The sequence below is a fragment of the Anser brachyrhynchus genome, assembly GCF_964034855.1.
Source record: "Anser brachyrhynchus genome assembly, chromosome: 1".
Lineage (NCBI taxonomy): Eukaryota > Metazoa > Chordata > Aves > Anseriformes > Anatidae > Anser > Anser brachyrhynchus.
In genome coordinates this window covers 82,005,845-82,150,023 of record NC_137694.1, presented here as the reverse complement: position 1 = coordinate 82,150,023, position 144,179 = coordinate 82,005,845, and the positions used below count along the sequence as shown (strand labels likewise).

Below are 144,179 nucleotides of genomic sequence, written 5' to 3'. Positions count from 1 at the left end.
CCCCTCACCAGCTTGGTCGCCCTTCTCTGGACTCGCTTGAGCACGTCCATGTCCTTCCTGTAGCGAGGGGCCCAAAACTGAACACAGTACTCGAGGTGCGGCCTCACCAGAGCCGAGTACAGGGGCACAATCACTTCCCTAGACCTGCTGGCCACACTGCTTCTTATGCAGGCCAGGATGCTGTTGGCCTTCTTGGCCACCTGGGCACACTGCTGGCTCATATTCAGCCGACTATCAACCAATACTCCCAGGTCCCTCTCGGCCAGGCAGCTTTCCAGCCACTCATCTCCCAGCCTGTAGCTCTGCTTGGGGTAACTCTGCTTTTAGGTACTGGAAGGCCACTATAAGGTCTCCCCAGAGCCTTCTCTTCTGCAAGCTGAACAACCTCATCTTCTTCACAGGAGAGGTGCTCTAGCCCTTTGATCATCCTTGTGGTCCCCCTCTGGTCTTGCTCTGCTAGATCCATGTCCTTCTTGTGCTGGGGACCCCACAGCTGAATGTAGTACTGCAGGTGCGGTCTCGTGAAAGCAGAGTAGAGGGGGAGAGTCACCTCCCTCACCCTGCTGGCCACACTCCTTTTGAAACAGCCCAGGATATGGTTGACTTTCTGGGCTGCAAGCACATATTGCCAGCTCTTGTTGAGCTTCTCATCAACCAACACCCCCAGCTCCTTCTCATCAGAGCTGCTCTCAATCTGTTCTCCACCCAGCCTGCATTTGTTCTTGGGATTGCCCCAGTCCAGATGCAGGACCTTGTGCATGAGGTTTACAAAGGCCCACCACCTCCCGAGTCTGTCCAGGTCCCCCTGGATGACATCCCTTCCTTTCAGCACATCAATTGCACCCCACAGATTGGTGTTATTGGCAAACTTGCTGAGAGTGCATTCAATCCCACTGCCCATGTTGTTGACAAAGATGTTAAACAGTGCTGGTCACAATACTGACCCCTGAGGAACGCCACTGATCACTGATCTCCACTTGGACACTGAGACGTTGACCGCAATACTTTGAGTGTGACTATCCAGCCAATTCCCTACCCACTGGGTGGTCCATCCATCAAATCCATGTCTCTCCAATTTAAAGACAAGGATATCATGGGAGACAGTGTCAAATGCTATAATAATTATAATTATTGTTCTCAGCTTACCTAAGTTAATAAAGATCCAATCTATGAGGTATTTCTGAAATATATTTTTTTGGCTTTTAAACCATAAAAGCACCTGCAACTCACTTGAATCCTTAGAGACATGCAATTGTCTGCTAGCACACTATAGACAAATTCTAAGTGGGGTATTCCATTACAGATACTGCAGTCTACCAGCCTGCTTTCAGAATTAAAAAGGACAATAAATAAACATTTTAAAGGATAATGAAGAGAAGGAAGAGAATATAATGGGGAAAAAATCCCCCCAAAAGTGAAGCTAGATTTTCAATGATTTTTATAAACCATTTTCAGGTCAAGGTAACAAAAAGAATGAGATAGCATATTCGGAAAGAAAAAAAAAAAAAAAAAACCTCAGTTCTTTGCTACTGTTCCCCAAGAGATGTACTCAAATATAATTAATATCTTTCTGATAGACAGTGAGTTGGAAATATGGCATCACAGTTATTGGTTATGTCCTTTATTAGAAAGACAAGTGATTACTCCAGGTTTCCTATTATACATATTGAAGAAAGAAAAGTTGCAAAAAGGATTAATTCTGCAAAATAGCACAAAAAGTAGGGAAAAATCAATAGCAACAGGCATCTGGGGAATAGAATTAAAAAAAAAATAAATCACAAGTGCTGGAATAGTTACTTGTGAATGACAGATGAAAAGCATAAATAGATAGAAAGCTTTGAAGAAGGTACCATAGGAATAGATGAATATATACTCCAAAAAGATTAATGTTTTGTGTATTGCAGACAAAACCAATAGAACCAGTCATCACAAAATGGAAAATAACATTGCAGCCCATAACACTTGGTAACGATCTTGATAGGAAGAAGCTAACTGCAAAGAAATTACATCTCACTTAATTAGGTAGGATTTTGTTCAGCTTTGAAAGTATTTTCTTGATCCAGTATATTAAATATAGCTCATTACCTATAAACTGCTCATAACTTAAAAACATGCCTTCTTCTGAACCAAATGGAAGCAGTAGTTAATACTATATTTTTTGTATTTGTTAACTGTTTTTTATCAACTGAATTGCATCACTGAGAAAAAAAAAAAAAAAAACATTGAGAAAGAACTAGTTAGAAAGTTACCCACACACACTTTCTAATTTGAAAATGGTGATTCAAAATGGTTCCTCTTATGCAACTTCCTGGAAATTTTTATGGATAAAACTTTTTCAAATTCCCAAGAAAATTTCTACTACCAAGCATGAATATAGCAGTTAGGGTAAAGGAGATTACAAAAAGGAGAAGACCAATTCATTTGCTCTGCTTAGATTTGACCAAGCAATGTACCTTCCATTCCGTATGTCAGGAGAAAGATCCCTAAGAACAAGTGGTCATTATTTTATGAAAAGTTTTCCTACCATTTTATTCCTGTTCCTGATTCCAGTTGTTTTGTAGGACTGTCATTTCCCAAACTAATACAGAAGAGGCAGTACCATGTGTTTGTTGGTAATGAAGTTTTAAATAGATATAAATTCCAGGTAATGGATTCATCCAATAAAATTCCATGAGATAGCTTTTTTTTTTTTTTTTGGTAACTGACATCTGTGTAGTGTGTATTTCACATCCTGTTATATATACTCTTGTACTCACAATGTTAAAAGCAGACAAGCACATATATAGCAGCTCTTTCTTTCTGACAGTTTCCTTCTGATGCACATCAAAGGACATTAAAATATATGTAGAAATCACATAAATGACTGATTTCTGTGCTGTGGTGTCTCGAGTCTTGCCTTGATGTTAACAGAAACACAGGCAGTGTGCTATTCTCATATTGAACTAGCCCAGCTGAGACAGGTATCACTAGATTAACAGGCAGGCTACCTGAACAAAATGTCCTGAGAAGGATTTTGTTCCATAGCTCCTATGCTCTGTTTCTGTCTTGGGACAGATGAGTTGGACAGCCATGAATATAAAAAAGCAGATGAAGGAAACAGAATTGGGAGTTCACATTTTGCTCTCAGCAAAGGATAGAGCATAACTGAGCATATCTTGGAGACTGAACCAGAAAACAAGTGTTCATCCTCTATTGTTCTTTGGTACTTAAAAAAAAAAAAAAAAAAAAAAAAAGGTTATTACATCTTCAGCCCTACTCAGCAGACACTTAGCTAGCTTTGGATGATCTGGTACCTCACAATCTACCTAGTGTATTTTTGAGAAATTTGACTTTATTCCATTCTCCTTTCTTAGCTAAGCAAAAAGAAAAAACAAGGATATTTAGACTTCACTCTTTCTTCCTGTGAGCATATACCTATAAAAGTTTAAAGTTGGAATAATCTTTACGGAAACTTTGTGAAAATAGCCACAGATTTCCAGACTGAACGGGGAAAATGTGAATATTATTTCCCCATTTTTCTAATCTACAAGAAGCTATTCTCACATCTGGTTTTCATCTTCTAACTTTGGTTTATACCTGTACTAATAGCACTAACTATAGCTGTTCTTCAGCTATGTTGTAAAAGTCTACTTCCCTTGTGTCAAAAATAATTCTATGCTGCCTCAGGCATTTTTTCTAAACTTTCCTTTCACAGAGCAGTGTTTGAGAAGTCATTTAACTCTCCTTTTCTTGATAAGTTCTCAGTTGTACTTTTGATATATTTTACTCAGGGTTTCTCTGACCAAAGGATGGACACCTCTCTCTTCCAATTAGTTAATGGTTTTCTACTTTCTGCTGCTGTAGTTTCCCTCTCACTTGTCATCCTCCTTGACCTCAGAGCAGCTGGAACTCTGCAATTAGACTAGACAGGCTCATGCAACTCAGCTACAGAGAAGCTGCTATAGTACTTCTGCTATTTGTGTCCAAAAACATGCCTGGATTCTTATTTTATTGTATAAATTGTAGTAATGACAGGTGTGTATGGACATGACCATTTCCAATACATATGAAAGCATGAAAATAATGCAAAGCAGAACAAGTAGGAGACAGGCACACTTGTTTTTGTAAACACAGAGACTACATATAAGCCCTCCTAAAAGCTGAATTCAAAACAGTGTTCATTACCCCAGGAACAGTGCCACAAAAGGAGAGCTAACACAGACAGAATGGTAATATAGTCTAGTGATTAGGAACAGCTTATTATTAAGGATTCTGTAATTGAGATTATGTCTGGTAAGGAACTAATCTTTCCATTTCAAGTATGGTATAATTTTAATGCAATGGCAAGGCTACTAGTAATGCTAGTATGCTAGTGTGGAAAAAAAGGATTTTACACAGATTGTCATACCTCTATTTTACCTTCTGTCTTTAGTGAAGCAATATTAAATGAGGTTGAACCAAATATGCTCTCTTATCCTCACTGCTTATATTTTACAAATATTTTAAAGAGATACGAGTTTTGGTAGCAACTACTCATAAAGAATCATTTTCTCCATTTCATTAGCCCAGTGTTGAAAAAGTAGAGTGAAGGCCATGTACCGAAAAAGTCTTCTGAAATGATAGGTAGTAAAAGAAACAGAAGTTAAAAGTGTCAGCTGAAAATGCAACTGAATGAGATGATACAAATGAATTGCTATTCAGCAAGTACCCATCACCTACATGAAGGTATGCCAATGTCTATACGGCTGAAAAATAAATAAATACATACATACATACATAAATACAGCAGTAGTAGAGGAAGTAATTGTTACTTCTATTATATGCATCTATCTTCTTAATACATGCTGAGAAAGGAAAACCTATCACTTTTTTTATAGAAGACATATATTATGTTATGTTAGTTTTTTTTTTCTTTTTCTTAAAGAGTTGTGGAATTAAGTCTTGCACTCTTAGCAATGGTTCATCTTCCACTTCAGTGACTCTCTGCTATTAAAGTAAGGGCAAGATCACCGAGATGTTTGTGCTCTAGCACTTTTTTATTCAAGTTTCAGCTCCTGTGACTGTGACATTGCAGTTTCGTATACATGAGGGTCAAATATAGGCTGCTTGAGCTCTTTCCAAACATTCAGGAACCCACCCACCATCCATACCTCCTCTTAATCTCTTGCATTTATTTAGACAATGAAGAATCCACATCTTAAATCGGGAAACTGAACTCTGAAGAGTTGATGTGAATGAATATAGAAAAATATTTAGGTCAGATTTTTCGACTCAGAAGGTCTAACTGATGTACTCTGAATACCAATGAATAATGAAGCTTCTACTTCTATGATGCCATTACTTTCATTATTACACTAATGTAAAATAATTTCCATGATTTTGCTGATGTAACACAATACTTTGTTAATGTTAAGGATTTCAGCCCTGACAGATATGTGTCATTAAGCAAGAAAGTGAAAGAGTCACTAAGGTATAGTGAAAGGTAACAATAAATAAATAAATAATAGCCAAAGCTGTCATGGAACACAGAACTTCTCACAGATAATCTGTCATTTAAAAACACCAACTGATCTGAATAAAAACGAAGAAAACAAAGAAGGACATTCTCCATTCTCCAGTTGTCAGCCATACTGGCAATGATATTCACTCAAAAGACCAAATTCTAGAAGTTTGTAGGTGAGTTTGATAAAAAACTCACCATAGATGCCCATCTCCTTTTTCCTCCCCTCCCCTCCCCTCCCCTCCCCTCCCCTCCCCTCCCCTCCCCTCCCCTCCCCTCCCTTCCCTTCCCTTCCCTTCCCTTCCCTTCCCTTCCCTTCCCTTCCCTTCCCTTCCCTTCCCTTCCCTTCCCTTCCCTTCCCTTCCCTTCCCTTCCCTTCCCTTCCCTTCCCTTCCCTTCCCTTCCCTTCCCTTCCCTTCCCTTCCCTTCCCTTCCCTTCCCTTCCCTTCCCTTCCCTTCCCTTCCCTTCCCTTCCCTTCCCTTCCCTTCCCTTCCCTTCCCTTCCCTTCCCTTCCCTTCCCTTCCCTTCCCTTCCCTTCCCTTCCCTTCCCTTCCCTTCCCTTCCCTTCCCTTCCCTTCCCTTCCCTTCCCTTCCCTTCCCTTCCCTTCCCTTCCCTTCCCTTCCCTTCCCTTCCCTCCCCTCCCTTCCCTTCCCCTCCCTTCCCTTCCATTTCCATTCCTGGAGGAATTATTCAGATATTTGGAGAAAGAACAGGATCATTGCAGATATTCCAGACAAGATTGTCTGTAACCACTTATTGGCACAATATCTTCCAAAAGGTCATTGATTATTACCAACTGTGTCTATTAAAATTCAATTTAGTATGACATTTTAAGAAGCGTATTGGGTGATAAATTGCTAGATTTAAAGTGTTTTTCCAAAGAAGAGAAGGTAGCTACAAGGGTGGATATGCATTGCAGACCAGTAAGATTGCAATAAACTAGAGTACACTATCAATCTGGTGAATTGATGCAGGGTTTTTCATCCATTGCGTTTGTGTAATAGAGACTGCAGTTGTCACAGGAAAAGTATAGCATTACCAGACTTGATAACTATTACAGTGATAAATACTAATGGATAAGACAATTCTTGAGATGCACACAGCAGAGTTGATATCTAATTTATTGCAGCTGGGCCTAAAAAATATCTTTCTTTTGTCCTTTTTTCCAATGGACCCTGTCATCAATGACCACTGACATAAATGTGGGCCTGAAGAAGGGATTTAGGTGAAGTCTCTTAGGATTCTTTCCTCACCACCCTGTCCTGCAACAGACCCCTAGAGCCCATGCTGCCAGCAGTGGGGAAGCCCAATGCTTGTGCTTATTATGAAAATGGAGAATCATTTTGAAAGAATGGGTTATCTAAACAGTCCTTCTATCATTCTCAGTGATCAACAGCTTCTCTGATACGCTCGTGTTTTCCCCAGCTACACCAAAAACAAAACAAAACAAAACAAACAAAAAAAAAAAAACAGTAGTAACTCATCAGAGAAGTTACTTTTATTTTTTTTTAAACCCATCTGTTGATATACAAGTAGCTCCAGGAACAACAAAGATCATGAAAACAAGTGTCATACAGTTTTCCATATTTGAACTCTCTGGTGTGTAACAACATCTGAACAGGAATAACCCTTCCTGTGAATGCATCGGTAATATCTTTGTCCCTTGTGAGTTCTCTGGTACTTAATAAGGATTGAGCTCACCCCCCATCCTTTCTTTCCTTTGAGATGAGCTAGTAGTATCTGTCTCTCCTGCAGCATCTATTGTCACAAAATGCATTAGCTCTAAGAATGTTTTAAGAATGCATTAGTCTCTAAGAATGTTGTATCTTTGTACCAGAAGAGTTAAATATCAAACTGAATGGTTGGAAAGAGAAACAGCCCAACATCATAACCTGCATCTTCATAGGAAACAAGGTTGCTTACTGCCTATAGGAAGGTAGCCCTCCAAATAACTAAAGGATATGTGGGTAAGTTTTACATCTTTGCTATTTAATTGTAAGAATGTTACTAATATACATTTTACTGGTGTAGAAACTTTAGCAATGAGGGAGTAAAAAAGCAAACATTTCCTGAACATCACTTCTCACTAATGGCAGCATAAATCTGCAGTTACTCGGTTGACTTCAATGAATCTACTTTACATTTACACTGCTGTAGCCAAGCATGAAATTCGTCCTAGTGATTTATTCCACAGATGAGATAGATCTAGGCTGGACTCAGTTCTGCACTTAGAAAATGTTCCATAATTGAAAAATTCCTAGTAATTGAAGATAAAGTTCATGGTTAAGGAGTGTTTCCAGAGCTAAAATTTTTAAATGTTTCAGGGATTGCATTACTATGAAGAGCCAGAGATATGCAGTCACCTATGACTTAAAGTCTGTGTGTTGCAGATATGAAAGGGCTCTTAGGACTTGGCTGTAGAGTATTTCTATAAAGCTGATTGCTCCTCACATTTCAGCAAAGGATTCAGCTTCATGTTGCATAATTCCTATATCCGTAATACAACTTCATACAGCAAAACAAAAATTATAACCTAAGAGACAGAGTTGGTGAAGGAAATTAAATAAATCCAGAACATAAATCAATTAATCACTGTACTCTAATCTTGAGATACAAATACTTAAACCACTTTCATCATAATTACACAGATATTATGGATGTAAAGAAAACAGAGATAGACTCTTCTCAGTCATATCCATGGCATGACAAGAAGCAATGGGCACCAGAAATTGAAATTCAGAAGATTCCACCTAAATATAAATAGAATCCTCTAACTGAGGACAGTTTAAGATTTCTGTTAATTTCTGCAAATTACTCAGTTATATGAAGCAGCATTTGAACTTATACAGAAATCGGATCATATACCAAAATCTATCTACATCATAGTTCATCAGGTTTGTGTGTGTGTGTGTGTGTCATTGTTGATGTTTTATTAAGATTTATCTGTCTTTAGAAAATTAACTCTTGCTCCACAGCTCTTATTCTTCCTCTACAGAGAAAGCAGATGAACAATCATTGGCTGCTAATGATGGCAATTGATATCACAGGATCAAGGTCATTTGTATGGAACCCTTCACCTCTGCCCCAAGAACTGCATTTTAATTTATTGAATGTGGTTTATTATTTAAAGAAAGTTGAACTGGGAACAGGGAAAAAGTCTTGAACATTGTCTCCTCTCACTAAAGTCAAAGGAGATTTTCTGCGTTGTCCAACATTGGACTGATCTGAAACTTATTATTATTATTTTTTAAGTGTCTGATTGCAATCACAGCTTTGGATAAGGCTCCCATGTTCAAAACCATGAAAGAACCAGGAAAACAAAAAACGAAAACAAACACACACACACAACAAGATAAATTAGATGTTTTCCCCCTCAACTGACTACAGTCTCCACCCTTTTCAGTAGTTGTGCAATAGATGCTCTGTAACAAAGTTCAGAAGAAATTTACATACCCATCTGGGTAAAATATAAAATTCATTAACACCTTATCTTGTAGACGAAAATTGCAAATTTAAAACCTTTCTTCTTGTGAAAAACTGGAGACTTTTTTTTTTTTTTTTGTCAGTAGTGTGAATTGATGTTTCCCATCTTTTACTTCAAGTGTTTGGTGGGAAATGTACAATTTGCACTTCAAAGACTCACTCCAGATTAGTTGTGTGCTTTGCTGCTGCAGGAAAGTCTTATAATTGTATCATTAAAGTCGATAGATTTCTATATATTTAAAGTGACAGGCTTCCATTTGTTTAATTCTGTAGGAAGCATTAGATTGCATATTGTTCAGTGTGGCATTTCAGCATATTTCAATCTCTGATCTAGTTATTTAATCACAGAAATGATGAACTGAGTATCTATTACAGTATGAAGTCTCATGTGTGTGTGAAATAATTTAACAAAAAATCTTAAAACAGGACACAAAAATAAGCCACGGTCAATGGCCCAAAATAATCCACTCAAAATAGTTCCTCCTGCTTCAAGCCATTACTCAATTATACAGTTTATCTTTTAAATCCATGTGGTACCAGACCAAACCCTAACAGCTTTACTCATCCAATATTCCTGATGGAGAATATCCTATCATGAAGATTTCAGATAAGAAGCTGTCAGACTACCCATCAAGTCCCTGTTGCCATCAAAGATGAGTTCTGCTCTGTTTACAGTGAAACTCTGCAATAGCACAGAGGCTCTGAAACCCTCTTTCTTCTGATTCATATCATATGTAGAGAACATATCTTCACGAAAGGATTTGGAAAGCTAATGTGCTTTCACTTTAGCTTAAGCTAAAGTACTATCACAGCAAGTAGCTTACATGGCCTTGCTCTCAGCTGCTAAATCTCTGCCAGAGCTCAAAGCCAGATCATTCACACCGTGCCATGTGCCATTCCCAACACTGCTGCACTGATGTATGTGGCAGGAACTAAACATCACCTGTATGGCTCCAGGTGCCTGGGACAGAGAACTCTTCACCATTTGGTAGCGGCCATCTTCCCTCCACATGGAAATATATATTAAATAAATAAATAAACATGACACACTGCTACCTAGGAGGAAGGGGCAAGCTGATTATATCCATCTGAAATTATCAAACCGTTGGGGGAATTATTTGCAAGAAACTCTGTGACATCATGTTTCAAGGGCACAGTACAAAGCACTATGTATTGCACTATGCTAGGCACCATGAGCGCAGGGAACAGCTGGGGCCTGTGGGCCCTCCCTCCCTAACCAGCCTGTCCCACAGCCCAACTGAGGTCAGCTGGGCCAGTAAGGGTGCCTGGGGTGTGCCACAGCCTCGCCATCCCCAGGTACTACCACAGGCCCTGGGCCTGTCTGGCAAGGAGCAGGCTCAGGGGTGTGACCAGCTCAGTGGGGCCTGGGGCCAGGCCCAAAGGCAAGGCCAGGACTGGTGGAAGCCCCAAAGGAGGCGTCTCCCTGCCTGCCCGCCATCCCCGAGGCTGTGCCCATTGCCACAGGGCTGCCTCCCTTGGGCATTGTGACACTGATCTGTCACCCAAGTGGAACTAGCCAATGTACAGTGTTTTATTAGGCTTTTTTAGCTTTGATTCTGTGTTGTCAGTGACCACTTAATGCTACTGTCCTCCCCAACACAGCATTCAGTTAACAGAAGTAGTGAGGAATTAGAGCCCTCCCAGTTCAGCATTGCTGATTTAAATGCAGTCACTCCCTTTTCTGAGGTGGGAAAGGCCACAGGTCTGATTTTCCTATTGTGCCAATGATTTTCCTTCTAGTAAAAACTGCGAACAAAGAAGTTACACAAGCAGAAGGAGAGGACCAACCCCATGTTTTTATTTCCATTACTTGATAACTCCAGTGTAACAAAAAGTGAAATACCTGCTTCAGCGACTCCAGGTTGCCAAGCACTTCAGCCATGGGGAGAGCAGTTGGGGTTGAGAGGTCGGACCCCAAGGCCCAGGTGTGACAGGCACCCCTCAGGTGGGAGGCAGTGTGTCCTTACCCGTCCTCTGCTAGGGTTGGTGAGGCTGTGGCATGTGAACGTGTAGCACCAGGTCCTGACTCTTACTGGTTCTGCACTGGGCATCTCTAGGCAGACCCAGATTGCTCAAAAAGAGGATGTGCATTCCCCTCAAATTATCCACAAGGCCTCTACTTTTTATCTGCAAAATCAAGTGTTTTGATTCCAGCAGTGTCCTTGGTCAGCAGATGGCCCACGAAAATATTTCCCCTGGATGATATGAATGATCAAGTAACAAGAAAGCTGGAAAGTGTGTGGGAGGAAGAGGAAGACAAGCTCTCTTCACAGGCCTTGTTTTGGGATAAGTGATGTATGTTAATACTGTGTCTAGATACATTATAAGCTTGGTAAGTATAGAAGGCAGAAAATGCAGAGGTCTTGTGTAAGGTAAAGGTTTTAACTTGGCATCAAGTCTAGCACAGCTTGGGCTGACTTGGAAATCTTGCTAGTACTTCTAATTATAAAACAAACAAACAGAAATCTCTGAGAAATCTAGTACTTAAACATTGTTAGCTAATTGATTATTAAGGGTAAAATAAATGTTGTGGAGAATACCTTAAGAGCACAAAGCTTTTTTTTTTTTTTTAATACTAAGAACTCTATCTTCTATACTTTTGCATTCTAAATGTCTAAATAGCAAGTGCTTTACAAGTTTTAATGCATTTATAACATTTCTGAGAGACAGAGGAATACCATTGTTTTCTATTTTACAGATGAAGAATGGAGACAGAGGATTTGGAATGCTTTATTAATGACCATGAGTTGGAATTGTCATTTCTGGGTTGTTAGGCCACTGCGCTATATCAGGCAATACTTTCTACTGATTTTTTTCCTCTGATTATGGATAATTCTAGATAGAAACATCAATAACATTTCATAAAAAAAAAAAAAAGTTAGGGTACCCTTCTCTCTTTCCTTGGGAGACCAATAGTGAGATCTCCCCCTCTTCTTTAAAAAAGGGTAGGAAATAAAGCAGAGGTAATCATAGACATCTGAACTGCTTTCAGGAGATTCTGCTCCTTATCAACTTAGCCCAGAGCAGAAAAATCTGTTCTGAGAATTTTGGTCTCTGATGGGCCTCCTAAGCCAAAAAATACCAGCAACGATATACAGCAAGAGGTTTTGCTCTATATCTCCAACGTGGTTTTAATCTAGTCTCCTCACTCAGCTAGGCAGAGAAACTTTTGGACATGGGGATACAGTACCCACAGGACTAGTAGAGTGAAAATCTTTTCCCAGTGCTGAGCAAACAGGATGATATCCCAGATATAAGTACCACTAAAATCAGATTAAAGACTACCAACACCTTGCTATAGCTCTACTTAGGCTTATGCTTTAAGATAAATTAATAGAAGCCTATCAATCTCACTCTCCCATATGCCATATAATTTTTTTTCCCCAGTAACTGCAGCTCTGCAGACTCTTTTGCTGATATATAGGATTTCTAGGTATATTGTTAGCTGGTTGAAATAAAGCTATGTTTGATATGAAAATTAGTAAAACTAGGATGAGGGCCTGAAACAAATGATGATCTTCATATGGCCTGTTAGGCACTAGTGTAGAAGCCATCAGGAGACAGCATGTAGGTAGCCAGGCACTAATGTTATAAAAAATGACAGCCCCTTTGCAAGAGAGACAGAAAACATCCATCTAAATTGCACCTTCTCCCTTGAAAACACAACACCTGGCCTGTTTTTCGACTCAGTCAAATCAGAGAGCAAATACATTCATTCACAAAAGAAGGCAAACAGGTTACAGCTTATAACATTTAGCTATTCACATATACAGTATACGCTCATTCATAAACACTGTTAGTATCCTTGCCTCTATTCCCTGAATATATATTCATCTTGATCCCATAAGAAAAAACATCTCTTGTAACAAGAAGAATCTCAGCAGCTCTAAGTCACATGGTGTTTTGGCTGCCAACAGGGGTCACCATGAGGAAGGAAGAGAATCAGTGGAGGTTCTTTCTGTAGGATTTACCACAGAACTGTCTTGGGGAACAGCCTGAAGAAGGTGCTACAAACCCTTTGTTACTTATGATTTCCATGGCCCAACTGTTTCAAGCCATCACTAGTAAAGGAAATGTGGTGCCATCAGTAGCTGTGGGGAGAATCAGAATTATCTCCCCAAAATGCTGCAGGTTTTTTTCCTGGCCTTCTATAAATGAGCCTGAATCCCTCCCTCCTTCCAAACACATACTTCTTTCCAGAATACAACAGATTTTTTTTTTTCCTCTATAGAATAAAACAATGTAAGATTATACAAATGAAACATTGCTGACTTTTCCACTGCCTTTTGCTGCAGCATTTTCTATTGAATGGTATTCTCCACAGACACATATACCTGCATATTTATAGCTTATCTACATAGATCACGTTTCTCCTGTGCACCTAAATTCTGGACTTTTCTCCAACTCTACTGAAGTCTTTATAATCTTTTCTTCTCCTCTGTAGGTTAAAATATGTTTTTGTTTGTTTGTTTTTTAAAGTTTGTCTTTCTAATAGATAAGACAAAAGCATAAAAATTTAAGGAATCAATTGCATTATTTCTGACTTGAACTTATGTGGTTAAACTCTTTGTATTCATAAACCTGTACTGCTTATAAATTCTTGATTTAAGTGGATGTAATCAGAGTTAGTCATTGCTTGCATTGATAATTTTTATACTTCAACTTTAAAAATATATATATTATAATGATCAGTCTCTTGGAATTTGTTTTATATTTTTCAATCCTTTTGTTTTTACACACTGTATAGCTCTAATAAGATAAAAGGAATATATAATGTGAAAATGTTTTCTGCTTTCATCCTCTTTCAAGAATTAAAACTCCTCCGATGTATTATAGATAACTGAAAATTTAAAATTATGGGCTCATTTTTAACTTAAAAAAGAAAACTCTTTCAGTGCAATTCAATCCGGGAAGTCTGAAAGATAAGAAGAGCTGTTTTACAGCATTCAGATAAGGTCCTTTGCAGTGCTTTGCAATCAGGCAAGATTCCTATTCATTTTAATAGAAATTTGCAGCAGGGTACAGGGCTTTGATATTGAAAACTTTCATATATGGAAAGCATGGATATAGGAAAAGAGGTTTTTTATTAAACAAGTAAAATATCTAATAAGGAATCTGACTGGAAAGAGTGAAATACAGGGAGGATACTGTCATCTCCACTAGCTGCATTGCCCTGGATTTGTAATGTTATATAAAACCCTAATTTATACAATTAAACAAGATTATTTCAATGGATAATGGACAAATGATAGACATCTGCACAATGAAGTACATTGAACTGGAAAATTCAAGATCACTGTTGAATGTTCTTGTTCATGAATACACATAGTTATATCACGACAGTTTTTTTGCTGAAAAACTTCTTAAACATACGTAGATACATAAATCATACATACAATACATAAATGTATGTATATTTATATTGGCTTCAATAAGAATTCTTATAGTTTTGAAATTAGAATTTGCTCTCGGTAATTTTTTTAATTTGTCCCAGAAAATGCTGAAATATCATGACAGACTGAAATTCAAATCTTATGTTTTGTTTCTAGTTTGTGTTCTTTTCCCATCATTAAATGACATCTGAGTAGCAGTTACTCCTACTGACATGTCATAATAACTGAAATATTCTGTTATTCATATTTTCTTTCTAAAATCAACATGAACAATTGAATGGTACCTTGATATGGAAAAAAAAAAAATTGTTGCAAAAAAAAAATAAAAATTCAGCATAGGAACCTCAGAAGACAAGAAAATCTATTATAATCTTTGGAAATATGCCTCCTGTGTCTGCTGTAATGAAAACACTGTGAGAGGCACATACCCAGGCATCTTTGTATTGATTCACAAAACTCCTACTATTTACCACATAGTTGTAATGATTTCAAAGAAAACCTGAAATAAAGGTGTGCTAAAGGTGTGCTTTCAGAGATGTTTCTTTCTTGCAGTAAAACCAGACCATTCCCATCCTCTGCTTTATTTCATTTTCCCTGAGCTATCCCATACAACTGTTTGGAAATCAGTGTGATAGGATTGATTTCTGCCATTTTCTGAGCTAAAAATACTTCAGAAATGTATTTTAGCTTATTTTTACCATGAAGGGGATAGTCTGTTTTTTTTGTTTTTCCATTGATCTTATATTTTCCTCTTTAATGGTATGCTGGTAGAAATGAGAGAGCAATAAATTATGATGAAGGAAAGGGAGATGGGATGTTTCAGGTCAGCTTGTCAGTTTAGGAAAATACAGCCAGATTACAAAGTTTAAGGGCTGAAGAGACTGACCTGCAGAAAGCTGACATAACTGGTAAGACTGCAAACTGCTCCAGTCACAACAGAGATTTCCTAACTCAAATCAGGCTTACAGTCTACTCAACAGCTGTGGTAGCATGACCTTGTACTAGCTATATTTGGGACAGGTAACTGTAGCCACAGCAGCTAGGGGGTCCACTGAACTAGAATGACCGTGAGCATCTTCTATGAACTACGTCTGGAAATAAACACGGATCTGAAAAAGCTCTTTTCTTTTCTGCTTTAGTTGCTATTAATTTCAAGACAGTCTATTTCCTGACCTAGTTCATCCATATTGTGGATAAGATTTCCAGCTCCCTTCATTTTTAATTACTCAAAAATCACAAACTATTTATTGAGGAAAAAAAAAAAAAGTGACTGTACATACTTCTAAATAAGCACACATCCACAAATCTTCAAAATGCTCAGGTTGGAATACTTCACAACATAAGCATATCATACCGAGTAGATAATTACTGGCTTTCTTACTCTTCTTGCCATTCTGCAATTTGCATTTCATTTTGCCAAACTGATAAGCAAGAAAATATGGAAAAAGAGTGACAAAGAAAGCGAACTTGAAGTGCCACCCTTAACAAATTAAAAGACAGTAAAGATAGTTTTAATGATATTCTCTGGAATGACTTCAGTGTCAAAGCATATTGAAAAAAAATTATGAAGTGCTTCAGAATAGGCACGTAATAGACATTTAAAGCCCTAAAATTTCCAATATGCAAGCATATAATTAGGACAGTGCTATATAATAAACACCAATTAAGCCAGAACAATCACAAGGGGAATAACAAAATGAACACTAAAGCAGGAATAGTAAAACCATCTGCACACTGAAAAATACCATGAATTCAAAACAGTCTGTGCATAACTGAATACCTGAAAAAACTATTTATTACCAAACTTGGTAGAGTAGGAGAAGGATGCCATAACAAAAAAATTCTTACATAACTGTCAAACTGATATTAAATTAATATATATGCAATACATAAGAATTTGCTTCACAAAAGACACTGCAAAAGAAAAAAAGTGAGAGTAAGAGAACCTGCAATCAACTGGTTACAACGTGAAGTTTAGGTCTGCTCACTGGCACATTGAGCTTGCCACATTAGCAAGAACAATAGGGTTTTACTCGTCTATGGAGATTTACTGAGGATCTTCGTTTAGTGGCTCACCTCATCATAGGCACATAAAACATGGAAAGCAACAGCCCACACCTGCAACAATTATTTCACCTTCTTTCTAACTAGTATCAATCCATCTCCTTCACATTCCTTTTTGATAACATATTGTATTCCTAATTATCATATCTAAAACACAGAAGTGTCTTTCATTTTCTCCTATATGGACTTCTTGCTTCCTTTGTCCATTAAATAAAGATTTTATTCTCACGACGACTTAAATCTAATTTCATGAGGAACTACGTCAGTGGTAAAATTCACATCAACTGGTATCTGCGCCAAAGAAGTACCCAAAAAAGCTATATATAACCCACTAGCTGTCACAGGAAACAAAACCCTAACCATGAAGGAAAAATGTGTGAATAAACTGATGGCTTTTCACAGATGAGTTATTTGAGGAACAGTACTTCTGTTTCATCTGGCATCAGAATTGCAACCTGACATACAACCTTTGGGTGCCTGTCAATGCAGGTAGCCAACAAACAAGCAAATTCCCCTCCCAGAGCTCTGCAAAGTGATGGCATCAACAATAATGACAAGAAGGAAGAAGATACAGAAGAGGTAAGAAGGACAAGATGCAAGGGATGTAGTTTAGTTAGCATGCGGTCTCTCTAAATCTGGGAATATTTCTCAGCAATGAATTCTTCCTCCTTTGATCACTCCATCCTATTTGGGAGGGTGCTCATCAGCCCCCTGACATGGTGGCAACACACCAGTGGCTCCTTGGCTACAAATGAAAGAAGAGCTGATGACTATTATTTGTTACCCCGCAGTCTCAAGGAGAATTGGTACTCTGATGCCCTTCTCTTGTTCTTGCCAACCCATTTCCAGCCTGGTTTATCAGATAACCAAACCCTTGTAATTCGCCTTTCACTGCAGATACAGCTGGAGAAAAAGCAAAACAAAGCAAAACAAATAAACTTACTTCACCAGCCCATACGTGCATGAAGGGAAAATTTCACTCTTGCTCCCTTTCAGTCTTCCCCGAAGTACAACAGTCAGCGCAGATCCTAAAACACAATCTTCTTCTGATCCACCAGGTGGAGAGGGAGGACTGAAACCAGCATTTGGCACTGAATGAATGTCAGGGCCAAAAGGAATGGGGTGTAGTTATTATTCCATCCCCGCCATGCACATGATGCAACTTTCTCCAGTTTCTGAATAATATTCTCAGCTGATGATCCTCACTTTCCAGGTGCAACAACAGATTCAGGAGTGACCTCTCTGCAGAAACACCTAGACTTTTCAAAACCAGAACCTCAATTTTTGTGCTATAGTAATAAAAAGACATCTACATGAGATGCTGGACATAGCCTGGGAAATAGGAGATCTTGCCTCGAAAGCAAATTGGTTTTAATTCTTTACATTCATGTCCCTTCTGGACCCTTCTAAATTTTTGCCTCTGTGTTGTTTAACGCTAAATGATAAATTAAATATTAGAGTTCTGTAGTTTTTGACAATACATTGTAAAAGCCATCAGAGAAAATAAAATATTATACTCAACAATATTGATCAGTGTAAATTATGCATGACTCATTTTGAATTACTTCTATAACCCAATATTCTCCTCTTGCTAGTGGGAATAAATTAATTATAACATTAGGAGCCATCGTACAAAGGTTAAAAACAGGCATGCATGCATTCAATCTACAGAAAACTAAAAAGTTTAGGTTAATGAAATGTCTGAGGAAAAGAGTCTCATTAATTAGCAGGTTCACAGCATTCTTCACAGCTATATTTTAGAGATGCCAAACTGTAATATATTAATGCTGTAGGCAAAAGCTGCATCTCCATCTAGAGAATCATTTCAAGCTTATTTTATTCAATCTTGGATTTTTTTTTTCAACTGATTTGAATGCTATAAAGCACTGACTCTTCTTCAAAGTATTTCATGAGACAGAAATGAAGTGGAATGTTTATGGCCCTGTACATAATGAGATAAAGCTACTGAAAGAACTCTAGTTATATTTATTTTTTTAATGAATTTCATATTCAAAGTTTCATTAACACGCTACCTGAAATACGTGTTTATAGATTTGTTTCCTTTGTCAGTATAATTTTTTTATTTATTTTTTTTTTGGTGGGGGGAGGAAGGGGAAGGAGGAGGAGGAGTGTTCATCCAAACCCACTGGATCAGCAGGATTCTTTCCATTGACTCTGGTGAATACTTTAAGACCTAGTTACCAGGAAAGAAGTGCAGCACTTTGCAACCTAAAAGACTTGGAGCCTTCTGTATAATATGCAGAAAAGGCATGGATTGAGAAGTATTGGAGCTAGCTTATGACAATGTCCAACCCTCAGTTGTGACCTGAAAGCCATTTGTGAATAGATTTTGTAATGATTCATTTTTTTTTCTCCTTTCAGTCTGCCTTTTGGAGAATGTCAATAATGTTACTGTTCATTGGGATTGTTTTTGTGAGATGGGCACCTGTATTTTTTAAGCAGGAAATTTATTCTGTCACTGTGCATCACCTCTAAGAACCAAGCAGTTAAGTAGCATATGTGGTCCTGTGAGTTGTTTTTGTTAGGAAGAAAAATTGCTCCTGGAGGGAGGAGCAGGAATGGGTGAGCTGCCAGGCTCACAACCAGTTCCAGGGATGGGGACTTCTTGTTCTGTGCTCGAGTGGGCAGGAGAAGGAGGAGCTGCCCACTGAGCCAAGTTTTGGGTGGCATGGCTCCCAGTAAAGAGTGTACCAGGGTAGAGAGCAGAGCTTACTGGAGGCAGCATTTCTTCAGCTGACAGACAGTTCAGAATCAAGCTCTAACTTTAAAACTCAATCATCTGAACTGGAACTGAGCCCATCTGGCTCATGGCTCATTTCAAAGCTGGATGCAGCTATGTCTATGAACAAAGCCCCACCTTGGTGGATGGGTGCTTTCTTAACAATTCAACGTTCTTTTTCTAGATAACACTGCACTCTAAAATCTCCCCCACTGTTACTCAACTTGTTCCATAACTTTTTGTTGTTGTTGTTGTTGTCATTATTTTAACTTTCTCTCCTTCTGAATTTTTATTTTATTTTTTTAATTCTGTCACTTCACATTGCTGATCAGGTTGAATATTTACATTCTTTTTTTCTGGCTCCATTCTTTGAGACAGGTCACCACTCTCCTGCTGGCTGTTACACTGCCCTCAAATCTTCAAGATTCCTAACCTATCCCATTAAAGATGACACACACAGTTTAGCTGGAGCAATTTAAACAGTAGGCCTTCTATCAGTTAAAATACACTGAGGTAGACTGGGTAGCAGTTATATCTGTAAGAAAGGCAAAAGGCTGTAGAGTTACCAGCAGATATCTGCCGTCTTTCTCATTGACTGTGTGTGTATTGTCCACATTGTTCTGCATTTAGTCTACCAGTCCTCAGGGAAATACTTCAGTCATCTGGGTAGGTTAGCTTATTTTCAAGTCTTAACACCTACTTGAACATATTGGGTGAAGCCTTTATTATTTCCAGTAAAGAGGTTTATCTCCCGCTGACCTCTCCAAGCCTACTCACCACTCAAAAAAATGAAAAAGAAAGCCAAGAACCCACAATCGTTTTGTGTGGGCTGCTGAAGAGCTGGGGGAAGCTTTATGAGCAGTAACTTGGGCTTCATTTCATCCAGTGATGCTCCTTTTCTTTCCTCAGTTCATAACATATAATGAAATATATATTCTTCAAAGAGCAACCAGACAGATAGTAAGAGCAGGAAAAAAATAAGTTAGATTCAGAAGATATAAATATATATATATATATATATATATATACTCTGTTTGATTGCAGAAGACCAGAAGACAGGGCAGATGGACCAGATAAAGTATAAATCAGCACAAGTCCTTCACTTGATAGAGCTAAACTCTACACCATCTGACAACCTGACCTGTTTTTACGTTTGTTTAAAAATTGGTTCTAGTTTAAGACGTTTTGTAGAAGTATTTTTTTCCTCATTACTTCCTCAAAGTAAATCTGGCAATTTTGCTGACCAGAACAGTTTTTCTCCTCTTTAGTTCAGGAAGAATGGAACACAAAAAAAAAAAAAAAAAAAGAAAAAGGGCAAAAAAAAATGTGGGTTTTTATTAGATCTTTAGTAGATCAAAATATCAATTATCATGAGTGTTCTAGGGATCCTATGGGTAAGTTAACAATAACCTATATGAGGGCTGAAGATTTTATTGCATACATATATGTAAAGTATAAAAGTCTAATACCTCTAATTAAACTGGACTCAGAAGGAGACAGATCTTAACAGAGAAGCAGAGTCATACCGTTTCTGGAAATTTTCCAGTTTATATGTGTCTCTTCAATAATGTGGACCTACCAGAATCCCATGTGTTTTGCTAGTCAAAACATTGGGGAATATCCAAAATTCAGCTATCTTAAAATACCATAATATGCACTATATATACCACAACACCTTCAAAACCATAAGCACAGAGCCTGATGCGTTTCATACAGCCCTCTGTTCCTTTAAGGAAAATCAACTGAAAATCAAATGCTTTAAATTAAAAGAATTGTTTTGAATAAGAACTGAAAAGCCAATGCCCCATCTGCTCTGCATCCACGGTGAAGGTGTCTTGCTATATCTTATAGGAATAGGGGTGTGTCTTGGCATTCAATACATGACAATGCATGCACCTCATGTTGAGCAGTATGCCATGCTATGATTAACTCTTTGCCTTCCCCTGAGGTTTTCCTGGAGGGTGGAAACTACAGACTAAAAACATCCATGAGCATGGAGTAGACGGGTGATACGGAGAAGACTGGTAAAGCCTTTAGACACCCTTTGCTCCTTCCTTCTGTTGTGTGTTTCTTAATGGTAACAAAGGCATAGCTTTGCATAGTATGCACAAACTAAATCTTTTATGATACTTTTGAGCACTACAGAAATCTTTGATCTTTGAGCAAAAAGTACTTAATTGCTTGAGACTGCAATCAGGGTCCTGTTTATGTGCTTGCTTAATTCTCATCTTAATCAGTCACTCAAATCACCTGGAGTTTAAGTGTTTTACTGACCCAAGCTCTAAAAACATCTTTAACTGAAGTTGAGTACTCACTCAGCCAAGTACCTAGCCTCATATTTCCAATCAAGATAGCCTTCCAAACCATAAGGATATCTGGGGACATTTTTTAACATTTGACACACAATAAAAAAATATCCATTGACTTGCATACCTAGCAGGTGGGGTTCCCATTGTTAGAACTCAGCACATGTATATTCTGCAAATACTGTTTGGTTTGTTTTTACATCCATCTTGAAGATTAATAACAACATAAACTCCACTTCACTTTTCACCTATCTTAACTCACTATTTCTCAGTCTTTTCCTGAAGAACCCATTTTGAGGCTGTACAAGGGACTTGAAGCTACAGAATTACATTAATATATATTCAGGCATGGGATTGGTGATTGTTCAGATTCTTCTTTCACTTCCTTCATTTCCAGTGTTGTAATTTATTTCACCGGAGATATTTCTGATGTATATTTTAAAAACAGAGAAGTTTGAGGTACCTAGCATTGGCTTGATCAGTGTCTGACTATTTTGACATGCTGAGATGGCCAAACTAAGCTTGTTTTGATATCATACATTTCTTAATTACAACTATCCAAGTTTTTTTATTTCATTCTTGAAAATCACTTGCCACTTTCTCTTGCCCATCAGAAGGCCACAAAAATCTACTTTGATTAATGAAATTTTATTCCTAATTTTCAAGGAAAATGTTCTGAGTTTTAACATCAAGGCAGTTCAATTAGACTTCCAGTTTCTGCAAAGCAAAAAATGTATTTTAAGAAATTATTTCAGTTCTAAATGCAATAAACTCCCTTTTAACACAGGAAACAAACAAACAAACAAACAAAAACTAATACCACTATTTGCAGGAGCTAGTATTAGTCAGTTCTTAATACAAACAAAAACAATCACTCCAGCCTAATTCTCCTAATTTCAAAATTTCTCCTAATTTTAAAACAAACAAAAAGAAAATGGATAGATGAATTGTGCTCCATGGCTCAATAGTAACTGCATTACAGTCCATTTTTGGACTTCCCAAGGGAACAGAGGCTCCAAGGCCATGTGGGCTACATTATACTGGTGTAAATCCCTGTATGTTCAGGGAGCTCTACTGGTTTAAGCTTTATCTACAACACTGATTGTAGTCTTCCTCTTTGGCCTGTATCCATCATTTACATTTTACCTTTTCTACATAAGGCAAATGAGTACCTACAGGTAGATGAGGTAGGAGCTCCCTCCACTCCAGCTCTGAGCTGCTAGCCATGAGATAGCTCTTGTTGTCAAGTCACTTGGCAACAATGGCTGAGTTAATTAGCTTTGCTGAGACTGGACATATTAATTTGGGTTTTAGGGAAAGGTCTTAATGCAGAAAAGTTCCAATAGATACTGATACATAATTCATGTGTGTGTCATATTTGTGTTCAGTTTTTACAAAGTATACCTTCTTATATTGGTGATGATCTTCTTAAAACCTTGCCTGGGGAGTTTGGAATTTTCTGTTCCATTGCCCTGAACTTCTCAAGGCTAAATTACTCACAAAGACACAGCTGCAAGGCTACTCTTTTCACTCAGGAATCAGAAGTTAAAACAAACACATCATAATATTTTGTATCAGTTCACAAATTATGTTAATTGAAATTTTAGGGTTTCTCTTTTTCCCCTGCAGTGATATATTCACTGGAATAGTTATGGGCTAATTGTAGCTGGAGTTTACTGACTGCCACAAGATTTGTAAAAAATCAGTTTAGTCTGCCAATTGTTTATGATATAAATTTCACTATGTGAAACAGTCTTCTTGACTAAATATTGTATTTGAATAAATACTGAGACAGATTGATATGCTTAAGAACACATTAATAAATTACAATCCATTCAATTTACTTGTGCTTTTTTGTTTCTTAATCTAAATAATGGGTTACCTCTCTGCAACAATATTTAGAGCAAGTGCAGTTTGTCCTTGATACCCAAAGTATTCAAAGGCAAAGTTTGGTTGCCTTTAACCAAAAAAAAAAAAAAAAAAAAAGATCAGATTTCCCTTTGCTGACTCATCTTAAAAACATTTCAAACTCCATTGTCTGAACATAACAGAAAAATACTACTACTACAAAGCTAAGCCTCTGTCCTTTGAAGATCAGGTAGCACAAAAGAGAAGCATTCTCGAAGTGATCAAGTTTTGTGCATGTTGCAGTTTCCTCAACAAGGTTAACCCCACATTGGCATGCTTAGCTATAGTGAAAGGAATAATTTGTTTTCTGTATTGTTGCTATGTTATAGTTTATGTGAAAAGGCTGCCCTCTTCTGACAACTTTTTTGTTTCTTCTAAAATCTTAATATCTTTTTCTCATCTCCAGTTATACTTTATCATTTGTTTACCTGTACATTTTATTGGTGGGACCATTGTCTCTTTCCTTACAATTGTATTCAGAACAATGTAAGAAATGTGGAAATAAGAAGAGTAAATATACTATGCAGTTAATATGTAAACGGTATGTGATTGATAAACATGGTAAAAATCACTGCTTCTCCCCCCTCTCCCCCCACCAATTACTCAACCAAGTGGGCAGGAAGCACGTGAATATCTGGTATTCTGGAGCATGGAAGAAATACTAACTGCCACAGATATCACACTTTCACTTTTTAAACTTGTCACCTTCTCATTTTCAGATGCACACACAGTATGGATACACAGTGTGTTTGGTCACTATTTGCCTAAGCCTTTGAGTTTGAACAAGGACTGTGCTTTTGACACAACCTTCCCTACTTACCACAGTCTCATTTGCATCACAGATCCATATCTCAGCACAGAGTCAGTTGCTTTCAAAAGAAATTGAACTGAAAGTTGCCTTCTAGGAGTACACCTAATGCACTCTGATCAGTATTGGCAAGTCAGTGAGTGGAACCAGAAGAGATTTTGAGGAATAGCTCAAGCATACAGCAAAGGTATGGCGAGCAATCAAGTCTCACATCAACTGCTACCCATCCCCTCCTTCCTGACCACGGTAGCTGACGGCCACAGCCACTGTCTCCAGCTGCACTGAGGTTGCAGCAAGTGAGGTACCTGAAGGCTGAGCATATTTAAAAACTACCATGTTACTTTTTTTAGGGCATAAATCTCTTTATTAATGTTTCTCTCCTACACTCCTACAGTACACAGAAGGATGCAGAGGTCGAAATTGAAAAGGGAATTTGATGTCACAGTGCAGAGCCTCTTTGGCAGTGGCAGTGAATCCAGAGCTCTGTGGCAGTAGATATACAGACTTCTTTCTTGTGAGAAAGGACAAACCAGTTGGAATTCAGAACAACTAAACACAGACTTTTAACTGTAAGCCCATTTACCTCATTGATAAGTTAATGTAAAAAAAATATGTATTAACAGTCCCTAAAGTAAGGATGGACCCAAGAGTCCCTCTTCAATTGAATACTCCCCTTGATGGGCGTACCTTTGCTTTCTCTAGCCCAGTTAATCATGGTCCCTATCTACACACCAATGAAACATCAAGAGGAGGGGGTAAGAGCTCCCAGCCCAGGACAGCTTAGAGCATGAGGGCAAAAGCACTCCCTTGGGAATCCAGAGATGTAGGCCTAAATCTCCTGAATGCCATGGCTGACTAACTTGTAGTCCAAATGTTTTTTTAACCCTAAATTGTACTTGCTAGGAAGCAGCAGCATATCATTTTCCTTACACTTTTTTTAACAGAAGGCAGAGTCTGTCTCAACTTTTTGTGTGGACTTTAGTTCAAAGCATTAGATGTGCACCAGGTATGCCCACCAGACTGAAGGGAGAGGTGTGTGAATGCCTAGACTTCAGATATTGATTAGCTAGGAGGCAGTGTCAAACTGTTCAGCACTAAGACTGATGCACAAATCTGGATATGCTCAGAAGAAACATTGCAAATGTCAACGTGAAAAAAGAGACAGGAACCCTGATAGCTGACAAATGCAGAGGGTAACTCTGGATTTAGCATAAATCCTGATTAAGTACCTCTTTAGGTCTTTACATCTGATTCCTTCTTTTCTCATTCACATCATTTGCCATCCAAACAGTAATGGCTTGTGTGATTGTTAATTACCCTGAAATGCTCCTTTAGAAGTAACTCGTAACTATTTACAACATTCACATAAAAAGAACAGAGCTTTTTTTACAGAGCTTTCTTCTTCCTAAAAAGTTACCTGCACTCCCTTCAGCCTCTCCTTACTAAATTGCTTTCCACTTAGCTGCATATAAAGCTAGCCTGTAATTCCACCAACATACATCTGCACTTTACCTTGTACAAATAAGGAATCTCAATGTGAAATCAATCCTTAAGTTATCTGAGGTAGAGACCATAAAAAACAGTCTTAACTGTGTATAGCATAGCTGAAATCAATACAACCTTCCCAAATTGAACTGGCAAATGGTCTTGTTCTACATATCTTTAATCTGGACCATTTCAACCTGTTGTGAGTTAAATAAATGATGTAGTGAACATCTCCTGCATTTTATGTTGTCTATCCTCTAAGCTACTGCTTACTCCAGTGCCTACCAGTACTTAATGAATTTCTTGATATATCCTTACTGTCATGACACTTGAAATAGCATGGTTAAAAGAAAAGATGGATTTATCAAATACAAATCAGGTCTTACACAAACACAGGAAAAAATGTGCTTATATTAGCTTTATAAACCTGTCACTCAACAATTTCATCTTCCTGTGAATAAGCATTAAATAAAAATACTACATTAAAAGTTCCAAACTTGTTGCATTTGAATTAAATAATTTAGAATTTATTACTGTAAGTATATACTAGCAAGATCCCTTTGATATTACTACAATGATCTTGTTAATTACAGAACCTACGTTTACTCATGAGATACATCTTTTTTCATGTGTATAGAGATTGTTCCTTATGGTTAAAAACACTAGCTACAAGTAAACTACTAAGATAACAATTTATCTTTACAAATTGGGATTATTTTTTTTTATTTTTTTTTGACTGGAAAAAAGTCCCTCAAGGGTCAATATGGCATCCAGTATTGTTTAACTTATTCATTAATGGCTTGGACAAAGGGATAGAAAGCCTTCTCAGCAAGTTTGCTGATGATACAAAACTGGGAGAGAAGTTCAATACCCCAGAGTGCTGTGCTGCCATTCAGAAGGATCTTGACAGGTAGAGAGATGTGCAGAGAGGAACTTCTTGAAATTCTACAAAGGCAAGTGCAGGGCCCTGCACTTGGAGAGGAGTAACCCCATGCACCAGTACAAGCTGGGGGCTGACCTGCCTGAGAGTAGCTCTGCGGAGAAGGACCTGGAAGTCCTGGCAGACAAAGGCTCGACCATGAGTCAGCAATGTGCCCTTGTGGCCAAGAAGACCAATAGGATCCTGGGGTACATTCGGAAGAGTGTTGCCAGCAGGTCAAGGGAGGTGATCCTCCCCCTCTACTCAGCCCTGGTGAGGCCACACCTGGAGTACTATGTCCAGTTCTGGGCTCCCCAGTACAAGAGGGACATGGAGCTACTGGAGCGAGTCCAGTGCAGGGCTACTAAAACGATTTAGGGGCTGGAGAATCTCTCATATGAGGAGAGGCTGAGGGAGCTGGGCCTGTTCAGCCTGGAGAAGAGAAGACTGAGAGGGGATCTTATCAACGTGCATAAGTATCTGAAGGGAGGGTGTCAAGAAGATGGATGGGGCCAAGCTCTTCTCAGTGGTGCCCAGCAACAGGACAAAAGGCAATGGGCACAAACTGCAACACAGAAAATTCCACCTGAACATGAGGAAAATCTTCTTTACTGTGAGGGTGACAGAGCACTGGAACAGATTGCTCAGAGACATTGTGGAGTCTCCTTCCCTGGAGATATTCAAAAGCTGTCTGGACACAATCCTGGGTGATATGCTTTAGGGGACCCTCCTTGAGCAGGGAATTTGGACTAGATGATACCCAGAGCTCCCTTCCAACCTCAATCATTCCATTATTCTGTGAAAACATATGTCCACTTTTTTTTTTTTTTGGTATTAAAATGAAAAGTGTTGGTGGATATTTTGTAATCTGACAGAGAATTCAAACAGTACTGTAATCAGTCCAACTGCTCTTTTGCTCTGATGCAGAACTGAGTTATCATTACCACTTGCTTCAGAACAGGAAACCTCGGAAGATTTTTATTTTCTGCCTGACTGTGACATCCTCTGCTGAGCTTAAGAGAGCTGACAGAATTAGTACAAAGTAGCATGTGGCAGTTGGCCATAAACAGCAATGCATTTCCGAACAATTACAGCACATTTTTGCTGGTGCTGGGAGACACAAGGATGGAGTCCAAATGCTTAGCCACTTGAGAAGGGCAATTATGCACTGGAAATGCTCTGTCTGGAACAGTCCCTCTTACAAAATGGAAATTACAAACTAAACTGGAAAGACAGAATTAAAACCAAAAGAGTTTCTTTGTCTCATGTGGATTACTGGAACCTCCTGGTCAACCCCACCACTCCTTTCCTCTTCACCCAAAACTTGCCCCAAACAAGGCAGCAAATCACTGTTTCTTTCTTACCAAAACTTACATAGGTATGGTCCTCACTATACCTTATATAGGTATGTTTAAAATGTGTGAAAATTGCCTTTATAATGTATCACTCTTAACACCAGTAGTCATACCCTTATGTCTCCTTGCATCTTCAGCAGCACCTTTCTTGACATTTATTCCATATATTCATAATGGGAAAATTCTAGAAAAGTATCTCAGTTGTCCTGGTTCCAGTTAGGACAGAGTTAATTTTCCCTCATAGTAGCTGGTAGGGTGCTATGTTTTGGATTAGGATGAGAAGAGCGCTGATAACATGCTGATGTTTTAATTGTTGTTGATGTTTTAATTGTTGATGTTTAATTGTTACAGCTGACCCAAACTGGCCAAAGGGGTATTCCATACCATCTGACGTCATGCTAAACAATATATAGGGGTGGCTGGCCGGGGTGGGGGGCCGGCTGCTCGGGGATAGGCTGGGCATCGGTCAGCGGGTGGTGAGCAATTGCGTTGTGCATCACTTGTTTTCTTACACATTATTATTATTATTACTACTATCATTATCACTATTATTATTATTATTGTTATTATTATATTCCTGTCTTAATAAACTGTCTTTATCTCAACTCACCGGCTTCACTTTCCCGTTTCTCTCCCCCATCCCAGAGAGGGAGGGGGGAGGATGAGCGAACGGCTGTGTGGTGTTTAGCTGCCAGCTGGGTTAAACCACAACAGCCCTTTTGGCGCCCAACGTGGGGCTCGAAGGGTTGAGATATCGACAAATTTGACCAGAGTGTGTTAAACTAAAATTGGTATAAGTATTGGACCTGCTTAATAGTTGCTAGTCACGATGTTGATTGCCTTAATCTCCAGTCTGCTGTACCTGTATTCCAAATTGAGTTTTATGGTGCGTTACTTTCTGTATGTGCTCCCTGTTGCACTGTTTATCCTTTCCGGGCCCTGGTTTAAGATTGTTATGGTACTGTGCGGTGTAACAATGGCTTATGAAATGATGAAATATCTGGTCATGACTTTAACCTGGTATTTGTACTCAGCACTGACGTCGACTCTATACTTTGGAAACCATATCTCGGAAACTATTAGCAATTACACCTATTGCCTGTTTTCGTTAGGGAGCCAATCTGTGAAGGGGACAGGGGAAGACATGTTTCCCTACCTGTTCACTCTCCCTTTCTCCTTCACCACCACCCTCTTATCCCCCGAGGTAGTTACGGTGGTTCTCCAAGATGTTGAATATCCTTGGGATACTCAGACCAGCCTGCTCTTGTTGTTATGTCTCCTGAATGCGCTTCAGGTTTTGTTGAGGGTTAAACAACTACTTAGGAATCTCATCCAGAGATCTGTCTTGAGGCGGGATAGTTGTGAGTGGCAGGGAGTGTGGGAGGATATGGGCAGGTTTCTAGAGCAGTGGTCACCTCCAGTGTTTTGGACATTCACCCCTGAACAACTGCAAAATCCTAAAAAGCTGGCAGAATGCTTGAAAAAAAGGTGTCATGACTCTGGCAGTTCCAAAGTGACACAAATCACTGTAGCGTGCTGGGGTCTGGCTTGTGCCTATCGAGCTGCAATTGATGCTACTAGCAACCTAGCTCCAGCCCCTGCAGCTGCTCCAGCTCCAGCTCCTGCAGCCACTCCAGCTCCTGCAGCCGCTCCAGCTCCAGCTCCTGCAGCCACTCCAGCCCCTGCAGCAGCTCCAGCTCCTGCAGCTGCTCCCACTCCTGTGTCTGGGTCAGAGAAACGAGCTGTAGCAGTGCAAGTTGACCCCGCAGAGGGTATTCCAACCCCTGTGGCAGACCCTGTGTCTGGGTTAGAGAAACGAGCTGTAGCAGTGCAAGTTGCCCCTGTAGACAAGGTGAAGAAATGGTATAGAGGCTCAGGTCGTTTAGAACGCAGACAGTCTTCTGCTAAGTCTGGGCATAGTGAAGACGAGGCTGGGCCATCAAAGGTGCAGGAGACTGAAGATGAGGATGGGGATGTCGAAAAATCAACAGTAACTACCCGGACTCTATACCAGCATGAGCTACGAGATGTGCGAAAAGATTTTGGTCGCTGTATAGGTGAGCAGCTTGTCACCTGGCTGCTCCGGTGCTGGGACACGGGAGCCAATTATGTGGAATTAGAGGGCAAGGAAGCCAGGTGGCTGGGATCCCTTGCTAGGGACGCATGCATTGACAAAGCAATTGGAGATGGAGCACGATCTCGCAGCCTCTGGAGGCGTCTCCTGTCAGCTGTGCAGGAAAGGTATCCCTTCAAGGAAGAACTTGTATGTCTACCAGGCAAATGGACCACCATGGAGAAGGGAATTCCGTACCTGAGGGAATTGGCCGTACGGGAAGTCATTTATAAGGACCTAGACGATGCACAAACATCCGCAGATCCAGATGCAGTCCGGTGTACACCACCCATGTGGCGGAAGTTTGTACGGAGTGCACCATCATCATATGCCAGCTCATTGGCAATACTAGCCTGGAAAGCGGAGGAGAATCCCCCAGTGAATGACGTGGCTAAATTACTCCGGCAGTACGAAGGAAATCTCTCCTCTTCCCTACAGGCCTGTGTCTCGGCTGTGGAGAAACTCTCTGAAGAGGTCCACCAACTTAAAGAGAATTTATCTTCCCCTCCACCCGAACAAACCAGTGTCCACCAGCTAAAAGAGAATGCTTTGGAGAAACTTTCTGAAAAGATCCACCAACTTGAAGAAAGATTATCTTCCCCTCCACCTGAACGAACCAGTGTCCACCAGCTAAAAGAGAATACTTTTGAGAAACTTTCTGAAAAGATCCACCAACTTGAAGAGAGATTATTTTCCTCCCCACCTGTACAAACCAGTGTCTCAGCTATTAGGGGTAAACGTTCATCTATGCAGGGAAGACAATATGGTGGGCACACACACCGCGCCACCCTGTGGTTTTACCTACGTGACCATGGAGAGGACATGAGAAAATGGGATGGAAAATCTACTGCGACCCTAGAGGCACGGGTACGTGAATTGCAAAGGAAAACAATTGGGAAAAAGGAGTTCTCTGAAAAGTTTGCTGCTCCATCTTCCAGCAGGCAGTCCTTTAAACACAGAAACGAAGATTCTGACCAGGACTAGAGGGGCCCTGCCTCCAGCCAGGGGGAGGAAAGGGACAATCGAGTTTATTGGACTGTGTGGATTCGATGGCCTGGCACGTCAGACGCACAGAAGGCTTTGGTAGACACCGGTGCACAATGTACTCTAATGCCATCAAGCTATAAAGGGCCAGAGCCCATCTGTATTTATGGTGTGACGGGGGGATCCCAGCAGTTAACTGTATTGGAGGCTGAAGTGAGTCTAACCAGTAATGAGTGGCAAAAGCACCGTATTGTGACTGGCCCAGATGCTCCGTGCATCCTTGGCATAGACTATCTTAGAAAAGGATATTTCAAGGACCCAAAAGGGTTCCGCTGGGCTTTTGGCATAGCTGCCTTGGAGACAGAGGACATTAAACAGTTGTCTACCTTGCCTGGTCTCTCAGAGGACCCTTCTGTTGTGGGGTTGCTGAGGGTTGAAGAACAGCAAGTGCCGATCGCTACCACAACTGTGCACCGGCGGCAATATCGCACCAACCGAGACTCCCTGAGTCCCATCCATAAGCTAATTCGTCAACTGGAGAGCCAAGGAGTGATCAGCAAGACTCATTCACCTTTTAATAGTCCCATATGGCCAGTGCGAAAGTCTAATGGTGAGTGGAGACTAACAGTGGACTATCGTGGCCTGAACGAAGTCACGCCACCACTGAGTGCTGCAGTGCCGGACATGCTAGAACTCCAGTATGAACTGGAATCAAAGGCAGCCAAGTGGTATGCCACAATTGATATCGCTAATGCATTTTTCTCCATCCCTCTAGCAGCACAGTGCAGGCCACAGTTTGCTTTCACTTGGAGGGGAGTCCAATATACTTGGAATCGGCTGCCCCAGGGGTGGAAACACAGCCCTACCATTTGCCATGGACTGATCCAGTCTGCGCTGGAGCAGGGGGAAGCTCCTGAACACCTGCAGTACATCGATGACATCATTGTGTGGGGTGACACTGCAGAAGAAGTTTTCGAGAAAGGGAAGAAAATAGTCCAAATCCTTCTGAAGGCCGGTTTTGCCATAAAACAGAATAAAGTTAAAGGACCTGCACGAGAGATCCAGTTTTTAGGAATAAAATGGCAAGATGGACGTCGTCAAATCCCAATGGATGTGATCAACAAGATAACAGCTATGTCTCCACCAACTAGCAAAAAAGAAACACAAACTTTCCTAGGTGTCGTGGGGTTTTGGAGAATGCATATTCCAAATTACAGTCTGATTGTAAACCCGCTCTACCAAGTAACCCGTAAGAAGAATGCTTTTGAATGGGGCCCTGAGCAACGACAAGCCTTTAAACAAATTAAGCAGGAAATAGTTCATGCAGTAGCCCTCGGGCCAGTCCGAACAGGACCAGATGTAAAGAATGTGCTCTACACCGCAGCCGGGGAGAATGGTCCCACCTGGAGCCTCTGGCAGAAAGAACCTGGGGAAACTCGAGGTCGACCCCTGGGGTTTTGGAGTCGGGGATACAGAGGATCTGAAGCCCGCTATACTCCAACTGAAAAGGAGATATTGGCAGCATATGAAGGAGTTCGATCTGCTTCGGAAGTGGTCGGTACTGAAGCGCAGCTCCTCCTGGCACCTCGACTGCCGGTACTAGGCTGGATGTTCAAAGGAAGGGTCCCCTCTACACATCATGCAACTGATACTACATGGAGCAAGTGGGTTGCACTGATTACTCAGCGGGCTCGAATAGGAAACCCCAGTCGCCCAGGAATCTTGGAGGTGATTATGGACTGGCCAGAAGCCAAATACTTTGGGATATCATCAGAGGAGGAGGTGGTTCATGCTGAAGAAGCCCCACTGTACAACAAGCTACCGGAAAATGAGAAGAAATATGCCTTGTTCACTGATGGGTCCTGTCGTATTGTGGGAAAGCATTGGAGATGGAAAGCTGCTGTATGGAGTCCTACACGACGAGTTGCAGAAGCTGCTGAGGGAGAAGGTGAATCGAGTCAGTTTGCAGAAGTGAAAGCCATTCAGCTGGCTTTAGATATTGCTGAACGAGAAAAGTGGCCAGTTCTCTATCTCTATACTGATTCATGGATGGTAGCAAATGCCCTGTGGGGGTGGTTACAGCAATGGAAGCAGAACAACTGGCAGCGCAGGGGCAAGCCCATCTGGGCTGCGGCATTGTGGCAAGATATTGCTGCCCAGGTAGAGAACCTGGTTGTAAAGGTACGCCATGTAGATGCTCATGTGCCCAAGAATCGGGCTACTGAAGAACATCAAAACAACCAGCAGGTGGATCAGGCTGCTAAGATTGAAGTGGCTCAGGTGGACCTGGACTGGCAACATAAAGGTGAATTATTTATAGCCCGATGGGCCCATGACACCTCAGGCCATCAAGGTAGAGATGCAACATACAGATGGGCTCGTGATCGAGGGGTGGACCTGACCATGGACACTATAGCACAAGTTATCCATGACTGTGAAACATGTGCTGCAGTCAAGCAAGCCAAACGGTCAAAACCTCTTTGGTATGGAGGACGATGGCTGAAATATAAATATGGAGAGGCCTGGCAGATTGATTACATCACACTCCCTCAAACCCGCAACGGCAAGCGCCACGTACTTACAATGGTGGAAGCAACCACCGGATGGCTGGAAACATATCCTGTGCCCCATGCCACCACCCGGAACACTATCCTGGGCCTTGAAAAGCAAGTCCTATGGCGACATGGCACCCCAGAGAGAATTGAGTCAGAAAACGGGACTCATTTCTGAAACAACCTTATAGACGCTTGGGCCAAAGAACATGGTATTGAGTGGGTGTATCACATCCCCTATCATGCACCAGCCTCTGGAAAAGTTGAACGATACAATGGACTGTTGAAGACTACACTGAAAGCAACGGGTGCTGGGACATTCAAAAATTGGGATACACATTTGGCAAAGGCCACCTGGTTAGTCAATACCAGGGGATCTGCCAACCGAGCTGGACCTGCCCAATCAAACCTGTTACGCACTGTAGAAGGGGATAAAGTTCCTGTAGTGCACGTAAGAAACATGCTGGGTAAAACAGTCTGGGCTACTCCTGCCTCAGGAAAAGGCAAACCCATTCGTGGAATTGCTTTTGCTCAGGGACCTGGATGCACTTGGTGGGTAATGCAAAAGAATGGGGAGGTCCGGTGTGTACCTCAAGGGGATTTGATACTGGGTGAGAATAGCCCATGAGTTGAATTGTAGTATGTTAATTATTATATAATAATGTATGTCATCACTACCATGATTGCTATATATCATAGATGAAAATGGTGATTAATTAGAATGTATTGGAAAGAGTGTAACCTGAGCATGACATAAATGGTATGGAATAAGGGGTGGATATCTGTCCTGGTTCCAGTTAGGACAGAGTTAATTTTCCTCATAGTAGCTGGTAGGGTGCTATGTTTTGGATTAGGATGAGAAGAGCGCTGATAACATGCTGATGTTTTAATTGTTGCAGAGCAGTGTTTACACCAGGCCAAGAACTTTTCGGCTTCTCGCTCTGTGCTGCCAGCGAGCAGGCTGGGGGTGCAGCAGGAGCTGGGAGGGGACAGACCCAGGACAGCTGACCCAAACTGGCCAAACGGGTATTCCATACCATCTGACGTCATGCTAAACAATATATAGGGGTGGCTGGCCGGGGTGGGGGGCCGGCTGCTCGGGGATAGGCTGGGCATCGGTCAGCGGGTGGTGAGCAATTGCATTGTGCATCACTTGTTTTCTTACACATTATTATTATTAATACTATTATCATTATCACTATTATTATTATTATTGTTATTATTATATTCCTGTCTTAATAAACTGTCTTTATCTCAACTCACCGGCTTCACTTTCCCGTTTCTCTCCCCCATCCCAGAGAGGGAGGGGGGAGGATGAGCGAACGGCTGTGTGGTGTTTAGCTGCCAGCCGGGTTAAACCACAACACTCCTTGCATCTTCAGCAGCACCTTTCTTGACATTTATTCCATATATTCATAATGGGAAAATTCTAGAAAAGTATCTCAGTTTTCAATTCTTCATATTTTCCTACTCATGTCTTATGCGCTACCTCACAATTCAATATAACATGACTGCTTGTGTAGGCACCATTTTGCCAGTACGTTTATATGATAGGTAAAGGATGCATGGGGCTAGTAGCCTGCTCTATATATGAGTTATGACTACTGCCTAAAAGCAACTTCTCCTTTCCAAGGGCTGCAACACCAGAGTTCTGTGGGAAAGGAATTCGCAGGGAGCTTTGTGCTGTTTCACACGTCCCTGAGTTAGAGATAATGAGGAAAACAACGGTAGAACCAAAAACTTGAGCAAGGTCGAGATAAAGTAAATTGGCTACAGTGTTAAAGATGAGCTTTGGGCAGTGGCCAATTGCTGGCTGGCTCAAGGCCCGTGTCTGAGGGTCTCTAACCAATTGTAAGACAGATTTGGGCGCGTGGACAGCGCGTGGGGCTATGGGGAAAGTATATGTAGTAGTGAAAAAGGGCAATAAAGGACTCCTGTTCAAAAGCCATCAGGAGTCCGTGTCTTGCATCCCTTCAGAGTTCCACCCTACTTTGGGAAGCAAGTAAAAGGCAAAGGATATAATTTATAGTGAAAATGCCAACCCCAGCAAATACTGAAAAGGCAGATTTTTATGTATCTTTGTCTTATAGAGTAAGCTGTTGAAAATTAAGCTCATATAGTTAAACAATGTAAAAAATAGAGGGGAAAATACCCAACCATTTGACAACTATGTCAATAATAGCTGTAGTGGTAAACAAGTACTCAGTATCATTACTGGAAAGGGCAGTACATCTACCCTTAATGCTGCCAATTTAGAGACAATACAATTTCATTAATTTTTCCAGATAGTAACTTGCAAATGACTATCTCAAGCAAAATAGAGGTTTATAGTCAAAATTATATTCATACTCAGTACTTCAGTTCTTATCAACAGGACATAAAAACAAAGCAAAAAATAATAATAATAATAATAAAAAAAAAAAACAAGAATATAAAACATTACATAAATAGTTGAAATGCCTTATCTCAGAGTACATCTGATACATTTCTCTGCCTGAACATCTATGTCACCCATTGAAAGATTATTTTTTGAGACATTTGAAATTTACTCTCAGGTCTCTATGCTTCCTTTTAAGAGACATAAGAAACAGGTATTTGAAGGTAAGGCGATAAAGCAAAGGAAGCTCAGAGACTTGTAAAGGGAAACCTAGGGGAGGTGAAAGCACTGCTGTGCAAAAGCCTACAGAATGAAAACAAGCAGACAAGCAGAATAGCAAGACCAAAAAAAAAAAAAAGAGGGAGACTGAGATGATGAAATACAGAAAAACACACACACACAAAAACCCCACACTTCCCTCCATACACATGTACATAAGTATACTAATGTGGAATATATAATATAGATGGTTTATCTTTTTTTTTTTTTTTTTTAAAAGTCCCCGAGCAAGTCTGCCCACAGCCAAACTCAGTTGTTTCTTCTGTTTAACTTCCAAACTACTCTGGCTTGTGAGCATCCCATATTTTCTTTGGTTAACCCATTTAAAAAAAAAAAAAACAAAAAAAAAACACCAAAAACACTTGAATAACAGACCGTCTTCACAAATAGACTTGCTTGGCTGAAGAATTCCAAAATTCTTTTAAAAAATAATAAAAAGCAAAAATTTGACAGTAGCTCTACAGAGCATATAATTTTTTTTCATCATTTTCTCTTGTATATAAATATCCTGTGATCTGTTTGGCTTACAACAGTAGTAAAACAACAACAAAAACCTACCCAACCAACCAACCAAAAAAAAAAAAAAAAACAAACACAAATTGCTATCACTAATTCTAATTTTAAATCTAAACAAAATGCCATGATGATGTATCATGTAAGAACATAAAAATAAAAATTAAAAAAGTTACAGAACAACAACTTAGAATATGCTAACACAGCTTCAATCCTAGACAGCCCAAAACAAATGGTTTGCTTATCTGTTTAGGTCCATACTTTGTGCGAATCACTATGGTATCTGAATGATGTTTTTAACCCATCAGCCATTTCCTTCACAGTAATGGACCTGATGAAGCAAGATGCTTTCATTAAAAGTGGTCCGTTCCTAGACTTAAGGTATTTAAAGTGCTTGCTAGTTCAGAATTCAAATGTGTTCTGTGTGAACGTACGTGCATGTAAAGTGAAAATGTGGTTTCTACTGAAATTAAAAGATTTAGATGTCCTTTATGCATCACAGCTCAAATACCATAAAACTTAATTTGAATACCCCTGCAATTAAAAAAAAAAAAAAAAAAAAAAGTTGTTTTCCCTCCTGTGAATGAATGATGGTAGATTGTTCCGGTTTGGTTTTACATGCATGAACCCACAGTCCTTCATGAAGTAAGGGAGAGTGTGTGCAAACACAGATACATCTGGCAGCACTGTCTCCCATATTCCTTCTAACCTAGTTGTTGACTTTCAATACAACTTACAGTTCATAGGTTTTGGACATCCCACACTATTGACATTCAGATGAAATTGGCCACTAGGTTCAACCAACTGTTGCTATCAAGAGCAAGGACAGTGTAGGCATGGGAAAGGAAGGAAAAGGATAATGTGCATAGGACTCATTCACACAAGAAACACGGTTAAATACATATTAAAAGAATTAGAAAGAAAAAAGTTTAAAGAAAAAGAATGCACATATCTTTTCTTCAATCAGTACCATCAGAAAGGCAATCTGGCATTGGAAAACTTTTCTGAACTGGCGGAAGAAATCTTTATGTAGGATTTATTCCTGTTCACATTCCAGTAAGTGAAAAGCTGTCATCAAGTACATGAGCAGCAGTTCTAATTGCAAGAGGCCCAAACTGAAACACAATATAAATGCACATATTTCATCTTCAAATTATTCTCTTCAGAACAGACTTTAGAATTACTTCATATCTGAAACATCACTGCCCTGTCGATAGCTTTAACAGAAAAAATCTGAGTGGGTGCAATAGTATTCATCTCAGATGAGGATACAGATAATTAATTTAAACAGCAAAGTTACATATTTGTTCACAAAACTTATTGTTCTAGTTCTTAGAAACTGAGACAGTACATAATGAGAAAACATGAATTCATTTATCCAATGAACATAGCACAGAAAAACTGCTATATATTAGATCTGTAGATCATATGTACAGTATATTAAATTCACTTAGTAGACAGGTAATTATGTTTCAATGTAAAAACCATTATAAATAATAAATAATTAAATATATGTATGACTTGATTAATAATGTGCTGAGATTATGCAGATAATTCATCTTTAATTCAGTAGTTGCCTCACTGCTAACAAATAATAACTAATAGATCATTGTATGTTTTCTATGATGCATTGATTTTATTCAAATTTCCTGAATACATAGGCACCAGAACTTTTCAATGAATTTCACCCTAAGGCACTCAGAGGAAGTAATGCATATTACCATACAGACTCTTGAAAATAAATCTAGGTTATCTCATTTCCCTTCTCATTGCGATCTTTATCCTGAGGAAGAATCAAATGTCACTGCCATAGAGAAATTAAGTTAGTAGAAGCTCTCTCTTCATGTACTGTTCTCTGGACAGGGGATGGGTTTGAAGGTCAATTCAGTGTTCTCCATCAGTACAAAATCATATCTGCACAGCTGTACCCTATGAAAGTAGAAACAAAATAAATATATATGTATATGTGCAAAACAGAAAATTTAAGATTAATAGAAAAATGTTTTAGTATCTGAATTATTAAACCTTCAGTATTTACTACCTCTCAGAAACAGTACTCAGGACAACAACAAATGTCTTCTTGTCTAAGTTTACACCCTACTTTATGCATCACTAGAGTAGTTTTGCCAGATTGCAAACAACCAGGTCATTAGATGGATGGTGTACAGTGGCTTAAGAAGAGTACCACATTAGTCTGAACTATGAAGACGCTGTAATTCAGCCACTAAAGCTATTAATCTGTATTAAAATTAGTTCTTTAGAACAATGTTCCAAGTGCAGCCCAATTCCTGTTAACACTCAGTCTGAACAATTTATTTTGAATTTCCTAGGTAGGAAAGTTCCTCTCCTTCATTCCAAAGACAGAAGCAAAATACTGCATCTTAATAACTTCTCTCTCTCTTTATTATTTATTTATTTATTTATTTATTTTTCTGCAATGAGAGCATGTATAAGAAGTTCCATGCAGGAGTGTAATTTATCATCTCAATGCCTAGAAAACTCAGAACTGCACAATACCACAGGAACATATGCAGATGTCACAAAAGGAGCCTCTCACACACAAAATTTTACTTTTTGATGTCAACAAAGAAACTAGCTGTGTGCTTTTAGTGCAGAGACGGGTCACAGCTCTGCCCTTTATGTGCTATAGAAGATGGTGAGAGCTGGATGGGACAAACAAGTGACTGATGCAGCCTTTCCTCTGATGGCACTTCTAAGGGCATACAAACTATGTTACTTATCCTCTACATTGCTCTGAACTGGCTAAACAACACAATTCACCTCAGACTGGGAATTAGGTACAGTGAAACACCTAAGGGAAAATAAAGGGCTGAGAAGGAACATCCCACAAGGCACCTTTGTTTTCATAAGTGTGAGATTTCCAAACAGTTATGAATCCACCTACCTGGATGTGAAAGGACTGACAGATTCCTATATAAGAATTTGAGGCTCTTCAAAGGCCCCACAAAAGCTAAAACAGTAGATTTTGCAACTAAGATCAGGAGAAATTCTGTATATTCTGTATAATGCAAAACGTAGAATTTAACACAGTCCTTCATCCACAATTTGTTTTGATTTGAATGTAATGGTTTACTCTTACATTATTTTTGTACAGGGAGAAAAAAGCACAGAAACTGACAACATTGTAAAAATCCTCACAAAAGACTGTGAAAGAATTCACAGGACAAATCTGCAAACAGAACAATATAAGATTATTATATGTATATATTTCTTGAATTTACTTTCAGTTTACAGTGCTGTATTTCAGTACATTTGCAACAGTAATCACCATGCAACAGCAGAGTATGTTAGCACAGCCTATTCTCCAACAGAAGAAATCACCTGGGAAGGATCCTGTCTTATCACAGAGGATACAACAGTTAGACATGATGATAAATACTAGAAATAAAAACATTGTTTCCAATATTTTGTATCTCATTTGAAGTGAAATCCACCTAAGTTTGTGATTATTAAGAACCAGGCATGTCTCCCAGGAGTGTAGACCTGAGAGAGGAGAGGGTTCTCCAGTTCACTGAGAAGTAGCAAAAGGCAAATAATTTTTTTGTGAAGTGAGGCAATCATAAACTTTCATCCCATGTGGCTTCTCTTCCATCTACTAAAAAGCAAGGGCATGCCATGCTCTCTTGTTCAACAGAGATATTAATAAGGTCTTCTTTTTTTTACTCTTCCTGTTCTTGCTTTGATTAAAAATAAATAAATAAATAAGTTGGCAGGACTAAGTATCTGTGAAACATTCACCTTCCTCATCAGTTGCGTCTGAGCTGAGTGACAGATTCAAAAGCTTTCTGGGAGAACTGACACCTGGATGAACACAAGTTATAAAAGCTTTCTGTTTTTATGCACGAGCTGGAATGATTTATCTTAGAGATCAGAAGAGTCTGAAAATTATATGTACCCTTTAGCACTCCTACACTCCCACACCAGCTGTGTGAATAATGGGTCAGTAAACAATTTTCAGTGATATTCCCCAGACTCCCATCATCCACTATTAATCCAAATCTGGGGAGAGTGAGACTCCCATTGTCTTTTATCCCTGCACCTGTCTCCTGGTTTTTACCTATTATTTTGTTATATGAATAATTTAAATATTTAAAGTAGTTTCTAGTTAATTATCCTGTACTCAAGTAATTGGTGTAATTATGTATAACTAAATAAGGTAAATATAGGTAGTCATAATTACAATGAGCAATTACGTAATTATACCAACCAATGGTGCTGTAACATCTGCATTTAAATTACCTTCACATGCTGATTCAACACACTTTTTTCCATCACTATCTTAAAGTATCTAATGCCTGTATGACTGCCATCTGATGAGATTCCATAAGAAGAACTTTAGGGGATTCTATATTAAAACAAATCAAGTGCATCTTACTTTAAAACTAACAACAGTCAGAGTAACAGGCATGAAAACTCAAAACAATAAGGATTGTTCAATGAAAGCATTCACTATTTGCTAGATTATTAATCTGAAAAAGTTCTGAATAATGATAGGCTTCCATGAAATGCCTCCTTTGATTTATCACCATTGGGTTGGGAAAAAAAAAAGTCACAATATGATTTAGAGCTTTGACTATCTCTCATCACCAAATGCTTTTAAATAAAATCATTCCAGTTCACCTGAGAGCTTGAAATTTATGGTCTTCAACAAGTTAACAAAGTCTAATGCATATATATTTGGAAGTACTATTTTGATTACCAAGTGTTCTGTTTCTTTCTAAATCTCTCCCACCTGTCTTCTCCTCTTTCTCAGTAAATATGAAATAACAGATTAATTTAACAAGATTTCTTAATTGTTACAAATTATCGTACCTGATTCCTTCCGGACTATTATCATATACCAAATCAGAAAGTCTCAATTGCTGTTTCTTAAGTTAAAAAAATATACAGACTTAAGACTTACTCATATTATAACATTGTTCCCACTCATTAGTTATTTGATTACCATGAATAGAATAGAATAGAATAGAATAGAATAGAATAGTTCAGTTGGAAGGGACCCACAAAGATCATCAAGTTAAACTGCCTGACCACTTCAGGGCTAACCAGAAGTTAAAGCATGTGAATGAGGGCAGTGTCCAAATGCCTCTTGAACACTGACACACATAGGGCATCAACAACCTTGCTAGGAAGCCTGTCCCAGTGCTTAACCACCCACACAATAAAGAATTTTTTCCTAATATCCAGTATGAACCTTCCCCGGTGCAGACTTTATTTTAAAATCACACTTCGCTGAATCTGCTATTCATGCAAAGCAAATATATGTAATAACTCTAAAATAAAGTATTGTTGCTACTCCAGGGTATTTCTTAATTTTTATATGTAAAATGTTATTTTCACAAGATGAAAATGTAAAATTTAATTGCTAATGCTATATTAGAGGTAACTGGAGATGTAAAAAATCAACATATAGCAGCACTGCCGAAGTATTTCAATAAATAAATAAATAATAGAAGTGTAATAACAACACTTGGTATAATAAATGCAGATTATTTCATTTTAAGTGTAGGAAAGCACAGACTGTATGTTTTGCTCTTGGAGGGTCTTCATCAGCAGCAACAGGACCAAATGCCTATTTCAGTCATAGAAGTGCTCCATTCCACGTCTAAGAAAAGCTGTGTGCAGACACATAATTATAAGCAGAAAAGTACTTCATAACATTCATCTTCAGGAAGAGAACTTCTCCCTGCAATCACTGCAGCTGTAAGTCAGGCTGACCTACGTAAGTGGTCCTTGAGAGCTCCTTCAGAGCAGACTGCAGCAGCAGTCTGCTGTAAAAAGGAGCATGTATGACTTTTACATGCACAAGAGTACATTTGAGGGTGCTGTGCACTAAGTGTTAATGTACAAAACAGCTCTTCCACATGATGAACTTTATCCTAGATAGGATTAGAAGAATATTCATGCATTTATGAATATGTGATAAAAAAAATCGATAGAGGCAAGTACAAATTTCTGAGGAAACATCCTGAGCAGTTTAGTTCACACACAACTTTGTAACAAACACTTACCTTTCTGGGTTATTAAGAGATTTCAGCCTCATCTGAAGAATCCTAAGCTTGTATTTTGGACCTATTAAAGTCTTCGTAGAAAAGGTCAAGGAAATTTTTGATATTTTGTCAAAATCCCGGTAAAATCCAGTCAATATTTTGACTCTCTTATATTGCTGAAATGTTGCAACTTCACTAGAAAAAAATATGATTTTTAGTCAGAGTTTTTTTATCTGAGAAATATTCATGATTTCCAAGAGTTATTACTAAGAACAGAAATCTTGCAAGATGGATCAGCTGAGAACATTCAGGACAAGGACACTGAGAACTGAATTCAAACGAGTGGCAGACAAGGACATGGGCTAGTTTGGAAAGGGAGGGAAAATCATTTCAGGTTGAGAAGCATTGCCTCTCACACTGAGCCATATCAGATCCAGGAAAAGGAGCTGTGACTAAGACTTAACCTCTTGACTTAGTTGACAAGTCTTAAGCAAGGCTTAGGAAACTCAGGAAATTAGTTCTACACAGAGATAAAAAAGATTTACAGACAAAGCATGACGTACCTATTCACCTCTGATTCTATTGTGTTTCCAGCATAATCAGTTATCTTAACTTTAATGAAACCTCTCCTAATGCTTTTATTCCAGGTAATAATATACAGTAAGTAGTTATACACTGCAAAAACAAATAGGAAATAGTAAGATTTAAGGAATGAACCTCAACAGGATACAGTTATTATCAGCACCCTTCTAAAAGTATTCACTTGGTGATGGTAATAATAGTGACCCTTTACTTCTAAGTAACCAGCTAAAGCCAGAACAAAATGGCTATTGACAAAAAGAAGCTTCCACAAAATGGCTGTTTGGAGGTCTCTGTAGTTAACGTACATTTTTTTCCAGTTCTTACATGGAAACGATTTGCATCAGAAAACTGCCATCAGAGTTAACATGAGGAGTTTGACCTGCCTAAGGAAACAATGCAAAATTAAGCCCTAACTGGCACCTTCAGTTCTTGGCAAGCTCTGCAAAGTGGGGATATTTGAGCTACTATTGTGGTGAAACTATCACGCTATCCACAAAAGTGACACATCCAGAAAACAGGTGAGGTACATTGGCAGGAAGAGGGAGGAACAGTGTTCATGCAAGTTTTATGGACAAGCAAGCCAGGCAGTTAGCTAGCTGAGCAGATGAGCCAGGAGCTAACAGCTGAAGAGAGACATTATTCTGTGTCTTGATTGCCCAGCCTGAGCAGTTGCAGCAGTACACGTTCTCCGAGCACCCCTCTCTCAGAGGAAGCCAATAGGCCCAAACCTGCTTTTAAGGGGATAGACCACATGAGTACTAGAAAAACCGTGGGGGTGACTGAGGAGAGGAGGCTGAGTCCTTTTCCATGCTCCAGTCCCTTCTGCCCTTCCATGGGAGGGCTCATGGCCTTGGAAAAACACACCGGCTGCCAGGGACTGGTACCTCAGAGCACCAGCCCACTTGTTGGAGGGAGGACAGCATGCAGCAGGCCTGCTCTGCCATGCCCTGTGAAACCCTGACCTGGTCTCCCACTGCCCTTCTGCAACCACCACCTATACTGTGACTGTGCTATGGCTTTCCAGAGGAAATACAGCATTACTACTATGAAAATTAGGAAGCCAATTCAAACCCTTCTGTCTTTTTTTCTGGCATGTTTCTCTTTAACAGTCTCTCCTAAACGGCAAAGCCTCACCTTGAATGAAAAACTTGTCCTACTCAGGTTTACAGTTTTATTTAGTTCAAGGCTTTTTTATTTTTCTATTTCCTCATGTTTTCAAACATCTATGAATTAAAATAAGGCTTAGTTAATAAACACCCTCTTTTTCAGACTGGTTTATTAGACTTATTTTTCTTCTTAACTTTGCATATTTTCCCTGAAATTCATCCTGTCATTACAAATCTTCTTACTCCTTTCCATGTATCTCCTCCTATGTTTGGTAATAATCCCTCTGTTTTCTTTCTTCTACCACCCCTGTCCCAGACTACTACATATAATCTTTTTTACTTCTACATACTATTTCCACCAGGAAAGAATCAGGATTCTGCCTGAAAGAATCAGGATTTTCAATAAATGCCCAGACTTCAATATGTGTGAGAGTGAAAGCAAAGCCATATTTTTCTCCAGGAGGATTGAAATGAGGAGACCTAGTAACCTATGCAGCCCTGAAAGCATGGAAGAGCAAAGTCCAAGCAGACCTGATGGGGAGAGGAGCAGTGGTAGCAGGTGTTGAGTGGAAATACCACCGGGAAAAGAAAGATCTATTTTTCTTCTCTGGGTCAGGAAGGAGAAGGGGGAGAAGATTTGACTTGGGCAGTTTAGAGAAAAAGGGTTGGGAAGACTCTGGAGTATGTAAAGGGCACTCAAATAGGCACTGTAACATTAAAGTCAATATACTTGAAATGCAGTTAGCAACCCATATGATCATTCTTCTTCATCTGCTACTATGGAATACATATATGTAAGCAAATTTAAATTTGTGCCTTAGGCTTTGCTCCCCAAGTCTTTTTCTCTGCACACCAAGACCACTTCATTTTGTTAGTCAGCTGCACCAATAACCCTAGCACTAAGTTATATAAAATCTGTAACACCTTTGTTAACCTCTTCTGGGCCCTTGGAAGAAACAGTGATTTAAGCAAGCACAATTACCACAGTCACAAGAAATAATTCAGTCCCTGGTCACAAAGCTTGCTGAGAAAATGGAAAACGCTAATGGGAAAACTTGATTTCACTTGAATTCCTTGTAAGCCTATCCCTATACCCCAAACCAAAGAATTTGTAATATCACTAATTAAAAGGGTTTCTTGATAAAAACATATGAAATCAGAAACAGGATGAGAATCTAAGCTAGACCTCCAAATGGAGAGGTAAATTGTTGTAGCTAAAGCCCACACCAGAAGAGTTCATCCCCATATAGCATAACCCTGATAAAGTCAGATAGGTTTTTCCTCCTCTGTTTTCTCATGGATCTTTAAAAGCTGGAGTAGCTTTAGTTCACTGCAGGTCACTCACCTCCCTGGGGAGGAACATACAAGCGTTTCTTTTCCTTCCTCCGCCCAAGGAACTCCTACCAATTTTTACTCTCTGAAAATGGCAGGAACAATCCCATCTGAGCGGATTCTCTCAGCTTTTTCCCTGTCACTTCATTCTCATTTTTTGTCTTTCTTATTATTCTGTCAGTCAGTCCATTTCATTACTTTTAAAGTCACATTTCTTTCTCAGTTAACATATTGCTTACTCTTCTGCCATAATCACTCTTTTCCTTCCACCCAGTCTGCAAACTGACACTTCACTCACGGTTTGTTCTTTTTCTGTTGCAGCTAACAATAACTTTCTACTTTTAACACATGTTCCCTTCAAGTCAGCTAACAAATAACAACTATAATATTTCATAAAGAGTTTGTTATGTATATATGTATACATATGTGTGTGTGTGTGTGTATTCAGTCACTTACTGCAGAATGGGTCGTTGTCTGAAGTATCAAAATAAGCTTTTGTTGGTGAATTCTTCAGTATTAAATGCTTTTTCCAGCTATCAGCATAATAACCTGAAATTCAAAGTTTAAACATTTTATTTCAGACATAGAGCAGTATCACAATACACATACAATTACATAAAAGCAAGTTACCCAAAGTGACAGACGTGAGTTTAGTTTTCTTAAACATCCACTTAGAAAGTCAATGGCTTGGAAAATGCAGGAATACCATAAGCATAACAGAACAGAACAGCATAACATATATATGTATTTCATTTTTCTAATATATTAGTGTCACTACAAGTAATATAATCAAATAGTTGGAATGTTTTTAGTCTAGAGTACTAACTCTGGAAAACAGTGCCAATAAAATCCTGCAGAGGTAATAAAAACAAAACCAAAAAACTAGCTCACATATTTGCAGAGAACAATTACAGAACAGCTTCACGTTTAGTAAAATGTCTTCCTTTCTTTCTTGAATCATTACAGTAAGCATTTTTAAATCCTGTTTAAATTCTATAATTGTGGATATGATTTAATAAAACATTTGATGCTCATTAAACCTCGTAAGTTCTTGGATGCAATGTATTATTTATTTTTATGTAATTATGCTTTTTGTCTTTGGGTCTTGATAAAGGTCCTTATTTCTAAAATGGCTGATACTATACTGTCCCTCTTGACTTCTTTACCTACACTGGACAATGAGGGCTAGTTCCAGGCTGCATAGCTGGCACTGCAAGACAGCAGGTGGGAAAGCTTGCAGCAGAAGGATGCTGTTTCTCCTCCAAGTTCCCAGTTTCAGCTGCCTCCCATTTCCTTATAGACTTTACGGTTATTAAAATAAAAATTAAAAATGAGGGCAGCTGATTGGCAGCTGATTGGTCATCTCCACCTCTAGCTCAGGCATTCTGTGTAAGTGCATCAGGCATGACTAATAAGCATTCTGGGGAAGTCCCTGGGTCTTCCTGCCCTATTAGAAGGTCCTGTTACAGCTGGTTCTTATTATAAAATAGTATACAGATACATCTATTTATGTTTTTTCTTCAATGTAGACCTAACTAATATAACTATTCAAGGACATACATCAGAAGACAAGGTATGAATTGAAAGTTAACTTCTATTTAAATATTCTAAATATTTCATTTTTATGAAAACCCTGCTCTGCCAACTGGGAAATGCTCACGTTATTGAAGCTGCTTTCAGACTGTCCCTAGATCTTCTCTAAAAGTAATAAAGGCCCAAACAACTAACAATCTCTACAAATATGAGCTTGATTCCAAAAGAAGAGCCAGAGACTCCATGAAGTTGCTATAAACATTACTACTCTTAATCAAAAACCACCAGTCCTCCAGGAATGATAGCACACTACGAAAGCCTAAAGAGATGGGCTTAAGTAGAAGCAATTTCTCTCTATAGAGGAAATGTATTCTGAATCCATTTCAGACTAGAAAGCCTAATAATCAAATATTAGGAACATTCAGCACCCTATCTAACAGAGCTAACTATAAAGCAGACAAAGCCTTAAGCTTTGAACTGTTTAAAACAGTATGCAGCTCTACCCTCAGTCAGTCTCATCAGATGCCTTAGCAAGATGCTACAGATCCCTGGAGCAGGCCCAGAAGGAGCAAGTCTGAACTTCTCAAAAACTTCGTCCATCCCAGAGCAGATATGGTAACTCTTACCCATTACTGGACATGACATTGGTTGGAAAGCTTCACAATCAACACATTTTCCTCTCTTATAATCTGAGTAAGAGTCACAAGGATATGCTATTATGTTGCACTTTCTTTTCAAAGATGATAAGAAGAGGAAGACAGATCTTTGATGGTCACATTTAAAATACTGCAATCCTTCAGGAAAGAAAAAATGAAATATACAAAGAATATGTCATTATGTTTCTTCAGGAAAGAAAAGATGTTACTCAAATAATCTCATTTAACTAAATCATTCTTTGTTAGCCATGTCTTTATGCCCTGTTTAGTTGACCACTGAATGTACAAAACGGATGCACACACAAGAAGAAGAAAATGAAGACTGTTTTGAATATTACAGGTATAGAGAAAAATATTCAGGTTTTTATATGCAAGAAATAGTCTGTCTACTACGTCCTATCAAATTTAGACAATTTTTATTATCAGGCATGAGCCTGCATTACAATTGGCTTTGTTGCCACAAATGACACAGTTGATCCTGTGTAATATTTAAGCAGAAAAACTACTGTGAGCACTACTTCATATATATATATAATCCATATGTTTATATAAATACCAAAAAAAATATTCAAAATTATTAAAAAAAAAAAAAAAAACCAATGGGTAGCAACTTTGCCTAAGATTTATGGAAGTTGAAATAAGCAAAATTCTGCAGCAAAAGATCATGCAATAAAAATGTTTTCGTTCTGAAGAAAACAGGTCTAAAAGACCTGTTCAAAACCTAGTACATCACTGCCAATCAGGTAGAAACTTAAGACATATAGTGGAGACTTTAAACCCTTGCCTTCCATGTCATCTGAGAGTGGTGCTGTTCAAATCACTTACATCTTCCCTACATCTTTTCCTATACCTGGCCATATATAAACACAGGAAAATATTGATCACTACATGCAGATTATATATACAGTAATAATGGTATGATGGAATATGTATGCATATGGGAAGATCTTTATTAAAAACAAAATGCCCAATATCTTTGGTTTTCCTTTTTGCTGAATGAGAAGGCGAAAGAAATACAGTGACCTCAGACCCAATATTACTGTGAATGGGAAGTGCCCATTGAATTCAGGTCATTTTTGATTTGATCTCAGACTCTTTTCTCATTAACTGAACACATTTTTATTTACCACTGAATACTGTTTGTGGGCAACCAGGCTGATCCATTCCTCCATTTGGATAGAAATCAATGGTTCCTAAAGGTTTCTTGAAACCTAGTACTAAAAACATCACAAATTAAACAACAACAAAAACATAAGCAGAATTATCCAGTGAATAATTTATCATTGGATTGCACTACAAAATAACATGGATCTTTTAAAGAAAATATTTGCAAATATATTGTTCTTTTGTTCTTTAAGTGGAATTCATGTTGAGTTAAAATTCACATTTTTTTTCTTTTTAAGAAAGTTATTCAAATTAATTTGCAATCTACAAGTGTGTGCATGACTCTTATTTCCGCAAAAGAAAAAGGATAGGACAGAAGCAATTCTTTAGTACTGCAGCTGAAACATTATTTGCATGAAGAAATTTATGAAATTCATGTTTTCTCTAGCAATGAAAATTCTTTCCCAATGTTTAACTACAGTAAGATTTCCCATTTTTTTGCAAATGACATTGGATTCTGAACTACACTAAAAAAATCTTTATTTCTCATGTTCCATAAAAAAAAAAAAAGACTGATTTCAGTAAGATTTAGCTCAGTCTGACCAACCTTCCTTTCTACCTTCCTTACCTTTATTCACATAATGGGAATGTTGCAAACATTGGTATTTTACCACTTCACATATAAATTTGTATAATAAAATGATAAGTTTTAATCTTGTTAAAGAAACTGATATGAAACTACACAAATAATGGGCCACATGTGGTAGATTTGAAAGGTTTCCTAATATTTTGAGAAGAAAATTAAACCAGACTACAGTATGAAGAAATCAGACTACAATGTCCTTCAACCTTACAGTAATGTGATTCCATACATAATTTTAGGCAGTGGATCTGAATAGTGTACTAATGTGTTACAGCTGAGACTGCTTATCTGAGAACAGGCTTTAATTCAGTGATATACACATGCTTACAACCTCTGTGTTCATACACACTAGCACAGTGAAAGAATGTTTACGTGATACTATTTTGCAAAGAATAGTATCAGAAATTAATGCAATAGACACGTTTTATCCAATGTGTAGACTTCTTGGTTTTGTATTCAGAAATAATATACTATAACAAACAAGGCATAAATTATTATATTTGCATGGCATTAAGTGGACTCATGTCTTTATGTTTATGTACACATGCCTTCAGTTAGCTGTTGGATGTGAAAGTTGCTTCAGTATTTTCAGGTTCAGTTATGAAGCTAACTCATTCAATAACAGGACTACTCATGTCAGAACAGAACAAAACAGGTCATCATTGCTTAAATAATCATCAAAGTTGAGTTTCAATTTCTTGATGAACAAGCTTATATAAAACATGATTTCAAAAGCATGCACTGTTAGGAAGCAACAGCACAGCGATCCACCCATTAAAACTAATGCAACGCCATATGCATGTTCCTGAAACAGCTTATCCCATCTCTTTCCCTTTTCTGCCTTTCCTCTAGCTGAAATAGGGAAGTTAAAGCTATGGTATTACCATCAGTATCTGTATGAATTACGTCAACGAATTTTGCATCAGTGCGATCTAATCTGCCCTCTGGTGGTTCTCGAGTGAATGAAGGGCCTGCTGGATCAAGACCTAAATGAAAATGACATTAGCATTACAAATCCTGAGGTCTGTTTCTAGTTATATACAAGATTGACACGTGAGCATTATTCATCAATGACTTACCCCTTTTCATGAGGTAATAATAAGAATAAAAACAAAACAATTATTCACAAGCTTCTATTCTTCAACTTGCTAGGCTAAGTAAAGCAAGGATTCCTAGTACAAGACCAAGCCATATGTTTGAATTTCTCCCTCTCCTATTAAGTTTCTCTCTCTCCTGTTAAGTTGTGCTCATCTCCACATTATCCAGAACAACTATAAGCCAACTATATTAGGAATCAAATCAAATTAATTCATTTTCTTTTTTTCCCCCAGAAAATACTATTCCTATTATTTACTTCATAAAAATAAAATATGAAATGTAGCTGCTCTCACCACCAGAACCCAGGATAGAGACATCTTGGATGGGAGATGATTTCAAACAAGCCTTGATCATTTTACCAATTGGTGTTGGAATTAATTATAGAAAAAAGTTCTTAAAGGAAAAGAAGTGAAATACTAGTTTTTTACACAATTTCACCTGAAGCAGGTTTGGAAATATTATACTCAAATTGAAACTGAGCTATGACAAAAGAGTTTTCAGCTGAGATCCAGAAAAAGCACTTGATATCTAAGAGGAGAGAATTTGGGTGGTAAAGTATTTGAAGCATAAGCATTGCTTATTCTCCTTCCTTTTAGCAATAGAGAATTATTGTTGTGCAACCCTGAAGCCTAACAGTTTTCAAGATAGTAATTACTGTCCTTCACAGGAAAGAAAAGTCGTTAGTTGAGGTTTGCTCTGTTCCTATTTTCTTGACAACAAAAGCAGAGACAAAGGGAAGAAGGTGGCAAAAAAAGCAGCAAAGATGGAAAATGTAATTGTCAAGACAAAACGTATCCCTACGCTTGACTCCTAATTTCATTCTCACTAATTGTGAGATGGGTCTAGCACATGACCTTAGTTTATTCAAGACCCAGCAAATTTGTATTATGATTTAACTGGCAGATGTGCTTTAAGAACTGGTCTAGAAAGTTTTCTCTCAAGATCAAGATAACCAAGATCCAAACTACCACAGAGGCTCATGGAATGCCAGGATTAAACATTCATAGTATCCCAGGTGACAAAGTTTATTGTTTCCATCTATTAATCAGTTTTATGTTTCAGAAGTCTCCATTTTTTATTTATTTATTTTTAATCTAGTTTTTCCAACACCAGTTTGGGCCACTTTCTTATAGTTTTACACCCAACTTGTTGGAAAGAAACAGTATCAAAACAGTCAAGAGATTATGAGCCTTGTGAGTTTGGACTATCTAGTCTTTGCCTTCATCTGTATTTGAAATGACAGGAAGGTGATTGGAATGTTTCATACAATTCCATTTACCCTTGCACATCTGAGTTCAGAAATGACATAGATCTACTAGCTCACAATTAATATAAGAAGTCAGAAAGGCGGCAGACTTGTTGGCCTAGTATTGCCATCAAGATTGTCCCCAACCTGTGAAGGAAAAAAAAAAATACTCCAAGGAATTGTGTAAAGTGGAAATTAATATTTATAACCAAGGGAATATAGCTTATCAACTTTTAGAAAAGGCCATGGCTTTCAGATTACTGTAGTAAAAGGGGAGGAGTATCTAATTCCCTTTCATAGAACTGGCTACTGGCTTCTATTACATTTGGAAAACAAAACAAAATAAAACAAATCACTTTAGTACCACAAAGAGATGGTTAGGAGCTATGAATCTCAAGGTGTTTCCTTTCAGCCTGAAAACAGCTGCTCACTTAAATCTTAGAAAGTAACAGAGCCTTCTTACCACCTTTTCTAGTAGTTAGCTAAATCAGCTTCCTCCTCAGCATGCTAGCTGCAGTGAATTTAGCTCTTGCACAATAATTATCAGGAGCCTGTGTACCCAAATTAGCACTGTGGATTCTGCCCTAGGAACTAGCATTGAAAAGTTATTCTTAAACTTCATGTGCCTGAAGGATGTACCCAAATGAGGGTATTCAAATTTTCACTGTATACACCACTCCCACAATTGACAATGATGATTTGCAACAAATATTAGGTAAGATCTGCAGTATCCATACACAGGCTGCACACCTGATTTAAGCTTCCTGTAGCAGGTTGCCCAATATAGTAAAGCCCACACCATGCTCAGATAATTCAAAGTGAAACTAAATGCTTGTGCCTAATTCCTGTGTTCTGACCAAAAGCTTTTGAACCTCCCTTAAGAGGGACCTCATTTTCTTCATCAACCAGACTGAAACTCAGATAGCACATCACTTAAGTGGCATCTGGATGCAGCATTTAGTTTTCTTTTGAAAGACAAGAGGTAAACACTGGAAAAATGGGAAAATTCACCAGTAACTTAACTCCTCAAAGAATAATTTTGCAATTTTCTGAACTTACATCAATGACTAATTTTTCTTCTTGTATGTTTCTAAATAATCAGTTCTTATTTGTTGATATTTCAATACCAGCATCTATGTGATCTGTAGCAATATCAACAAAGCAGGGTACACTAGAATACAGGTATCAGGATTAAAAGCCTTACCCGTAATTCTGCCAAGTTTGCCATCATACTTATGGCCAACAAAACCAGCAATATGAGCCCCAAGACTGACTCCAATCATGTGCATAGAGTCAAGAGAAGCTCCATCTGCCTATCAGAAAAAAAAATACAAAACAAGACGCACACGGAGTTAACAAAGCAGACATCAGCAGACTGTTTTAGTATTCACATTTGGTTAATACTCCAGGCTATATATTGTAATTCTGTAACTTTAAAAACAAATGGAAGTTCCAAACTTATTTTCAGTTTGACTTTCTATAATAGTTATATATCGTAGTAAGTATGAAATTATTTGACTATAAAAATGTAAAAAGGAACCTTGAGTCACATTTCTTCCAAATTGTCACACCAGTTATTTGAAAAAGGAGAGTATAGAGATGGAAGAGGAAGACATTTACCAGATACAAGAAAGACGAACCAAAACTATGAACAAGGGGGGCAGGGAAAATCTCTTCGTACCTTATTTTTCCAGTATAGTAAATTAAAACCATAATACCATTAACAAACCACAGAACAAGTGAATAATGGTGCCAAATACACACCTGCAGGAAAGTCTTAACAGGCCTATTCTAGAAGGCTAACCGTATTTAAAAAAAAAAAAAAAAAAAAAAGCTCAAATTCCACAAAAACATTTTATTACAACAAAGCATTAGGAATGCAGAGAAGAAAACTTGGGTGATAAAAACTCAAGTAATAACGAAAAAAAATGATACGATTACATTTTGTGTTGATTTGATTAAGGATATAAATCTACAGCCCAGTGAAGAATACATCAGCAACTCTTTCAGCAGCTACCTGTAGAATCAGGAAGTTTATATAAATTTGTGACAAATATTTATATATGTTGGTGATTTCTTTTTTATTCAAGATCCTTAACTATAGTAATTTAAGATTGGAAAGAGTAGTGTGATGTTTTTATTTATTGCTGCATACTATTTGAATAACTCTTACTTCTTTTCCCCACTGGTGCATTCACTTTTTCCAGAAGACTTAAAATTTCCATCTGGCTAAAGAAATGAGATGCAGTCTTATACATATTTCAGTGAAAGGGAAATGAGAACTCAGGTGAGGTTAAAGATATGTAGTAATTACTGCATGCAAAATTAGTAAATACTTTGTTAAAGAAATATCACTTGATATTCTCATGGGGCTCCTCTTTAGACATAACTATATTTTAAATATTCATTCCCAACTGAACTATGCTATTTAAACTTGTTCAGAACAGATACAACTCTCTGCCTTACCAGCATCTGGTCAACATAGTTCTTCAGTGTTTCTGCAACTTTTCTGCAGTTTTCAACAGCAGTTGTATAAATCACAGTTGTTGCACCACGATTCCAGTCAACTATAATGAGATTAATATCCCCAGAAGACAGTAAGAGCTCCTTTATATCACCTAGCCATGCTGGTGGAGACCCTGTTGGTCTGAAGCCATGAATAACAAAGACAGTTTTCTTGGAGGTATTAAGGTACTCAGATGCAGTAACATTATGTTCAATAAGTCTCTCAGAACAATTCGGATTTTCCCTTGTGTACAGCAGTAGCTGGACATGGAGTTCTGTTCCAGATAAAGCATTGCCTATATTAAGGTCTGTAAATTCAGGGCATTTTTCCTCCTCATCTGGAAAAGATGAAAATGTTATTAGACAGTAATTTGATGAGTCAGACCAAACAAAATATCACCTCTTCACTTTTCTTTCCACATTTATCCGTGGAAAGTGAAGAACCTGAATTTTATTTACTCCAGATCTTTGGAATGAGGTGCCAGAAGGTGTGCTGAATGAGTAGGAGCCACAGTTAAATTAATGACTTTGTAGATATTACTGTGATCCTTTGAATAATTCAAATATGAAACTAACCTTTCTAATTATTTCTGAACCATATATTTTCTCCATAATAAATAAAAATTAGCAACCAATGTTGATAAAATCATTCACTTAACCATCAAATTTAGGTTCTCAGAATTTTTTCACAACCAGCGTGTGTTGTATAAACAGGAACACCACTGTGGTTGGTTCTTCCTCTTTTCAGCCTGGGTGTCAAAGCTGCTAATCCTTATGCCTTATTGTTCAATCTAGCAATAAGAAACAGTTATCTGACACTAGGGGATGACCCAGAATCCATCCCCAATTTTGGATCACCATAAGGACAGCATTACCAAGAAACAAAGAAACAAGAAACAAAGGATACTGTCCTGAGTTTGAAAAACTTAGCTGTATATAGAGGACACAAGAAAACCTGCAATATTTAGCATTTCTGTAGTCGGACAAAACAAGGTTAAGCTTTAGATCAGTCAGGATCAATAGGAGGATGGCAATTTCCAAGAGTCTACAAAGGCTTAGTTTTCCCCCAAACATCAAAAGGTAAGGCATTAAAAAGTAACCTTCAGCTACTGACATCATAATGTGTGGAAAGTGGTTTCAGGATTCTAGGCATAACTCCTTTGCCTGTCATAGTTTTTCTGTACGACCTGTTCACCTTCTCTATGGTTTAGGTGTTTCATGAGCAAAGGTATTTGGGCCAATCTGTTGAGTTCTAGTGGTTTTAGTGGGCTACTTTAACTTTACATAATTCTTTTTTTTTTTTTTTTTAATATTTGATGGCGCTTGTGTCAACTTTCCTGCCATTAACAATTTTGTAAAACAAGTCAATCAACTTCTAGAAAGCAAAATTAGGAAGAAGAATAATGCCTACTCAGTTCCCTAAAAAAAAAAAAAAAAAAAAAAAAAAAAAAAAAAAAAAGAGTAACCTGAAATTTCTCAGTATTTTTGAGTTATAGAAGAGGCAGTTCTAGCTCTTCTCCTTTTCCCAGCATCTGGTTAGCAGGCAGAACCAAATTCACCACATTTGCAAATCTGAGGAAGACGAAGAACCCTCTACAGTTTGTAAAGGCTTGCAAAGCAAGCATGGGGTTAAAAGGTATCTGAAAAATGTGTTTGATATCATAGCAGAGGTCTAAATGAAACCAAACAAAGTGAACTGCAAAATTTAAGATGCAATAAAGATAAAGTGAAAACACTAATTAGCTTAGGGAACTAGACCAATAATCTCTTGGTCAAGCCATGTATTTACAATGATTAGACCAGTCAGCACTGGACTGGATATCAGGAAAAATAACGGGTATTTGCAACCCAGAGTAGAGTTGAAGTTACAGCATATTAGAAATGGCCTGAAACTTCCTGTCGAATGAAAAAAAAAAAAATTCATGCCTATCATTACCTTAGCATAAATTACAATAACTTCAAGTATTGTGTCTGGGAAAAGTTAAAATTACTTGTATTTCAAAATAAATATCACAGTTCTCTTAATTTAGATATTGAACAATTTAAGTTACTTTTATTGTGATTACTGGACAGGTTATTAACTAATGACTGATACAGGAAGGCAACTCAGTTTCGTTGCTGAGACTTATACAAGTTCAGAAATCAAACACTGGTCAGCTGCAGTTTTCTTGAATTTAGTGGAAACTTGATTACACTTGATTACAGTTTTGCTGTTCAGATTCATAGCTATAACACAGCTCTTTTATTTTTGCCTAAAAGTGTTCTTATGTTTTGATTCCTTACCATGTCATTTGACTGGGAGAAATAACAATTCATTTTTGTAAAGTCAATGGAATGACACTGACATAAAACAGAGTCTGATCCACTGAAGGGAGAAAACTATCACAAGAAATATATTTTAACTGATGAAACCTATTTACTTGCTACAAAACATCAAACAGAAAAAATCATTTACTAAAGGCTATGAAATAAGAGCAGAATTGTTCTTTGAAAAGTAAATTTAAAAAAAAAAAAAGTCATTGTGAAATTAGATCAGTCCTAGAAATAAATATGTAGATTTAATAGTTTAAGTTGTTAAGCAATGAATCATTAAGGAGAATTTTTTCATACTCCTCTTTCTCTTTGACACCTGGAAGGAATGCCCAGGTGCCCTTTGTGCGCACTTGTGAGAGTACTCAAGTACACTGTTCTGTACAGTCAGAAAATACAAACAGGGGTTGGGCAGTTATATATGCAGTTTAATTCAGTTAATATACAATCTCAACTTTCCTGTGTGTGCTTGTAAGCATCATAACTGTCTTTTGTGGTCAAAAAGGGGGAAATCTTAAGTGTACACTGCCTTTTCATATCTAAATTATACTAAAAATATAACACGTAACTTGAAATGCTGTCAAACTATCAAATTGGCAAAAAATAATTTCAAATTTATAAAAATAAGTGCTTAATAAATATAAATAGTGCTTAATACACTAAAACTATCTTATAATTGCCTCTTTACTTTGTACAAAGTGCACATACCTGAGTGTGTCTCTGTCCAAAGTACAGCAAAAGATAAAGTATCAGGCTTTGTTCTATTTACTTTACAATGGGAACCTTTGGCTCAGTTTCAAAGCAATCAAATTCTCTTTACTAACCATCTGCTTCATTACGCACAGTTTTCACGAGATTTAATCTTTTGGCCAAATTACATAAAGAAATATTAGTTTTTTTATACTTGAATAAAGCCATGAGACTATATCACAGAAGGAAAAAAAAAAAAAAGTAGTTCTTACCTGATTTCACCCCATATACCAAACAGATGAAGAAACACAATTTCAACATACAGAAACGGAGAAAAGTAATACGTAACATCCACAAACAAGTGGCAAATTAAGTGCTTCCTTATAGCATACCAGAATTCTAAGTTAACTGAATGCCCCTGATGAAGTAGGTGACATGTAGAGTAGGAAGCAGAAAACAAAACTCTATTTAAGCTTCTGCAATTCATGACTCCTCCTATTGAATGACTTCAGTAGGTAGGGTGATCTCTGGGTTTTCAGGGTTGGGACTGTTTTTTAATCTATTTCCCTCTCTCTTCAGTTATCACCAAGTTTACACGTAAGCAGTTGACATTATGTATTACAGACAACTCCATTAGGAAGCAAAGTAGCTAGGTGTACAACACTTTCAGAGATCCACCATGTCTGTTTTTTGTGTGTTTTTTTGTTTTTTTGTTTGTTTGTTTGTTTTAAAGTGTGTCATTCAATTGTAATTAGGGGCACTGAAATGGGCAAAAGAAATGTGCAACAAAAAGTCACTTGGGTGACAGAATAAGTTTTATGTAAGAACTTGAAAATAATCATAGAATTATAGAACAGTACACACTGAGTTGGAAGACACCCACAGGGACTATTGAGTCCAACTCCTGGCTCCACAAAGAACCACCCCACAATCAGACCATGTGTCTGAGAGCATTGTCCAAACACTTCTTGAAATCTGGCGGGCTTAGTGCCATGACCACTTCCCTGGGGAGCCTGTTCCAGTACACAACCACCCTTTCAGAGAAGTGCCTTTCCCTAGCACCCAGCCTGACCCTCCCCTGTCCCAGCTCCATGCCATTCTCTCAGGTCCTGTCGCTGTCCCCAGAGAGCAGAGCTCAGCACCTGCCCCTCCGTTCCCCTCGTGAGGAAGCTGCAGGCCACCATAAGGCCTTCCCTCAGCCTGCTCTGCTCTGGGCTGAACAAACCCAGGGACCTCAGCCACTCCTCAGACATCTCTAGATCCTTCACTTCCTTCAGAGACTTCCTTTGGATGCTCTCTAATATTTTTATGTCTTTCTTATATTGTGGTGCCCAGAAGTGCACATAGTGTTCAAAGTGAAGACACACCAGAGCAGAGTAAGACAATCTCCTCCCTCGACCAGCTAGCAATGCCGTGCCTGGTGCACCCCAGGGTACAGTCATCCCTCCTGGCTGCCAAGGCATGCTGCTAACTCACATTCAGCTTGGTGTTGACCGAAACCCCCAGATTCCTTTCTGTGGGACAGCTCTCCAGTCTCTCTTCCCCACATCTGTATGTATATCCAAGGTTGCCCTTTCCCAGGTGCATAATCCAGCACTTAGTCTTGTTGAACTTCATGGAGTTGATGATTGGCCCATCTCTCATCATGATCTCTCTACAAGAGGATCTCCACAATTGAGGGAGTCAACAGCTCTGCCCAATTGCCATACACAAAATTACTTAGTATAAATTTAAGTCCTGCATTCAAGTCATTTATGAACATTGAAGAGAACCAGCCCTAAAATGGAGGCCCCACTAGTGGGAACCCTGCTAGTGACTGGCCGCCAGCTTTATGCCACCCCATTTACCATAAACCCTTGAACCCAACACATCAGCCACCTGTTCACCTATTGTATTATGTATTTAACTAGCTGTATGGTGGGCATTTTGTCAAGAAGCATACCGTAAGAAACAATATTGAACGCTTTGCCAAAATCCAAAAAGATTACATCAACTGTCTTCCCTTGGCCAACTAGATGGGTAACCTTGTCATAAAAAGAAATTAAGTTAGTGAAACAGGGCTTCTCCCTCATGAGCCCGTGTTGTCTATGGCCAATGACTGCATTGTCTTTCAGGTGTTTTTCAACCTGTAATTCTGAGAACTATATCTCCATGCATTAATTTTTACACATAATTACCTTCAGAGCCTTTTCCAAGAAGTCATTCTCCAATCTAAATCCAGAGGAGGTCTATGAAAGCATTTCTGTAGGAAAGAAATGGAGAATACAGCCCCAGGCTTATGACAATGACTTGCTGTGTATTTGGGGTATGTCACTGAACTTCATTCTGTCTGTGTTCCCGAACTCTAAAACAAATGAAGGAACATCTACCACTGTGAAGCTCATTTATTTACAAACCATTTCACTGCGTAGGTACAAGAGGACAAACTTAACTTTCTTGGACTTCACGGTAAGGCAAAGAGGCAGATAAGACTCTGAATTACTGAAATGAGAAGTCTGGATGCTTGGTTTGTCTATATGTAGCTCCCAATTATTTCCACTGTAGGAGAAAGAAAGATGTCAGAACCACCCAAATATGAGGGAGACATGTCCCAGAAATGTTTGCTGTGTAGTATATCTTATAGTGCTTCTAAACATATGATCTAGGTATAATTATTTTTCTTCAAGAACAGTTAGCAGGGGGGGTTCAGTATTAGCTTTCAAGCAGTAAGTCTCTTCAGGTAGTTTTACAACCATGAACAGCTCTACAAAGCTGTGCTACAAAAGTTATCATCTTCTTTCTGCAGCTGATAGACTTTAAGAAGACTCTTCAAAGTCTTTACCCCTTTGAATTCAGCTACAAGAAGAAGACAATGCAGTACATCTGCTCATTTGAAATTCAACCCAGCTTAAACAGTGTCTTTCGATTATTTTTGCTCCCATTTCTCAATTTGTCAGTCTATTTTGAGCAATGTTCATTAAGGTAACTCTTGTTATTTCTTTGCATTCCTTCTTCATCTCAAATCTTTAACACTTTGTCCAACTATTATTATAAAAGCACAGACCTACTGGTATTAAATATTATTTAGAAGAAGTAATGCTATACTGTAAATTTGGCTCCTTTCCCCTACTTTTTAATATTGATCAATGTTACAACAAAAACTTAGTGATTATTCATATACAAGTTAAAGCATGGAGAGCTCAACACCACTGAAAATGCCTAGTACTGGAACCAGTAATGAACTCTAGCAAAACATCTCCTGTATTTATCTAAGAACCTGTCACTTATCTTAGAAGAAAATCTTACATATGCATTTATACATATATCTAATGCCACTAGCTGTAAATAAATTGCTCACCCTTGCTATTTTACATATGAACAAGGAAAAGAAAGGAAATTTTTAGTTCCTTCTAAAGTGAAAACCAATAATCCCAACTAACATGTAAGTACTGTACCCATGTTGATATAGTCTATGATATATCACCTATGTTGATATAATAATACATGTAAAAAAAAAAAAAACACCACCAACAAAACAGTTTTAAAGCCCTCTGAAATCAGGGTTAGGAAAGGTTTCCAGCACCAACTGAACACCCAGAAAATTTTGTGGTATTGATCAGCTTGTTGAACAAGTGCTCATGGGACTCACCACTGTCACATAAGGTGACACAACAGTGTCATGCCACTTGGAAATTCATAAATCTTAACTACAGTTCCTGTTTACAGTGTAGTTTCCACTGACATCCCAGCGTCAGGTAAATCTATCAAGGGGATTGTGAGTTTTGGATACACATTCACAAACAGATGTGAGAACCTCAAAGTTCAGGTATTACCTGTCCCTCTTCTCTGCATATTGTTATGTCCCGTGCTTTTCTCAGAAGGTTACACTTTTCTTGCACTGAAATTCAGTTACCTGCTGCTGAAGTGGCTTGTGCAACCACTGGAGGATCACTGCAGTACCTCTCAAGTACTCTGTGTTTTGCAGTGCTCAGAAATGTATGGGTAGCACCTCTAGAATGAACCACAATTCATTTGGGAGAGCCCTCAGTCCATCAGCTTTTATAAAAACCCAAAAGACTGGCCAAGTATTCAAGTTAAAAAATATATAAAACCTTAATTTTATTGCAGTGCAAGATTATTGTGATTTCCAGATATCAGAACAGCAGTCTTACACTTCAGTTTACCGCCAAAAGTTTCTGATAGAATAACAGTTAAAGATACTACAGAATCCTTGCATGGTTTTCAAAATTAATATCAAGTTCTTACACAAGTCTTGATATCCTGATCTGCGGTCACATGTATTTCCCCTTCTAATCTTCTCTCTACCCCAACGATTTCCTAATCTTGGAAAATCCCATTCTTATAAGAATTCTCATTTCTCTTTTGAATCAAGCCACTTCTCCAGAACAATTACTGACTCCTCTCTAACTGCTAGCTTTTGAGCACTACTTCCTTCCAGGCAAGACGAAATCAAATTGCTGTTCCGCAATGCACTGTGTTTAAGTATGGGGAAAAAAAAAAAAAAAAAAAAAAAAAAGCCATCTAAAGATTACAAAGTGAAAAACCCTGACTGTATGGAAAACAATTAAATCTGATTGTTAGTTCTACATTGAGACTTGTAATTCCTGTAAAATGATTTTTAAATAGGTGCAAGAAAAACATGCAGTTATTTACTCGTTTTTAGCTGAAACTTGACAGGTCTGCAACTAAGCCTCCATGAGAAAATAATAGGCAGAGGGAAAACACATGATCTATGCTAGGGAAAAAATAAGAAATATTTCAAAAGATTCCTTACATTTCTGTCATTGACCTCTGGAAATGTGCCTCTTTGTAAAATAACACTTTAAAATATATACATTGAATGTTATGCAACACCTATGTGCTTGAAACCTGAATGTAATAATCACTTAACAGTGGACTAGCGTGCAGGTGTAACTGCAGCTTTAAAGATAGCAGTCATCTTCCAGTTCTTTTCACTTATTGAGGAAAGTACAACCTTTGACTCTTCACATGTAAATTTTATTAGTAACTATTACAATGCTTGAGGGTTTTAAAGGGGAGGGTGTCAAGAGGGTGGAGTCTTTTCAGTTGCGCCTGGCGACAGGACGAGAAGCAAGGGGCACAAACTGAAGCACAGGAGGTTCTGGCTCAATATGAGGGGGCACTTCTTTACTGTGAGGGTGACAGAGTGCTGGGACAGGTTGCCCAGAGAGGTCGTAGAATCTCCTTCTCTGGAGATATCCAAAACCCGCCTGGATGCCATCCTGCACAGTGTGCTGTAGGTGACCCTGACTGGCAGGGGAGTTGGACCAGATGATCTTCAGAGGTCCCTTCCAACCTCGGCCATTCTGTGACTGAAGGGGTTTCGAACCCTTTGCCGCTCGTTCGTGCTGCTGCAGCTGCAGTACCCACCGGTTCCACAGGATGGCGACCAGAGAACAAAGCTCTCTGCGTCTGTTTCACCTCGTTCTTCAGCGCCGCTTTACCCTTCATGCAGAACATATAACAAAACATTCCAGCGGCACGCTTCCTCCTGGCTCCGTGCGCCTGTACAATACACATTGCCAACGGCAGGGCTGAAAACAGTGTTTTCCTCGGGTCAGCTGTGAAAACTCGGAGAATAAAACCCGCAGGGCGCCTCCTCACGCTGATGCCCCTCCCGCAGCCGCCGCGTTGCTGGGACACCAGGCCCGCCCCGACGCCGCCGGATAGCGGCGCCGCCATGTCGGGGCTGGGGCTGGGACCGGGACCAGGACCGCCATGTCGGGGCCGTGTCCGGGGCGGGCCGGGGAGGCGGACAGGACGCTGTTCGTGGGCAACCTGGAGAGCCGAGTGCGGGAGGAGATCCTCTACGAGCTCTTCCTGCAGGTGGCGGCGGGCCCCGGGCGGTGGGGAGCGGGGGGGCCCGGTGGCTCCGCGGGCGGCTCCGTGTTTCTTGCTGGTGTGCGGGGGGTTTCGGGGAGTTGCGGCCGCGCCGAGCCGAGCTGCTCCTCTCTCGGCTCTCCTCTTTTCCAGCTTTTCTCTGGGGTTTTTCTCGCCTTGAAATGCTTGTGCAAGCTTTCGCTCCAGAAAGGGGCCCCGAGTTAGTGAGGAAGTTAACCAGGTTAAAAACCCAAGGAAAATAAAATCTTTTATACTTTTTCTATACTGAATAAGATTTTTTTTTGGATCAAGAATTTTATTTAGAAAAATTAGCGCAAAAGCTGACAATGTGTCGAGCAAGGCTGCAGCTGTAAACAGAGTGGGACAGGCAGTAGGAGTAGTCTGCAGGTGGGTTGTGAGACTTCCACCTACATAACCTTTATAACAAAATGCTTTGTGTTTTAATGCTTGAGAAGATGCTAATTCTGTCAGTGGGGTCACCACCCCCTGCCTCCGTTTTCTTGCCATACACCCCAGGAACTGGAAGGCTTGCTGGAAGACAGCAAATGTGGCTGAGCCAGGCTTATTAACCTGAAAGGAGTAAGGAAAAGGCAGGGAGCATCATACAAATAACACAAGCATCAAATTGCAAGGTGAATTGATAGTAGTCGGTGACAATGAGGTATTTCTCCAGGCCTGATACAGTCACACGTATGATGCTCAGCCTGGACAGTTCAGCCAACAGCATGGTGATATACTTGCATCCAATAATTACACCTGGTCTCAGAAGGAGCCTTGTTTCCTTCGGGTGTGTTTGCAGAACAGAGTACAAAAATAGAGGTGGGCAGAATAATCTGTTCTTCTGCTATGTCATTTGCTAATTAGAACTACTGCTCACTGTTTTTATTCCACTGATTAATCTGATATTCATCTTGTTCACCTAAGCAAGGTATCAGCACGCTACTCTGTGTGCATTGGAAGGCATTTTTGTTTGTTATGTTCTAGCCTTGTGCTGTTTTAGGTGGTTCCATTTCTTCCTAACTTCTCCCTAAAATTATCTAAGAAACAGTTGTTTCTTTATTTCTTATTTTCTACACAGTATTCCTACCTGTTTCCAATAGTATTCTGTTGTTTAGCTTTAAAAGTTAAGTTAGGAAGGCTTGTCTTACCAGAGGATATTAGTAACACCATGCAATTCCCAGCATAAAAGTGATGAAAACAAGTGGTTGTTCTCAGAATGCAGTTTTGTATGAATCTTCTGCATAATCTGCTTCGGTCATGCAACTGCTGACTTCTGTCTGGGTTTTCACATCATCCGAACTAACACCTGCTTAACTTTTTCCTTCTCTTCATCACGTTCTCATTCAAGTTGCTCTGTCTTTGCTGCAACAGCACATGCTTCCCGTTGCAGTATTGTCCTTTCTTAGGCAGCATGTAGTTCAACCTTCCTGCAGTGGTACAGCCCTAAAAATGCACTCCTGAGCTGTAGCTTTTCCCCATCAAATTAGGAGAAAATATCTATAATTATTTCTAAACTATTAATATTTTTTATTTATGAACAGGAAGACTACAGAATTAAAAGACTGATCTGCAAAGCATTTGAGCATGTTACTTGTAGTTCTTGAAGAACCAGATTCTCCTCATTAGGCAAATAATCAGAAGATTGGATATACGCTGTTTTTAGAAAAACTGCAGTGTAGTGCAGAACAACAACAAAAAATGCCTTAAAGAGCCAACTCAAGCAAAAACGAGCATGTTCAGAATCTCACTGAAATCCCCTTTAAAAAAAAAAATAAAGACGCCAAACTTGAAGATACTTGGAAAGACAAAATCAACATATTGAAGATGGCCTGCGCAGGACAATCTAGGTAGTATCCATTGCTCTATAGCCTGATCATCTTTCTGCATCAATAATAAAAACTGGTACATTACTTTTGATCCTTAATATTTATTGTCTGTATGACTCTCCTCCTTTCACGAGGGCTGGCGGGGGGGGGGGGGGAAGAGGGAAAATAATACTCATGTTTCATCAAGAGCATCTTATTTAAGTGAGGAGTAATTTATACACAGCTTGCAAAAGCATACAGCAATCAGACATTATTATCACAGATGACAGTCCTTAGTATCCTCAGTCTGACATAAGAAAGGGTATAATAAGGAAGATGGCTCCAAATCATCACTCTAAACGCTCACAGCAGAAAAATTGCAGATTTGTTGTTTGACAATAATCATTGAAAGTGCAGAATATTAAAGTAGATCACTTTCTATGGCTTATTTTCTTCATCTGAGCATATGCCGTGTGTTTATTATGAATGTTGAACTGTTTATGCACACTTAATTGCTGTGAAGCTGTTATAACAAATTAACTTGTGCTTGCCTAAAGCTGCAGATGACTTCTGAGTGACTTTTACTGGAAAGTGCGCATCGTATCACTAGTAGTAGTGTAAGCCAGTTCTGCTTTTTTTATTCAGAACAATAAATTATCCATCTACTACAGTAACATAGACAACGTTTGGTAATTTTGTCACTGCATCTGATGGGATTTTTTGTCACTTTAAGACACCTCATTTCATACCTGGATATTATATCCTCTTAAAGATAAGTTGTTGCCATCCTTAACATTCCAGATCTGTGGCAGGAGACTTGTTGGCCATTTGTTTTCACTCTGCTAAATCAGCCTTACAGTTTGTTTTAATAAGAAATTGTTAATTCCATGACTGATATGCTCATTCAGCCTTGCATAGGGAAGATTTAGTATTTACTATGAAAATTACAGTTTCCTTGCAAGTGGAACCAGTATTTATGCAATATCACTGCTGTAGTTTGGTTCTTTTAGAAGGACTATGCAAGGATTACTATGCAGGCAGAGATGAAACTTCTTTTCAGTGAAGATACAGAATATCCTGAGTTGGGAGGGACCCCCTAGGATCGTCCAACTTCAACTCCTGCCTCCAAACAGGAGGCACATAAGGGTGTGGTTTGGGGTTTGTTTCTTTTTTGGTCAGGAACACTATGCTATCTCCCATGAGATGGTAGAGTCTCTTGATTCCTTGCCATGCATTTGTGATGAAGGTTACATAGTACAGAAAATTGTGTTTTGTGGTGGTTTCAGAAACACTAGTCTCTATTAAGGTGTGCTTTCCTACAGTTTTGGTGCTTCCTGCTTTAGGAATTTAAGGAAAATAGAAATATATTACTGGATTTCATAGCTTTTACATAACTGATATTATCAATTTGTTCAGTTGTGTTAGCTGCGCAAAAGAAGCTCTGTAATAATTGTACTAGCAGCTGTACATGCATAAGGTAACCTTTGCTATAGATACAGTAACTTAGTAGTTACTAAGTTCCTTGCGGCTGTCATCACTGTTTTTTAAAAATAATCTAAAAATCGGATTATTAAAGACTAAACAGCATTGATGGAGTGATGGCTCGTTCTCTTTTTAATATTTTTAGAGATGATTTTTTGTTTTATAGGGAAAGCTTAGAATTTGAGCATGGGGAATGCAGAGAGATTTTTAAAATTAAGTAGAGAACCTTATACTAAGAAACTTGCACTGTTTCTGACTATGGCAAAATGTACATTATTATGACAGGTTTTTGTTTTTTTTTTTTTCAAATACTTAAGTTCTGTGAGAAAATAATGTAAATTTCTTTCAGGCTGGACCATTAACCAAAGTGACAATTTGTAAGGACAAAGAAGGAAAGCCGAAGTCTTTTGGATTTGTCTGCTTTAAGCATAAAGAATCCGTGCCTTACGCAATAGCTTTGCTGAATGGAATCCGTTTGTATGGAAGACCAATTAAAGTACGGTATCGGTTTGGTAGGTGTACTGGTCACAATGATTACATAAGTCTTTGTAAAAATTAAATTGTTTTCCTAAATGACTATTTTTTAATCCTGCAGTCTTTCAGAAAGATGACAATTTATAGCTGAATCTATTGCAGTCTATTTTTAAGGAACAAAATCTTTTTGTGGTTTTTGCATAGCAAAGTATTCACCGTTTTATTTTTTGTTTACTAAGAAAAGACAATGGGTTGGTTCACAACAACACAACTTGCAAGCCAGCAAAGACCACGCTGTATGGAATACAGAAACAACTCTGGTGTGGCCACAGTTGTCATGACACATTACATTTAGTAAGAGCAGCAACACTCAAGCTGTTTGGTGACTTTTATACACAGAGTTATTAGTTTTAAGTGGAAGAGATTGTAGGTAGAAAAACAGTCAAATCAAAGTTTTATTCTTCATTTTATGTTTATGAAAGTAAACCTTCTAGAAAGTTAATGATTAGGCAGTATTTGCAACCCAGACATTAAGGAGTTGTGTTCCCGCTATGCACTGTGTCGCTCTTTACTTAGAAGGCTGTACAGAGCAGTTGCTGGTTGTATGTAAAGTGGCTGAGCTTCCTAAAATCAGAAGCAATGAGAACAATTTTCTTTGTGATTAGTTCAACAATCCTGATTTGTGCTTCTGTAAGTGACTGAGTATAAATGATAAACATTTTCAAGCAGTAAATTGATGCTGTAGGTTGTCAGCCATAAATTGACACGTCACCATTACATGCTAACTTTGATATACTGGTGCACTACAGATAACACAGAACTCTTTCTGTGTCTTTAAGTTGTAAATCAAATAGTCATAACTGAATAGTCATTACAGTATTGTCTTATTTACAGGGAGTTCACACTCATCAGAACTAAACAGCCCGACACACGGTTTCGAGAACTATGTTGACTTATATTCACCTTCATATAGGTAACAAAGATCTATAAATTAATTGTATGATTATAATTAAAAGAAATCTTGTTAAGAAAGTGAGTTGATATGGTAGAACAATGAGCAGTTGCACACTTTAATTGCATCCTTACTCACAGCGGGTTTTAGTTAATGTTTGGTTGTTCAGCTTGCCAGATGTTCAGTTAGTTGAATGTCCAATCCTATTTGGTTTTGCAAGATACAGGCACATTTAAGTATAGTGTTCGTACTGGCAGTGTTTGTAGTTCTTAGGGAAAAAGAAAATCTGGCAATAGAAATAATCGTTTCAAACCCCATTGAGTTTATATCTGTAGTTTTGTGTGTGTGTATATACAAGCAACTGTCACGCACATATGACCACACAGGTAGAAACCTGTTATAATGGAACTCTGGACACACCAGTTTCAATGTTGAAAAATTATGAATTTGGAATGTTAAAAACAAGTGTGACAGAACTCCCATGGTAAAATCCAGGACTCTGAATCTGCGCTTCAGTATGTCAGGGTTACTTGTTGAGTCTTTGGATGTGTTTTCCTTGTTTTATTAGTCTTTCATGTAAGTCCAGATGTTAATATCTGCATTGGATATACTCATTATAGCCTAAGAATTACATCTCAGTAGTCTACTAGGCAGTATTTGGTGGAAGTCTGGTCTCTGTACATTTGCTTGTTTTTCCTAGGTATCAAGAACCTTATGGAAATGTGCCATTTCCTGTTACTCCTTTTCCAATGAACAGTAGTTTACCTCAGGAATACTCAGTCTTTCAAAAGATGGTGAGTTTGTGTTAAAAGTTATAAATGTGGGAACTTTTTTTTGAACCTGACGGTATTCTGCATTTTGGCAAACAAGCGTGCTTATTTAATGACTCAAAATTTGGGTTAGGCTGCTAATTTGACTATTAGGTCTGTTTCTCACTTAAGGGATCTACCTAACCAAACTGTTTTCTTACTGCAGGAATGTCTTAAAGGTTTAGCTTAGGGAGGCTAAAAAGTCAGTCTACAGAAAGAGCTCATTGCTGTACTATGTTTCAAATCAAATCCCCTTGGTGAGACAAGATAACCTAGTAAAATTACAACCATGAAAGCAATAGGTTTTTCATAAATGGCTAATTCAGTTGGTGGCCACTTAGCTCTTCTACTTATTTCAGATATGCCCAGCAGAAGTTTGAAATGTAGTTCTGTTCTAAAACTGAACTAAAACTCCTCCAACAAACCACCACTGCCATTATGAGAAATGTTTAAGTTAGGGCAACAGCAATTTAAGGGTTTCTGGCCTGAACCTTTTCATGCCTCTGCAGTTCTCACATTGAATTCTCTTTCATTGCAGTAGGCAGTGAGAATCATATTCCATTTCTCTCTATCAGACTCAGGTGCACGGGTCTATTGTCCTAATCTGAGATATTCCCCAAATCAAGTGAACTGATCTCTTCAGATGGGCCAAGACCCATGGGCCAAGCCCTACTCATGAAGCATATCATGGAAATTCTGAATCTGATGAGTATGAGTTGGTAGGACTGAAGAAATCCAGCATGTAACGTGAGGTACAGACTGTGGACAGTCCAAGTGCCACCCAGTCTGACCAGGGAATGGCCCTGCCCGTTGTAACCGTAGAAGGGGTGAACTCTGGATAGATTATACCTGATAGCTGCAATCTGATCAGGAAGATGGAGAGGGTCTCTGTTCCTTGCCACACAGATCTTTCTGGTGGTGGCCTGCCTCCCCACTTCATGGGCTCAGTCCTCAGAAGATGTGGTGCTTGCACAAACTTTCCCATCCCCTCCGTTGTGGTTGGATGCTTTGGAGGGTACCATTGCCCCCACTGTGCTCACTGTCAAACCCATTTCTCAGTAACAGTGCAGTACACAAATGTTGAGAGACCAAACTCTCAGCAGACCTGCACGCACCACCAACTTAATTCCATTTTCTACTTGCTAGAAGAGACAAACAGTATCACAGCATGTCTTCAATGATTGCTTGTTGCAGCTTCAGCAGGAAACAATCTGCATGAATGTATGCCTTCATGCATCTACCTCACCTTTATGTGAGTGTGTCAGGCTTACTCGGGAGTCTCTTTTGCACGCAAGAACATACTCAGACATGCTTCCCATACTTTTTCGGGTTACTACCAGTCAGTAGAAAGCTGCTTGCCCTCTTCTGACCTTTGTAATTCTATTTCTGTATTTGGACTGTGTATTTTATATGAGAGACTCTCGGGATACTTCAGAGAACGTATCAAGAAGCTGTGCACTTATTGTGGTGTTCCAAGTGCTTTAATCTATGGATTCACTATACCTTGCTGGAACTTGTTTCAACAGTAACTTCAAAATTAGTTGAATCAAACCAGACTAAAAGAAAAAAAAAAAGAAAAAATCAGATGTGCGTGTCTTTTTATTAACAATAGGTATTGTAGTTACAAATATTTATAAAATGCATAGATGAAGAAAATAAAGGAATGCTGTGTTTGGTCACCAAAGACTTAACAAAGACTCAGCAAAGACTTAATGGGCAGTTTAATCTTAAATCAGATTGTCTGTTTTTCAACTATACTAGTTGAGCTAATAAAATAAATGTTTTGCTTTCAAATTTTGTGTTTATTTACTATATGTAAGTTGCTGTCAATATTTTCATTGTAGAAACTGTAATGCATGTGAAATTAAGCTTTTCAGAACTTCCTCTTAACAGTATTAACAATTCAAGTTATTTCCCCAGATGAACCACTTTTTAGCACAGCAGTATACAGTTCACAGCCCAGTGAGCCAACTATTTCCTTACTATCAGATGACTCCGCCACTGCCTTCAAATTTATCCGTTCCTCCTTATCAGAATCAAGCTGCAAATTTTAAGTCTGGACAGAGTTCCTTTGAATTGGCCTTGCCGCATTCAAGTGATTGTGAAGTGTACCAGGTGGATGAAAGCACTTCTAAAAGAAAGAGAGAACAGCAAAGCTGTGACAGTGACACTAGTACTGAAGATGACCAAATGAAACAAAGAGAGTGTAACCAAAAATACAAGAAGTGCAAAGCCAAGAAAAAGAGGCATTAATACTGTGTAACTGGGTTAATTTTTTAACTATATTTGCTATTTTTATTTAAGAGAAATTCTCTCATCCTTGCACTTTATTAAAAAAAGGAATGCTCAAGATTCATATTAATTTTGAAATGTATTATGCATAAATTATGCTGATATACTTTATCTAATCTCAACCAAATTAAAGAAGAAAGTACTTTAAGCTATGGGAAACATTTAAAAAGTTAAATTTTTCCTATTGAAGGAAAAAAGTAGTTAGTTTTGTTTTTTTTTTTCTAAGAATTGTGAAAGGCAATTATTTCACTACTGTGGAAACTTTATGAAAATATATAATTTCAGCCACTCATAAAGCATATGTATCATTTCCATGATTTATGGAATTTATTTTTGGGACTGGTGTAAGAACTTTCTGGAGCAGTTGAAGAACTGAGCAGGCTAGAAATAAGTGTCATACTAGAGATGTGCTCATCACTGAAGTATCAACACCTATAACTTCTACTCTTTTCTGATTTAGGTCTGCTGTTATGTTCCAATAGGATCACTTTGTATACTTACTGGAACTGTGGTGTGTTTTTTTCCCCACAGTATTAAATGTGAGGTAAAGTACGGGCATTTGCACTAACCACAAGACTTACATAATGTGTCGATACTTGAATGTATGTACTTTATGGCCACAATATGTACTGACTAGAACTATATACATATATATATATGCATATTTCTATGATCTTATTCTCTAGTGGTTTATTTGCTTATTTGAGACTCTATTTGTTAATTGTAACAAATAGATAAAAAACCTAACAGAGTATCTCCATTACAGTTCTAATTGGTACCATAAAAGTCAACTGAGTTAATACTGCCTCTTAAGAAGAAAAGTTCCTACCTTGTTTGCGGAGGAAGAATAAACTCTCATACAATGGTGAATCAAAATAGTGACCTATTTTCTATCTTTTCACAACTTTAATTATTCACAGCTGCCATCAATAACCTACAGACAGAGAGGTATTTTTCTATATTAGACCAAGTAAAGGTGAAACGCTTTCATGATCCTTTTATGAGAAAGCAAAACACTTCATTTTCAGCTATTAATTGCTTAAAGTCTTCTATTGAGACTGGATGTAGGCTCCAAACAGTAAACTGAGTTTAATAAAACCAAAATCCTTTTTCCTTGGATATAATGTTGGGTTGCTCAAAAGGAATGCTTTTCATCCTCACAACAACAGTATTGAGAAAGAATATCCAAGTTTACTGGTTTATAGTTGATAAGTTTTACAAGTCCAAATGAGTTTAAGAGGTGGAAGAAAACACAGCTTGCAACCATTCCTATTTTTTCTAATACTCTAAATCACAGCTAATGAATTAAATTTCTCAAGGATGCCACTTCTAACTTCCTAAAGGGATTACTTCTTGAGCTAAGGAGACTATTGCTATAATACGTATGCATATATGGCACCCTTGAAATGTAATTAGCAGCAATTCAACAATCTCTGGAAGGAACTTATATAACAGGTTTGTGCCTTAAATAAGATTTATGCCTTATGTATTAAGAAACTTGTTAAGCCTGCCCAATCGCTTGCTTTTCCCTTCCACACTTCCATAAAAAACACTTGTCCCTTTATCTTTTTTCTCTCACCAGTAGCTCTAGGGCTAAGCTATGTAGATGTAATCTAACTTATGTTGAAATATATTGCTGACGTTATACCAGTAAGTCACTGATCGCAAAACTTGCCACTGGTTTTCTTTAAGTCCATGTTAAAGAAATGTAAATGTGATCACTTAGAAGAAGAAGATGTTGACATCAGCTTAATTTAGAAGTGAAGTTCATCAGACAAAAGAGAAAACAGATGCCCTGGCCAGAGTTGGACAAGATAAAAGAGAAGCTTAGTCTATGCTGACATGTCCTTACCAGACTTGCCCTTGAACAGGTATCTAAGATCATCTGTTCTGTGCAATTATACTCTGCAAAAGGAATAGGGCTAATAAAATACCAGTATGATTTGTTTAAAGAAGTATTTTTCTTAGGCTTTTTCTTCCCAGTCTTTTTTTCCTGAGTGAGGTGTAGATTTTAGCACCTTTCAATAACCACTGAAAACTCTTTGGTGTATTTGAAGAAGAAAAGCTGGACCTGTAGGGATGTGCTACAATTACTTTAGCCATAAATAAATTCTTCTCATACATCCATTAACTTCATCAGGACCTCACTTTAGTTAAGGCACTGCTGATATTTTCATTACTGATATTGCTGATATTTTCAAACTTTGGGCTGCTCAGGGAACTAGTTAGCAAGGTCCCCATGGAAACTGCATTTGAAGTCATGGGCATCCATCAGTGCTGGTCAGTCTTTAAGCACTGCCTCCTAAAAGCACAGGATTGGGCAATTCCAAAATACGGGAAGTCAAGCAGGCAGGGCAGTAGGCCAGCTTGGCTGACCAGGGATCTTCTAGATCGAGCTGGCAAATGTACCAATTTTCAAGAAGGGCAAGAAAGAAGACTGGTAACTACAGGCCTGTCAGTCTCACGTCAGTGCCTGGTAAAATTATGGAGAAGATTATCTTGGGAGTTACTGAGATGCAGCTGGGGGACAATGCAGTCATAGGTCACAGCCAACGTGGGTTCACGTTGGGTAGGTCCTGCCTAACAAATTTGATTTCCTTTTATGATAAGATAACCTATCCCATCGATCAAGGAAAGCCAGTTAATGTAATCTTTTTGGATTTCAGTAAAGCTTTTGATACAGTTTCTCATAGAATCCTACAGGACAAAATGTCCAGCATACAGCTAGATAAAAGCATCATACGATGGGTATACAAATGGCTGATGGGTAAGGCTCAAAGGGTTATGGTAAATGGGGTTACATCAGGCTGGCGGCCAGTCACCAGTGGGGTCCCCCAGGGCTCCATTTTAGGGCCAGTTCTTTTCAATGTTTTAATAAACGATTTGGATGTAGGACTAAAAGGTGTTTTGAGTAAATTTGCTGATTTGATGATACTAAACTGGGAGGAGTTGTGGACTCGGATGAGGGTGGAAAGGCCTTGCAGAGAGATCTGGACAGATTGGAGAGCTGGGCGATCACCAACCACATGAAGTTTAACAAAAGCAAGTGCCAGGTCCTGCACCTGGGAAGGGGCAACCTGGGCTATACATACAGACTGGGCGACGAGACGCTGGAGAGCAGCCCCGCAGAGAGGGATCTAGGGGTTTTGGTTGATAGCAAGTTGAATATGAGCCAGTGTTAGCGTTCATGAAAACACATAATCCACAAAGTGATTATATGAAGGTGCTTTATTAGGCGCCGGAAGTTAGGGGCATGCCTGCCCAAATCTAACTTCGTCTGATTTGTTTTCTTAGTTCTCTTTTATTTCCTAAGATGTTACATATGCATTAGGTTTCACAACTCATCTATGCATATTCATTTCCTAACTCCGCCTAGCCTCGCTTCGTATGCTAATTATCTTATCAGTCCTTCTGCGCTTGCGTACTACTCTCTGGTGGTCGTGTGGGTGGTCGTCGAGATGAAGTAAGATGTCTTCATCAGAGTTGAACTTTTTAACCTTTCCTTCTCACGCATGCTCTCTGAGCCCTTGGTCTCAGTCCAAACCACAAGGTTGGTTTGATCCAGTTCCCAGGGTCCAAGAAGCCCCAGTTATCTAGATGTCTTGCAAATTGAGCATTCTTTTAATCCTCCTTACTCCTCATCATGAATTGGTGCATTCTCATGTTACCCTTGCACATATATTTTGTATCTTCCAAGCGCAGCCTCGGAACAGTAAATCGCAAATGTAACATATTAAACAATATTGTATTATTTCTTCTTCTATTACTAACACCAGCAGTGTGCCCTGGCAGCCAGGAGGGCCAGCCGTACCCTGGGATGCATCAAGCACGGCATTGCTAGTCGGTCGAGGGAAGTGATTGTCCTGCTCTACTCTGCGCTGGTGCGGCCTCACCTCGAGTACTGCGTGCAGTTCTGGGCACCACAGTACAAAAAGGACATTAAACTGTTGGAGAGTGTCCAGAGGAGGGCTACAAAGATGGTGAAGGGACTAGAGGGGAGGAGCGGCTGAGGTCACTTGGCCTGTTCAGCCTGGAAAAGAGGAGGGTGAGGGGAGACTTCATCCCGGTCTACAGCTTCCTCATGAGGGGGAATGGAGGGGCAGGCGCCGATCTATTCTCCTTAATCACCAGTGATAGGAGCCGCGGGAACGGTGTCAAGCTGAGGCAGGGGAGGTTTAGGCTGGACATCAGGAAGAGGTTCTTCACTGAGAGGGTGGTCGCGCACTGGAGCAGGCTCCCCAGGGATGTAGTCACGGCACCAGGCCTGTCAGAGTTTAAGAAGCGTTTGGACCGTGCTCTTAGTCATATGGTCTGAATTTTTGGGTAGACCGGTGTGGTGGCAGAGTTGGACTCGATGATCCTTATGGGTCCCTTCCAACCCGGGATATTCTATGTTTCTGTGATTACGCTCTCGCCGTATCTTGCGGCACAAGATAGAGGCCGCCACCAGCTCTGTGGCCGTGCAGCGGGGCTGACGGGGCTGCCCTGCCGCGAGCCCCCGGGCCCAGCGAGCAAGCCGCACCCCGCCGGCCCCCAGCCCCGAGCAGGGCGGAGGCGGCGGAGGCAGCAGCGCCCGCCTTGTCCCCGCCCGGTGTGTGCGGGGGGGCCCGGCCATGGCCGGCAGTTACGAGCGCCTGAGCCCGAGCGGCGAGAAGGTGGGGGCGGCCGGGCGGTGAGGGGGGGGAGGGAGGCCGGGCCCAGCCGGGTCGGGGAGGCAATGCCGGGCCGGTTCAGCCCAGCCCAGCCGCGGGGGAGCTGCCGCAGTGGGACAAGGGAGAGGCAGCGAGAGGGAGAGTCGTGAGGAAGGCGGCGGAGGGGCGTAGTCGTGACGGGGTTTCATGCAGGTGTCCCCGCAGGCCCGTGTTAACACGCAGTTATTAAGGACTGTCGTGTGTTGCAGGAGAACAGGCGTCCTGGGGCGTATCCTTCGAATTCATACGGGATCTCTAGGCCGGGGATTTGCTCAATAGTTCTTTCTTTTTTTTTTTTTTTTTTTTTTTTTTTTAATCTTTCTTAAGGAAGTAGGAGCTTTGCCAGGGATAGAAATAGGAGCAGGATTTGACCAGAAAATGTTCGTGCCCATGGCTTATTCAATAGTAAGAGACGGCATTTCAAACAAGCAATGCTGCACGGATATAAAATCCAGAAGTTGCTATGATCTGTGGCAAATGTTTACATCTGGTAGTGAATGGCAAGTAGGTGCACAAGGAGATGCGTTTGATACAGAAGGAGCATGTACATTTTCCTTACGTACTTGTTTCCTGGATTATCATTCAGTCCTTTTTCACTGAAAGTACAAGAAAAATTGTATTTACCACATTTTTTCAATATAGGATCTCAGAGCACCGGCAGCATACATTTTTGGTAGGTGGTTTCTTCACACCACCTACCGAAAAGAACTATAACTGCATCTTCTGTTAGAAATGAGTTTAAGGTGTTGCTGAATTACTGACTGACGGAAGTTACACCCTGGGGGTGCTAAAGTCTTTCTTGGGTGTGGATACAAATTCCTCAGGCAGTTCGGGACAGTTCATACTTGCTTTCCTGTATTGCACTTATCTCCAGTAGGATATGAACAGGCAGCAGTACATAATCCTCATACTTTTCTCTCCACCTTCACCTGTACAGTACGCTTTAGAAGTACTTCATTCTTAGTGTCTGAAAGGAGGTTGCTTTTCTTTAGATATTAGCAGTTCATCACTTCCAGTAGCCAGGTTTTCAAATAGGGGAAAAATAAAACAAGATTTTAACTCCCAAAATTTAAGGAACACTTGCTTATATTGGGCATGGTTTACTGTTGGTGTAATACTCTAGAGAGTGTGTAAACAGTGCAAAATCAAGCTAAAGTGATGGTTAATTATACTCTCACTGCAAGTGAGTTGTGAAATTTATTAAGTCATGAAACTGAAGATCTCTCATTTGTCATGCCTTGTGTTAGAATGTATTGATGGGAGCAGGAACCAAAAAAAAAATAAAAAAATGTTAAGTATTAGCAGTGTTGTAGCTCAGAATTAAGTAGCTCCTAAGAATTATTAAGGAATACTAAGAGGGAAAAAAAATCTTTAATCTTTCAAGCAACATTCTTTTTTTTTCTTTTTTCCTTTTTTTTTTTTTTAACAGAAATGCAGCCCCGAGGAAAATGTTTTTTGCGTCAGTAAATTAACATATTCCTGGTTTAGCAGGTAAGAATTTAATAAGTAGCTTGTTAATATTTATTTATTTATTTATTATTTCTTTTTTGTAAAGTTTGGCAATAGACAAAAAATAAAGTAAGGTTTTCTTTGTGCTTGTTATAGTGACATAACAATTTGCTAGATCTCCAGGAACAAATACTCAGTGATATATTTAAGGTATTTTCAAAGTAGCTGACTTCATACTTGTCTTCCTCCCTCGTTTATGTCAGGCCGTACAGCATTACAGTAGATCACCTGTTCAGGAAGACCAGTAAAGTTCCCCTGCTTCTTAAGAATTTTTCCACTCAAAAATAGGAACTGAAAGTTCAGCTGTATCAAGTCATGCAGCTTCCAGTCAATATTTTGGATGGTATTTCAAATAATCTCATGTGTTATGAATGAGTAATAGTCACAAGATATAACTTCTTTTTTTTTTTCCCAAATCATTTAAGCCAGACCTATATGAACATTTTAAGTGAGAAAAAATATTTTAGGAGTATTATAACTACTGCTTGCTGTATTCAATATTACTATTTTTAAGCAAAAACTGAAAATGGTATCTGCACTTAATAAGCTGAGACAAAACAATCAGATTGTTTAAAGCACTGAGAGTATTTGGTTAACTTCAACAGGGCTGGAGTTCAAGAGTACACCATCATTTTCAGAGTAGCTGTAGTTTTCACCAATCCTTCTATACCATACCGAAGTATGCAGTACACTGAGTGCAGTACATTCATATGATTTTTATTTGTTCGTTATGTCACAGTGTTAACCCAAATGTCCAACGTGGGACTTTTTTTTTTTTTTTTTTTTTTTTTTAAGAAAACGTTGTGTTTTTTAAACAGTTCCACAATGTTTAACAAAAAGAAGGGAGTGGGCTGGGGTGTTAAGATTTCAGTTCTGCTCAGTTAGAGCCTGCTTTACTATGAAATAGGTTAAGGAATGCAATTAAACTAATACTGTAAATATTAGATATGGTCCCTCTTCCCAAACAGAAGCAAACAGGAGTAATAAATTGTTAAACTCACCTTCAGTGCTTGCAATCTAAATGAAGAAGTCTCAAATTAATTGTTATATACTAAACACATAATGCCGTATTATGTTTCCTTAGAATTCAGGCAATCTGGAGATTGCACTGAGAAGGGCATTTGGTAAATCTGTTTACCAAATAGGTGGAGGCAGCAGTGTTTTTTAGCATTGAGATGAATGGGCAATGTCAGTCTGCATAACTCAAGTATTAATTGGTCTGCTTTCCTCATCTTCCCAAAAGCTGGTGCTCATAGTACAAGGCTGTGTTTTTGCCTTAATTTATCAAGTGTAGGACAAATTCGCTTTGTCTTTAATGTTACAGCTTCAGTAGAAAGGAAGCCCATATGGATAGTGAGGTCCACCCCCACTAGGATTTTGTTACTTCCAACAAAAAGTTTCTGAATCTTACTCTGTGTCCTGTGCTAAGCACAATGGCACACACATTAACATGAAGCCCAGCACTGGCACTGCACTGGAAGCACACTCTAGAGAAGATGGACACTGCATCTGCATTTCAGCCCTCAGGGAGGGAAATCCCCACCACCCTAAAAGCATTACAGCTGCCACTGACAGGAAACACTCCCGTGTCCATGCATGTGTCTCTTGCTGCTTCCTAGATGTTTGGGGCTTTCTTTAAGGTGAGTAAGATTGTCCACATTAGTCCTGCTGCATTTTTTCCATCTCAGAAATGGGATGGCAAGTTCTCTGAAATCTGTCCTGCCCGTCAAAAGATACAGATCAGCTGTTATTCTTTGAAATGGAATTCTTGTAGCTTGTTCATCAGCCCTATTTTGCCACTTTTACGACTGATTTCATATCTTTCTAACAATTAAGTGAGTAACAGCACTTTGGTGAAACAAAATTTTAATATATAAAGATCTGCAGTAAGGAAACTTCCATCATACTTGTGCTGAACCCCAGTAGTTTAAGGTTGTTACTGTGGTTAGAAGTGAGTCACAACATAATGCAATCTGAGAATTAAAAAATAAATAAATAAGATTTATTTCCCAATTATAATAGTAACTGTAATGGTGCTACACAGGTTTGTTTGTGAAATACGGTATTTTCCTGTGGAGAAATGTGGGATCAGCAATGTAGACAGACTTTGAAGTACAAAGTTTACCCAGAATTTGCTGTTCTGATGTGACAGTCTGTTTGGGCCCTTCTTACTTCAGGTAAATTTCAATATACTTGAAGTGACTATAAGTATGTTCCAGTATTAGGCTGTAGCCTTTATAAGATTACATAAATTATTTTGAATGTGGAGTTTATTTATATACCCAAAATGATATCCTTAACTTTTTGAGTTCGTATTTCTGTTTGTTTTGTTTGCTGTATTTCATGCTCTCTAAATTCATTGTTTGTTTGTTTTTCAGAGTAATATCTATAGGCTATAAAAAACCATTGGAGAGGGATGACCTGTTTGAGCTGAATGAAAGTGATTCACCATACAGCGTGTGTCCTAACTTTGAAAAGCAATGGAGGAAAGAAATCCAAAAGTCTACTGCAGGATTGACGGTAGTGATAATTAAGAACAGCTAACACCTTTTTTTTTCAACCTTAGACATAAAGTTCTTAAAAGTCTGCTATAAATGAAAGTTCGTTTCAATTTTTGTTCAAGCTTTCCTCTGGCTTTCTGATGCAAGTTTTTTGACCTGTGACAATCATTTGAGGATTAAATTATTTTCTGATTTTTTAGGGTTTCTAGGCAACCCTAGAAACAATATTTATCCTTTCCTAAAAGATTTCTAGCCAGACTAAATAAAACCACAGTTCATTTCTTACCGCAAAGTTTTTCTACTGACCTGACTGTATGAAATGTGCTTCTTCAGAACACAAGTACAAAAATGACTTTAAATGGATACTTCAATGTTACATGGTATATTTGTAGGTGGGGTAGAGGGGAGAAATAATTTTCTTTGTTAATTATCTACATATTTTTGTAATCTTGCAGGCTTCTTACATCAAAAGAATGCTATGCAAAAGAAAGACATCAAGTTTCCATAAACAATCTTTGATTTTGCCACTATGGCAAACATTTAAATTTTTATTGATTAAAGTTGCATTTCTAAAAGTTGCAGCTGACATTCTGCCTTTCATGAGTTCACAAATAATGAAGTAAGTTTTTATTCTGTTTTACCTTATGTTTAAAGATGATTAATAAAGGGTTACCAGTATCAAAACCAAACTAAGCAACGGCTTAGATGTGTAAAGATGGGGTGGTTTAGGTGTTTTTTGTGGATTTATATATATATTTTTTCAGTGATTATCTGTAAATGATCTAATGAAGGAAAACTCAAAGTGATCAGGAGTTTCTTGGCTGACAGACTGAGATAAAAGCAATAGAAACTCATTTCCACAATATTTAATTAAGTATTGAATATACTTAAACATAAAACCAAATGTAAAAAAAAAAAAAAAAGTGAGTGCCGAGATGTTTAACTTTCCAGCTTTTTGTTAATATTTTTGTGTCTCTACTTTTAACAAAAAATTTAAATGTGCAACAATGTCTACAGTTCCAACATTTCTGGGAAAACTGTGGTAACTCTCTTATAATGTTATCAATACCATAAGGTGGATGGATATTGTGCTTAACACAAAAGTACAAAGAATGTATTGTGTGCTTTTATAAAGAAAAGTAATAATGAACAGAATTATTGTTAAGCTCCATACCCTGCGTCAGTGAAATTCTATTGTATTCTGGGATGCTGAACAAAACTGTTGACTTCAAACCTGTTTGAAGATCTGTTTGAAGATATCACAGTTGCTGGTTATTTAAGATAAACTTTTTCTAACGCCAACATAAGAATTAATTTTCCTTCAGATTTTCTTTCTCGCTTTTGTAGTTGGTAGTTGCAGCCTTTGTGACTACATCTAATTAAAATGCTCTTTTTTTCTTTTGTGCCATTCTTTATTTGTACTGCATTGTTAGTGAAGTCAGCATTAGCCAATTAATTTTTAGAATAGTGTTTGATAGTTTTTTCTAGGCTAACATATAGTAAAACACTATTTTTAACGTGGTTTGTCTTCATGACATTGGACCATACCTGGATGAAAAATGGATTTAATTAAGCAAGTTGCCAGTATGTCAGTTTAGTGAACTTTCTATTGTCAGATGTTGACTGTGTGCACAGAATCTAAAATTTTATTTTGCTTCATTTTCAGATCAATGATAACTCTAAGTGAAAATCACCCTAGTTCATATGGAAGTGGATATGGCTACGTTATTGCCTTCTTTTTTGTAGCTCTCTCTCAAACTCTCCTACATCAGCTATACCAGCGTAACAATATGCTTACTGCAGTCAAAATCAAGACTGCCGTTGTTGGCCTGATATACAAAAAGGTAATAACGCATTCTGCTTTTCTTTCAAAACAAAAGTTTAAAATAAGCTTCTCAGCATGATAAAAACCCAAGATACTATAAACTGGTGACAGGCTTACAGATTGCCTTTATATTCTGATGATTGTTTCTGTGTAATAATTTGTAATTTCAACAGTGTTAGTCTTCGAATGCTCCAATCACACAGTTAAATTTTTTTTAAGCAACCTGTTATAAACTGAGCTCTTCCTATTTTTATTAGATTTAGTTTGGATATAAGGAAGAAATCTTTCACAGTGAGGGTGGTGAGACACTGGAATAGGTTGTCCAAGGAATTTGTGTATGAGCCGTCACTGGAAGTGTTCAACATTGGGTTGGATGGGGCTTAGAGCAACTGGATCTAGAGAAAGACGTCCCTGCCATGGGCAGGTTGGACTTGATAATTCTCATGGGTCCTCTTCAACCCAAATGATTCTAAGATTATGGGATAATTTCCCCAAATTTACTAAATGACATAGGAAAATATTTCAGGCTGGAATTACAGAGAAAAAGCAAGGATGTATGCAATCACAACTTTTACTGCATAGTAGTAGTGAATATAACAAACTAAAGTTTGCCACTTTGTCTCCTCTGGAGGTTGAAATTTTTCTCCTTGATTTAAGTGAAACTGATTTTGAGTTGATTTGAATGTGCAGTAGGTTAACTGCTGTGTAAATCTATGTATAACTTATATTACCCGCAATATTTCTTATTAAAGTTGAGATTATTACTAACTGTGAGAGAGGCAGGTGCTCGTAACGTAATATTGAAAGTATCTGTGTGTGACCTACAAAACATTAAAATGTTTACCATACTGTCACTGTATAGCATATGAGATGAAGCTGGTTTCTCAGTGCTGCGCCTTTAATTCACTCTGTTACAAACACAACACATTGGTATTTTTACTGCAGTATTTGACAATGAAACAAACGTTAAGGAAGACAAGACGTAATCTCAATCTGAAGTAAATTAGTCTCTGTTGCCAATTTAAAATACAATCTTTTTTTCCTTAAGATATTCAAATAAACCTTTCGGCATAGCCTTTTCAGGTATTTTCTGAACCACTACACAGTATTTCACTTGTCGGCTGCAACTCAGAGAAACAGAGGAATTCTTTCTCTCATGTCATGTATGAAGGTGTGTCAATACATCAAGTCATGAACAGGGGAATATAGTGTGAGGCTGCAACTAGAGTGGGTATGTCATCTGGCAAGTTTCCACAGCTACAGGTCACAGAGATAGCTTGGTCCTCTGTCTGAATAGAGTCAGTGAATATCAGATCAGGTTGTGCTTTGCACGTGGAATGGATGGTGGAGTGAGTTGCTGCAGCACTGTCTAGTTCTGTGCAGGAATTCTAGGTGCTACAGTGGAAAAATGTGAGTCACTGTGAGAGAGCATGTATGTGTGTGACCTCTCTGGGTAACTATCAGTCCCCAGACACTTGGACATGTGGTGCCAGCCTGCCACACTCGTATTATACGTGTGCTTGCTGTGAAGCCTGCCGTTCTTGCTTCCTGCACTGGGAAGTAAGCTAGCCCAAAGCTGAGCCTTTCTGAGCTCTCTTTGTGCTATGGTGTCATCTTTATTTACTGTGAGGAGTTGCAAGTTTGTTTCACTGAGCTCGGCTTTGCTTTACTATTGTCCCTTCTTTTAGCTTTTCCTGGGACGTTAAACCCATCAAAATTGTTGATTTTTGCAACTTTTACCCTCTCTGTTTTCCGGTTGCAGGCCTTAACTTTAGCAAATTCCTCACGACGAAACTATACAACTGGGGAAATTGTGAACCTGATGTCAGCAGATGTTCAGCAACTCATGGAGCTAACTGTAAACATCAACCTGTTGTGGTCAGCACCTTTTCAGATCATCATGGCTGTTTTCTTTCTTTGGAAAGAACTCGGCCCCTCTGCTCTAGCAGGTGTAGCGGTGCTTCTTTTGGTTATACCTATAAACGCACTTATTGCAGCCAAAGTAAAAAGTCTGAAGGTGAGACATTTAAATAGGCATGGTAAGGAGAGGTTTAATTGTCATAATGCAGAAATGAAGGGGGGAGGAAGGGTTAAAATTATGCAGGTATAGGAATTATATTGGTACATCAAAATTAAAACCAAAACAATAAACAACCCGAGTTGTAGCTTCTTTCCACTAGGGGGGAAAGTGGGGGAGCATAACTTTAGTAAGAAAGCAGTATGTTTCGTAGCTAAGCTACTATTTAGATTGCATACCTAAATTTTCATTGTACTGAAACAATACATTTGTATTAGTAAAAATTACTACATGACTCAGTTTAGAAGCAGTTACGTTTTTGCATATTACACGAGTTAATTCTATTAAATAAGGGATTTTTCAGGATTATGGCCCTCTTCCACTTCTATTATTCAGGCTAAGCAGCTCTCTCAACCTCAGGAGAATATGTTATGTTTATGAGAATTCCCACAGAGGTACTACATGTGTTCCTGCTTCTTTCCTGCTTCTCTGATGCTACGATTCTCTTGCACTGCATTGCTTATTACTATAACTGACAATTTCACGAGGTCTGCTGGAACAAACACTACAGTCCTAAGGTTTGCATTGCTATCAAAGGCAAATACCTGTCTGACTTATTTTGCCTGTGGTAGTGCAGCATGCAGTGAAGATTCTTCACAGATCCATAGATTTTTTTTGTAAGGCTGTGATAGTATAGAGGCATCACAGTAAGAAAAGCCCTCACCTCTTTTGCAGATGCAGCAGGTACATATGCTCTTAGATTCCTACTAAGATATGAGAGAGAAAAGAAGTACTGAAGGGTTTTCCTGAACACCCTGAGAACTGGAAGCTTGTTAGGTCGTTCCAGTACCTAAGGGACCTACAGGAAAGCTAGGGAGTGTCTTTATAAGGAAGTGTAGTGATAGGACAGGGAGGCCTAGGACATGAGATAGGAGATAGGACAAGGAAAGGACGGCTTTAAACTAAAAGAGGGTAAGTTAGATTTGATATTAGGAAGAAATTATGTATGATTAAGGTGGTGAGGTACTGGAACAGGCTGCCCAGAGAAGCTGTGGATGCCCCATCCCTGGTGGTGTTCAAGGACAGGGTGGATGGGGCTTTGGGCAACCTGGTCTGGTGGGAGGTGACCCTGCCAATAGAAGCAGGGGGGTATAGAACTAGGTGATCTTTGAGGTCTCTTCCAACCCAAACCATTCTATGGCTCTATGATTTTTATTCAATATGAAGGAAATAATGGTAGTAGAGAAGAGATTAAAAAAAATAAAAAAAAATAAAAAAAAGAATTGAAATGTCCTCCTTAATATATATTTTAGGGGGAAAATGTTATAATGTATTTAATAATCCTTATTTTAAGTAATGGATTATATGACTTACGTATATATCTGAAAGTGATATAATTGCAGTGCTAGTGTGTTTTTCAGCAAGGCAAAAGTAGTGTAAAAGATAATTATTGCCCAAATATACTGCATATTTTCTTTTTTATCACTGAAAAATGAAAATGTTGCTGTCTTTCAACCAGAAGAGTCAAATGAGATATTCAGATCAACGAGTCAAGCTACTAAGTGAAATGTTACATGGAATAAAGGTAATGCCACAACTAATGAGGTGTGGTTTTTGTTTTGGTCTGGTTTTGTTAACTTGTGAGGACTGAAAAAAAGTTATTTAAAAAACTAGGGTTCTGTGAGTAATCTTTCAGCCAATATTGATAGAAGCTTAAAAAGAGGACATTTTAACATAATGTACTTAAAGTTTTTTTGAAATATATTTAATGGTTTAATGTTATTTGAAAAACTTTATCTGTGATGCATTAATTTGACTACTACATTTTTATTAGAATGTAAAATGTGCTAGTAGATGTCTGAAAACCTTTAGCAGACTAAAATTTTGGTATATAAAGAAAACACTTTTAAAAGTTGACTAGTTTTATTTGTTATTTATACAACTCTGAAATAAACTAACTCATCATTTATGATGCATAGGAATATGTTGAAATTTGTAGAATTAAGGGGGACTAGAGGATGTCTTCCATAAGAATAAGCTAAGTTTCAGCTACCTTAGCTCATACTTTGATTTGTAAAACATTAAAGTTTTTATAGTTTGGTGTTGCTGTATATTTGAAAATGACATTTGGAGCTTAAGCTTATTTTGTGAAGCATGATCGCTATTTTTTTTCTTTTATTCAAATACTTCTTTTTGTTTGATTTGTCTAGATCCTCAAACTTCATGCATGGGAACCTGCATATCAAAGGAAGGTCACGAACATTAGAGAACGTGAAGTGGGTGTTCTGAAGTCATCTGGCTATCTGACGACTTACTCCATGCTAACATTGACATGTATTCCTTTCATGGTTCGTTTCATAAAAATATTAATTCATGCAAGACTTTCTCTTGTATTTCCAGTTGCTTTAGTATCTCACAATGTTTGCTCACAAACATTGCCTCACAGTATCTTAGAAAGATTATTAAAGCAATATATCTGAAGTCACAGGTTCTAATGTTAATTATATGACTGGAGAGGGACAAGACAAAGAGGTTATGGATTGAGTAAGCTTTTAGAGACTTCTGTTAGAAAGTGGAAAATCAAATCTATGTCTCCTGAATCTCATTTCACTGTTTTAATTGTACTATTTCTGTTGCATAGAAATAACTATCTTCTTTATACTCCTTCTGTTTTAAGGGAGTTATTTTCAATCTGAAATTTTTAGCAAACCCTTCTCAAATACTGAACCTCTAAATAAATGGAAAAGAAAAAAAAAAGCAAACAAAAAACACAACAACAACAAAAACAACAAAAAGACAACCATAAGCTGAATTCATCCCAGCTTTGTTTCGGTGGAATTGTATCAGGAAGCCGTTCATGTCTTTGGATCTTTAAATCTCTGTTAAACTTCATTGGAAAGTAAATGGATCAAACTGAAATTTTCATTAGGGATAAATGACCACTCTTAACTGTAGTTACACAGACTGGAATATTCTGATGCTTAACTCACAATATGTGATTAGTGAGGATGAATATTCCTTAGGAATAGTGAGAGAGAGCATTAAGGCCATCCAGTTTGTAACCTTGATAACTGAAATACTTGAAGCAGTGGGTGAGAAAAAATCACAAAGTTAAAATTAAGTCCAGTGAAATAATCAACTTATTATTTAGGACTTCCTTATGACTCCTAGTTTAGGACTCCTGTTTTAGTTCAAAACTCCTCCCAAACTCAAGAAATGGCACATGAGACCCCATAGGACGGGTTCTTAACTTTAAGCTTTTCTGGGTAATTCTGAAGGCTCGAGTATCTGCTGTGTAGGAGCCCATCTTATTCTCTGATGACTATACATTACATTTTTGGAAAAAAAAAATCCAGGTGGTAAAAATAAAGATATCTGCAGTAAACAATTTTACTTTATGACCAATATCATAGAGACAGCAAAAAGAAAAAAATGTGAATTTGCTGAAATGTCAGCACGAAATGTCATGTCTAAGTGTTTTCAAAATGAAGAAATCAATTCCTGAGATAGGAAAGTTATTTCATAGTTTCATGCACGTCCAGTTGGGTCAGCCACAGTAGCCAAGTATTTCTGCACTCAACATTGCAGCCATGAAATAATTCCCAAGTGCAGCAAATGCAGAGAAGTCCCTGTTTATATGTGAACAGAAATGGAATTCCACGTCTTTGAAATGCAAAAAAAAAAATAATAGATTTTATTTATAATGTGATTTTACTTCTTTTCATTTTTTGATTTTAAAAGGTCTCATTGGCTACATTTGGAGTCTTCTTTTATCTGGATAAAGACAATGTTTTAACAGCAACTAAAGTTTTTACATCTATTACTTTATTTAACATTTTGCGACTGCCTTTGTTTGATTTACCATCTGTGATCTCTGCTGTGGTCCAGGTAAGCATATTTTGACTAAGGACAGTAAAAGGCTGATGTTTGTTCTGTCTTCTTGTTCTTCTGTGGTGTTTCATCTATATCTAGGAATGATTAAGTCATTAAGTTATTTGAAGTTACACTTTGCTAAGATGAAGCTGCACAGTATTTTTACAGAAGGGGAAGCACGAAGGCTTTTTAAAGGATGCCTCACAGTTTTTTAACTGGAATGCCTCACAGTTTTTTGACTGGAATGATAATGGGGTGGAATACTTGATTGCAGCTGAGCTTTCCGTTTCTGGCTTTTCTTCCTTGAGTGAGCTAAAATCATCTTCTGCTTTTACTCTCAATTTCTCCGCTTCACAGTTCCAGTGAAGAGAAAAGTGGGACCAGTTTGGGCCGCACCTTTTTAAATAACTCAAACATTGTTATATGTTGGAGCCCTTGGTACCAAGTAGGGGAGCCCCAGCATGGCCTCTGCATTTCTGTATTTCACTAGTCACTGCTGAAAGAATTAGAGAAAAAAGAGAAAAGAATTAAAGAAAAAAGAAAAAAGAATGTTATTGTTACCTAGCAGTGTAGATCCTGGGGGAGAGGGAGGTGAACACTTGCTTATGGCTTTATTTACCCTGAACACCAATTTTTGTCTACCTTTAATTAAGACAAGGAGTATGTCTTTTCATACTGTCTAGAGGGTTTCGTTGTTGTTGTTGTTTTAAGTATTATTTAAGAGTTTAGGTAGCACAGGTATGCTGTATGTTCATCTTGCAGACCAAGGTTTCTCTGAGACGTTTAGAGGATTTTCTGTGTGCTGAGGATCTTAACCCTGAGGATGTTAATACAAGCTACAGTGGAAGTAAGCTGCAGTTACTCATTTTTAATTGGTCATTAGTTTAAATGGGTGATCATTAAGAACCTCAACTGAGGGGATAGATTAGCAACTGTGCTCTTTTTTCTTTACTACAACAGATCATGCTGTTGGGTTTATTGGTGCTTCTTTTCGCTGGGAGAAAAATGGCCTGCCAATCTTAAAAAAGTAAGATATTTATTCATCATTTTTATAAGCTCTTTTAGCAGAGTGTGACATCTATAAAGATTTTCAGGATTAGGACTAGTTCATGATGGAGACACCAGAGAGAACATACACTGTTATTTGTAGAGTATCCCATGTGATCACTGTGTTCTGGAAAGTAAAATCTGACCTGGCCTCCCTCATGCTCTAAGAGGAACCACATAGCATATGGTTCTCCAACACAGCACTCCTATCACTTCACCCTTCAGTTTGCACAAGGAAGGTTTAACTTTCTTTGGAAAGAACAAACAAACAAAGTTTGCTTTTCTTACAATGGTCTCTCTTGCCTGAAAATGCTAATTTTTTTGTATGTCATTTCTTAACGAGGTATTTTTTAGGTATAAATTCAGATATTTTTAAACTGCTACACAGTGAGTTCATTGCAGGGTTAGTAAGGAAATGGAGTAACCATGCTCTGGAGTAGAATGAAGAACCTACTTGATAAGCTCTGTTCAATTTTACTAGGGCAGCTGAAGCGGTTACCACCCACCCAATCTAACCCTCTCACCATGCTGTCTACTCTGTTCATCTCAGGGATAGAGGGGATCATTTGCCATGACATGGCATTGGGTGTCCACATCTCAGCCACCATAGCCTGCAGTATAATATCCAGGCATAAACTAGCTTCGATAGACTTCATTAAAGCCTGGTATAGTCTCTGTGTACAGTCTTTCTCAACTTTATTTGTGCTTCAAACTCTAATCTGAAGGGGCTACACTTATTTTACCATAGGGCCTTCAGTTTAGAACATGCTTAGATCCAGATAGCTGGAGTACAGGTAGAGCAAGTGGCTCTCCATGTATGCAGAAGCTTATGAGATCAGATTGTACATGTTTTGACAGCAAAATTTGTGGAGGATGAAGAGCACACATTTTTACTCAGATATTTTTCACGTTGCGTACAGTAGGTTCTACATGAGAAGTCTAGCTGTTGATTGTCAGAGCAAGGTAAAAAGCAAACTACAGGCCTGAGACGAGTAAGCGCATGTGCTGGTTAGACGTTCTCCCATTTGATTGCATTGTGACCAGATGAAAACACAACCCCTTAATCTGCAGACCAGCAAATTTATTCTTAAAGTCATTAATGCATGTTTCTGAAGGGTATATAGTCAAAAGGCATGCAAACTGAAATACTAATTTCTCATTGTCCTGAAGGTAAAATAGAGTATTTCTTTCTTACAGTGACCACAACCCATACATAATGCAGTATTTACAAAGAGGGTAACTAATTTCTGTGTCAATATTTCCAGCTTGAGTGTCAGCATTCCTGAAGGCTCTTTAGTTGCTGTTGTGGGACACGTTGGATCTGGAAAGTCATCTTTTCTTTCTGCTATTCTTGGAGAAATGGAGAAACTTGAAGGAACAGTTCAGAGAAGAGTAAGATTGTCTATCTGTCCCTCCATGCCCTCACCCCGACCCTCTCACCAGTAAATAAATTAAGCAAAATTGCTTTTGGAAGTGCCATTTTATCTTTTCATCTATTTATGATTGTAATAATGCTGATAAGTGAAGTTTCAGCACTTCTTGAATCTTTAATCTTCAAAGACAAATAACATGATGGCATTTTGTAAACTGTATAACTATTTTTATTTGGTTTCAACCAAAGTGATTGCAAAGCCATTCTCATATTTAAGAATACATGTAATTCAGTGCAAAACTCAGAAATGTTTAAGTCATATGTTGAACCTAAACGTCGAATGTTTGCTGGCTGTGAACAGCTGTATGGACACTATCTATTTAGAGTTGTGATAAACTCTGCAGAATACAGTCATATCTCTTGCAGTGGCTTATTGGTAGAGAAGATGCAGGATGTAGATACAGAGGGAAAAATGCAGCTTTAGGCAGAAATAGAAGTAAGGTGCTGGCTTTCCCAGTGATAGAAAATCCCGTAGTTTAACTTACCTTGTAGTTACATAGGACAGTGAAAGTCCCCATCACAAAAAAAAAAAAAAAAAGAGCTTAGGGAAGGTTTTTATGCATTACAGATATGCAGGAAGTTAAATTCTGATTTCAGAATACAGTAATATTTTTCAATTTATATTGCTTGAGCCAAAAAATGTCAATGTATAGCCATGGTATCAGCTAATCTGTTTGCAAGTAGATGTGGTAACACTAAAACATTTATCAGCCTTGAAAATCTGTGTAGAACAAGAACCTTCACTCCTGTGGAAATCTAGTGCAGTATCCTCTCACTGAAGAGGACAGAAAATGAGGCTGAAGTGTTCTGAATCTGAGAGTAGTAACTAAATGGGAAAAAGAGCCGCTGTGTAAAATTTAATAATGAAGACATACCTAGAAAACGTATGTAGACTGTAAATTTGTTGTAAAATTAATAGATTTTTACAGGACATACAGCTTATGTAAGAAAAGATCTAGGAGCATTACCGGTGATGATTGCTATCCTGTAATCTTAATTTTTAGGGGTTTATATATTCCACAGAAAGTTAGGTAAAAATACAGTCAGACTGTATGTTGACACATACCTAATGTAGAGCCATTTTGCTGCATGTAAATATTACCTTTAAAAGATGTCACTTTTTGTCAAAGAGATCTTTCACTGAAGGACTTCACTCAATATATGTCCCAGCTCTGTTAGTTTTATTTGAAGTATGTGCTCTTATAGTAATTATCGGCAAGCTGTTGTACAGGAATATTAAATCAATTGTTTTTTGTTACTCAAAATTTTAACACTTTAATAATGCTTATGTTACGGAAGTAATGTCCTGTTATTTTGAGATAAATCTAGAATAGCAAGCGAATATTAAAATGCTATTTTTGGTGTTCAGAAAGCCCAAGTAAAAAATGTTTCCAATTCTTTTTATTTAGGGTTCAGTGGCATACGTTGCTCAGCAAGCTTGGATTCAAAATGACAGTTTACAGGAGAATATTCTCTTCGGCGCAAATCTAAACAGGTCATACTACGAGCTTGTTTTAGAGTCTTGTGCTTTACTGCCAGATTTGGCACAGTTACCAAAGGGAGATCAAACAGAGATTGGAGAAAGGGTGAGAATTTGAAGTGTCAGAATTGATATAATAAGTTGTTGCTTTATTATTTTTATATATTTATAATTAATATTTATATTAATATAAATATAATGATACATATCATGTATATATAATTAAATATTAATATTAATATTGCCCGTATGCCTGTAAATAATAATTAATTCTCCACAGTGTATTGTATTTGCCCATTTTGAAATGAGAAGTTAATCAACAAGGGGCAAACTTTGCTCTAATTACTTAAAAATATAACTTTTAACTTTTCTACTTTTATAAATATTATAAAATTTACTTTGGTTACCTGAAAAATGCGATGATGAAATTGACTGTGATATGCTGGACTTCTGTAGTATTTTGTATTAAAATGTGGATTTTGGTTTTCTTTTCTTAGGGCATCAATATAAGTGGAGGGCAGAAGCAGAGAGTGAGTCTTGCTAGAGCTGTGTATAGCAATGCTGACTTGTATCTTCTGGATGACCCCCTTTCTGCTGTAGATGTGCATGTTGGGAAACATCTTTTTGAGAAGTTAATTGGGCCTTCAGGCCTCTTAAAAAATAAGGTAAAGTAGGGAGGCTGCTTTTCAATTTGGGGATTAACTGCTTTGTACAATGCAACAGACACAATGTCTCAGTCATTCTGCAAAAGTTCATCTCTTACCTAATATGTCGATGAAAAATATTCTGAATAAAGAGGCTAAATAAAAAGCACAGCTGAATCTACCAGTTTGAAGTCTATCAGGTGGCCGTAGCGTAGGCAGAAGACAAGATTGAGAGTTGGCCTGACCTTGAGGTCTGAAAAAGTCACATAATACTTGGTCATTTCTACTTCGCTGGCAGTTGGTGAGGCATGCTGTGATGTGCATATACAAGGCAGGGTGGAGCCCTTTGTGGTCACTCTTGATGCTTCACTGCCATAAATAAGTTATAGCCAGCATAAGTTAAAGAAAGAAGGGCTTCTTGTTGACTAGGGAAATTCCCAAAGGGAAAGTGGAATGAGAGGGAATAAGTCCTCCCATCTGTTAATGTGGGAAGGCAAGATGGATGTTAAAATATTCTCTCTTCAGTGCTATGAGTTAGTGCAGATTAATCCTGCTGATGACTGCAAAACACATGTATTATTGTGAAATACTTACTTATTATTAATAGTTTACTTACTATGAAGTAAATGTCTTTCACTTCCCTCTCTCCCTTCTTCCTTTTCTTAATTTAAGTGCTCTGTAGGTGATAGGTATCTAGCAGTAGAAAGAACTCTAGTAATGGTAGACTTCTAGGCAAATTTAATGGTAAGACTGTTAAACTGCTGTACTGTAATATTTAACAGCTGTATTATCGACCTCTTCTCTTTATGATCTAATCTAAACCACCCCTGAACAGAAGACAAACATTAAGAAACAGGTAAGTACAAGTAATATCAAATAGCTGTAAGCATAAACAGTTTGACATTACAGTTGGCAATTTAAGGAGAAATGTAATAAAGTAGGCAATAAACAACAGTAATAGTAATAAAGTAGACAAATAAGCAAAATCCCAGAAAATTTCCAACTGATCATTCCAGCTACCATAATAAAATGCCTACTCTTAATACATGCTTTGATTTTATATGGTGAAATAGAAAACGCTGTATTTCAGACTCGTGTATTGGTGACACACAACCTAATGCTCCTGCCTCATGCTGATCTTATAATAGTGATGGAAGAGGGCAAAATAAGTGAAATGGGGACCTACCAGGAACTCATATCAAAGAAGACTAATTTTGTTGAGCTTATTCACGTCTTTGGTGCAGAGAATAGAAGTGAAGAGACAACCCCAAAGGAAGGTGAGAAAACTTGTGTACTATGTTTATTTAGCATTTTTCCTTTTCATTCAAGCTTCCTAAAATATTCCTCCGTCCCTTCCTTACAATTTCTGGGAAATATAGAGTATTCCCATCTACGTTTTGACTATAAACTAAAATAAAATTTAGGCTTTAGTGCCCTGACATCAAATGTTTTACTCTTTCAACTAAAGTATGTATTACCAAGCTGCCTTATGCAGCTGTTTTCTAATCTACATACCGATGGATTACCTTGGAAAGTTACTTGATTCTGTTAACGTTTTACTATTCAATAAATAACTAATGGACATTTCAAATTCTTCAAGTATATCCTTTATATTGGATGCTTCCCATTTCCTTCACCTTAGACTGCTGTAATCACGGCAGAAGGCATAGGAGAAGACTGTCCATTTGGAGGATAAAAAATAAATGAAGCTGTTTGTACTCTAAAAAGATACTTCCAGCAAACTAAACAAAAATTACATAGTACCTTGAAAAAGCATACTTACAAACTATCTGCTTGTTTTGGAACTCACTTCTGTACCTGAGCTGTTCCATATGTGCTCTTTATTGAGCTGTGGAAAAGAAATAGGTACATATTCAATGCAGTCTGTTTGACTTGATTTCGTCACGTACTTTAGAAGGAGATGAATTGTGAATATTTAATTTTGAGAGAATGCATCTCTCCACATAACACAGAAGAGGACTCTTAACAGCTAAATGCCTGCAGATGGTTATAGTGCTGCTTTCCATTTAGCATAGCAACTCTAATTTGAGTTTGTAGTGCACAGCACAGTTAGGTGGGCTTAATTCAGGCCCTACACTGAAGCAAGCACTCTCAAGTATTTGCTGGGGGTTGATGGGGAGGAGGGGAAAAACAGAACCGCAAATTTGTAAAAGGGTAGTCTTAGGTTAGCTGTAGGGCTGATGGTGTGAGGAAACATGCATTATTCATGAAGGATGAATAAAGACTCAAGGGAAGGGGAGCCAAAGTTACAAGGAGGAGAAACAATACACAGTGCGTTGTGATACAAAATTATATAACGGGGTACATGCAGCAGGATAGATGGATGTAGAAATCATATAACTCTGTCTTAAAAGGTCTGTTGACTTAAATTACATTAGGTATGAAAAAGAAAAAAAAAAACCATTCTTGAAAAAGTGTTGTTTCGTTTTGTTAACACACAAAGAACAGAGAGTTCAGTTTTCCAACTAAGATGAATGAATATTTTGAGATAAACGCTAGCATTAATATTGGTAGGGAGTTATAAAATAGTATTTTCAGTAAGAACAGAATTCCAAAGGGACTCTGCAAAGTTTCTTTGCTAGTATAGTTGCTTCTGCTTCAGTGAAAATACCATAGCAGAAAATACAGAATAGCACTTCCTTTCTGAAGGTTTAGACAGTATTTCTTAAGTACTGGTAACTCAGAGTTCCTCCATTCATACAGTCAAGCAAACCATAGGGTGTGGTGGTTTTACCCTGCTACGCAGCTGAACTCCACCACAACTGCTCTCTCACTCTGCCTCCTCAAATGAAAAGAGGGAGAAAATATGATGGAAAGGGGTCAAGGGTTGAGATAAGGACAGGAAGATCACTCAACAATTATAGTCACAGGAAAAACAGACTCAGCATAAGGGAGATTAATGTAATTTATTGCCTTTCACTAGCAGACTAGAGCAGTGAGAAACTAAAACCAAACTAAAACCACCTTCCCCCCAATCCACCCTCTTCTACTTCCTACCCCCCGAGCAGCACAGGGTAATGGGGAATGGGGGCTGTGGTCAGTCCCTGATACTTTGTGTCCGCCGCTCCTTCTTGGTCACTCTCTGCCTCTGCTCCACGTGGGGTCCCTCCCATGGGATGCCGTCCTTCCCAAACTGATCCTGCGGGGGCTGCCCACAGGCAGCAGCTCTTGAAGAACTGCTCCCACCTGGGTCCTTACCACGGGGTCCATCCCCCAGGAGCAAACTCCTCCAGCACGGGTCCCCCACAGACGGCAGCTCCCCCCAGACCCCCTGCTCCTGCATGGGTTCCTCTCCATGGGCCACAGCCTCCTCCAGGCCACATCCACCTGCTCCACCGGGGGCTCCTCCACAGGCTGCAGTGTGGAGATCTGCTCCATGTGGGACCCATGGGCTGCAGGGGGACAGCCTGCTCCACCAGGGGCCTCTCCACAGGCCACAGGGGAACTGCTGCTGCGTGCCTGGAGCACCTCTTGCCCTCCTCCTGCACTGACCTTGGGGTCTGCAGGGCTGCTTCTCACTTCTCTTTCAACTGCTGTCTCAGCAGTTTTTTCCCTTTTTCAATCTGCTCTCCCAGAGGTCCACCCAGCGTCGCTCCCCAGCTCAGCTCTCGCCAGCGGTGGGTCTCTTTAGGAGCTGGCTGTAGCTGGCCCTGGTCTGACGTGGGGCAGCTGCTGGGCTCTGCTCACAGAGACCACCTCTTCAGCCCCACAGTTACCAAAACCTTGCCACATACACTCAATACATAATATTGCAAAATATATATATATATTTTAATATGCTTTCCAACTTCTTCCACATTGGGAGGAAGATTTACTTTTTGTTGCTGTTCTAGTATTTGGTCATAAATGTCTCTGTTTAGTGTAGTAGCTGTATCAAGACTAAAGTGACTTAGACAATTCATAACTTAAAATGCGCCTGTTCATCATTTTGTCCACTTTTTATTTCTAAGTTCTTTCACTGTGCCCATCCACTCATGGTATAATGACTGAAAATATTTTTTCTGGTTTTTTTTTTTTGCTGTTATAGTGATTTCTTCAAAAGAAGAGTGCCAACTAGAGAGAAGTCTGAAACAAAGAGAATTGCAGAAACTCAAACAGTAAGTGTAAAAAAGCAGTAGCCATTGCCTATTTGATGCAATGCCAGAGCAACCCTAAGTGCTTATACTGAAGGCTTTGGTGGTACTCCGCTGTGTAAACATGGGTTAAGACTGAATGCCTTTTAGCAGTTGGCTGCATAGTATGTATCTGGAGCTCATCTTCTGGTTTAGTTGTATACAAAAGAAGTATAGTTAATGTACTAGATTATGTTATTATTACATATACTAATGTACATGAGTTCGAGGGATCTGGTTCGTGGGCTGCTTCTCTCTGTGAACCAAAGCGTATTAAGTGGGAGTGAAGGGGAGTTTCAGAAATTTCTGATGTCGTTGCACCCACAGTTCCCTGGCAGCAGCTTGACTTCCTGATGTATTAACAAGCCACTTATATTCTTTGTTTTTCCCCTGTAGCATTATTTTTTTTCCCACCTTTAAGAAAACTTCTGATCTCTCAAGTAAGGGGACAAACTCCTTTGTAATGCAATTTTGTAATTTGTAATGCACTATAGTGGCACATCTCCAGTGGCAGAGGATAGTTCTAAGTTCGCTGCAGTAGAACAGGCTCTACCTAGCAAATTCAGACAATGCAGGTCACTTAAGCCTAACCACCTTGGTCCAGAAGTAGTAGAAATGGATAAGGCAAATAGCAAGACCTATTCCTTGGCCCAGACAAGGACTGAGACCCAAGTTGTACCGTAGTTGCATGCCTCAGAAAAGGACAATCTGACATTTCTAGCTGCAGAGTCAGTCAGGGCAAGCTGAATTTTATCTACCTGTAATAATACAAGAAATTAAAAGGCCATACCTAGTACTGTCTTCTGACCATAAAGTTATTCTAACAGAAAAATAGAACATCAGAGGGCAGTTCCATATCTCCATAAGAAAAGAATTACAAGATTTCGTAGTATATATTTCTGCTTAGACATAAATGGATGTACTCTTTGTATGATTCACAAGATTTGACGGTGCGTTTCTTGTTTGCAGTTCTTTTGATCAGTGGAAAATACTCACAAGCAATAAAGAAAAAGTTGCCACTGGTGGTGTAAGTGTCAATAATAGAAAAGACTTCAGCATGTTGTTGTTGTTGTTGTTGAGTGGATGGTAGTTTTTTGTGTTTTTTTTTTTTACACATAAAAATATATTTTATTTTTCAGTTCCATTTCTCTGTTTCTTGTTAAGGTTGCCTGACCTCTAATTACTGGTTTTAAAATGAATTTTATATTTTTTACCAGATTTTAAGTGTTTAGCTTGAGATTTTATTATCTGCTACAGGCTACATTTTCATTTCACATCTTGGTTCAGTCTGTTTTTTGTATTTCAGAAAGAAGAATCTTAAAAAAGCTTTTATCCCCATTAGGAAAATAATCTGTCTGTCTCATCTTTAGGAAGTTTAGATATCTGTGTGCTGGAGCAGAGATTAGAAATTTTGCATGGTAATACTGCTGCAGTATTGTTTTATGTTAGAAATGCACTTTCTGCATTCCCCATTATTTTTTTTTTCCAGTCGCTAGGGAGAAGGAAAAGAACAAGTGAGATAGAATGTGGGGAAGGTCAGAAGTTCCAGGGAAGCAACATGGGAATTAAAATAAGAATGGGAATGTGGAGGAAGACTGAGTTTCCAGGAAGCGGTAGAGATAAGCACCTGGGGAAATAAACAAATGGACAAAATTCCCTTGTCTCGAATAGCCCATGGTGTCAATTCTAAAGTTTCTAACTCCAACAATGGAGTAATATTTGCTTTAAACAAGCTGCCCAGGTATTGCATACTCAGTTTTTTTTTGTTTGTTTATTTCCTGTTTTTTTTGTTGGTGGTGGTGGTGGTTATTTTTAGTTTGTTTGTTTGTTTGTTAGTGATCTGCATATCAAAGATTTTCTTGTGACACTGGCAAGTGTCACAAGCAAGGTTGCCTAGGATACGTATGATTAAAAATCAGAATGCAAAATCAGACAAAACCTTTTTACAGTATGATTTTATATACCTTAGTTATCAGATTGAATTAAGAAATTCTGTAGACTTAATCTAAATCTAATATATTCAGTTCCCATTGTATAATGTGTATTTGACTTCAACAGTGGTATTGATTTTGAGTAACTCCTTGTATTCTTCTTACCATTAATTCTTTTTTATTATTTAGATGAAGCTGTCAGTTGTTTTAAAATATCTCCAGGCCTTCAACTGGCAATGGATATGGCTGACCATAGCTGCTTATTTAGGACAAAATGCACTAGCCATTGGACAAAATCTGTGGCTTAGCACTTGGACTGCAGAGACAGCAAAAGCTAGTGATTTCACAGAATGGAAACAGTCACAAAACTACAAACTTGGTATTTATGCGCTTTTGGGATTCTTACAAGGTAAGCACGAACATTTATGACTGTTTGCCCACCGTTTGCTGACATTGATCTATCTAAATGTTTATTACTAAAGAAATAATCTGGCTGTTCCATAAACAGAATTATGTGCAACAGTCTAATTGTTTAACAAGGGAGAAGAATAGTAGAAGAATGTAATTTTTTACAGCAATGTAAAAGAAAATGCTATTTAATTTATGATACTTCTGTGAGTTCAGTAGCATCCATGTGTGACCTAATGAAGTTATGTTAGCATCTCAGGGATAGAGGCATGCTTGCTTGAAACTTAATTGCAGGAAGGACATACATTTTACCACTTTGTAAGAAGTATCAACAAAATGCAAATACATCAAATTATGAAAATTAGGATATGAAGTATAAATTGGTCACTATGGTAGAAAACAGGGACGGAAATAATCTCCATCTCCTCTCCCTCTCATACCATTCATACTGTCTTTTAATTTATCCATTCCCAAGGTCTTCTTGTTTGCTGTGGAGCCTATGTGCTCACCAGGGGCTCTCTTTGTGCTTCTCGGAAGTTACATCACCAGCTGTTAGACAGCGTATTGCACCTTCCTCTTCAGCATTTTGAAACTAATCCTGTAGGTCAGATCATCAATAGATTCACAAAGGTAAAGGGAAAACTGATGTATTTTCTGTTTTAAGAAAATGAAGCTTGAGTGACTACAGATTTAATCCTACTTAGTATTGTTGAAAAATGAAAGATATCAAAATAAATGAATGCATTATCTAGCAGTTGAAAGCTGCTTCAGTGCGTAAGAATGGCAGAACTGTCTCTGGTTATTTTCTTACAAAATTATCAAAACTTATTGTTAGCAAAAGTTGCGTGGACCCTATCTACAATCATTAGGAGGCCATTCATCAAATACTACTCTGGCAGAGTAACAAGTTTTCCAGACCTAAACCTGATCTGTTTTTGTTGTTGTTGTTGTTTTTTTAATACAAGCTGTTTGATATTTTATTGCAAATCAGAATCAAATGATATTGCCAAAAACAATTAATACATCAAATTGACATTCTCTGGGGTATATAGACTTACAGTAAATGTGTTTTCTGTTTTTGTAGAGCTTTGACTTGAGTTGGAACCTCTGATACACCAACAGATGTTATTTACTGTGACTTTAATACTTCCGAGTCTTGTCATAACTAGGTTGTTGCAACGCATTACAGATTACTTCAAGTGCAGTCAGTAACTGTCAAAGGCTGTATTTTTTAGATGAGACTAAGGCTTGTTGCGTAATACACTAAAATAGCAGTTGATGTAGATTTCAGTTAAGCCCCTAGTCTTTTGTAGCATTTTATTATAAACTGGATTTGAAAAAGCTTTACTGTATACAGTAAGAGATTAATAATATTTCAGTACACATCAGAATTATTAACAGGAGTACATAGAAGAGTTAGGATTTGAACTCATGGCCTGATTTCCAGTCCGAAATGATTTACATAAGCTAAATAGTAGCAAGTAGCAAAATAGCAAGAGCAGTCACTTCTTGACTTCATGCACCCCATGTCTGGTCTCTGACATGCCATGAGTACTCTATCTACTTCGCTTTTAGACAAAAAATAATGATATATGAATAAATTTCATTAGGATGTAATCAGTTGGGGGGCAATCCTACCAACTTTTATTTTGAATATTTTGGTTTGATTCTGATTTTAAAGGATAGTTTCTTGAAGTCTGCAGTGTAATTTACTCAGAAAATCTTGATTCTTCTATGCGTTGTTACAGGACTTATTTATAGTAGACATACGTTTCCATTACTACTTACGAACTTGGCTGAATTGTACACTGGATGTTATTGGAACCATTCTAGTTATCACATTCGCCTCACCACTATTCATAGTGGCAGTTATTCCCCTGGGATACTTGTATTTTACTATCCAAGTAAGTTCATTAAATTTTATAAGGATTTCTAGATGTATGTGCATAAAATGTTCAAAACAATCAAGGGTACTGACCTAAATTATTACTTGCAGTGGAAAAAAATCTATAGAATACATCTGAACTTGCTTTCAGAAAAAAAAAAATCTTCATGCTTCTTAGAAGGAAATTAGTACACTTCTTGAACATATCCTGTAATACTTGTGAACTTTTAACAATTTATATTTTTCTTATATTTTTCCTTTCTTAGCAAGACACAGTATTGATGTAGCTCCCATTAAGAAATTGATGATACTACCTGAAAAAATGGGCATATGTTACAGAGAAAGCTGAAAGCTGAAGAATAACTCTGAGCAGTATACGTAAAAATAGAATGATGCCTAAACTACGTGTGATATTTTTTGGCAGAAGTGTCACTTATGCTACTAAGAAGCCAAAAGATAAAGTCTCAGAAAGACTAATGTTTACATTCCTGCTTCTTGATGTTCAAAGTACAGTACGTAATTAAGACCTTAAAGATTTTAAAAATAACAATATAGATGAAGGAAAAGAGTGCCTGGATTCAGCCTCTGCTGAGGAATTTACATACAGACATTATTATGTTAAAGAAATAAAGGACAATTTTAATTTGAGTAAGAAAGAGGGCAATCTGATTTAAAAGTTTCTATAGAAATTTTAGTTGGTTGCTACATACCTCTTGTAGTATAGCACATTTTCTATAGAATTTGGAAATTATGTTCTCTTACTTCAGTCTACCCAGGAATATATATTGCAGTTATGTTGGCATTATAATGTTGGTGTGTCCGAAGACACAGATTCTTTTTCTATGTAGAGATTTTCAACTTCATATTCAAAATTTACAGGAATTATTTAACAGATCTAAAAGAACTGGAAATAAATATGGCAAATATTTCAAATATTGTAAGATAAAGCAAAATTATGTAAAAGAAACTGTAGCAACGTAAAACTTTTTTTGTACTGTTTTATTAGCGATACTACATAGCAAGTTCACGACAAATTCGACGTCTAGCAGGAGCGTCACATTCTCCAGTGATCTCCCACTTCAGTGAGACTGTCCTAGGAAGATCAACAATTAGAGCATTTGGCCACCAGGAGAGATTCATTAGAAAAAACTATGACGTTGTGTATGAGAATTTAGTTTACTTCTACAACAATGTCATCTCAAACAGGTACTTTACAGCAGGTATGCATCTCTGACTGAGACCTTTGCATGTAGAATTCCAAAGCTATGTGGTACCTTTAGTCAGAGTAAACTCACTTGAAAAACCAAAGGAAAGAGCAATTTATCCAGCACTCTTTGTAATGAACGCAGAGATTTTGTGTAAGCACTGGGATGATTTCTTCTTTATGTCCCAGAAGCTAGCAGGTTTATAAAAAACTGTGTATGTATTGTCTAGGACGAGTGTTTCCGAAACCACCACCACAACAAAAAGTTTACTGATAGGTCATGGGCATGGACTGTGTACTAACTACATTGCAACTATAACTGTTGCTATGTACAACAAGCCTACAAGCTTCTTGCAAGCATATGAACAAATCTAATTTGTATTTCAGTAGTTCACATGGTAGAAAGCTGGTCTATACCTAGAGCATAAGTTGATACTGGGAGTGGAATCCTTGTTTTTAGGGAAATACATGCAGTTCGCCTCCCTCATTTGTGATTCAGTTCTAGGTAGAGATTAGTAAGGAGAAGCTTTTCAGTTCTGGTTTTCACTCATATACCAGAATCTTTTCCAGATAGGAAGAGTAGGAAAGTCATATGAGTAGTGAAGAGAGCACTAGCCATTAGTGGAGAGACTGCCATTTTTCTTAGCTGTTTTACAAATTGTAGACATCATATTCCCTTCCCTGTCCATCTGTAAAATGGGAATGGTGGTACTTACCTGTTCTCCAAAGCAGGTTGAGAGATTGATCTCAAAGAGCCACTATATTAGCAATATATTCACTACACTGCTAAAAAAATGCATAGGTAACTCACTTTTTTCCTTTGCTTTGATTACCGCAGGTGGCTGTCTGTCAGGCTTGAATTTCTAGGCAATCTAATGGTGTTCTTTGCTGCACTGTTTGTAGTACTGGCTGGAAATACAGTGAGTTCTTCTACAGTGGGTTTATCAATATCATATGCTCTGAATGTAAGTAATTTTTCTCTTTTTTACTTTTTTTGCTGCTGTCACATTGCATATGAAAAGGGAATAACACAGTGAAGTTGAGTAGATGAATATATATGTATACAGTGGCAACAGCAAAACTAAAACCATGAGTAGAACAGAGCTTTCCTTTAAGTCCCATTAATTCTGGGAAGCTTCACATTAATTATTTTTCCATTTCTGAATTTAGATTAAATAATAATTATTAAAGAATATTTAAAAATCAAATTATATATGGCTTACTTTTAAGTGTTAAATTAAACCACCAAGAATAAGAAGCCTAGTGATTTTCAAATATATTTCGTATTTGATTTCTTGTTCTTGCTCACTTACTGAATATTGTGTGGGAATGCTTACTTAAAAGTTTGTTAAAATCATTTACTTTTTGCACTGTGCTTGTGAAAATAATATGTGAGAGCTACATTAGGAATTTGACCTGTAGTAAGGTAAACTGATAAGTTGCTAGTTAAAATAAGCCTTAAGACATATATATTCAAACTAAGCATCTTTAATCTTGTGATGCTTGGAACCCTATTGGAGTCCAGATTCTCACTGTTGTGCTTCAGAAACACAGCTGACAGATACTAAATGAGAGAGAGAAGGAGACAGAATAAATTACCCATCATCCACATAATGCCAAATTCACAAGAGTTCCCTTGTCCGTTGTTCTCTCTCTGTCATCACTGAGTATATGATGATATAAAGGAGATTATTCAATGACAGGTACTGCATAGTGTTTCGCTTTCATCTGATGTCAAATTGACACCATTCTCTATTTAGTTACGTAAGGCATCTCAAAACAGTTTAATGTAAAATAAATAAATAAATGCATCTTTTGGCTCACTTTTTTTCCTATAGAATTGGGAGTATCTGGTGACAGAATTGTTACCTACTCCATTATATAGAATTGGTACCAATTAGGTCTGCAGAAGCATTCCCCATGTTTGAAGACAACAAATTTGGCGTGCACAATAGACCAGATCTGTATCTCCACTATAGATTCTTCACTCCATGTTACTGGCTTACTTTATCTAGGAAACTGTGCAATAATGTACCCACAATATGAAACATACATATTCTTCCTTTCAACATATTATGCAGTTACTGTGCACTTGCTGTTGATCTTGAAGTAGTTTCAGATCTCTGGAGCTGTTATGTTAGTGAAAATTATAGTAGCCATTGGGTGTATATATATACATTCAGATCAGTGCTTTTCAAGGTGATAATTCCTTTGGCATGCCACTATTTTCTGTATACTTTTTGGCTTCTGTGATTAAGCATCCAGCCTAGGAAATTATTCAATTGGGATTAAATTTTGAAATCTCTAGGCTGTATTATAGTATAATTAAATTTTTACATTCTACAATGCAACTTTGTTCCCCAGATAATTCAGAGTCTCAATTTTTGGGTACGTAAAGCATGTGAAATCGAGACCAATGCAGTTTCAATTGAAAGGATTTGTGAATATGCAAACATGGATAAAGAGGTGAGCACTCTCATTGGAATGGTAAATAAATATTTGTGTGCATAGAAAAAAACTTAGATTGAATTTAATATTGGTGAATGGTAATATCAGGTTATAATTTGTTATTACATACTTTGTCATTTTTTACATTAATATGCATATTCTTCATTACATATGTAGTCATAGCAGCTTTATTGTTTTTATTTTGACCAGTAAATCGCTTGGCATCCTTCTTAGTAGTAGATTTTATAGTAAAACTAATGGAGCTGCATCTCAGGTCAACGTTTTATGCTATGTGCAACCACAAGGAGCATTTTAAGAGGAACAGACAAGGAAGAGAGGCCTTCCAGATCTCTTAACTATTATTCACCTCATTACTGGAGAGACATTTGTTTTTCAAAGCACTTGGCCTTGGTTATTGTACTTTTCTGAAAGTGGCGCCCATATTGGAGAAATAAGAGCCTTGGTCTTCTTGGAAACAAGTCTGTCTTCTAGGTCTTCATTTTCTTTTACCCTTCCCTATGTTTCTGCTTCTTTACTTTTGTTCATATCTCTGTTCTCTCTTACTCCATAAAAGAAAATGTTTCTCATTAAATATGTATTTGAAATATCTGGGAAATTAGGCATCAGATTAAATTCAGGTCCATGCCCGTCAAATGATGGAACAGATAATAGACTATTAGCAACTATGCAGTTAAACTTTAAAATGAGTGCGTATGATTCAAAAAAACCAAGTTGGAATGTTGTTGCTGCCCAGCATCTGTTAAAGAAATTTTTTCTTCCCTTATATCACATTGGAATTATCACAAACCTACTGGGATTTCTAGAGATGTATATAATTTTCCTACTGTTTTCACTGACTTGTGACACATTTACTGTCATAAACTGAAATTACAATGGTTTTAATTCCAGGAACCATGGATAACATCAAAAAGGCCACCAGTAGGGTGGCCTGATAGAGGAATAATACAGTTTGTTAACTACAAAGCTCAGTACAGGAAGGATCTTGGTTTAGCCCTGAATGACATCTCCTTTCAGACACGGAGTAAAGAGAAGGTATTGTATATAATAAGAAATAAATCCAAAGTACAAACTTCTGTTTCTGAACTTTCTACTTCAAAAATATTTCATATGAAGAGACTCCAATACTACATATAGCAAGATTATGTTGAACAAGGAAAAAGGTTAAGTAGACAAGACACTAAAGAAATAATGCATGAAAAAAGGAAAAGTACTCTTCTCCTACTCTGTAGAAATTCTTATCCCTGTAGGAAACTGAGATGATGTTTTCTTCCCTGTCCCTCCCTCCATACTTTGGGAAAAAATGTTTTTGAATCTGAGATAAATGTTTATTTAACTGTTATTCACTTGGAAAAAAAAAAGAATAGTGGAAAAATACTACAGTTAAAACACTTTTAGAGCTTATGCTATTTTATTATATGCCAATCTGTTGCTTGTTTTTAAGATTAGTCCTGAACTGTTCTAGATCCTTTTCCAAGCCTTTGTGGCTGCAGAGGTGAAGACAGTAAATCATCATGGGCAACTGATGCTATTCATGAGAGTGGCAGCCCAACAGTGCTACGTAGTGTTAGAGTAAGGCAGTTTAGTAGAGTTAGATAACGGAAGATGTAAACTAATTTGGTTCCATGCTGTTTCAGTGTTTGTACGAAAAGGTGCTCCCTTGAGTAGGTGATCCTCACGTGAACCTTCTGAGGAGAGCCTTACTCTAAGAAAAGTCAATAATCACATTCCCAATTAGATTTTCCAACTGAATTTGGCAGTTTTAAGGAAGATCCAAATTTGAAATTAAAACTCGTCCACTGTGCTGAATATTTATGTAGAAAAATATATGCTCCCAGATTGGTGTTGATCAGCTCTGGTTTGGGAACAAGGTAGTTTTGAGTCATTGGTTGGAGCTGAGGAGCGCTAAACAGAAGGTAAGGGATAAGGAAAGGCTTCCCACTGAACCAGGCATGGGCTGGATTGTCAGTCAGGTGTTCCAGAAGTGAGTTTTAAACAGTTTTATCCAATTAAAATATTGCTTGTTGGTAAAAGAAACTGAAGTTTTGTACTGGAAGTTAAAACTGAATTTGCTAGTCACTTTTCATATACAATGCACTGCATAGAAAGTTATAATCTTTATCAGAAAACTTTCCATTTCAGGTTGGAATTGTTGGAAGAACCGGAGCTGGTAAATCAACGCTCACAAATTCCTTATTTAGAGTTATAGAGGGATCTGGAGGCAAAATAATTATAGATGGAATTGATATATCAACTATTGGACTCCATGACCTACGTAGAAATCTTAACATTATTCCACAGGTGAGATGTGTTTTAGAGATTACTGTGGTTTTTATTATTATTATTATTTTACTAACAAGATATTTCAGGGTGTATTTTGTTTGCTTGTTTGAAGAATATGCACAAGATCTCATACCATTGTAATAGTCCTTTTTGGCCACTTAGCTCTCAAAAGTATCGCTGTTCTGCTTGCATGTAACTTGCTAGTGAATGTTGTTGGCCTTTTGCAATCTACCTACTGGGTTACAATGCACTGACTGCACTCACTTGAGAAGTCTGTTCGCTGCCTCTAAAAACACCAGTTCTGTTTATAAATCTGTGCAGCTATTTGCATATTGCCTAGTACTTATATTTGCCCATTTAAGAAAAAGGCTTTTGTGTGCACCCAGAAAAGTTTCAGACTTGATTAAGACTGTAGAGACAAGCATTCAGTAATTATGGAGTACTGGAGGTAACTCATACCCTCAGTTGTGCTTTCCTGGCATCTTCTAGTCCACATATACTTTTCCAGATATCCCCTGATGTATTCAGTGCACAGAAGCTAGTGAATGTGCATTCATGCAATAATTGCTTTTGTTCTCATTGCTAAATACTTGGCCTTTTCTGCAGGTAAACTAAGAAAATTTCACTTAAAAACATGGCCTTCACATTTTTCTTAATTGTGTTCATGAATGTAGTATCCAGTGCTTAACAAACCCGACAATACCAATATTTTCATACGTTGTTTCAGTTGCCAGATGCTGAGCAGGTCCTCAGTTAGCCGTTGAATGGGTAGCACAGAGTATGTGTATGAAGTCTGTTGCTCTTTACATTAATATAGAGCTTAGCATGCTGAGACCCAACAAGATTTTGTATTTCCATCCATCAACTGCAAAACATTACAATTTCCCTCACAAAGCTTCTTTTCCAATTTATTCATGCCAGTTTCCTATATTAATGTCAGGATACAGCATACTCTTTTAGGTTTGTGATGGAACAGTGCACTCAAATTTTGCTATTATTTAGGACCCCGTCTTGTTTTCTGGGACGCTGCAGTCAAACTTGGATCCACTTGGAAAGCACTCTGATCTTGAACTATGGGAGGCACTGGAACTGTGTCACTTAAAGGCTTTTGTTGAGTCACTCCCAAAGAAGCTCCTTCATGAGATTTCAGAAGGTGGTGAAAACCTCAGGTATATAAATAAGCAAGTGCTGTTGTAGTTACTCACCGAACTTGCAAAATTCTGTTTTTCTTACGGACAATTTACTACAGAAATTATCAGTACAAAAATTACAATTCTCCATTTGTTCAATTTGTACAGTTCTCCAGTTGTTCAAGTAGTAAGGGTTTCCTTGATGTAACCAGCTGGTCACAACTGTATGAAGTCTTATGGCCTGTGCTGAAGGGAAGCAGAGGAGGTAGCCTAGTTTCATCTCAACTATATGAATGGGTGCAAAGGGACAGGGGCTTCATACACCACCAAGTTAGATTTAGATACAATAGGATCCATTCATTTAAAAAAAAACAAAAAAAAAACTGCAGAGAGCTTGACCGTTTGCTTTATTTGCTTAGGCAAAGCAACTCATTTTTTTCCTTGTAGAACATTACACCATAGATATCTACGGGAAGTGACACTGGAAACAGAAGGACTCTGAGAGACAAATAGCAAAGCTTTCAGCAGCAAAGGGACAGGCCATAATTTAAATGGAACGTATTAACAATTAACTTGAATTTTTAGGATGGATCTTTTTTTTAAAAAAAGTATCTAGAAGGCATACACCAGAAGTAACATTCAGCAATATCCAAACTTCAAACGTTATTAAGTGGTTTAGCATTCAATCCAGCCTATTCAAAGTCCCCATTATGATATGAGTATCAAAGTTGAGGGCAAGACTAGGTTTAAAAGTTGCACCTGAGCTTCTACTTCTGCTCAAAACTTCCAAAACGAGGAGAACATTTTTCTCCAGTCTTTGTACAAGTATAAAGCGTTGTTGAGGACAGCAGAACAGATAGGCTCCGTGCTAGTTTCAGCTTTATGTCAACAGTATCTGCTCCAATGTCTAGGGCTAAGTAGTGAGGAAACAACATCCGTCTCCCCTTTCTCAAAGTGCCTGACCTGACCTTCTCAAATGTATTTTTAACAGTGTTGGCCAGAGACAGCTGGTCTGTCTGGCCCGTGTTTTGCTACGAAAGACAAAGATCCTGGTCCTCGATGAAGCAACAGCTTCTGTTGACATGGAAACAGATAACTTGGTGCAGTCCACCATCAAAAGAGAATTTTATAACTGCACGATATTAACTATAGCACACAGGTTACACACAGTCATGGATTCAGAGAGGTAAGTTTTGATATGCCATTTAAGAAATGTCTACTTTTAAATGCGTGTTTTCAGACCTACAAAATTTTACTCTAGCACTTTTTACCTTAGTATCAGTACAATCCAAGGTACCACAAAAGACTTGCTGTCAATATTAATTAAATATTGATAACCTGTGTTCTGTTTCCCCACTGTAATTACAGAACGATTTTTTTTTCTGATTAGATGCATGTATAAGCTACTATTGTGACCACTTAGTTCTCTAGAAAAAAGGGACTACACTGTAGAATTTTTACCAACTTTTTTTTTTAAACCAGCTAAGCAAACATTCCCTTTTCAAAAGGCTTTCTTAATATAGGCATTCCTAGCTTGAGAAACCAATGAATTACCTAATGCAATGATACTTCTTGCAAATAAGAGTTCCAGTTAATATGTATTTGTAGTAGGGCTGGAAAATATGGTTGAATAGCACCTTTTTTTTCTTCTATAATCTTCATGCTTTCGTATTGTAGAGTGCTTGTTCTGGATGCAGGAAGGATTCTAGAATATGATACACCAAATAATTTGTTACAACGAAAAGGTGCCTTTTCTGAAATGGTTGCAAAGGCTGGAATAACAAGATAAAGAAAACTAATGAAGATAAGAATTCCTTATACTGATAAACGCTCAAAAGATATTTGGCATTCCCGATGTGATGAAATAATTAACTTCCTTGTAAGCTCTTGACAAGATTGCTTTTTGCTACAACTGTAATCTGTATATATTGATCAGCTTTCTGAAATTAATTTTGTTTTTATACAAATCACTTTTTTGATCATCTTGGCACTGGACCAACAGAATGAAGCAGTAATTTTCATGGCATATTTTAAATATTGCACTAGTAAAGGTGGATTTAAAATAAATCTTTCTGTTCACAGTGTTTTAATTAAGAAATAGTGCTTAATTAAATTGCTTGGATGTTATGCCCATTTAGTTAATACATTTTATATGATTGTGAATATATAAAAAAATTGTGTGACCAGAGAGACAGATGCCCCTTGATGCTGGTTTTTAGGACATACATATTTATTTGCTTTGGTAATAGCACATAATTTTGCTATAATTTTGGTAATAATTTTATTTGCTTATACTTTGGTAATTCTTGAGGCAACAAACTTGCCATGGCAAGTTGATTTTTATGTTGATTTTGTGATTTTTGAATAACTGAAAAACAATTTCAAACAGCTGAAAAACATGTAAAAATAATTGAGCATTACAAAACCAGATTGTGAAAGAATCCCATGAAATTGGGGTCAGGTGCAGCTATTTGCTAGTAGATCTTAATGCAAATGTCAATGCTATTTAATGCTGCACAAAAGGTTATGCATATTTACTCAAAGTGTCAGTTAACCATGCCTGTGCTTCTGTAGGCCCTGTGAATATTACCTTTTTTACTACACATCCTAAGAATCTCCAAATTGAATACCAATGGTGGGGAGGAATGGGTTAAAAGCAGAAGAGGATGGGATGAGAACTGCAAACTGGTGAGGAACATTGAAAACATGCTCAAGTGACCTTGCAGCTGTGATGACAAAGCCTGGAGAGTAGGAAAACGCATCATACCTACTGCTTTTAATCCTGTATCTTTGACAACCAACGCATCCACGTACAGATAACACAGGTGTTTTGTAGACTCGGTGGCACCCTATCGGACATGCTTGAGCTTCCTGCCTTGGGACAGAGATCAAAGCATAGTGAAGATCAGAGCACGGTGGTAAACTACACCTGTGCAAACCCTTGATACATAAACAGGCATCAACAGCAGGCCTATGATCCTCTAGCGTGGACCAAGCTTAGCGGTGCCTGCATCCCTGTGTGTGTGTGCTTCGGGGATCCCCCACAGCTGGCCAAGTAACAAGTGTACTCTGCATTTCAACCCTGGGGTCTGTGGGCATCCTTGCTGCCTGCCGGTGCTGACTCACACCACCAACTGAAGTAAGCAAACCCAAGTTTGCAGTTTTAGAAAGGTGGTGAGAAAGGAGGGAGACTTTCTGAAGAGATTTCCTCAAAGATGTGGTTCTACTACAGTGAAGGTAAAAAAACATCTCTGTGCCTTCCTGACAGCAAAACAAAACAAAGTCTTCCTACATTTAAGACAGTACTATGTAGTTTAATTGGCTACAAAACACAACTAACTATACTACAGCTTGCACAAAGCTATTAGAATATAATGATTTTAGAACCCATTAGGAACAACCCAAACCAGGTAATTACAGTTTTCTGACAGTTCCAGAGAGACAAAGTTTCTCAGGAGAGAGAACAGCTGCTTGCTTTTCACCTTCTTTTCCTCTTTTCTCCACCTGAGGCCAGCAGTGGCTTTACAATAGAGCAGAACCTTCCATCCAGACATTTAATTTCTTTGGCCACATTTGAAGTGCCATGGGCAGGCTCTTCTTGGGTCCTCATCTCTTACCCACCTTCACACTCCCCACCAAACCCACCCTTTTCTGGAAGAATAAGAGGAGGAACTGGAAAGGACCAAAGTGGGTACTATTCATCAACGGGTCAGCATATTTTAGGCTTTATGCTAGGATAGGTAAAAGCTTCAGCACTCAGAAACCAACTCCTTTCACAAGGTGCACAGAAAATAGTCTGAGGGACTATTACCACACATCGGTATGTGGTAATTTTACTTACTTAGGTGGACAGAAGAGATTTATATACTTTCTGGTGGACTGGTATTTGGAGAAAGCTGCAGAATGAATAATTGCTAAGTCTGAGAGAAAACAGCTTTAGGGTAGGCAGGAAAAGTCAATTTGCAGCAGGAGCATCACCCAGTATCTGCGGTCTCTACTGTCATCACAAGTCTGATGTCAAAGACAGAGACTAAATCTACGAAAAGGAGGGATCACGTGGCTCTGGTGGACGTTCCCTATGTCCAGTCTGCAGCTGCTGATGAACACAGGGAAGGTCTGTTCCTGCCCAGTGTCCTGTGATCCAGGAGGCAAGATACAAGGAACATAAGAGTAGGAATGGTGTGAGCTGTTGCCACTCCCACAGGAACAAGATCATCATCACTGCTTGGCCCCCTCTTCTCCTTTGACTAGGGTTTCGTGACGTATTAGCATTTCTGCATCCCTCCCAGTCACTCCTTGCTTTCCCCTGTACCAACATGCCATCTTTTTTCTCAGTTCTGTTCATCCACCCAGAATTGCAGCTTCAGGAGCCAGAGATTTTTCCTTCCCACCCTAGTTCCTAATACTCTTTGTCTCTTCCTAGAAAAGGATCTGTCACTCCAGGCCTTAGAAACCCTTTGACAAATTGGAAGATTATAATCTCATCCTCTAAGCTCCAAAGGAATTCAAGGAAGAAATAGAAAAATAGTGCTGTTAAAGTATTTCGCCGATAAATTGAGACAACAGATTGAAAGGACAGAAAATGCTTTTAATAAAAACATTTTAAAAGGTTACTTGTAAAATGCATTTCATTGTCTGCACTTAGAAACAATTCAGGAACATACAATTAGTGAGGCATCTTATGCTTTCAGAATTTCAACTCACAATACAAGCTTTAGCTATATAGATTTGTTATACATCTAACACCACAGGCAACCATATTCAGAATTAAAGGACAGTTTGTAGAAACATTTCAGCCTTCAAATACCAATTTGTTTAAACAGAGACTTTTGATAAGCAGTATGTGTGCATACCTGGAAATGTCCGTTTAGTACAGTGTTCTACTTATCTAAAATGTGATGGTTTGTGCCAAAATACAGTACTAAGATCAAATAAATAATTTGACCACAGAATTCAGAAAAGTTATCTAATAAATAAGGATGCATTGTGAGATATCTAATGTACAGTAACTTATTTACTAAAAAAGTCTGTATCAAAATCTGAACGAATAAATACCCTTTTGTGAAATTTTCACAAGTAAACAACTTACCCTTCCCTTGCAATTCCCAGATTAACACCGGAGGTTGCTTTTAATTATTAAACTCCTCCATACTGAAGGACTATGCTAAAGAAAAAGAGTACTTCATTTATTTGCATTTAAGAGCTTAACAGTTTAAAGTTACTCCCACACTTCTGCATAACTTGTCCCGAAATTGCAAAAATCTTTTAGTTTTAGCTCAACTGCAATGTTTCAATGCACTGCATAAAATGAACAGCTGCATTAAAAACCAACAACAAAAAAACCTACTGAACACCTACTAAAACTCCAGTACACTTTGACATGAATTTTTAGCAGGATAGAAAAAAGGCCACAATGACTCCAAATACTTTGGAATATATGTTCAATTATGTATATACACGTGTATGTCTGCAACGCAAAGGCCCCAAACAGCAACTGCATGTGAGAACTATTGTATATTGGCATTCATCCATGATTTCACTGAAGAGACTTCTTTCAACTCAGGAGTTTTAGTTATATTCACCATCCCTTAGGACCCACTTTTTTTTTTTTTAATAACTGTACAAATTTTCTTTTGAATACATTATCACAGTACTGGATGTCCCATACAGATGTAAAGGCAGGGTCACTTTCAAATAGATACAAAGGAAGAAAAAAATCCTCAAAAATTCACTTTGGTTTTCAACTCAGTGAAATTAAACAGATGTTAGCAATATAGTGTGGGAGTCTTCTGTGAAGTTAAATAATACTGAAGGAATTGTTGCATGCAACTAAGATTCAATTTAAGAGGTTTTTAATAGGATTATTTCAAACATATGTTTAGAGTATAGCTACTCAATTATGCTGATGCAACCATTTGAAAAGGCAATGCCGTAAATCAGATCTACCGCCAGGAGAACAATAAACCTATTTTAAAATGGTTCTAAGTTAAGCTACAGATCTAAGCCCCACAGTTCATATCTTGGCACACTTAACACAATTATTTTGAAGCATTAAAAAAATGCTTAGATCACCTGTCATTAGACCTTACCTGATTAAGACTGTGTTGATGGATGAAGAGAAGTCTTACCTGAATGAAGTGTTTTCACTGCAGAGTTCTAAACATAAATTCATCTGGCCCTTTCAGTATTAACTCTTCATAAAAAGCAGAACTGTCACCAAGTTTCTTTTGCATCAACTTTTTTTTTCTTCCTCATGCATTTGCTAGATAGGTGGGTGGCAAAATATTTGCTGCTACCTCAAATCCTGAGTTACAGGCTCTGCTTCCTTCCCAAAAGAACAGCTACAATCTCTAATCTACGTTCAGTTTAGAGTGGGGATATGACAAAACTTAAACCAAAGATACTATCTATCCAAAGTATAGACTTGGATGATTTTTCACTTACTAAAGGAACTAGACTTCATCCACGTGGTCCCTTCTGCCCCACACTTTCTCTCTGACAACAGCACAGCTGGGAGGTACTCAAGGGGAAAGACATCACACACCAGGAAGTATGCAACAATGAAATTCATGTTGGTCAAATTTAAGGGAATATATACAGATGTAACTTTTAAGATACCTAAAAATAAAATTACTACAATTTTCAAATAAGATGGGGAGAGGTATAAGGAGTTGATGATATGCACTTGTTCCCTGTTGAGAACGTAAGTGGTATGACAGCAGCACCTATGTGTTAACCATCAAGAACAGATCACAAAGTTAGCCCTTGGAGACACACTTAAGTAACTGTAACATTAGCAAGAGCTAAATTTCTTAGCATGGCGTGACTGAAACATGAGGCAGTAACTTGCCACTTGATTTCAGTAATACCATTATGCTGTTATGAACAGCAGAAGAATCAACTGAGTGTGTAAATCTCATTCAAGCTGCAACATGCCTTTTAGAAAGGTTCCTAAATGCTCAAATGACTCAATTTAATAAATAAATTTAAGCTCAAGACTACTAGTGCTATGTGCGTTAACACTGCTTCACATTCTTCCAAAGTAAATATATTTGATGTGGGAACACCTACAGCATAATGCCGTATTATTTCTAAGCTTTGGTCACACTCTCTTTATATTCAGTTTTTCAACAAACACCTCTTTAGGATTTGCTAATAAAATTTAGCAAGAAAATGTGGGTGTGTCATCATTAGCATTTTCATCCTATATCCAGTCTATAAGCAGACACAGGACGCTTCAGAACTTTGAAAACCACTCGTACCTTTAAAGTAACATCTAGTTTTAACACAGGCATCCAGCAGCACGAACTGGAAGTGATTAAAAAAAATGAATATTTATGGCTAAGATTAGGCTCCACTGCCAGTCAGATAAGTACGCACCATCAAGGTATGCTTTTTGAGAGATGGAATGCAACGGGAAAGAGTTTATCTTCAGTTAAAATTAGTCTTCCGTAAATGCTTATTAGGAATTTCTATAGCACTGACTTGGAGAGGCCAGGACCCGCCAACAATTCCTGCTTGGATAGCTACACCCATTACAACCGCTAGATCAGGGTCTACAGAGGTGTTAGGTTCCTTCCCAAAGAAATCCCGTATAACTTTGCGTATTTTAGGAATCCGGGTGGAGCCCCCAACTAACACAATTTCATCCACTTCGGTTTTGTGTAGGTGCCCTTCCTTCAACACCTGTTCAATGGGCACAAGAATCTTCTCAAAAAGGTCCTCATTCAATACTTCAAATAGTTTCCTAGAGATTTCTCTTTCAAACACAACTTTGACAAAGTTGTTTTTTCCATTTGAAACATCTCCAAGATCTTCCAGGTCCTTTGTTTTCTGTGAAGGCTTGTCTTTACGAACAGCATTTTGTTTTACCTCACCTTCTGGAAGTTCTTTTGTAAGCTTTGTTTCTGGCATAGTCAACAACACCCTTAGCGTAGATGCCTCATGAACTGTCAAGTTTAATTTAACTGCTTCCACAGCCTGTCTGAGGCGATGTATTTCTTCTTTTCTTGATGGCAGAGAACCATATTTTTGATAGAGCTGATCGTATAAATGCTGCATCAACCTCTGATTAAAATCCTGTCCTCCGAGTTTGTTGTTACCTAAAACACCAGAACAGAGAGCACCAGACACATTACCTTCAAAACTTCAGCAAGCAGCATGCATCTTGTACTGGGAGATGGCACTCAAGGGCTAAAACGATGATACTAAGACCGTAAGCACTGAGCAAGAGCTCAGAGAACTGGGGAAATAGACATAATTAACGTTCTACTGAAGGATACATGATGGATAATCATTTGCAGATTTTTTTTTATTTATCAGCTACTATGGAATCTATCCCTGTCAACATTTTTCCCTGGAACTGCCCTGTTAAGCTGTAACAGAGAAAAAAAAGTGGTTGTTACCTCAATGGGAGTGTTCTCTGTAGACAAAAATATGTAACAAGAAAAGTCTGTAGCTGGTAGCCTATCACTGAAGTGCAATATCTCACAGTAAATTGTTTTCCCAGATAAAACTTCTAGAATGCTTAAATTTCTCTGCCCAAAATTGACTTTTCTATTAGAAGCTAGCAGAGTGCAGCATTATAGGAGTTAGTTTTAACATTTTCAAGTTACTCAGTGGCTTCATGCATTCACATGAAAAACAAGGCACTATTAAAGTAGATGGATATACTCTGAAAAAAGCAGAAAAAATGATAAAATGCAAGCAGTGAGCTTCAAGCTCTATTTAGAAGTATATCTTATATTAGCCTTCAGAGAGAGAGTATTCTGTATAGCCAATTTCCTTCTGAAAGATTATTTTCACACCACATTTCCAAAACCTTTCAAATAATTGTTCGTGTTTTCCATTAAACAGATTTTTAAAAATACCCTGCCAGTTTTCATCTGTGTTGAATAGGACTCTCAAAGTTTCCACCTTTTTGTTATGATTGAAAAGAGGAATTCACTTAATGGACATCCATCCAAATGGATCAGAATGAAGTAGCTGAGTATTTCTTGCTGTTCTGCTCTTACTGGACAGTGCAGCAGCTGACATTAAAACTTGTTCATTTAAGGCAACACTGAAAGTAGCACTGCATCTCAGACCTGTCTGAATCCAGGTCACCCACAAAGCATTTGTCTATTCACTCCAGTTTTACTAAATATTGCTTGCTTCCAGAAACCTTTGCCAAACAATGAATCACTTTGGCATATGCGTATTAAAAAAAACACTTACTTCTGGGTTAACAGAACACAGTTTCCAAAGCCTGCACAACTATGCTGGAGCTAAACGCAGAACAAGGACATTCCAAAGCACCCATCAACAATTCAGTAAACACTCTCAACTCAGACAAAGGTAACAGAAAGCTTTAGAACAAAGCAGTTTGTAATACACACCAGCACTTGTACTAGTAGGCACAAAAATCAACAGCCACAGATAAAATTAATCTACAATGTATTACTTTGAGCCAGCTAAAAACTGAATCTCTCTTAACTGGTGAAAGCAGTTGCAAACCTAGTTTTGTGTGAAGGGTAGTCGAGAACCCTTTGTGTGAGTGCTGTGTTTTAAATAACTTCCCTAATGGTGAATTCAGGTGCAGCTTTCTCTTCCCACTACCCCTTGTGAAAGTAAACCATTTTTCTCACCTGCCATGGCTCGTGTGAGGAACATCCCTCCCTGCTTGTTCAACAGAGACACATCCAAAGTTCCTCCACCCAAATCCACCACCAGAACGTTAAACACATCAGCTTTGTGCAGTCCGTAAGCCATAGCTGCAGCTGTGGGTTCATTGATTACTCTCAAGATTTCTAGCCCTAAAAAGAGCAAAGCAACAGTCACATAGACTAGAAAAACATAGTTTTCACATCATAACATTTACCATTAGTTACTTTGTACTAAACATAAGTGAAACGTGAAGATAAGATAGTTCATCAAGTATTAGTGCTTAGAAAACTCTTTTCCTTATTTAAGCCTGAAGTAATACTACTTCAGTGTCAGGATGAAGGCATGAATCATGATCTTCCCAAACATGTTTTCTCCAGAGAAACCTTGCTAAGTAGATTTATTTCAGAACTTTTTATTTTTGTATAAGTTATGTCTAAGGGTGCTCTGTACATTCTATTTAGAGATTACCAAAAATACTATTTTCCTTGAGTAAGATCAGTTCTTCTAGCTATCTATATTTGCATTAGTCTTCTGCATCTGTTGGTACTCAAGAGTTCTCTGCTGTTCCTCACAATTGCTAGTAGTCATTAAAAAACAAGAAAAAAATCCATAGTCTTTACTGTTAGTGAAATAAATTTAAAGATAACCTTAAGGCTCCACAAAAGAAAATGCTGGGATAAAGAGACATCACCTGCAAGGTTAGCTGCCTTAACGGTAGCATTCCGTTGCCTTTCATCAAACTCTGCTGGCACAGAGATGACTGCCTTCAAAATGGGCATGCCAAGATTGTCTTCTGCCATTCTCTTCAATTTCAGTAGCAGCTGAGAGCCAATATGCTCTGGAGTGACATGAAAGGTTTCATTAGTTGTCACAGAAAATTCAGCTGATCCGCCATTGTTGAAAATCTAGGAGGAAAAAGCAACACAGCCCATTGGTAAGAAGTCCTTCTTACGCCCTTTCCCCCACTCCCACCAAACATTAGATTCCCATACAGTCTGTTTATTCTGGAAAAATATCAATGTGCTTCTGCCACTTCTTGAATCACTTTTATTCTTTGATTGTGAGTACTATGCAAAACCTACAACATAAAGGGTCGGAGTATATCCAGAGTACTGACAACTCCTTTGACCAGGTAAAATGCATTAAAAAAAAGTTAAGACCTAGCAACTGCATAATCAACTTTAATGCTATGTGACAACAACGCATTCAATGATGAAAGTAATGCTTTTTAATCATTAAATTTACTGATAAAGCTTCCCACAAGTTCTTTGTTGTGAAAGGAAGCAAGGTATTGGAACAGTGCCTCTTAAGAATACAGACTGCTTGCAGTAGCTGAAAATTAGTCTCTTTACAGAAAAGACTTCACCATAACACCGTGCTAAATTAATACAGCATTCTTTTTTAGATAGCAGCTCTCAAGATCTGTTGCTTGTCAATTTAGCACTGAAAAGTACTAGGGAAAAATGCAGACAGAGAATATGTTGACTTTTAGGCTTCTTTTCCCCCCCTTATATCAGAATAAAATGAAGGTTCATTAAAGAACAGTTAGAATTTCAAGTTTAAGTTTATATTTTAAGACAAAGGAGAGTTACCCAGAAACACATTTCACAGTAGAGAATAGGGTCCTCTGGAAAATCACTGTCAACTCTCATGTAGCAGTACGCAACATACCCAGAGAAGGGAGGAGTAAACACTGGTGGAAGTCTTATGGTTTCCAGGCCTATCAGATTTAGCCAAATGACACGGGGTCAGAGAAGCTGGTCACTCGTTGGTTACTGACTGAAGTTTTCTACACATTACTGCTTGCAGACAAGCGATGAAGATGGCTGCTTACCTTAAACGGATACCTACTGCTTTCGCTTTTCAGTTCTTCTGCAGTGAAAATCTTCCCGATGAATCTCTTTGCATCATATATAGTGTTCTGAGGATTCGAATCTGCCAGTTCCAGGCCATCATACCCTACGTGCACATCCCCGTCAGTGAAGGACACTATGCTGGGTATGCTGTGGTGCCCGTTTTCATCTGCAATAACCTTCACCTGCCCCGTCCCAGGAAGAAAGACACCGACAGAGCAGTAAGTCGTGCCAAGATCAATCCCGATTACTTTTGGCGTAGGCATCGGTAAATACTGCTGGGCTAGATAGCCAGCTAACAGGAGCGCCAGGACAGCCGAGCCTGAAACACAGGGTTTTTTTTAAAAAAAAAAAAAAAACAGGGTTAGAGTCCAGGTCAACACATTACACATTACGTTTCATGCAGTTTTATTTCACGCCCCCAGTTTTATTATTTTATTATTTATTTAGTATTACCAGTTTTATTCACAGTCCCCGGGAGCACTTCCCACAGCCCCGAACCCCTCCCGTGAGCCACTAAACCAGCCCAGCCGCCCGGCCCCAGCCCGTACCCAGCACTGCCATCTGCCCCGCCATCGCCGGCTGCCGCACCGCCCGCCAACGCCGACTGCTGACGAATCCTTCCGGGCCGCGCCGTACACCGGGACTTGTAGTCCGCGCGTCTCGTACGCCCAGCCGATATATACCCGCTGTCCGGCGCAGCGGAACTACAGCTCCCAGGAGGCGCTGGGGCGCGCCTCTTTCCGGCGGGCACGGGCCGATGGGAGCTGACTCTGCTCGGCGGCAGCGGAGGGGAGGAGCAAGGAGCTAGCGAGGGTGGCCCTGCCCGCGCGTGCGCGGCCCGGCTGGGTCGCGGTGCCTGCTGGGAGTGGTAGTTCCGCAGGCGGGCGGGCCTGCAGTCGTGCGAGAACCTAGTGATTGATCCAAGAAGTGGATCTGTGCCTGAACTCCCCGTCTTCTATTCTTAAATAATGTATAAAGTGTCTGCTTCTTCTCAGCTCTGCTAAGCTCTGGTCTCATAAGAGGCGATAGATCCTCAGGTACCTTCAGAGCAGGTCTCTGCTCAGGCAGAAACAAATGGCAAGAACCGGGCATTTTCCTCAGGCAGCTTAAGTTGGGTGTTTCCTAACTGGAAATATCCATAAACGAACAGCTGGTAGCAAACTGCACGCTGGGGGAATACTTAGACCAAGTTCTGTTGCACTCGCCATCTCTAGTGCCTCTAGGGATGGGAAGGTGCATAACCTAAAACAATTCCCAGGAGCTTACTTCTTACAAGCATCTATGTACCAAAAGTGGCACCACTTCAATTTAATAGTAAAAAACATGTACATCCGGTGTTTATTGTTAACATAGTTACAGTGATATGGCTTTCTCTGTGCATGAGAAGGTGGAAACTCCTTGGTGAGGGAAGAGAAAGTTAACCCATCTTGGTGACTCATGATCTGGCTGGTTTTCTAATTATGCATCTAATGACTTTTCCAGACATTTAGAGTTTAATATTTCAATCAGCACGTTTAAGTGTCACCGTTGTGAAAGTGGCCATTCTGAAGTTATTTAAGTGGGGGAAAACTTGTAAAGATTGCTCACAGCATTTCTTCACTCGTATGACTCAATAGCTGGCACTTTGTATTTTATGCAACTGCTGATGGTAAGCAGGCAAAATGAATGGATTTAGTGAAAACAGGGCATATGCTGAAACTGGGGGTTGCTGATAATTTTGATATTTGGTAGTAACCAGTGCTTTAGTACATAGAGACCATCTGAAATCTCATACTTCTGAAGGCTACTATGTACAGGTGTTTGTTAAAAATACTGTGACAAAACCTCATTTTGGAGATTTCATCCTTTCTAAAGCATAGGCTAGGCTTTGTTTTTATCCTCAAGGTTAAAACTGAGAGGCATTGGGTTCACTTGATCAGGTATATGCTGCAGGACAGAATTCACACTCCCTCTCCTACATCCTTCCATTCCGTTTGTTCAGAGTAAAGCTGCCCAGTCAATGCAGTGTGTCAGTCAAAGCTTCCCTACGTACTCCAGCTCCCCGGAGGCCTCTCTGTTCCCTGCAGAATTACACAGCACAGGCCACCTGCCTAGGAGTCAAACCAAGGAGAGCCTCGCTGCTCACTGCAGCAAACATATTGCACCAGAAACTTACTCAGGAAACACCTTCCTCCCTGTAGCTGTTTTCAGCTTTTGTGTAATTGAAGACTGGATCCAGCCTACTTACTCTGTAGTCCCTTGACTGCAACATTTGATCTTCAGCATTAGTGGTCAGACGAAGTCCCGAAGTGCCTCATTTTTCTCCTACATCTTTTCCATGACATATCAGGGCCTGCTCATGGATATTCCTGCATCTACAGAAAGATGCCTGACTTCTCATGCATCTGCAAAATAGGCAAAAATAGTCCTAGAGAGTTTGTGTTTGTTTTCTGGGGCATTACCAGAGTGTCTTCTGGATCAAGTCCTTAGTATCAATTATATTAAAACCAGCTTTTTTATTATTATTATTTATTTATGTATTTATTTATTTATTATTATTTTATTATTTACCCTCATCGAGCTCTTGTACAGAAGGGTGAAATCTGTTTTCATTTTCTTCCCTTCTCTCAGCACAAGCTGCACTCAGTGTTGTTCAGAAGCAGAAGAGCACATTCAGTGTTTCATAAGACATTTTTTTTTGATTTTGCACAGTAATTTCCTTTCATTTTTCATTGGCTTGGAGGGATAGGCTAATTCAATTAGAAGGGGAAGGCTGTGGGTAGTCTCTGCCCTTCTGACTACGTAGTGAGGAACATAAGCATGGATGGGGGGAAAAAACAAAGGCAGGCCTGTTTGTTTGTTTGTTTGTTTGTTTGTTTGTTTTCTAAAATGTTGTGTTTTAGCCATATCCCTGTAATGGAAGGTAGGGCCTGTGCTGTAGTGTTTGACATACTCACCTGACAGTGGGCAATACAAGCTCAGACCCCTACAACTGCCTTTAAAAAGCCTGTCACTGTGATAAAGCTAGCTTCCCTGGATGTGGCAGAATTAGGGTGGATCTACGGTGACTTGCACTACTACGACTGAATGGTATCTTTGCTGGTATCTGGTATCTTTCCTGATTTGGTTGTCTGTGCTGGCTCTGCTGCTGCACTGATAAACCCTTGTGACCACGCACCTGGCCCTCAACATTACCTGCCACTGATTTGAGCAGAAGGTAGACATGTAACTACCTACCTCAGGGTCTAGGCCAAGTGCCTTCTTACGCTTATCAGTACATCTATTCACTCTGATAGTAAGCTTTTTAAAGCATTTCAAAAGGTTTGGGGGCATTAATTTCCTTCAAGGGGGTAATGCTTTTCTCTGGTGCTTTGATAGGTGGAGGTAAACATGTTTATATCTACAAGTAGCTTGAGGGAGAGAATTATTCTTACAATGTATGAGCAGAGGTTGGTTTGACAACAGTCTCCCATCAGATAGGAACAGGTATCTGCGGTAAAAAAAAAAAGTTACACTGGGGAGCATTGCTGAAAACATAGACCTGTGATGTGTTAAACACAGTTCAAGTATTCGTTGTGAGTGGAATCAAATAAAGCTTGTTTTCATTTCTAGAATGTTTTGCATCAGCTGTATTCCTGCACCTTGAGAAAAGGGAAATGAGTTTGCAAAGCATCCTCTTTTCTGCTGTTGCACAGAACAGGGCTTCCTCTTCCTAGGGTTGACTCAGCGAGTGCTTTCTTCACTGTCTAAAATCATTCTCAAGCCAGTGTCCAAAACCAAAACACAGGGTGCTGGGGTATGATCAAAACACGGTTTGATCCCAGCAGCACAGTATGATCAAGCTGTGTGTTCCCACTGTGAAGCAGGAAAGGGAAGAGGGATTTGGATCCACTTTACAAGTAGCCAATGTTTCCTTGAGAAAGGAGGCAAGTTATTTAGATGCTAAAATCTGAAATAACATTTTCATTTTTTTACTTAAGTAAAAGTGGGTTCTTAGCCTTGGTGCAATCACATAAGCAAAATTACAGAAATGCAGAGAACTTCACTGGTGGCTCCTCTACCTAATTAAAACATCGATTTTCTCCTGCTGTATCTGGTTGGGAAAGGGAAGGTTTTCATCAGTGTCCAGTCTTCCTGTGACAGACAGTTCAATGCCAGGCAGTTGGAAGAGAAGTATAACCTTCAATTGAGATGCAAAAGTTTCCATTTAAATTCCCGAGTGTAGCTTAAAGATTTCTTGCTCCTGCTGCCTGGCTGTTGTGAAGAAGGTGTGCAGGGAATCCTTAATTAGTCAGGAACCAGCTCTCCAGCTGCAGGCACCTCAAGTTGCTTAGGGCTACTAGGAGGATCAATAGCCAAAAAGCGGAGTGAGACAATGGCGTCAAGCTTCCAGCAGATGTCCCTGCTATGCAATAATGCTCTTTATATTTGACAGTAACCCGCAGATTCATATAAAGCATATTAACCTTTTGCAGTCGTTATCCAAATTCTTGTAAAGGCATAAGTCATGAAAATGGTGCCTCATTTTTCAATGCAGTTTGTTTAATTCTCTTAACATCTCCATTTCACTGAACCCTTGTGAAATCATTTTGAGGTTAACAATGAAATTATTATTTCCCTTTTCATTAATACAGTTGCAGTGATAACAGCATAACGTAACCCAGCAGCTGTCCAGTCTACAAGTGAGATGAGATTTTCACAGGTCTCTCTCCCACTTCTCTACTCGAATTTCAGTTGGTCTGCACGCTGATAATGGCTTGCTATGATGTGGAAAAAAAAGTGCAGAGATCCCTTTTATTTAAGGGACAAGAAAGGTTTGGCTGGCTAACTGCGAGCTTCTCTTTTTGCTTCACCACAGTGCTGTTCAGGGCCGACATTGCAAGGCCACCAGCTGAATGACTGCCATGAGATCGGCTGTGCAGTCCCCAGCCATCAGCAGCCTGGTTTAGGGGGCCTGAATCTTGGCGTGGATTCATATTGAGGTCTGGAGCACATCATTCAGCTTCTGCTCAGCTCAGGTATCCTGTGCAGAAGCAGGGATGGCCATACCGTAGCGAATCCCAGGGTGACAGGAAAATGGATCGCTTGTACAACAGTTTGGTGGAAGCGAAGTGCTGCAAAGTACAACCTGGAGCAGAAGAAGGAGGATGTGACCAGGAGTCTCATAATCTGCATGAATCATGGTGGTGATAATGATAATGAACAAGAGTCTCAGCAGTCTCCCAGGAGGCCGTTTTCTCATTCACATTGTTGCTGTGTATATGAAATCCATACAGATGTCAGTCAGACTTGTCAATTTTTTCTATTAGGAATGACAACAAAAGGATAAGCAGAGGAATGCACTCAAATACAGACACTTTCACTGAGCTCCCCAGGCCAAGGAAAAGAGCTTTTGCAATATGTTTGGAGAAAGAAAGTCTGTTGTTCTTTTTGTGGGGTACTGATGCTAAGGATGCAAAATACTAATTTTATGGTGATTCTGTTCTTTGCTTGAAGGCATCACCTGGAGTAATTCAGTGGGCTTGTACACTGGCTAAGAACTTTTGAGCCTTCCTGGTGAATCAGTGACACAGATGATCACTTTCAATTATCTCTTACAAATAGTGTTATGGTACTCTAGGAGCAACCATGTCATGCCATGCCTATTTTCATGGAAGAGTTAGTCCCTGGCCTAAATTATTTCTAATCCAAGTATACAAGAGAAATAACAGTTAAAAGAATAGATTGTTCTTCTTTGCACAGTGTGAAGTGGAGGAACACAGCAATTAAATGACTCAATGACTCAGCAACAGACAACGAGCCTGGAGGCCAAGTACAGTTTGGAGCAAGATGTATCAAGCACCACTCCAGAGAGCCCACTACAAAAATCATCCTTCTTCCATTCTCTTAAGAAAAGGGATTCGTATCAAGGATGGCCAGCAAAGTCCTAATGGGAAAGAAATGTCCTCGTTTATACATTGCTCTTTGAGCAAAGTGGTAATGGCATTTCCTAATTGCCTTTATAGTACATGTCTGTCCTGCAGAAACCAGAGTTGGCATTATTGTATGAATGTCCAGCATACTTCAGTGTAATCGATACATAGTTCAAATAGGACTAAGATGTGAGCAAGCTCATCTAGCATTATACAAACTCAGCTTGGTTTTATTTCCAAGTGCAATGTGTGAAACCAATAGCACTTGACAGCATATCCCACAATGCCTCTTATCTACTCTAGCCCATCTGAAATGGGGAAAGAAATTCTGAGAACACAGAGAAAGAAAACTCAGGCTCATCAGCCTAAGTCAAGGTCCTTGGTGTTGCTTCATACCTTCCCAGCACCTCTGGTCAATTGGCGTCTGCTTTGCATGAGTCTTTGCCTGTGCCAAGGCTTGCAACATACCTGCAGGGTTCCTAAACCTATTTCTGACAATGCTGATAGAATCATTCCGACATTAGTCAGATTACTCTTACAAGACAAGCAAAGATGTTAGCCACAGCATGTCTTCTTTTCTCAGTGTCATTCCCACCACACTGTCATGTGAGTAGCAAGTGTCTGTTTCGCCTGGAGAAAAGTTTGTTGAAAGCAGATACTGTAAAGTTAGAGCCATTCTGGAAAAAGACTGCTTTGCTGCTGAAAATGATCCATCCACCAAAGCAGAAATGAGCCTTTCTGTGCAATCACAATAAAATAAAAGCCCTATGCCAGCTCTCTCTCTCTTTCTTGAATGATTGTGCTGTGTATAGGTCTGCTGGACTGCATCAATACCTTCGTACAGCCAATAATTCATCCCCATGCTTTTGGCTCTGTCCTGCTGCTCAGATATGCGAGTGCATGCTTTTGCCCATTTGAAAAATCAGCTACTGCATATGCAGACACCATCACAGTAGTAGACTTTAAAAGATATGTGAAATCTGCATGCCAGCATATTTGTGGGCACTGAGCCCTTAAGCTTCAGAATATTTTTGCAGAATACAAAATACTGTTAAAAATGCAGCAGTATGTTTATGTTGTGGTACTAAGAAATGTTTTTGACTATGTGCAAACAGTCTGATTGGGCAGGGGCTGCCTTATTTTTATTTTTGCTCTTTTAGCACAGCACAAAAGGGACTGTGGCTGTCAGTATGCCTAGGTGCTCCCACAGTACCAACAATAAGAATTAAACAGTAGAGTGAGGGAAGGGAGGGATTTTGCAGTCTCAGAAGGATATAATAGAACTATATTAATTTCCACTGAACTGTTGGGCCAGAGAACGTATCTCTTCGTATGTTTTGGACAAGCCCCAGATATATCTGGTCTCAGTATAACAGCTCTTTTCTTGCTGTCAGTCAGTCCCAAAGTAAACAGAGCTGACAGATGTCGATTCTTTCAGATTTTCCCTTTCCTAAGGACCTTGACAGTTTCAGATGCAGGAACAACAAACTTATTTCATTTTTTGCCTTACCTGTTTACTCCCACTACAGCTCTCTCCTCTCTCTCACGAGGAGATGTAGATTCAGTTTGTATCAAGCAACACCAATGCTTTATCCTCACTTCACTGAGAAAGATCCAAGGAACAATACAACGTGCTACCTGTCCTTATGTCTCTGCTGTTTGCTACAGCAACCAACTTCGTGCTTTCATTTCAGAAACACATTGGTATGACAGGAAAACTGTAGGGTAGATATAGATATAAAACAATACACTGCTCAAAAAGAATGTAGTTAGGTGGCAGATATGTGTCTATAATACCTGCAGCATGTATATCAGCAAAATAAAACAAAAGCAAATGGTGAAGAAAGGTTTTCCAATTTCAGTGGTAATAAATAATCTGAACTGAAAGATCTGTGCCTGAATCCTTATTGCTATTAAATTCATTGAAAGCAAAACGGGAGTTTTATATCATGCAGGGTATGCACACAGAACTTTTTGAAGCTGTATTACAAATTCTTGCTGAATCTAGGGGAAATATGGCATGTCCAGATAGTTCCAAAAGGAATGTGACTAGGAGCCAAATAGTAAAACCTCTTTGGTAATTTGATTTCCTACAGTAGATCTTCCATAAAATAACATTGAAGTGACTGTTACCTGCAGTCACTGAAGGCTCGTAATTCACTGCCATTCCATTTCTTCCTTCTGACTTCTGTTTGTGAGTAGGGATATTATGGATTAGCCTGCTTCTCTGTGACTTGTGTATATATTTTAGTTTTGAATTGTGGAGCCCTAAAACCTAATCAAGACAAGCAAAGCACAATTATTATTATTTATTTTATTTTATTTATTTATTTTCTTCTGGAAAGTTAATTAGGCAAAAGCTTCACTAGCTTAAACCTTTCCCGGTTCTCAGAACTCTTTTTTAGTTATTTTATTATTTTTTTTTTTTGTGTGTGTGTGTGTAGATTGATAGATTTTAGCTCAAATGTATGATAAACTGTTAGGAGCAGAGCTCTTCCTGTAGAAGGCTGTCCTGAGAAAAATGCTGTTTAGTTTACGGCCTATGATAATCTTAATGAGATAGTTCATGGAGGGTGTGTCAGGAAAATCAGCTTACCATCTCTAATGCCATTTTTAAACAACATATATATCATATACTATATATCTTCTTTTTATTCTCTTTTGACAGAATTATGATGCTTTCTTTGTCCTATACTGAAGGATAGCAGAGGCAACAGAGAAAAAAAAGGTTTTATTTTTATGCACAAACATTTTAAAAAACTTTGGAGAAGTGATTGCTGCTGGGAAACTGATCCACATCTCTGCTTCTCCTGTCCACCTTCTCCATCCATCTTGGCCCTCTACAGTCCCCCTTGCACCCAAGCTCTGTGCCACAGACAGCTTTGCAGATGAAATGCACTGACTCACCCACCTGCCCCTCTGAAGGATCACACAGTCCAGTAACAGCATCTTCCCGTCTCATTTGGGAGTCCATTATTACTCAGCAGTTAACCAGTCCTTTGCAAACCCATCTATGCAAGGATATTTAGAGCTAGATGAAATTCAAAAAAACAGTTTTAGGAAAAAAGCTGTTCACGGTGAAGGAAAAATGCTGTATTTGTTGGATAGTGCTTTAACCACTGGCTGTTCAGCCTGCTCTAACCACCGCCGTGCCTTTCCACATCTATTTTCCAACTCTTATTTTTTTAAATATAGAATAAACGGTCCCAGTCTGCCATTACATTTAAGTTACTCTACGTGACTAAAATATTCTGCTTTTCTATCTGAGCAGGCACTCTTCCATACGAAGGGCAAAATGGATAGAGGATCGCGGTCGTTAGAGAAGGAGAAGCCGTATTCGACTGGAGTCCATCATCCTGTAAGGGTATGCTATAATACCGTGACAGAGGCTGTATCAGGTATTAAATCGATATCAATACAGAATTACCTGAAACTATAACAAGAGACAGCAGCCCATGTGTGGATTTCCCACTGGCGTGATAGCTGGGGGCTGCCAGGAGCAAGAGGCCCTGCACAGGCGCCGGCGCCACTCAGGCCTCGCTGGTGTCAGCCCCTGAGCCTAGCCCCACCAGACCCAGTGCCATGCCCTGCTCCGACTAGGAATGGACAGATTTCATCCGTAGGGCTTGATCCAAAGTCCGTCAGAGGCGAGGGGAGTGTTACCTTTGATTTCTGAGGAAATGGCAGCCTGTCACCCTGCCCCTCGGCAGCTCAGCCTCTGGCCCTGCAGCCTTGTGGAAGGCACTGGGTGCCTGGAGGTGGCAGATCCTGCGTAGGCTCTAAAGGCAACTCTGATGTCTTGCTGGGAGAATGAAAAATCACACGGCATGTTTGCAGAGAAAGGGATATAAACCTTTTGGCACCCTGACTGGATCCAAAATGACATGGATGTTTACTACTTAATTCAAATTTCTCCTGCATTTTAATCGATGCAGCTTTAACTGATGTCATGCTTCCCCCAGACTGAAGAAGGCTTTGACACAGCCCTTCAACTGTCTGTTCCCTTACTTCCTCCTCCCCCCAAGTGTCAGGTGAAACATAGCATTTAACAGTGTGTGTTAAATTTGTACTGCACATTCTACAGTAGTGGAAACTGGCACTGTAGAAATATCCTCTTTCATAACTATTTTCTGTAGATGTTTTTCATCAGAATATGAAACCATGGAAAAGAAATGCTTTTACACTCTACTGATGGAGATATAATTATGAGACAAGGAATATCTTTAGTGAAGTGCTTCAAACTCACAACATTTTTTTCTGTCAAAACGCTTGCAACAAAAATACATTATGCCAGGTGCCCTGGTTTCATTTCTGCATACGCTCTTCTCAGAGGTTTCACGTAGCTCAGAAATGGAAAGTCAAGCTACAAAGCATACATTTGCTGCTGATGGGCACAAATTCAGGGGTAGACTAATAAAAATACCACATTTCTTCTCAATACAGTATACATTTCCAGTGCTGAGTAAATACTAAACACAATGGCTGAGATACCCTGTTACTAAGGCAACCAACTCCCATGTTATCTTTAAATATATATATATATGCTCCCTATGCTATTCAATAAAAATAAATGAATAAATAAATAAATAAAAGTTCCTGTCAAGATCTAGTGAACTGAATTCTTGATGAGATCTGTCTTATAAAAGACTAAATGTTGTGGATGCCTCAGACTGGACTTTCAGGTTTAGAATAAGAGTAAGCACAGAAGCAAGTACAAGGACTAAGGACTTCTGAGTTGCAGAGTATTGCCCCAGTTGTACAGAGTAGGTGTCAGGACTAAACTTTTCTAGGGTTTATGCATGCCGTTACTGCTTTCACAGAATTTGTGTTATAACATTTCATAGCATCTCCTTCTGAGACAGCTCTTTTTGCTCACTATATTCGAGAGACCAGCGTATGTCTCAACTGTGGTAATTCTTGTTACTAATAAGCCAAAGCAAGGAAATTTCCAGCTGCATGGAGTATAATATGTAGTCTCTTAAATCTTGCTGTTATTTTCTGTTTCCATATACATATTTTCAATAGTTGAATACAACATATAATAAGCAAGTGTGTACTCTGAGAGTAATTAAGGCACTACTTGTATAGTAGTTCTTGTGCTCACTCTTGCTCCCTCTCTTTAACCCCAACAGAAAAGTCTGTCTCTTCTCTCACATCATGCAGCAATGCCAGAAGGTCCTTATCCGTGTCCCTCAGTAGCTTGCTCTCTCTCCATGGCTTGAGTCCAAGTAGTTTCATCTTTTTTCTAACATCTTAGAGGTGACACCATTCTGTCCCCATTTTTAGAAAACACCAGTGATACATCAAGACTGAGAAGAATCCTTGCTCCTAAAGAAGCTGTTCCAGAAGAATCTCTTCTTGAAACCTCATTTCTTTCCCAGCCTTTTGAGATGTTTCCTGTGTCGTTGTAATGTCAGTGCTTTGAATTAGGGAAACCCTAAATTCCAAGCACAATTGATGCATTTCTTTGGCCAGTTACCCCCCAACAGGGATAATAGTATTTTATCAGCCTTAAATCCAAAAGTTAAATGCGATGCCATCCTGCACAACATGTTCTAGGTGATCCTGCTTGGCAGGGGGGTTGGATCTTCAGGGGTCCCTTCCAACCTCAGCCATTCTGTGATTCTGTGATTTAACCAAAGTGCTCAAACCCAATACATAACAGCAATGTAAATGAGGTCTGTCCCATACAGTCCTTTCCTTGCTCACCAGCAGATGCTGGAGGAGTGTGCCCTCCCCTTTGAGGCCTCTGTCCATCCAGAGTTTCTAAACAGCCCTTAGGCTGCACTTCTTCCTTTCAACAACAATAGTCTTCTTGCTCTCAAAACCTTCAGGGAATGTGGATTACACTTGCATGGAAATGGGATTTTTAGTAACAAGTGGCCAAATCCTGAGACGTCTCCTCTAAAGATATTTGTGCTTCTAGTGAGGAGGAAAAAAAAAAAAGCCTGATTCCAGTAAGGAATCTATTTCTAAATTAATAATAATTTTAAAAGCCCCTCAAGTCTGACATACTTTAAAATACAAGGTGACATTTGAATGCATACTTTGGGTCAGACTCTGGTGCTCTAAGGCACGTTGAGTACTGTTTTACTTGCAAGCAGTTCCATTAATTTCAGTGACCCAGTTATGGAGTAAGACACCACTCAGCAAGAGAAAAGAAGTTAAAAATCTGCCCGCAGTATTTGATGGTAATTTGATTTCTGTACTGTCTCCCAGACCCAGTCACCCCATTCCGCTTTCACCACAGTGCAGCGTCTCTTTCATAGATGCTGACATCTCTAGACGGCTGTCAGCCAGTGTGATTAAGAATATTAGAATAACACTGTATCTGTGTCAATAAAGCCCATACGCATCCATTCGTGAGGAGGGTATTCTTACAGCTATTCTCCCAAAATTCCTTGGCTTTTTTCAGTTTGATATTCAGGTTTCTGTGACTATGGTAACTTCCGTACATTTGCATATTGTAGGCTGTGCAGCCACAAAACTGCATTGGAGATAATTGATTTTCTCCCCGAAGTAATTTGGTGCTCTTCACTTCAGAGATCATCCTTTGGATTATCGACTCCTTATTATCAGTCATTTGCAAAATTATTGCCATGGCTGTGAGGTTCATAGCCCTATTCCACTTTTGGCTTCTATTTCTCACAGTTTGCTTCTTGACCTGGAAGGTTTTAATCCTCTTATACTTGTTAAAAAAAAAAAAAAAGCTAGTTCTGCTGGCACTATCTCCTGTAAGGCTGATATTTCAAATCAGTTCTTTACCAACACATGCTTCTTGCTTGCCGTTATGAGAGCTTCAAAAAATGCTACAAAGAGCTTGGTCAGTGATGATAACCTCTGTACTCTGCGGAGTACTGACCCACTGCGAGGAGAGGAGTGTTTCCAAATGAGAACAGCGTATTAGCGAATAAGTTTGTGCTTGCACTTGACTACACTATCACTATTTTCGGTGTTTCACAGTTGGACTAACACTTTGTTTATAATAGCTCCACCCATTTTTTGTTGTTTCAAATTAATTTATAACATCAGCATAAAACCTCACTCTAGGCTAAATAGTACATACACTGCCTGCCTGCAATTAATTGAAATATTTAGTCCAAAATTTTCAAATAATCGGATTAACCTTCAAAGATCCAGTGGGATTTTTTTATTTTTTATTTTTTGGTGGGGGGAGGATTGGATGATCTTTTAATGACAAAAGGTGAAATTCTTTTTTTTTTTTTTTTAATATTTTACCCATCATCTTGATAGCTGTTTACCTCTTAAAGCACATTGGTTTTTTACGTTGATTTTCAAAGCATTTAGGTCTTCACAGAAGTGGTAGTGATAATGCAAATGTAAGAGAATATTTGAGTTTAAGGTACTGCTATTTCTCTGTGTTTTCATGCTATTTTCATAGCAAGAAAGTGCTGTTTATCAGTGCAGATGCTACAGTGTTCAAACACTGCAGGTAGCAGTAGTAGTGACTCAGTGCTTCCATTAGCATCTGTGGTTTCCCCTTTGGGGCCTTTGATGGTTTCTGGCTTACAGTTAAGGTAATCATTGAGTGGAAAGGATCTGGTTTAGTTGTGCTGTGGTATCTGACCTAGGCAGAGGGGTGAAAATGATGAAACTACTGCGATAGCTCCCATGGCAGTAGTCTGTTAACTTCCATGTTGCATGTTATTTTGTTTCCAAATCCAGCTCCATCAGCTCCCTGCTGAGCTCATCATCCTGTGGGAAAATGACAGCAGAACTGGGACCTAAAAATGTAGGTACAATTTTAATAATGTCCCTGTCATGGTTTCCATAGCACTGGGGAAAGAAAGACTGATATGGAAGCACGGTGTTTTGGGACAAAACAATAAGGGATGTGACTACCAAGAACTTTTCTTTCCCCATAAAGTGTTAATTTCAGCAATATTCATGCACATACTCACGCATATGTTTATACACAAGCCTCTCATTTTTCTCTGAATGGTTTTCTGTTTATGGTGCCTCTGCCCCATCTGTATATGAGGGACTCCAGAAGACCCCTATGTGCTGGAGAAGGATTCTGAACTTCATTGGTTTAAGCTAGCCCTGACAAATGAGTGTCTAGTTTCAGCCACATATTTCTCAGGTAGTGGCAATTCTGCAGTCTTCTCAGTAAACTTGTTCCGTTGCCTAACTTTTCAAATAGTTATAATGTTTTTCTAATATTAAATCTAAATTCCCCCTTGCTGCATCTTAAACCTATTACTTCTTGTTCTGTCCTTGTTCTCTAATGAGAATAATTGGTCTACGTCCTTTCTACAACAACCCTTTACATATTTGTAGACAGTAATGCTTCCCCTCAGTCCTTTTTCCTCTAGACTGAACAGGCCCTGTTCTCTCAACCTTTTCTCAGAGGTCTTATTTACTAACTCTTTAATCATTTTTGTTGCTCTCACATGAACTCTCTCCAATTTCTCTGTCTGTTTTAAAATGTGGTGCCCCAAAATGAATGCCGTTTTCCAAATGAGGCCTAGCAAATGCTAAGTAGAGCAGAATAATTATCTTGCTTGTTAAACATGAAGTATTCCTGAACATGGCTCTCACCTCTTCCCTGAGACCTTGGTGATCTTGACTCACGTCCCATTTATTATCCTTTATAACCCCACAGAAAACAGGAGCTCTTTAATAAAACATTTAGAGCAAAGAAAAACAAATTAACTTCCAGCTTCTGAATTATCCCCATTTCCAAAGGAGAGGCTTTACCCTGCCCACCAGCTTACACTGCCAACAAGCACGAAGAGGTCTCAGAGGCTTTGAGGTCCCCCACCCCACGGTGCCGGTGCTCCTCACCACAAGACATCATGTTACTGCCTTGCGCCCCTCCTTCCCACACTTGAGCGGGGCTATGGCCTCCCACTCCTTCCCCTCATGGTCCCCCGAGGCCTCTCTTTGCCACCACCGTGTGCTGCTGGCGGCAAGCCCCGTGGTGGGGACATGTTCCCCACATGCTGCTGATGGAGACCAACGTTCCCCTGAAATGCTGCAGCAGCCTGGGACAGTAACAGCTGCCAGCCCTCAGCAGGCTTTGCTTAGCATGGAGGTTTCAGCTTGGATTTTATTCTCATGCAGGTGCGCAGCTGGCAATTTCACCACTGTTTCCCCATATCACAGCACTGCTAACCATTACTGCTCAAGTGCAATCACATGTTGAGGCCAGGATGGCTGCTAAAAGCCCAGGTCACAGGGTGGTGCATAGGCAGTGCTGCTAAGGGCTCACCTGCAGCTTCAGCCACCCACCCAACAATTTTAGTGAGGATTCACCATTGCTGTTGGGCTGCTTTGTACCCCACTTGGCATGCACAGCTATCATAAATCCACGAAATACGAATGAATCGGGACTTGTGTGTTTGAAAGAAAAACAAACAAACAACAACGACAAAAATCCCCAAACAGAACAAAAACAAAACCCAACACATTCATTAAAAAGTAAAAGAACGTAGCCACAATAATGCAGAGTTGCTTGCCTCTTTTTCAGATTGAAAAATGAGTTTGCACATTGTTGTATACTAAATTACACCTCCTCGTGCTCCTAATTCTGTCATGTTGTGATTACTACCGTGCTGCATATAGAGTGCAGGCTTTTAGCTGGGAAGCACAAGGCATGTGTCTCATGCCACTGCTGGCTTTATTTTTGTTTGTTTGTTTGTTCGCTTTCTTCTGGATCATCTTGAGGTTTGATTTTTAAGAGTTTCCGTTTAGCTGCTTGGGGCTGTGCAAGCCCTCCCTTCTGGCCTGCCAGAAGTCAAGCCTTGTGTCTTGCCCATCTGTCTTCCTAAGTCCGCTGCAGCTCTGGAAACCTGCAATGAGCAGATGAGAAGTAGAGGCCTGGGGAGGGCTGGAGAGCTGCGACCAGCACGCTAGTGGCAGAAATAGTAATTGGAGGATTGGAGGAGGAAGAAAATGCTAGTTTTTTGAGTCACACCCAGGATGCATTTATCTTAATTCAGAAACGGTTACTAAGGGCAAGGTTTTTATTTTTTTTTATCTGTGCCCTGTGTGCTTGAGCATCACTCCTGACGCTTGTTTGGGCACTTAGTAGAAAAGGATTTTCAGGAACTGCTCTGGACATTGTGGCACTGCAGTGGGTGGGTGCCTTGCGATGGTAGGCACCTTTTCCAGGCTCTCTTGCAGGCAGGAGCTAAAAAACCCAGATCCTGCCCCAGCTTTTCCCTGGTGAGGGCTGGCGTGCTGATGCCATCAGAAGGAAGCCTGGAGTCTCACTTTAATGCCAGCTGCCACCATTTAGCTTTGGAGCCTTTACCAAAACATTATCTCTTTCCCTTACAACGTACACATGATGCAGGGACAGCAATGCTTTCCAGGAGAGCCGTGTTACGTGCATACTGAAATGTCTAACAGATTTGGGGCTGGACCCAACCCTCACACCCCACCCTTCAGACATCCCCTTTGCTTTTGCTGAGCTTGGACTCAGCCCTTGAGATCCCCCGACTGAAGGCACTGCTGAAGATCACTTTTTTCAGAGACCAAGACCCTATCTGCTGACACACCAATTTGCCCACAAAGAATTAAAAATGAGTGAATTCTGCAGAAATGTTCCACTTCCAGGCTTCGAGGGAGAGTGCAAGCAGCACAAATCCACCCACCTCCCCATCCCCACAGTCAGCAAGGGCACTGGGCCAGAGCCTCTGCTTTGCTGAGTCTGTGTTTGCCAAAGCAGGATGAGGCACTGCCTATGGCTTCCCCTCTCTTTGCCTGGCTCCCAGCCCAAATTGCAGACTCCAGGGACCCGCTCCAGCATGTAGCATTTAGCAGCAACTCCCAGGCCATGGCTGCAATGAACACAGGCCGACAGTGGTGTGAACCATGTTTCCCTGTGCCCTTCTTTCTCCTCCTTATCTCTGCCTCCCCTGCCCTTTAGAGCAAAAGGGGCAAAGGAGCAGTGGAGCACCTGGAGGCACGCGTTGGTGCTGGTGATCAATCATGCGTGCATGCAGGTAACACAGCTCTCTGTTACCTCAGCACCTCTTAAGTGATGCAGAGAATGTGCCCACTATTTATGAGGCTCATGCTGAGTGTAGCCGGCATCATTGACTGCTACATTTTTCCAGATCGGTGCACCAGTATGCTGTTTAATAGACCTCTAGCGTAATGTGCAGCAGTAGAGCTCCATACCTTGGAGCTAAAGCTGAGGAGACAGGAAGAGATGAACAACACAGTTGTTTTTCATACTGCACACAGTGAAATTACACAGGAAGTAAGTCACCTCCTGAAGAGACCAGATACCAGAGTTATCTTTCTCAGTTAAATTCAAATGAGTGATTAAATGCCAGATAGTTAGATCATGTACAGCAGATACTCCGCAAGTGCTTTTCTTGCTAGGGAACTGACCACATAAGTTATCTTTTGATTTGAAATATCTGAGAAAGTGGAGTTATAAAAATCGCTACTGCCAATTTATTTTCTGACAGGAGTAGAAGAAACCAGCTTTAGTTACTACATAATGTATTAAAATACCGTGGCTTGTAAATAGCGCATGAACACGTGAGGACATGGTGTCTGCATTGCTCCATGCTTGACTGATGAACTTGCATGGCCCTAACAAAAACCTCATGCACTGAGCAAGGAACCGCGACACACAAACCCAGCTGACCACAGTCTGCTCTGTCTTTTGGCTTTGCAATGAACTGCCATGATGTGGGACACTGGATGCACATAACCCGACTGAAGGCAGGAGCAAGACATCCTCAAAATTCTGCTCAAATCCAGCATTTCTGTGGCATTTTTTGTTAGTGAGGGTCAATATAGCTGTCAGAGGAAATCCTTCTCCTGGGGCATTCTCTTGCCATCCAAACACTGACCCTGTTCTGTATCAATTTCAACAGCTAAGCTAGACAAGAGTGGTCCCTTATTGCTACATAACAAATATCTCTAAATCAGATCTTGTACACAATGCTTTTATTTTTTTTTTTGCCTTTCTGATTTTGTCCCCCTCATTTGTCACCAGATAGGAAGTAGCATATTTCTCATATTTAAAGGATAAATTCAATTAATTTTAAAGGCCATCCCACTCTGTATCAAAACCTTTACATTAATCTGAGCAGATGTTGGCAACTTGCAATCCTAACTACCAAGGGCAGCCATATGGAGAGAAGGACTCATGCTATACATATTTGTCCCATTTCTAAACTCTGATTATGGAGTTCAGCAATTTCCTCTTTGCAAAGATTTGCCTCCTCCAAAAAGTACATGCCTGAATATTGCAATGGTATGGGGCTTAACTGGAACTGATCACCTGCACAAAGCCTCTCTCCACAACCCTAGTTTCTTCATAAACAGGAAAAAATGAGTGTATCATAGCAGAGTAAAGTTGTCTGCACAGAGACCTGGTGCAGTATTACTGCCCCACATGGACTACTTCATGAAGTCAAGCCTTACATAAGGCCCTGACACCTACAGGCTTCCCACTCAGTGGGAAGTTTGGGGGAATTTCTTCATGGGCTCCTGCTCTTTCAGACTCCCAGTATTAGCACAGTTCAAATTCTCTGACTCAGTGGAATAGAAGTTAAAAATAGAGGGGGCTGTGATTGCCTCTGCCTAGTGTTCTGGGCCAGGAGAGAAGCAGAAAAGCTGTGTTCAAATCAGCAGCATACTAATGTGGTTCTTCACTTTTCGTCCTTGGTTACTTCTCTGGTTGCTGTCTGAATGCAATAAAGGAATGAGAAACACCACTGCCTACTGTTTAGAGTTCACATCAAAAGTAAACCAAGCCAACCTGGCCTGTTTCTCCCCAACCTTATAAATGATAGAGACAACTTTTGTAGGATAGGAAGGGATCAAATAATTGTTTTGATACCATGTTCCTTTGAAATTCAGTTGGCCATGTCTACTTTGATACTCAGTTCTTAACAACTTGATAGGCTATCCATAACCTTTTCTAAAAAATCTTTGAAGTATGAGTGGGACAGGAAGCCTCTTAATCGTTTAGAGACCAAACCCAAAAGCAAATTTCATCTAAATCCACCTATTCCTGTTAGTAGGACTTGGCACAGCCACTGTGTCTACTCTCCCAGACCTCAAAAGATAATTTATAACAGAACTTTGAATGTTTCCTGGCTCAATGCATTTTTTAATATACTGGATCATTTGCATCAGTGTCTCTGTTCACCTTATATTTCACGAGCAAGTAAATTGTGGAAGGTTAACCTTTTCTGTTAAAAAAAATAGGACTTTATGTGGAAGTCAATATTGGCACAGTCTGTGAAAGAACTGTGTCTCAGCTGTCTGGGTGAATGTTTTGTCTGGCCTTCCTTGCAATTCATTGGGTTGTATTCAGTATCTTTTTTCCTTTCTTTTTATTCTTAAAACTGAAAAAAAAAAAAAAAGAAGTTTCACAAACTAATATTAGTATCAAATTTTCTAAATTGTCAAGTCATGCTCTGGCTAGGTTTTTCCCCTCAATAGTGCTTCGTGCCATGGTGAACATTTATGCTTACAGCACCTCCCTCCTGGGTAATTTATAGTATTTAAAAGCTCAGATGATCTTGTGGACTTCTTGGTTCCTCAGTGCTTAAGTGGACTCTTGGCTCCATAACAGTGATTCCCGATCTAGCAGGCATTTGTGTGCTGCTGCTGTGCTTGATTGCTCCCATACTCATCCAAGGACATAACTAGCAGTATGAAAGATTTCTCCCAAGACCGATGCTCGCAATTAACTGAATTACCTCAACAGGGTGTAGATAGGATAGATTTAAAGTGGAACCTGTTACTGTGCCAGTGGCTGGATGACGATCCTGCTGTGCCAGTCGAAGGAGAAGAAAATCCTTCTCTGCCAGTTCTCAATGAAGGAATTCTTGCTGTGACAGCAGATCTAGCTCACATGCTTGATTTAATGCCCTCAATTACCATATCTTTGTAATTATCGTCCATGTCTGATAAGTCTTGTGGAAACTATCAGGTCTTGAGTAGAGGATTGAGGAGTATTGTAAGAATATAATGTCTTGAATTGATCCTTCTGTTTAATGTTTCATCACTCTGCTACCAATTGATCATTCTTTGAATAAAATGATAGCATAGCTGTATGCCAACACTTGTGATTCATTTTCACTTAGCTAATCAAAACGTTGTTTCACAAGACTCTGATGATGTTCAGGATGCCTTTTAGGAGGTATTACCTTACTCCAAGCTGGCTGATTCAGATTCTGTTTCTTATAAGTCTACCAGGCTAAACACCATGATTTACAAGGCAGATTTTCCTCTTGCAAAGAGTTCTGATGGAGATACAAAACTGTTTAACTGCAAAGTTTTTCAGCCAGTGAGAAATTGTAATAAATATATATATATATATTTCCTGTTGAAGGAACTGCAGCATCTCAGCATATCCTGGATCAATAACTGTACATTTTCTCTTTTTACAATAAATTTAAGGATGAGGAACAGATTTCTAGCCTGGTCCATACAGATCAACCATTCATCTTTAGCTAACCCTTACATGCATCTGTTTCTCTCTGTCATGCTGAAACCATAATGCTAAGATTCAAACACTGACTTTCATTGAGGAAGGCTTCTTTTAGCACTGTCAACAAAGTAAAAGTAAGTTTTTGACTCCTTTAGCAGTCATGAACAATGTTCATATTTGTAGCTGAACTTTGAAAGCACATACCCATCAGCCAAGTATGTGACTCTTTCTTGTGAAGATTAGTTGCTCTTTTGACTGATTTAGTGCTAGTAAGTCCGAGTAGTGTAATGGAGTTTGATGCTTGCTATATCAACAAAATGGCAACTAAAGATCACCTTTAGGAAGGTTTGAGCTCTGAAGCAGGAAGGGGCAGTGAGTCCGGATACTGTAATGTAGTTAAGAGACATTGTAGTTCTGAGTTTTGCAATAATAAGCAAGTGTTTCATAGGCCTTAGGGACACACTTGAATTTTACCCAGAAAAAAAAGCATTTTCCTACAGTTTTATGTCTGGTATAATTATGTTCTCAAGTTTTAGCATAGTTTTTGATATTTCATGAGCCTCAGCAGCAGTAGCATCAGGAAAATTGCACTGTAACACTGAATGCTGTCTGCCTACAGCAAAGACAGAGTTTATAAAGGACACAGAAGGCACAGAGCCCCTGCTAATCTTTTGTGAATATATATATATATATATATATTTATTTTTTTTAGTACACTCCAAGAAAGTAATCTTTTTCCCCCTAGGTGTTTTTACAATCTTGGATGTTTTCTTTTCTAAAGAGAGAAGACACCACTGTAATTTTGTAAGTACCATCAGCATCAAAAAGACTCTAAAAGCATTTGTTAGGGCCAGAATTGTGATTCATGATATCAGACACCTCCTTTCACATTAACAGCCTCTCAAACCCAGGCAGGTTGGATATCAGCCTGACTCAGTGGCTGGTGTGGACAGGCTGATTGTTGTGACTCAGTGGTTGTGGCTAGAATGGCCACCAGATGAGGTCATGTAAAATGATCAATAATCGATACTGGGTTTTGTTTTTGTTTTTGATGATCAGTGTAATTATTTACATCTGATAAAACAAGCATTCCTCTAAGTCTAATGTATTTTGGGCTGTATTTCCATGAGTGCAATTACAAATTGCACTCACTGGAAGTTGCACGTGTCTGCCTCTTTCAGAGACTGGTATGTTGGACTTCTCACCAATTGCCTTTGCTTTCTACAACATTAATGGTTCTTTGAGTTAGTGATGCTTGAATAATTCCAGATGAGAGCTTCCAGTACCCACATGGTAACATTTCTTCCTGATTAAGCAGAACAAGTGAGCACCTGATTGACTTTTACCATAAATGCTGACATTCTGCAGCCAAAGGGGAGAGGGAAAAAAAGAAAAAGAAAAACACTGATAGTGTTTAAAGCATACAGGCCATTTTCAGCACGGATTTCCATTTCAAGGGATTTGTTAGTGTAGTCTTGGATTAGCGTATATATTGAAAGCTTTACTTAGGAAGATTTTCATCCTCTGAGGCACAGACATACCACAGCTCTTTGTTGTTCTGAATCCATATGATTATATGCTGAATAATGAATATTTTTAAAAGCTTTGTGCAGCCACTCTGTGACACCTTACCAATTTCATCCATTCTGACATTCTCGCTCTAATTTATGTTGTCATTTCCTAAAATAAAACTTTCAGCAAAGACTTGTAACTATTTAGAAGTTCTTCCATCCCAGGCAACTGAAGTGCTGAGATGCTGATTAAAAAAAAAAAAAAAAGGAAAAAGAAAAAGCAAACGGTATCATATGCTGATTTTGTTTTAGAACAAGCTGACTAGCTGCAACTGAGGTTAATTGACCTTTATAATGGATACACAGGACAGTACTAAAGCTATATACATAAACTGCAAGTTTATTTGAAAGCAAATTGTGTTAATTGACATTCATTGTGCTTTCTGTTGTTTATTGCTAGTTACTTATGTGAATAGTTTGTTGATATTATAGATAGGACAAACATTTGTTTCAGATAAATAGGATTTTCAGTTGAATAGGTTTTAATTAAATGATCTCCTGTACTCAATTTTGAAACTGTGAATTACTGTACAGTATGTAGTTAATCCTGTTATCTAGGATCTTAAATTGTTGAATCACATCTCACACAAATTTGTTTATTTTTGGCAAATAATGTCTAACATCTCTGACAGTTGTGCAAGACTTAGGTCCTTCTCCAGAGTAAAACATGAAATTATGGTGCTGTAGGAACTGAGTTTATGCAAGAATTATAGGTGGCTTGTCCATCTCACAGGACAAACCAGAGCTGTAGTAAACACGTACTCACTGTTATATTAAAAGCATAAGTCAGAGTATAAACATCTGCTCTCATACATGGGTCCTATTCTGTAGATGCTCAGCTGTTGTCCTTCCTCTCACAGACCTCACTAACCACCTGTAGGGCCTCATCAATATAATTGTAGACTTAGAGACTACTTATGTAGACTCCTAACATAGAGTATTTTATGATTCCTTAACTAAGTCCCACGTATGTATGTCCACAAATTCTATACAAACCAGTTGATTTTCCCATTTTAGTTCCTAATGAAGGGAAACCATAGCTGACAAACCACACAACCACTTCCATTAGCGATAGCTTTCCCTTCATTTTGAAAACAAAATGGAAAAGTACCCTCTCCGAAGCCCCAGATAGAACCCTTTTCTAGGGTAAAAAGTACATTTTGCTTAACAGAGTGAGCAAAGATTGTTAATACATTTTATCTAAAAATAAAAAATAAAACCAAACTAAGAAGGAAAGTAGATGTCCTGCGGGAATGCTCATAGTATTCATTCACTGGTACCAAGCTATCAGTTACACTAAAAATCTTCAAGGTCCTTCTGATCCTACCTCACTGTCTTTAAATAGCCACATAGCTAGGCATAGTGAAGAAAATAAAATAAGTATTTGCTGTATATTTTTTCTCCACAAAAGTATTTAAAGGGAGATAACTGCTATTCTGGTAAGTTACATTTTATTTTAATATGCCAGTCTAAAAAGTGATGCTAGTCATTCACCTCGAATTAGAGATGAGACCAAACCTAGGAGGAGATAAAATATTTAGGTAATATATAGAGAGATTTCTCTAAAAGCATGCAAGTTCCTCAGTTTTGTTGTATTCATTTTTCTCTAAAGCATATTTTTCCCACACGAGTGGCTCTCTCTTACTGTTTCTTTTACATTTGTTCTCTGTAAAGTGTAAGGTTATTGCTGATAGTATTTTAAGAGGTGCTTTCCCTAGAGGATTTTTTTTTTTGATAGCCGGCAAGGGACTGCTCTCAAATATGATGGTGAACATTTCAGAGAGATTTGTGATATAATGTATGTCACAGACACAACTTACAAGTACCTTGTTTCTTTTCATAGTGAAGTGGTAAAAGGCTGGGGCATCCAAGCAAAACAGGTCAGCAGCATCGAGCTGAAGGTGCCTAGAAAACTGAGACAGTAGAAGCAGCACAGGCTGGCTGTCATGACGACTGAATACATTTTGCTGTATTACTTGGGTCTCTAGTCCAAACGTGATCCTACCTCATCAGCTAACTCTTAATGCTTGTATGTTAGTTTGCATTTAGGGTAACTGTGGTTTGTACAGTTTGGCTCCTTCTGCAGAAAAGCTAAGAGCTGGGAATGATTCATGTCGAAGTCCTTCTGCTTTCTCCCTCAGCGATGTGGACATGACTGGTAGCCAAATAGTGCCAAACAGCTTGCCCACAGTCTGGCAAAACTGCCCCATGGCCTTGCATGTTCTTGACCTTGCACAGTGGTTCTACACCCTTGACGTTCCACCCAAAAGACATGCATGGCACATGACAAGAGAGCCATTTGTGAGAGCCATATGTGGAGATCTCCAGAAACCATTGACTGAGGAATGGGGACAGGTATTCTGGAAAATTTGTGTTCTCCAGCTTCTCCAAAGGGAAACTAATGGGATAGTAGTAAGGATACAACTAATCCTAACTCACTGCAAACACAGAGGACCCATGGAGAATCAAACTTTGAAATTTGAAATCTCTGAATGTGGATCATTTGAGGAAAAACAGGGTGTCCCACAGCCCTGGGTCAGAGCACCAGTGAGTGGGAGCATTAATGTAGTTGGTTGGCATGGGGCATGGGCCTGAGGAAGTGAGGACACATGGCTCTGCCCAGTGAACAGATGAACTGTGGGACACCAGCCAAGTTCAAATTGAGCAGCCAAGGTATGTGGACTGGTAAGGCACACCACTTCCTCTCCAGCCCTTTAGCCCCTCATTTATGCATGACTTCTGTCACAGGCAGATTTTCTGTGCTCTTGCTCTCGCCAGACAGATCTCATGCCTACCATGAAATCAAACCAACATCAGACCAAACTCTGCCCAACCAAAGAAAATGAAATGACCTTCTAGCCTATCATGGACCTCCTCTCACCTACTTCCTTCTTCTAGAGAATACGTATTTCCCAAGAGATTCAGGTTCATTATAATGACTGCTGTTTCTTATGTGTAAATGATGTAACTGCATATTTACCAGTTGTATTTCCTTCAATATATTACTATCTCCCATTCCCCTTAGCTATGTGCTTGGAGAGGCACTTCTT

General features: G+C 38.8%; 3 protein-coding genes across 14 annotated transcripts; 1 reads left to right on the top strand and 2 right to left on the bottom strand.

The window, feature by feature from the left end:
* Positions 1 to 38,472: 38,472 nt before the first annotated feature.
* Positions 38,473 to 58,070, bottom strand: LIPI (lipase I). The gene is made up of 10 exons (XM_080557833.1): positions 57,870 to 58,070; positions 54,559 to 54,935; positions 53,297 to 53,405; positions 50,633 to 50,734; positions 49,129 to 49,218; positions 47,972 to 48,139; positions 46,269 to 46,361; positions 43,356 to 43,467; positions 42,814 to 42,987; positions 38,473 to 38,710 (listed from the first exon to the last, which is right to left on the bottom strand). The coding sequence occupies exons 1-10, from the start codon at positions 57,946 to 57,948 to the stop codon at positions 38,623 to 38,625; spliced, it is 1,392 nt and encodes a 463-aa protein (XP_080413959.1). The 5' UTR covers positions 57,949 to 58,070; the 3' UTR covers positions 38,473 to 38,622.
* Positions 58,071 to 62,609: 4,539 nt separating this feature from the next.
* On the top strand, positions 62,610 to 112,878 carry LOC308184202 (multidrug resistance-associated protein 1-like). 12 transcript variants are annotated; one of them, XM_080571051.1, is made up of 32 exons: positions 62,614 to 63,444; positions 65,001 to 65,306; positions 67,096 to 67,242; positions 68,115 to 68,193; positions 68,873 to 68,966; positions 77,394 to 77,455; positions 79,852 to 79,993; positions 80,430 to 80,593; positions 81,641 to 81,818; positions 83,562 to 83,816; positions 85,336 to 85,401; positions 86,027 to 86,164; positions 87,558 to 87,704; positions 88,452 to 88,536; positions 88,650 to 88,716; positions 90,002 to 90,128; positions 91,578 to 91,754; positions 92,146 to 92,313; positions 93,383 to 93,569; positions 96,341 to 96,410; positions 97,395 to 97,452; positions 98,546 to 98,765; positions 99,240 to 99,394; positions 100,513 to 100,668; positions 101,656 to 101,855; positions 102,692 to 102,818; positions 104,218 to 104,319; positions 105,211 to 105,354; positions 106,462 to 106,620; positions 107,605 to 107,771; positions 108,724 to 108,918; positions 109,410 to 109,799. In XM_080571051.1, the coding sequence occupies exons 5-32, from the start codon at positions 68,922 to 68,924 to the stop codon at positions 109,519 to 109,521; spliced, it is 3,873 nt and encodes a 1,290-aa protein (XP_080427177.1). In that variant the 5' UTR covers positions 62,614 to 63,444; positions 65,001 to 65,306; positions 67,096 to 67,242; positions 68,115 to 68,193; positions 68,873 to 68,921; the 3' UTR covers positions 109,522 to 109,799. The 12 variants fall into 12 exon arrangements, with proteins under 12 accessions (XP_080427171.1, XP_080427167.1, XP_080427177.1 ...); XM_080571050.1 differs by having other exon boundaries at positions 67,096 to 67,258; XM_080571045.1 differs by lacking the exons at positions 65,001 to 65,306; positions 109,410 to 109,799 and adding an exon at positions 112,156 to 112,878 and having other exon boundaries at positions 62,610 to 63,444; positions 67,096 to 67,258.
* Positions 112,300 to 119,939, bottom strand: HSPA13 (heat shock protein family A (Hsp70) member 13). Its single transcript, XM_080571152.1, has 5 exons — positions 119,782 to 119,939; positions 119,212 to 119,552; positions 118,069 to 118,282; positions 117,359 to 117,526; positions 112,300 to 115,834 (listed from the first exon to the last, which is right to left on the bottom strand). The coding sequence occupies exons 1-5, from the start codon at positions 119,804 to 119,806 to the stop codon at positions 115,164 to 115,166; spliced, it is 1,419 nt and encodes a 472-aa protein (XP_080427278.1). The 5' UTR covers positions 119,807 to 119,939; the 3' UTR covers positions 112,300 to 115,163.
* Positions 119,940 to 144,179: the final 24,240 nt, after the last annotated feature.

What these genes read in the sequence shown, in the direction of transcription:
- LIPI (XM_080557833.1), bottom strand. Translation starts at nt 57,948, where the DNA reads ATGTTACGTATTACTTTTCTCCGTTTCTGTATGTTGAAATTGTGTTTC. An exon ending in CAAACTTGGCAGAATTACGG is followed by an intron (nt 50,735 to 53,296) that starts GTAAGGCTTTTA and finishes ATTTTCATTTAG; the next exon opens with GTCTTGATCCAGCAGGCCCT. An exon ending in AATTCATACAGATACTGATG is followed by an intron (nt 49,219 to 50,632) that starts GTAATACCATAG and finishes TGATGTTTTTAG; the next exon opens with TACTAGGTTTCAAGAAACCT.
- LOC308184202 (XM_080571041.1), top strand. Translation starts at nt 63,337, where the DNA reads ATGTCGGGGCCGTGTCCGGGGCGGGCCGGGGAGGCGGACAGGACGCTG. An exon ending in CCAAAGTAAAAAGTCTGAAG is followed by an intron (nt 83,817 to 85,335) that starts GTGAGACATTTA and finishes TCTTTCAACCAG; the next exon opens with AAGAGTCAAATGAGATATTC. An exon ending in AAACAGAGATTGGAGAAAGG is followed by an intron (nt 91,755 to 92,145) that starts GTGAGAATTTGA and finishes TTCTTTTCTTAG; the next exon opens with GGCATCAATATAAGTGGAGG.
- HSPA13 (XM_080571152.1), bottom strand. Translation starts at nt 119,806, where the DNA reads ATGGCGGGGCAGATGGCAGTGCTGG. An exon ending in GGGGCAGATGGCAGTGCTGG is followed by an intron (nt 119,553 to 119,781) that starts GTACGGGCTGGG and finishes CCTGTGTTTCAG; the next exon opens with GCTCGGCTGTCCTGGCGCTC. An exon ending in TAAGGCAGCTAACCTTGCAG is followed by an intron (nt 117,527 to 118,068) that starts GTGATGTCTCTT and finishes TGCTCTTTTTAG; the next exon opens with GGCTAGAAATCTTGAGAGTA.